The sequence below is a fragment of the Diadema setosum genome, chromosome 2 (assembly GCF_964275005.1).
Source record: "Diadema setosum chromosome 2, eeDiaSeto1, whole genome shotgun sequence".
Taxonomy (NCBI): domain Eukaryota; kingdom Metazoa; phylum Echinodermata; class Echinoidea; order Diadematoida; family Diadematidae; genus Diadema; species Diadema setosum.
The window spans coordinates 501,687-627,500 of NC_092686.1; the positions used below are offsets into that span (position 1 = coordinate 501,687).

General features: G+C 37.9%; 2 protein-coding genes across 2 annotated transcripts; one reads left to right on the plus strand and one right to left on the minus strand.

The window, feature by feature from the left end:
* Nucleotides 1–2,247: 2,247 nt before the first annotated feature.
* LOC140238589 (sodium- and chloride-dependent GABA transporter 1-like) lies at nt 2,248–94,485 on the plus strand. Its single transcript, XM_072318490.1, has 13 exons — nt 2,248–2,715; nt 48,957–49,088; nt 60,268–60,475; nt 60,986–61,118; nt 67,374–67,508; nt 68,179–68,282; nt 71,152–71,276; nt 72,082–72,194; nt 73,118–73,249; nt 74,845–74,947; nt 76,567–76,667; nt 78,390–78,557; nt 94,216–94,485. The coding sequence occupies exons 1-13, from the start codon at nt 2,403–2,405 to the stop codon at nt 94,363–94,365; spliced, it is 1,917 nt and encodes a 638-aa protein (XP_072174591.1). The 5' UTR covers nt 2,248–2,402; the 3' UTR covers nt 94,366–94,485.
* Nucleotides 94,486–113,947: 19,462 nt separating this feature from the next.
* On the minus strand, nt 113,948–115,279 carry LOC140246342 (probable G-protein coupled receptor). The gene has a single exon (XM_072325814.1). The coding sequence runs from the start codon at nt 115,277–115,279 to the stop codon at nt 113,948–113,950; it is 1,332 nt and encodes a 443-aa protein (XP_072181915.1).
* Nucleotides 115,280–125,814: the final 10,535 nt, after the last annotated feature.

A 125,814-nucleotide genomic window follows, 5' to 3' on the forward strand; every position in this document is an offset into this window, starting at 1 on the left:
TATGTCTTCGGTGCGTTTCGAGGTAATTATTGTCGTAATATTCTCGTCGAAGCATGCTTGAAACATGATGAGGGTATCGATGATTTTATCTGATAACTGATCTCAAGTCACATAGAGAAGGATGTCAAATGACCATTCAAGTGACACCTGTCACCATGGTAACGCGCGATTAGGCCACCGAGTCGAGATGAGAAAATAATGATAGCATCTTTTCCACTTCTCTTCTTACACAGGTTGGATCGAAACTGTTCCAAAGCGCCTGTTCGTATTTCGTCTGATGTATCTGCATTTTCTGTACAAAATTTGGTTGACTGTATGAGGTAGATATAATGTGCACATTTTTTGTAACATGAACATGGGCAAAAAAAAAAATAAATAAATATTATTAGATCCCTTCTCCTACCAGAAATAAAGTTATTGTGCATGTGCAAGGTCATTTTGTGATTTCCTGATACTTCAAGGTACACAGTGAGGAATATCTTTTGAATCTCATCATGTTTTCAATTTGGTTACATAAGATGCATCAGTATTATCACATTCTGTATGATTTTCTCCAGGGAATTCACTGATTGAAATTAGTGTTGAGAACATGCCAAGAGTTTTCGCTTTAAGAGCAAACGAGCTAGCCGGCATGTATGTACGTACATGTTACCATAAACGACGAGGTACTTGTGTACAGTTTGAGCATTATTGAGCCCAATAATTTCTCGCTGAACACGCACTCGAGTCCAGCAAACAATGTGCTCTGTTGACTGTAATGTTGTCAGAACTCGCTGGTTTACACACATCCCGCGAGATGTGTAAACAGCTCCTAGTCGGGAGACTTATTTCATTTTATATTGCGTACACAATGTTGTGTAAATCGTAAGGGGGTCGACCTTTGCTCACTGTGGAAATAGTGTATCTGCAAAACGAATTGTACGTAACATGCAGTTTCCCTGGACGAAGAAATTTGTGATCAAAATAATAATTTATTTTGTCGAAATATTGCTCTCCAAATGAAATGGTCACTTGTCATGACACCAAACCTACGCCCTCTCAGAGTGGAGCACGTCATCAAGAAGAGATTGCAGATAACTCCAACAGAGGGAATCCTGAATCTAGTTTCGCAGTTTCCTTGTGGTGAGTGATTATTTGGACAATATTCCCGCCACGCACTTTCAACGCTATGCTGTCTGTTGGGACCGAATGTCTGCCGATTGCTGATGCCTACCAAGAAAATAAATTTGACCAATGAGCGTCAAGTTAGGTTAAGTTGTTCCCTAGCGAGCGAGCAAAAGATCGAACGGACCTGGGCGAGAGACAGGGAAGGTAATATGAGTCAATCTCGATACAGGACGCGATGTATACATGAATTAGCGCCCAAGTAGAACACTCGCGGAAAACTTCCGAGGGAAGTGGGCACACTGTTGGTGAATGTGTGTGCGTTCCGTATACGCGCAAATAGTCAATATACCATCGTTTGTTCTCACTCTTCTTGGCTAGTGGGCACGGGATCGCTTAGTGCAGCCTAGCGGGAGGGTTCCTGGAGTGGACTTGAACTTGACAAGTTGACAATTCGACGGTCTGCTTTGTTTGTTATCTTGCACTCTTCTCTTTCTCTCTCTCTCTTTCCCTCCTTAGGAAATTGTAAACTCCGCTCGCAGTCGGCAAGCTTTGAAGTTCTTTGACCGCGTTCTCTCAATCATTTGTATTGAGCGATGAACTTACGTTGAACGCCAACTTGAAAATAAAAGAAAAAGAATGTGCATACTTCCACTGTGACTAGTCGTGTGAATTGTCCTCGTTGAGAGCATTTTCTCTGTTGGTTGCGCAGACGTCAAATTTACAGATCAAATTTATGCAAAGCTGGCAATTGCATAAATAGTTACCCAGGGCGGATTCTAGCATCGGTTCCAGCTCGAATATCTTTGAAAATTTCACTTGCCAAGTTTAGACGTCTGGAGAAAAGGCTGCTTACAGCCAGCGGCAGAGTTGAGGATTATCTCAATTCCGCTCTCAAGCGTCACTTGTCAGTACCAGGACCATTACACCTGTCTCCATCTCCCTTCCTCTTTCACTTCACCATACACCGGTGACAGCAAGCTTCACACTTCTACAGGTGATGTATGCCACCCTTTTAGTCTCTTAGGAGTTCACAACATTTTTACGTGATCACCTTGGTACTATATTCTGTCCTTCTCCCTCTACCCAGCTCCCAGCTTTATTCTACAAGAGCCGGACTTCGGTATTCTATTATATACTTCTTGTTGAATCGTCTTAAAAGCGTCAAACGGAACTTTGACTGACTATCTTAACACAACCATCGCACGCCTTGACTCGATATCTTCAAACACAGACATCACGAACTCACGTTGGGACTTCCTTGACTCCACCAGGCTTTGTTGACAGAAAAAGAAATCATGACTTCGGAGAACAACGGAGTGCCTCCCATCGCTAATCCGGACGAAAAAATCCCCCTGAACGACCTGAAGGGGACCGAGTCCAAGGACCAAGGTGATGGTAGCACCGACATCGACGGCAGTGTGGTGGTCGCCGACGGGAAGGTAGCCGAGCACCATCCAGAGCCAGACGAGGAGGAGGAGGTTGAGGATGCTGGTGGGAAACGCGGCAAATGGACGGGGAAATTAGACTTTCTGTTGGCTTGCATCGGTTACGCCATCGGCCTCGGCAATGTTTGGCGATTCCCATACCTGTGCTACAGAAATGGTGGAGGTAAGGATAGAAATGACCCAACTCCGTTATGGACTAGTCGCTTGTCAATATCAAGATTTATTCCCTCGGTTACTTCAACAACAGACACCCTTTATAACAGGGCTATGGTTCATAGTGATTGCCTGAAACTGAATTTCTTTTGATACTCCTGCCTGACATAATTCATGCATGTTTTCGTGTGTCATGCAAACAAATAATCATAATTTCGATATTGCATATGATTACCGGTTTCTACGATATAACTTGTTTTCACCAATGAAGCATACGTGACAATTTAACTCTTTTTGCTTCAAGCTATTCTCTGTAAATTGAACAGTTCTGTAATGTATTCAAATTTTATGTATGCTTTGTTAACAAAAGTTGCCCTAAACAACCACAAAACCTGCCGGAGGCTTGCCCGTCCGAGCAACAACTAGGCGAATTCCTGCCTATGGAACTTTAATGGCAGGGAGCAGGTGAATGAAATGCTGCGGCTGTTGGAAAAGAAACATCCATAAATATTTGTAATATATTGCACAAACGGTCTATTGTCATACGCTGGAATTAAGTGAAAGGTACGTATATTATGATCAATGCTTTATGCCCTATATATAAAGCACATATTTTGCTTAGATTAAACTGAAGCGTAAACCGTTTCCATCATCGTTCAGTCATCTATGCATGCGGTTGTAGCCTTGTCCGCACGCACCGGGAAATGTATCCCGGATAAAGGTTCAGACTTGAGGTAAGTCTAATGTACGCCCTATACTTTTATAAATCAATTAGATTGTAACAAAGGACTATCTGTGGTAGTAAATTTCATTGTACTTTAAACAAGAAACAGGTGCGACCTTGTGAAAATTAGGCCATGGATTGCATTATGGAGCACAGAAAATGTCCAATGTACGACCTCGTTTAGAACTTCGTCCAACTGAATAATTAACATTATTGTTTTTATTGTTTGCTCATGAAATTTTTTTAACGATCCTTCAAACCCAATCCTAGCTCAGCTGACCAATCAAGATCCAACACCTCGCTACAATGATCAAAGCTAGTCGCTGTTATTGAAGCCAGGAAATCTGTGAAATAAAGTGATTTGGCTGAAAAGAAGCTTTACAAATCATTTACAACAGCAACAGTTTAATACATGAACTACCACTTGCCTTAGTTTTAAAATCGAAGAATGGTTTCACGTTTGAAACTTTTTGTGTTTTATGAAACACGTTGGGGATCTGTATACAATGACTTAGCGGTTAAAGGCCACGCGGATATTTTCTATGTTCGAGTCTCAGCTCTGGAGAAGTGCTGTTTGGCAAAGCACTTTTTCTTCATCATCATTTAGGGAATCAAAATTTGTACAGAAGTCATTGTATCTGTTTAGACAGATGCTAAGCAAATACGAACAGCTACATCTACTGATGATGCGTTCTTTGATCTCAATACCAAACGTATTACTGGATTCATACTGTGTGTCGAAAGTATTTTCACCTAGGGGGTGAGAGACACACCTCTACGTTCCATTTACTTCTACACCTTCACACAAGCGCTTACTGACCTTCGCGCGCTCTGAACGAAAGCTCTATTGTCACGTGACTTGTTAATGTTTATTGATTTGATTTTGCCCGTGCCACATGCGGTAACCACCTCACCCTCCAATCTCTCTCTCTAATTTTTTTTTCCTGTCTTTCAATTTTCTCTCAAGATAAAATATGAGTAAAGTGTGTGTGGATTTATGCAATGTCTATCACTTATACGTCACTTCACTGAAACGGACAGCGACACAGTGGTATTTTATTGGTCCCTTTTGCCAGTAATGGTCTCTAATTCTTAGCTCTCATCTCCCTGATGACCTTATGGGTACCTCAGGATTTTCAGATACCCGATTCATTCATTTAGGTTAAAAGGACACTGGTGTATGAAACACCCTGCTTGTATGGTGTTAGTGTAATGAATCGCCTTGATTGTAGTGTTAGGGTAGTGAAAGCTGTACTCACCTAAGACTGAGAGACGTCTCATCATAAACACAAGCCGAAATGTTTATAGCGCCTTTTCTACTGTATACAAAGCTCTAATCAGATTAAAATTATACTGCGTGTTGACTGCTATGGACGTGTTTTCGAAAAAAAAAAAAGACCTCTCCTCCGCTGAATCCGGAATTAAAAGTAATTTATGCCTAGAAAAGGTCAAATCTGACTTCCCAGATATTTGTTGCCGGAAACAACTTTATTTGTGTTGCCTTTGCGTAGGTAAAACAATAAATCACTCCCACATGATAGAGTTGTGAAATCGGCAAGACTGTCGCTAAGATAAATGATTAGACAACATATGAGACAAAATATGCATTGAATAAATAAGTAGAGACGCATTTTGCTACAAACGTCATGGTCACATATCATTTTGAGTTTTTGACCACGTGACCACAACACCTATTTCGAAGTAGCTGAGTGACTTTGCGATATTCTATTATGAAAATAATAATATGCATATTACCACGTCCTTGTCGCTGGAATATTCACGACTGCTTTGCTTTACTTACAGCCCTCAGGGAATGTGATTTCTCTATTTTTTGTTTTTGTTTTTTGTTGTTGTTGGTTTTTGTTTTTGTTTTTGTTTTGTTTTTGGTCTACTGAGCATTCTCTATAGAAGACAGCCTGCCGATGTGAAGGCATGTCTGTCCTACCTTTGTTTCATGATGAGATTGTTGTCAATAACTAAAAAGCCACTTCTAATGCATTAAAAAAAAAGTTACTGGCGTCATTCCAACGATCCTGTCAGATTAGACATTAGGAGATGAGTGGTCCAGCCCGCATTAGGCAGCTGTTTTTTGCATCTTTCTTCCCCTTGCATCCTCCTCCGTTAAATCATGAGGCTACTATTTAGTAGCTCCATGGTAAAATACAGCACATCCTACTTTGGAAAGAGCAGGGAGGTGTTCTCTCTCTCACGCCTCCCGGGAAAGAGTGATTCTTTTGTGACGAGACGTTGCGGGTTCCTCAGCACGTCGACCGAGGAGTCTTAAAGCAACAACGATTTACAACTAAAATGTTTGGAGCAGTTAATTTTCTCGGAGTTGTTGCATTCGTTATGAAGGCGATACTGCTTGCATGCTGCCAAACATATGGATATGGCTGCGTGCAAAATACAACAACAAACAAACAAACAAACAAACAAACAGGAAAACAAACAAACAAACAACAGAACATAATCTATGTATCACGCACACAGATAGATTGCCATGATTTATGTGAAGTGCGTGTGCTCAATTACCACTTGAGATGTACGAATGTGATGATTTGGATGTAAAGTTGTTTTTAGCGTTTTAACAAAAAAAAAAAAAAAGCTTGAGGTCCAAGGACTAAAAATAGTGGTTGGATTCGCAATTGTGCCCTTCGATGACGTATCACGTTCAGACAAGGTTAGTCTGAACTTTACGTCTTGAATTACAGAGATGAAATGATAAATTTCGTTTCTCCTTGATCACGTCTCATTGACGGTTGTCCCCAGGAGAATATGTCTGCAACTCTTCGAACATCATAAAGTGAAAGAATGTCAAATACCGTATAACTTGGCACATCGATGGCAAGAAAGTTCTCATATGGGCGCGTCGTAGTTTTCGAAAATATTTTTTTTTTGTCCTTCATGGTTTGAAATGGAAATCACATGCTTAAGAAGTCTTTTGCTCGTGGTCCTGGGGAAAACTTTCCCTCATGTTCTCAAGCCTTCATCACATGAACAGACATACAAACCGATGCAGAATAAACAAACGGGAGGATGATAGTCGCGTTGTGGCGTGAAACAAGCCCTGTCGCTGGCGGGATTTGGCAAGCTTTCATGTCTTTCATGGCAAAGCGGTCTACATTTTCGATCGGTGGAGTGTCTGTGGCGAGGTGAAGGGAACAATGGGCAAGCTATAGCCGACGGGGGAGGCAAGGAAACCAGCTACGGGGGGAATTCTATCACTGCGCGACCTACTAAGTATTGACACTAAGGGCTCTAGTTAAACACAGGTGAACAAAGGCGCAGCAACATAAGGCAAACGGGGTTACTGAATGTTGTAATTTGGGCCAGGCACTCCCCTGGGCACCAGCGGCCGAATGTTGACCTTCCTCTGTACATCATTAGACGTTCGGATACAGCTGGCAAAAAGACCACCAATTATGTGCCAGATATGAAATGTTCTCACACGTGATATTATTTTGTTTCCTCCAATGTCGCATATGCTTCTCCCTTCCAGGAGTGATTCTTTTTTCTCGCACGGTAACGGTGGCTTGAAAAGAGTCAATCGCCTTAGAGCCAGTAAAATGTGTACGCGAGTTCTTCCTTTGGGAAACTCGTCAGGAACTTCGAGTTGCCAAGAATATTTCGGACATTGCGAGTCCATGGCATACTGGCTTACACAGGTTCCCCCAGTTCTCATACTTTCAAGATTCATGAAACATTCCCCGTTGTGCTCTCTTTGTAACCAACTAACAATCAACCCCGTTTCATTCCAGATGAACGCCCGTCCTTCAACTTGCATTTCCTTTTACTCTGGTCTCAGCTAGCGTATGAAGCATTATACATAAAGTAGATTTGAGGGCAGGTGGTTCGCAGAGAAAACATGGAGCTGGAGCTTCCCAAATGTCAAAGGTCACACTCGCTTATTTAACACAGGTGAAAAATGAGAACGACTGAAAGTAAGGCTAGTTGAAAAGAAGCTTTTACTTGGGCTGTGACGAATGCAATGGATTATGCTGACGTCACTCATCAATGGAGCAAGTCAAAACTGACATGTACGTACAAGTATGATTTGTTCATGTTGCCGAAGGTTGTTCGACATATGGTCAAATTTTATCATCCCTACAGGGTGGTAGGATCTAAATTTGCAGCCACACTCCCTTTTTTCATCTGTTCAAATCAAGTTGAACGTGGAGTTTAAAATACTCTGATAAGAGAGAGAAAAAAAACATTTTTAAACTCATCGCGACTCGGCAAAAAATGAATAAAAGAAACCAAAATGATCCTCTCCACGAAGTGTCTAGAAAACATTTCATCAAGGAGGTAGATCTCCTTGATCTTATAGTGGTACTGTATGTCCCATTGATAGTGTTGATGGCTTCCTTCGTTGTGCACCGTGACCAAATTATTGCTCGTGTTCCATGAAATGCCTGCAGGCCTACAAACGGGGAAAACTGGGTTTGTCCCTCTTCTTAACTTGTTTGAATTCGCATTTCGACTAGCGAAACTGTGCTAGGTGTTCAAGGCGGAGGCATTCCAGCACTGAAACCAGAAACTAATCCATCTCTAAATGAGTCCTGCAATGTTTTTCTTGAAAGGCGACGAACTTTTCTCTTTCTCCATTCTAGCGAATAAAGGGAGGTGCACCAAGACCCTTTCAAACCATCGCCATTTCCTTCTGGGCTTACCAACCGAAATGTGAAACTTTCTTTGACAAAAGCATTGTCACGTGATCATTTCTAGGCCTGCGATAATTTACAGTGGAGGAAACAGAAAAAAAAATCTAAACATAGGAGAAAAACACCACTGCAGCAGTGGCGAAAAGCTCGTTCCCACATTCGACCTCATGTGATGATGCCTTTCATTTGTGTTGATGGTCACTGATGTTGAGAAGAATGCAGAAAACGCTTGTTTAAAGGGAAATGAAACCCAAATGTGCATGTGGCTTGAGTGAATGCAGCAATATCTACAGAACGCACCGTTAAGGAGAGACCCACTCTCGAAGGCGGGTCTGTATAGCAGACGACCCCAAAAGAAGAGTCTAGAGTTAAACAATAATCATCTCGACGCTCTTGGGAAAAAATAATTGATGTGATTTAGTTCATTGACTTTTACTTGAAAACCATTTATTAGCAGTCTTGGAGTTTGTGTAGCGTGAAATGTAGCATTTTTCGTGACAAGCTAATAGGAAACAAAAATAAATTGGTCATTGTGAAATAGTCCTTGGACGCTTTCTCACGCTTATTGGTTGTTGACAAGAATGTTTGTATTTTTGCTCTACTGATGAGCCTGTACTAGAAACTGACATAAGTTTCTCTGTACATTATGAGCTAGCCTATTTTCCAATGACTGCAATCTGTAATCAGGACTAGACTAATGCAACTGTGAGGGTGGAGCAATTTCTTTTCTAGTTTACAAGACTGTCCCCTCTGACTGGCATATACGGGTTAAATATCCGGAGGCAAAGCGTGGAGAGAATTACCACAATTATGTACCAGTTACTGAAAGTTCTTCTGATCATTTCCACGTCTCTGTAGTACACAGTCGTAGTGACACATACACTAATTCATGATCCCATCCAGTCTACTCCATTTCTCTTTCGTCCGATTTTTCGTAGGACTCTGTGCACCAACACACCCATATACAGTATGTCCCCCCAAAAAAAATACAACGGGGCCCTCTGCAATGATATCTTTAAAAATAGTGAATCAATCTAAATACAAATTCAGGGTATGAAACTATAACTCATTGCCCACATCTTACAAAAAAACCCACTCGATTTGTTTCAGTGGTCAAAGAGAAATACCAAATTTTGTAGAGGATGTCGGGAATCTCTTCTGTCCAAGTTCTGTCTATTATTCACACACAAGATCATCGAAATGCTAAACTCGGAAAAATCCGATTCATGACATGCTTTACAACAATCCACATTTCTCCGTGACCGCTTAACCAAATCGAATGGGGATTTCTGCAAAATAGAGCTAAAACATTATGTTTTAAGACCCTGAAGTAGCATTAAAAAAAAATCATATTGGGCATTATCAATGCGAAAATTTGATTGTAATTTTTTTTGGGACATACTGCAGTAAGTCGCCCCAAAAATTACAACCAGATTTTCGAATTGATAACACCTACTATGATCAACCTGTCTAAGTGCCGCCTTCAGGGTCTTAAAATATAACATCTTAGCTCTATTTTGCAGAAAACCTCATTCAATTTGGTTAAGCGGTCACAGAGAAATGTGGATTGTTGTAAAGCATGTCGAGTCTGCTCCTTCCAATTTTAGCAATTCAATGCTCTTGTGTGTGAATAATAGACAGAATTTGGACAGAAGAGATTCCTGACGTCCTCTACAAAATTCCATATTTCTCTTTGACCACTGAAGCAAATCGAATGGGGTTTTCTGTAAGATGTGGGCAATGAGTTATAGTTTCATACCCTGAATTTGTATGTAGATTTATTCACTATTTTTAAAGATATCATTGCGGAGGGTCCCGTTGTAATTTTTTTGGGGACATAATGTACATCTGGACTTTACTAGATCTATTGCACAGTAATCGATGGCGTGCTTTTTGCTGGCCTAAATCCGCCAGAGGCCTGATCATGCCCCCGGGCCATTGGCGGTGGCGGACCTTGAGACACACAACTCGTTGACAGCACAAATCTCTGACCGTTTATACCCAATTGTACATCAGAATGGGTTTTGTGTGTCAAACAGGACCCAAAGTAAGGCAGCCACTTAACACTGGAAAGTAGCACTAAACGAATAAATAAGGCCACATGTCAACAAGAACAAGAGGTAATTTGGAGGACTGGCAAATACTGGTGGGTCGCCGGGACTTTCAGTGTCATTGCAGATGCAATGTAGGCCCCTATTGTAAATCTGGATAGCAGTATCGCATGGACCAAGGAGCTTCAATTGTGTTTGAAGCTCCTTGCATGGACTCATCCATCATTGTAAGTTTTATAATGTAGGCCTATATATCTTTTTCTCTCTCTCCTCTATTGTATATATATATATATATATATATATATATATATATATATATATATTACTGTGTTGCTTTGTTGCATTTTCATAGTAGCCATGATAATAGTGAGAAGTAGGATGGAGCGGTAGGCGTAACTAGATTTCGGCAGGTATTTTACTTGCCTGCTGAAATCTGTAGCTACGCCTGTTGCTCCTTCCTATAGGCCAATGATCCGCGAAGAATCAGCAGACTATAAATTGCAAGAAGTTCTTATATCAAAGCTTATATCAAGTAATGATATTATATCGGTGCTAAGATGCCATGCTTAATATTACGAAGAGCAACATTAAGTGTATTATCAATCATTTTATCAGTCAATAAAACTGTTGATAACCGAAGGAAGATATTTGTGGTTAATAAAATCATCACAACAGGTCAAGGATTCAAACCTTCTCAAGGCCCGATCCATCCAGCAAACCCTCCTTCTCCTGACACTGTCATTCCCACCTGAAAAGAGGATCAGAGGAACTATTTGCTGATGATATTAACTTTGACCTGGACGAAATTGGGGTCTCATAGTGACGCCGAAGTCTGTTCTGGAAATTGGAACTGGAAATGGACTCCAAACTTGGAACATTTTTTCATCTTTTTTTTTTCCTGCGAGATGTTTAATATGGCAAAAGAATATACATCCTGACATTGCATTAGATTTTCCGAATTGAAGATACATCGTTCTTCTAAATTGAGACTATAAATTATTTTTTACAGTCTACTTATTAAGCTTGGGTAAAGAAATGCGTTACACACATCAATCAATAATATATCTTTTTGTTGACGTTTGATGTCAGGTCGCCATTGTGTTTTTATTTCATCAACTTGTTTCACAAGCTACATGAAACGTAAAACAGTCGAGAGGGAAATCGTATTTCATGGATCTCACTTTGGCTTGTGATGAAGTGGGTCCAAATAAAGAGTCATTTCCAGTGATGAGGTTCGTCTTCGACATAATAGCTTTTGAAATGTTCAGGACTATTAAGTTTGTTTGCTTCCGCGAAACGAGCTAGTTGACAGGTCCAAATTGTACGCGGTTCAGTCTCATTGTGTTCGTGTTTGAAAGACTCAGTGAGTACATTGTCATTTGGATCGCAATTTTTGAACCCCAATTGAGCGTGTTGTTGTATGCCTGCTTTAAAAGGGGTCACATAAGACTTACACGTTTGAAAAAAAAGGCACTTACTTTAGTAGATGTCCTGTAAAGTTCCTGGCGCACACTTTCAGTCCAGTCGAGCCTGGTAATTCTCTCGTTAAAGGCATGGCATTATCGATAGTTTTGGTCAAGATGGAATTCAGGTTTTAAATTTTTGCGAGATAACTAGAAACCACTCTTATGAGATATTATCAGTAGCTTCTAGCATTTTTTTTTTTTTTTGTGTTTCATCTGCAGCTAAATATATTGTATAGGCACTGCATAGAAAATTCTGAAATTTGTGAGATTTGTTCTGTCACATCCATGAAAACTTCGCCACCATCCTGATCAGTTAAATACGTGCACATGCGCACATTTAAGAAACTATATCTCGTAAGTTAAATGTATATTCATGACACTTTGATACTTATTAGCTGTATTCTCCAGGGTACAGTTTCACGAAAGTTGTCAGCGCTGACAAGTTGTCAGTCACTGACAATTACCACAGTAACAGTCAGTGACCAGAGCTTCTCAGCCAATCAAAAACAAAGATTTTACTGAAATTGTCAGCGCTGACAACTTGTCAGCGCTGACTAAATTGATGAAACACCCCCTGGGCCGCATTACATCACGGATTTTTTTTTTTCCAATCGTCAATATCAATGTGCTATCAAGACTTGATGTTTGTCTTTGATGCTTCATGTGTAGGACCTCTTCCCTTCATACTTCTGCATCTTATGTTTGCCTTGTCCTGACGTCACGTTATTAAACACACTCTACATGAGTTAATTTAATGCAAATGCGAATGTCTTATCGGGTTCACCATGAGCACTATCAAAATTACCATAGTCCTTCTGTATCCAACCTTCCCCCTACAAAAAAAATAAATAAATAAATAAATAAAAAAATCCCCAATTCATGTTTCATGATGTCACATACGTTAAAGTTAATTTATATTTCTCTCTCTCTCGCTCTTTAAATCTAAGAGCAATCAGTGTATGGCTACCACACCAGCAGTAAGCAGATAACGCTATGGTCCTGAGCCAAAATTTCAGCTACATGTATTGCTATATCGTTCTTTGTCTGATGTATGTATCATATACGTCATGCTTTGCGCTGTGACGTTGTGATTTTCCATCTTCATCTCCTTCTTGTACTCCACGAGGGCAGATTTTTACTTAACGTCATAAGATTCCTGTATTATAGGGAGCTGAGGACTAAGTCTTTCTTCTGGTATCTAAGAATTGTAACCTGTACAGCAATTATGGAATAGGATGTCATTTTCCCCCTAAAACATTATTTTTCCCCTGGTACCGAACTCGTACCAAAAAAGTTTGTGAAGTATAAAAGGAAAGACTGAAGTCATTCAAGTGTTTGAGTATCTTTTTAGCGCTGCTCCTGAAACGAATATAAGTTCGAATTTTACAGAAGTTGACTGTTTTTGTGTGAAATGCTTACTCGATGACAAGGATGACATGCGCATTATAGCAAAGGACAAAAAGAAGGAAACAGAAAAAGACAATCCTACATTAAATGAGATCTGATCAAAATGTTCATTAAAAGCCAACCTTTAAAATGCATTAAACGTCTTATTATTGCTTTCCACATTCCCAAAGTTAAAGATACGAATGCATAATTATGCATCTCTGTGTCCATGTGTGTGTGTTTGTGTGTATGTGTATGTGTATGTGTATGTGTGTATAATTGTATGTATGTGCGAAGGATTTCGTTGTTTGTATGATCGGATATCGTCCCGAGCTAGGGAAACGGTTGTAAGATATGAAAATAAATGATAGAAGTGATCTCTTGTTTTCAGACGTTGTTTCCTGTATTATCATTCCGCATTGCTGTCACCAAGTTGCTACACATTTTAGTCAAGAGGAATATTTCTTCTCTCGGTATTGAGCAGGAGGCATACTGAGCTCTGTTTTTCCGATGTCAATGTCTTTCACTTACAAAGCTGCACTGACATGGCATTCTTACCACAATGTGACATTGACATGAATATCTTACATCTTATCTGTAGATGTATTTTTATGTTTCATTCAAATAGTCGTATGCGAAAGTTATGTACAAAACAGAACGTATTTTTCTATGAAACTCATTAATTTGAATATCAAATTCTTATCCTAGAATAATACTCATATTTGTTTGTGTCCGTGTATATATACACAAGTTTCATGCGTCTCATGTGAAGCGCATCTGTAAGTGTGAGAACCATTGGGATGCTCTTAGTCTTGGTAACGGTTGTTTTGATGGTTACAATTCGTTATTCCAAATGTTCGTCTTCCGAAGGTTCGTTGATCCGGAAGTAAAATAAGATTCGTGATTTTGAAGGAATACGCACGGTCTATACTTTTTCGGATTAACAAACCTTATTTCATTTGCAGATGAACGAACCTTCGGAATAACGAACCTTCGCCACAAAATGTTCACATTAACAAACCCTTTTTTATTTTCGGATTAACGAACCGAATGAATGGAATTGTGTGTTTCGAAATAACAAACCTTATTTCATTTTCGGATTAACGAACCTTCGGAGTAACGACACAAAATGTTCGCATTAACAGACCCCTTTTCATGTTAGGATTAACGAAGCTTCGGAATAACAAACATCATCCGTTTAGATACACATCTGTCTTTGCTGGTGATGTTCGTTTTCTTGAATGTTTGTTAATCCGAAAATGAGAAAACAGTTGTTTTCCGAAGGTTCGTTATTCGGAAACACACAAATTCCGTATACTGATATATAGGTTCGTTTAAAACCGGGAACGGAAATGGGTTCATTAATCTTAACAGCTGTGGCATTATTCCGAACGATCGTTACTGTGAACGTTCGTTGATCCGAAATTGAAATGACATTCGTTATTCCGAAGGTTCATTATTCCGAAAAATGGATTGAGGTTCTTTATTCCGAATGTTTGTTATTTTGCAAATGTATGGACGGTGCGTACTGAAAAACCTTTGGAATTATGAACCTTACATCATTTTCGCATTAACGAACAGGCTTTGGAAAAATCGAGCCTCTGCATTTTCGGATTACCAAACCTTCGAAATAACGAACATGATTTCATTTTCTGATCAACTTCAAACCTGATTTCATTTTCGGGTAAACGAAACTTCGTAATAACGAACCTTAATCTTTGCTCACACGACACTCGTCTCATCTTGTGTAGAAACATTTTGCAAAATACGTCTAGGCTTTTTAACTGGTTTTAAAAGTGTTCCTGTATAATGCAACATGCACATGTCTTGGTATCAGAGTGTCTATGTACTGTGGATGTGTGTGTGTGGGGGGGGGGGGGAGGGGGTGCGCGGGGGAGGGGGGTGCGCGAGTGACTGCACATAGAGTGTTCATTAGAGCATACATTCAGTATGTAGTATGTGGGTGCGTGTGAGTTTGTGAGTGTCTTGTCGTCTCTTTGCATGCATAAATCAAACTTCTTTTATTTCTCTTGGTCTGTGATTAGAACATAAATGTCAATATGAGTTGAATTTTAAAGTTGATCATGGAACCATTCATCTACAGTGTTTCATTCTGATGTCTTTTGTTCTCTGGAAGCTGTACTCTAGAGAGGTGACTGAACTAAATAGACTGCGCAAGACGAGTTTGCATGACGAGCGATAAAATTCCTTTCAAGCTGTACCCACACTTTTCGTCTGCTCTTTTTCAGACATCTCAGCCCATCGGGAGGGATCGCACTTCAATTCCCAGATAGTCTTTATGACTAATTCTGGGTCGAGAGTGCATTTTCTACTTCAAAACGCACTCTTTTCGTCTTATTCTAGCCATTGTTCACAGTGGTCATACTTAACGTTTCCTCGCGCTCAGTGGAAGATGGTGGTTGCATTTAATGTCATTCTCTCAAACATAAAAGTGAGAATATGCAGTACCACGTCCATAACACTAAGAATTTAAAGTATTCTTCAGTTAGATATTGGGTCCTCCTAAAATGTACGATTTGTCCAATATATGCTGCTACAGTCATTTTGCCGCTACATCAGCAAAAGCGACAACAGAATAGCCGTACAAATGCCGTTGTAATTGGTAATTACGTTTATAAATCAGCGTCTCCAAGATGATGTCACAATTACATTTGCAATGTGCTGGTAACTCGTGGAAAGTTTGATGTGATTAAGAATATGGCACTTGGCGTAATTCAATAATTTATCTCCAGTTTTCTTATGCAGGTCAGAAACATGGGATCTGCGTCACAGCAGGAAGCACGCATCAGAAGAAGTGTGCATTCCATGCTTTCTGCCCATTTGAGCTGCTGTGGAATTTTGAAGTGAAACTGCACGCTATGTCCATAGTAGATTTCCTGTAATATAGGTGCACAGAAAGCGACTATTTCGTATGAGCACATGTGGTTCATTTAAAAAATATGGTTCAGCATAATATCATGCAGAAGATCTTTCCCCTTGCTGAATAAAGTCGGACAAAATGTAAAGAAAATCATAACATTTTCAAACATCTTGTTTCTATGAAACAGTGATAAGGGTTATAACATTTGCACATATCCTCACCAAATTTCTATTAGGTTTGAATGAAATGAAAAGACTAAATCATATCAATATCACAGTCATTTGGTATGAGTTGTGATAATGTAGCATGATGACTCTTACGGTGGAGCCGCCTGTATAGTTGCAGACTTTTACAATATGCCTTATGTACAAACTGATGAGAAAGACTTTTTGTCTCTGATTCGCACTGTTATGCAACATTCCGCCAACACTTGAACTTTGGAAACCTCACAACTGCTTAACGTTACACTCTAAAGAAAATAGGTTTAACTTTACACCTCTAAGTGTGACATATTTGTAGTACCTTTACGGGTGCAACTTTACACCTTTATGGTCGGAAAGGTGCAAAATAGCACCGGTAAAGATTCCACGATTGTGTCACATGTAATGGTGTAAAGTGGAACCTATTTTTCTCAGAGTGTCCAGGTGAAACCTTTATCTTTCTGTTCTTTTGATTCTACTCTGCAACATAAGGCATTTAAACATTAAGCGAAAGGTCATTTTAAAGAAGAAATTCACTCCAGAATTATTCAGTTTCATAATGAAGAGGAAAAAATCCCTGCAGAACAGTGCAAAAGTGATCAAAATCGGATGAGAAACAAGGATGGTATGACATTCTAAAATTTCAGAAGTTTTCTGAAAACACTTCTTGACCAGTCTTTATGAATATTAATATTAGCAATTTCATGATGTCGTGCTCTCACAATTTGTTATTCATTTCATTTACAGAAATGAGAAAAATCTCATATTTCAGCTGTATAAATCTACACCTTGCCTTAATACCACCCAAAATGAAAAGAACAAATGTTAACTCTGATATATAATTTGGTAAAGGAATATGTTTTTACCTGGATGAGCTAAAAATATATATTTTTTTAAATCCTAATTTCATATATAACACACATGGAAAATTATGAGGTCATGACATATTCTTATTCAGCTCGTTCATCTGAATTCTCATATGGACTGTTCAAGATTTTTTTTTAATGTGAAATTTGAAAATGTCATCTCTTCCTAATTCTTTATTCAAACATTTTCAATTTTTGTCATTTTTTTAGAACGTCCTGTTTAGTGATTTTGTTCTCTGTATGTTAGAGTTTATTTGAAGAGCTTGCTTCCAAAAGGCGCCATATCCATAATTTTTCAATGGATTTAGCACCTTTTGGAAACAAGCTCTTCATTTATTTTTTGGGTGGATTTCGTCTTTAAGAAGTTTTCATGTGGCACCATTCAGGAATGAGAGGACCTGAGCTGATAAAATGTTAGTGTTCCATGATGCCAGTATAGATGACGTCTGTCCTCAACGTAAGGGAATAGGGGGCATAATGCTAATGGGCATCTAATTCTCCTCTGGCTGAATCTTGTTCCAATATAATACTGTAGGCCTAGTATCCCTGTGCTGCTAAACAGTTTTATGCTTCAAAAGTCTTATGAATCTTCCACATTGAGCCCTTTAAAGCTGGGTCATATAACTCATGTTGATTTCGGCAGTCAACAGTAAGTAGTTCACAGAGAGAGAGAGAGAGAGAGCGAGAAAAAGAAAGCCTTTGTTGCTTCGAACAATCGATGCTCCGGTCTGTTTTTAAGAATTTCCCACAAGCATAAAAAATGCATTGCGTAAAATTTCGGGAGAAATGTTACAAATGGTTAAAGATATATACTTTACTTTGGGTTACTTCATCAGACTGGTATATGAACATCATGGGTATGCACGGTATAATACTTCTAGAAGCGCTATTTTGATCTGTTTCATGGAAATCCTCATCATGCTCATGGTGGGCCTTTGTGAGTATTCATTTAGCACCACTGCATTATGCCCTCTTCGCTCCTGGAGTTATTGCTTATCACACGTGAAGAGAATTCATGGTGATGTCAATTGAAAATCAGCTCAGATGTAGATTGAACAAAATATAGTTACAGCTAGTGTACCCGAAGCGTTTTCTTCAACTAGACCTGCATATAATGTAAGGGTTTTATATTCTCAGCAGAGCCTCGTCTCTAAGATGATATAAGGAACCTCGCCCGTGTTTTTGCGCCAATTACATGGTTGAAATAATCCCGAAGGCTATGTTTATTTAGATAAGAGAGCCTCGTCTACGATAATGCTGCTCAAATCAATCCACGGTAGCTTTCGTGTTTATGGAAGCAGAACTTTAATGAAATTAGAGGTTACTGTGCGAGAAATGTATCATTATTTCCTGGTATATTGAGTTTATACATGGCCCTCTTCCTAAACCAGTCTCTCTCCCTTTCTTCGCTTGAACTGCTATCTCGGTACACTTGTGTGTCGGTAAAGCATGCAAGTTTTCGGTACTGATGAAGATAGTGGGAACCTATGATTGGAACTATATATCAATTTAGACAGGAGCGAATCTCCAATCAATTTCTTACTTCAGCAGTCATAAGATTTTCGATCACTGTCCCATAGAGTTACGGACAATGTGGGTCGGGGAGTGGGGCCCTCCGTCCACACTCGTCGCTTGTCATCTCACCAAGTAACATGGAGGTCAAAGCTATTTTCGTTTACATGAAAAAAAAATCAAAACATGAAGTTAACAGCAGTATATCTACGGTAAACAGGGAGATGAGACGTACGTCTCACCTTCCTGTGTAAACCTATGGTCTGAGGTACGGATTCCAATTGACTTCCTAGACTGAACACCTGATCAGTTGTGGTTAGAGCACACCTGTACAATGGCGTGCCCCACAATCACGTCTTGAAGAGGATTTATTGTCTCATCTAGATGGAGGCTTGTTGCCTGCCGCTGGTATACACCTTTGACCTGACTAGAAAGAAGCGATATGGATAAATACCTCATTGTAATACTATAGCAATGGCAATTTATAGTTCGAGTCTTGAAAGCCTATTATTGTATGGTCAGTCTAGCAAAGCGCTATAGGACATGTAGGAAATAACGCCTGTTTGGTATGTTCTCATTGATTACACCTTAATTATTCGCTTTATGTGAATAAAGTATCGCTGAACGTGGCATGCTGGTGACAGAGATTTTCGTTGTTCAATATATTTGAAATGACAAACCTCCCTCTAGAATCAGCCGCGTCACAAGAATTGCAAGAATAATATCTCATTTCCCAGGCAAATATAAATAGCTTAGACGAACACGCCAAGATGTAGACCTATATCAATAACTAGAAGATGATGGAGACATTTCTAAAGTGTGTAAATAGTATTCATGAAATGGCTGCGCAATGATAAATGTTCATAGATACAGTATGCGGTTTGGTTTTAAACTCCAGATGCAAAATGAGGGTGCAGAACATGATACAAAACTCATCCCTTGAATATGGTGTGTGTGTGTGTGTGTGTGTGTGTGTGTGTGTGTGTGTGTGTGTGTGTGTGTGTGGGTGTGTTTGTGTGTGTGTGTGTGTACATGGGTATTTCCTCGGATTATTATCAGTATTGAGTTTCTAAATCTTGTTAATGACACGCTGTGACATAAGTTGACGTTATTTTCAAATTTCAGATTTAAAATGGAATGGCATTGATATCGTCATAGTGGAAGACTTTTTTTTTCTTACCGAGCGTTAAAGGCATAATTTACCATTTGCAGTCGAGACAAAAATCTAGCATGAGTGCTTCAAAATAGTTCTAAAATGTGAGTTAGGGATAGAAACAACCACTGTAAAAATTTGAATCCGTATAATCGATGTGAGTTTCGTTAAATACACAAGATGTGAACAATAGTTATAATAAAAATGTTTCAAGACTAAACCGTCATACAGTCAGACAGTTACGGTTTATTGAGAAAAACACTGATATCTCCTTATATTTTAGGCTTTATTGCGAAAATTTTATATGGTAGGATGTTTTGTGATACAACAGACCTACAATATGCATCAAATGTGATATCTTGAGCATTTTTGAAATCACAGCTCCCAAAGGTAAACTGGACCTTTAACATTGACAGGCTTGTAAAGTAACAATACAAGACAGGCTTGATACTTGCATGATGTAACAAATAACTCCTCTATACAACGTTCTTATTAAAGTATGTCATGCATATGGTTCTCATCACTTTGTATCTAATCGACAATATAAGACAATCGTCCACACTTGTTAACAGCAGAATCAATATCATCTTAATCAATTATATAAACATAATATTTATCATCATCTTCATAATCATAAGTACATCAGAACTACGTAGAAGAACATTACATCATGTACTGTATAGAGGCATGCATCGTGTAACAATTTGTGCAGCAATTATGTTTCCCGATTCCTCGAGATTTCAGTCCTATATGTGAATGACAGAAACCTAAGTCTTCCTAAAATCATGACAAGGTGCAATGCATACTGGACAGGTAGGAAGAAGGAACGATGGAACTAAGTGGTTATGCTGGAGGGGTGTGCATCGAAAAATCATTGAAGCATTTCATCCTCAAAAGAGTCAAAGACAAGGCTGAAAGTGAAACTACAACAGTGCGCATAAATCAAATCACATTAAATATTGATGCGAATCTATCTTAATGGAAGAAGAATGGGTAATCTATCAAATAGCGCAAATTTTTAGGTCGTTGTAATTTTACCATGGCATCCCTCACAGCACTCCACTATTTATCCATCTTTTTTTTTTCTTTCTTTCAGCAGACAAAATATTACTGAAGTCTGAATTCATGGAATCCATTGATCGACCTTTCATAGACACAGACGTCAGTCAAACATTGACTAAAGGATTTTGTTTGATTTATTTATTCTTTTCCTTCAGCTATGTAGGTTAATATGTGAAATGAAAGATATGATCCAAAACTAAAATAAGTTTGCCCCTCTTAGGAAAAATAAAAATAAAAATGAAAAAAGTGAATACTGAGAGATGCAAGGATGTTAATGAATGTCTTTATTTGTTATTCTAAAATCGTACCACTTTATCACAGATTAGCAAAATTATAAAATACAGCTAGGCCTTTATAATCCCAAACAAGTATTCGTGTTATCACAGAATTATTATGTGATGTAAAATATCCCAGTAATGTAATTTCCTCATTATCCGATAGTAAGCTGTATTTTTCTTCACGGTGTAGTGCATCTTAACTTGCACGAAATATTATGCTATTATCTAAATCAAATTTGTCAAATTGAGCTTCAGGAAATTTACTCCATTGATTCGTCAAAGGCGTATTCAAATGAGTTGATGTGCGCATTTAATGTACTGATGATATAAAGGGAGGCATTTTAATAATTTTAGATCTTCTGCAATGAAAACCCCAAATCCATGACTAGTTCATGGTACGGCTCGAAAGCAGATGCATCTTTATCTTTGCGAGATCTCTACCACCCCCGCTGGCATACTTGTCGATATTGATTACGGCTAGAGTCATGTGAAATTGGTTGGGAATTACGCCAGACGACTAGAGAGAAAGAGGGTAATTTTGGCGTCTTTGCCACGCCAATGAATGGTAGACCGCTGGACCAACAACGCAGATCGACCATTCAGGCGTAATATGAATGGAGTAAGGAAAAGATCACGGGAAGAAATCATTCGTCTAGAACGTTAGAAGTAAAAAGAAGAAGAAAAAATGCTTATCAAATTGAAAAGATATTTATAGTTCTCTGCCAGTATGCATTATGAACAAAAAAAAAGACACCCTGATAATCTTATTGGCACTGCTACTGCATCTTGTGTTACAGAGAATACAATTAAGATTGTTGGATCAGCAGTTATATTTCGCTTGTTACGGCGTATTTCCAGTTTCAATTTGATCCTCGCTTTGATAGTCTTTTTCATTTTCTTTTTCATGTAAATCTGTTGTAGTAAAGGAATTTTGCAGGAGTCTCAAACAGGAATTGATTTATTGAAGTCAGGACTAACTGACTAATGTTTGTTGTCTTAAACTTGCCATATATCTCAAGTCGATATTTTCGGATAGAATTTGCACCAAGTGATTAGTATACCTTCCAGTTTATTTTTTTAAACGATAATTTACAGTACTAAAAACTTGAAACCGTACAGACCACCCGTCATTCTATTGGAAATTGCTGCCTGAGATTTGAATTTGATAGAAATGAGGACTGCATGGAATAAAGATACTATTCTTAGTTTGGATCTCAATACATCGACTGTGTGAGGTTACACACTCTTGTTTCATACATGATACTGTCTATGCAATAAATGGATCGACACTCATAGTATCAGACACTTTCGGTGAACGTCACAGCCATAGTGAAGGCTATTGAGAGAAGCGGATGAAAATATAGATGCGATTATGTGTTTTTAATGTTTTGTCAGCGACCATGTGTTAATTAAGCTTCTTGGACTCCCAAATCTGACATTTGAAAACATATTCATTGACACTACATCACTCGAATTAATGATTTGACTATGACTAATCTCTTCAGATTATTTTTCTGGATTAGTTCTTAATAGTGGTATATAGATGGGATTTCAATACATTCACTTCTTTCAAACCTCTTAACTTCACAAATGCAATTTTCACTTCATTCATCAAAAATAATTTGACCTTGTTTTTGCAGCTGTTTAAAAACAAACAAGAAAGCTCAAGGAGTTTTAATCATGAAAAACTTAAGGACGTATTCGAGCAACAAAGGTAAGGAAACCACGTTTCACAGTGTGTAAATCTAGTCGACCACGCTATGTTCACATCGCCAGACGACGAGAGATTGCAATTTCCTTCCTTTGACACAACAGGAGGAGGGGAAAATGTCCTTTTCTTTGTGGTCAAACCGTTATACCGCAAAGTTTACTGTGGTTTGTGCACAATTTGCGCGCAGTGTTTTGATATCACACGGTAGTCACTCTGTCTTGTCCATAAGGAGGGGGGAGGGGGTTAAAATCCACTTCTTTTATACGTCTCTTATTTGATGCAATTTGAGTAGCAATATCTTTTAAATCACTTTATCCTCATAACTTAGTGATTTAGGTAATTCTATTCATTACTCAACGATTCCTTGTCGAGACAAAGAGCAATGAGCGGGAACAAAGAGGCCCTATTGTATCTTCACCTCCTCATATGCAATGGACCTATGGGAAATGATGCCAGCTACATGCGTTGCAATTTCGAAGAGGTCAGAGGTTACTTCGAAGTATCTCTTTGATCCTAGCTGAAGGTATTGCATCTAGTGGGTTATATTTTGTCACTACATCAGATATCGATAATTAGCATAATTTCCTTTCGACTTATAGAGGACATTTGCTGAACCACAGCGAACTGTACATGGATAATCGTTATACATTTTAATGAGTAGTTGTGACTCTTTACTACGTGACCCTCATGAGATTACCGGGTAGTAATTTTTAATGAAATGCTGCCAGAATATGAATTGCAATAACCTGAAGAACCCATAACGAATTATATTTTGAGAAACAGTATGAAGAAATTTGAATTGTGTAAGTAATTTGGAAAAAAGAACACTCTCTTTTAGAGGCGTCCAGAGTTGGAATCAGATAGCTCATGATTTCAAAAGTAAGCTTTCTTTGTCAGTTTCAAACGAGCTCTTGATATAGCTCTGCTAGTTTAAGAAACTGCCCGGGATTTTAATTTTCCTTCCTTCTATTTCTCTGTCTTTGATCTTGTTCAATGTTAGCTTAGATATTTGTTTCGTGTTTTTTTTTTCTTTTTTTGTTTGTACATTTGTTTGATTTGTTACTTGACTCTTGTCACTTAGTCTATTGTTGTGTGCAATCTGTATGTATTTCTGCTGTTTTTTATGTTGTTCACGGATTTGCAGAGGAACAGCTTTGCTGAAGCAGATTGTAGTGATTAAACAGAATGAGCTGAAACTGGAACTAGGTAAAATACCACGAATCTTTTGCACAACCTATCAATGTTTCCATATTAAATGTGATAATCTATATATTTGTAATACAATGGGCTAAAGAGCTAACGTTGATGGACATTTAACGATTTTTTTTTCTTGTGGAGACAGTGTAAAACTTGTCAGACAAAATTTTGATCAGAACAAGGACAAGATTGATCCACATGCTTTGTTTTTCCGCTAGAATCGATAAAAAAAAATGCTAGAATCGATAAAAATGGAAAGAAAACGAGAAGGAAAAATTTAAACAAAAAATTAAACTGGGACTGTTGCGTCTGTGTGCTAGACGTCATCGTTACATGTAAAAAAAAAAAAAATCTGAATCAGGAATATGATCTTTCATTTCTGTGACGACATCGTGAAACGTTTGCTGTAATTTCTGTCACATGTTCTCATGCCGATCGGTGCTCTGTTACACAGAAAAAAAAAAAGTTTACTTGTATACCTCCATCGGAATGGATTCCTCTTCCGCCCGACTTATTCTAAATAATGACAGTACAACTTGTACCTATGCAATCTGCAGTCTCAAGTGAGTTGTTAATGACTTTCCATTAAGAAAAGGGATTAGGATTACTGGACTTCAGCTACATGTAAGGGAAAAGAATAGCGAACGTTGCCTCTAAAGGCAGCTTCAGTTGAGATGTTTTGAACGGGTCCCTTGTGTTTGGAATTCCTGGGCTCGTATTGTTTGTTACCTTTGTCAAAGAGTGTAAAACGCACATGCAACCGAAACTGCTGATCGACAGAATGTGTGGGCGTTATGTAAAAACCTTTTTCCACGGATGCAACAACAAATAGTATTACATATTTTCAGTACAATGAATGGAGGGACTGTGCTTGAGTTACAGTACTACAAAGTTATAATTGCGCCATAATCAAAACGAAGTAATCCCTTAATTGACCAACAGAGCTTCATTGAAAAGGTTCACTCTTGTTCTGAGCGAAAGTGAGTTGATAAAGCACGTGGGTGTACACGTGAAAAAGATATGTGTACAAAGTTGAATTGGACAATTAGGGATTGTTATCATTTCGCAGGAAATCTTACTTGTTGAATTGAAAAACATGTATGAAATAAGAAAATCATTCACAAACTTCAAAGTGAAACAGGCAGTGTGTATACATGGAGGGAAATGCAGGTCCTTCACCAGATATGTACGCACGTCTGTGTACACAAAGCTTCCTTGTAGAATCACAACTTTGGTACGGACACTTCACCACCTGTAAGCTTGTTAATGCTTCACTCACGCCATCAGACATAGCAGGGGTCTGCTTTCAGCAGGCGACCTTCTCATTCAACGACCCAGCTCGTGTCGGAAACACAATTACGCCATTCTTCTGAAACGTCAAAATATTCGATGTGCAAACAAACGGAGACATAATTCAATAATTTGTTCCTGTAACACCTACTAGCGATATCCTCTGCACCCGTGTGCAATTTTTAGTGCTCTATTATTCTCAGGTTCAAATCGTATCACCCTGCTATGTAATACGACATGGTGTTGAATTGCTCACGCCTAATCAAAGAATGCCCTTGGAACGCTAGAAGGAGAGAGAGAGAGAAAGAAAGCAAATCCCTGGTGTATGTATTTTCGCACAAACTGAAAGCCTCTTTCATCGACTAGTAAGTAAGAGAATTTTGTTCTCTCTCCCTTCCACCCCCCCCCCCTTTAACAATGTGTTTCCACACAAAACTAAATCAATAGTTCAGATTCCTGGTGTGATTTATGTGCATCGCTTTTGTAATTTTAACGGAAATAATGTTTGAACGTTTCCTGTGTGAGAGAGTTCAGATAATACTAGTTACAGTAGATGAATAGTAGGGTGAAAACAAGCAAACATATTATTTCAGATAAAAAAAAAAACAATCATACATGAAAGTCAACAACTTCCTCCTGCTCTGTATATTCCTAATATACCCCATTCCCTCAAACATGCGCGAAATATATATATATATATTTAAGTCGTAAATATAACGCTGTGCTCTCTTGTCTCTCTATTGTGTGTGTGTATGGGGGGGGGGGGGGGGGTGTGCGTGTGTGTGCGTGTGTGTGTGCGTGCGTGTGCGTGTGTCTCGCTCATTCAAATGTGCGCGCACACACACACACATATAATAACATTCATCAAACCCGCATACATATGCACTCACACAAGCAAACACTCCTTATACCTCCCCATATTGATAGTGGCTGTCACAGTCTTATAAATCTATTCATGAAAAGTAATTAATGATCATAATATGACTGGTGTCATTCACAATGATAGGAATTAGGAATGATGCGAATAGATTCCCAAATACCAACACCCTTTTCCTCTTTTCACAGTGAACAGCTTACTAAAAAAAAAAATCACAGAAGTTGAAAATATGAATTTTTTAACGCTTTCCCGCAAGTAAAAGGGAAGGCAGTTTTTTTTCAGGGCTATCACACTTTATTACTACATTGCGATCTCAGTGCAAGCTCTTCAAGTTTTAAATGCTAAGATTCCGGAAATTTAAATCGACTGCTCGTTTTCTGTAATGCGTCTCTTGTTCATATTATTAGGACGTATAGGAAAATGTTCTGTATCTGTAGTATACTGCTAAATAGCTTTTGAATCTCCCTCGGAAACTAGTAGAGTTTCGTGGTTTTTCCTTTGTTTTTTGTGGGGTTTTTTTTTAGATGGAAAGATCCTAATATCACAAGGAAATATGACAAGGAAGGGCTGTACTGGTATTCTCAGAGAACAAGAATTGTTCTTCAAGTATTTAAGCATTGAATAAAATCTTTCATATTATGCTATTATATAGAGATATTTGAGGATATAGAATTTTTATCTCGTGGCTATATCAAAGATATGATAAATATAGAAAACATATAGGAAGATATTAAATATTTCCCTATCAATCTTTTACTTCACGATTGATAACATCTGCCGATCTACTGACTAACGCACAGGACAACAAGGGGGGGGGGGTGTCAAATGGTGTCTGATCCAAAACTCGGTCAGAGGGCAAACATCTAGAGGACCCCGGAGACTCTGTGTAGCGCTAGTTCTACATACTTCCCCCTCAATATGGCGTGGCTTTTCCTTTGATGTCTATGTACTCGTGTCAATGGCAGCCACGAACATGAGAGAGACCTGGCAAGGTTAGAGCAGGGAGGTTGGTTAGAGCCAGTGCAGATGCAGAAACGTCCTCACAGGGTCCTGGCGTGTGAAAACGTGGCTGCAGCTATAGTCTATACCACCTGCACAGATGGGGGACTCAATGTAAACTGCGACTGTTGATTCGTCATAGGGCAAATCGTTAAATGATCCCCGCTCATCTCAGACCCATACCCTGGATCAATGAGAGATGGAACATCAGATGAAGGGCATTCTGTAGAAGAGTTAGCTGGAGAGGAAAACGAGAAGGGAGGAGGAGGAGGAGGTGGAGGATGAGGGAAGGTCAGGTGCATCCCAATACCCCTATCGCTGCGATCCAGGCTGTTGAAGAGAAGTAGACGACGTTCAGTGGGATGGATAAAATGGTTGTCCTCCCATCAGATATGTCATCCTTCCCCTCGAATGCTCACACTCCTCCAAACTGTGACGTGATGTGTGGTTGTCTATAAGCCCAATGCCTCGCGCAGATTCCTGCTGCATCCTTGACCAGTCATCAGATTCATCATCACATGAATGCTGGGAAATTGTGATAATGATTAGGTTCATAATGACACTCCTTGATTAACGATGATGACATCAGAATTAATCATAGTAAAAGTTATAAAAGTACTCAACGGGCATATAAACTCATGAAGTTAACTTGAAGAATTGGGGCACTCTCCACCACGCCACGGCGTGCCGGCAACGTTTGGTAATACCTTATTTCCCTGTATGCCAGATCCCGTAGAGGAGATGTTCTCAAAATGAAACAGACAGAAAATAGAGAGATTAAACTAACATTACCATCGGGAATGTCAAGCTCGTTAAGCCCTCAGTGTAGTTCAGCTAGCTTTGATTTACTTATTCACCAGAGTATAGGTTTCGTCTTTAGTTTGTATTTGGTAAAATCAGCTGAAGATAGACGTCCAGACCGTCCATGGAAACTGTAGTTGTGTATTTGTTTTCTGAAATTAAGTTTGCATCTGGTCAGAGCCCAGGATGCAAAGTACATAACGTCCGTAATGTGAGGAAATGTGTGACAGACCAGGGAGGTGGCTCTTCCGCCTCCCTGGACAGGCCATGAATAAACTGTTACTTCACCCGTAGAACAATCAGACGAGGCTGTGTCAATATTCTGCAGTACCTCTGACCTACATCATGTCACGCTCTGCTCCTCATCGCCTCTGCACACTGGAGTGACATGGTCATCGAAGCATCTCTTATCCAGCCACCAACTCTTATTTCGAGAATTACGTTAATAAAATTCAACTTGAACTTGAGTCAAAATTCATGTACTACAACCAACCAAATCAGAAAATAAAAAGGAAAGGAAAGTCTTTACCAAACTTTGCTAGAGGGGATGCCGATATGCCAAGTTGGTTGTGGCTGATAATATAGCCCTCGTAGCCCTGGGGAGAAGAATTAAGATCCCTGGATCCACGGGGGTCTGTCCGGGGATTCACATGAATATGGCCCGAGTTCCTGATTATTCTTGACATTTAAGGCACAAACCGTGATACTCAGCAACGTCTGTAATAAGAGGTCATGGCAATACCAAATCAAGGCATACATTTGCCGATATCATGATTTTTTCCCCATTTTTTTCCTGAATCCTTTGTTCGCGTAACGTCTTTTTCAACGGAACATCCCCGCTGTGAAGGTTAACATCAGGCGAACTAAATAAAGGAGATGAAATGTAACCTATTATAGGAATAGAGCTTACGCAAATATGAATCATGTTTATGTGATATAGTTGATAGCCCCTTTCACAAAAATTTATAGTCATAGTAGCAGAATAGGGTGAATATCACGACAGTTAATAGATAATCTTGGTATGAAAGTTTTGACAGGGTTTTGATTATGTTGATTTGATTTGCAGGTGTTTTGACCCCGATGTTGGGAATGGAGACACCATCCGATATGTAGAATTTGTGAGATGAACTTTTAACTGAAATGCGAATATTTCCAAGGGCATCGCAGTCCCGATCTCTCCCATAGCACGTATATTCCGAAAGACGAATGGGCTTGAAATTCAATATCATGAGACCACCCTGGTCTTTTACAATGACCTATACTCCCGCAGAGAGTGCTTATGTGTAGTGAAATCGTATATGCTTGGGTTGAAGTGATACAAGCCAAGGACAAATTCACGACAATAATCATCAAGGTTGACGGGTCAAACTTTCCTTTTTTCCCTCCATCATGTCTGGTCGTCCAACCAGCAGCATTCATCCATTAATAAGCGGCTCCCATAGAACAATTCGGCTCAATACTGCACCTAACCTTTGCCCCTTCACTCAATTTCACCTATAATCCAGCGTCCTGATTCTTCGCTATTGGAATATCTTTCTTACAAACGTACGATATCTGGACAAACGAAAACTTTTTTTTTTATTTATATATTTTATTTCGAAATCACATAAAATCACAATATTTACAAATAATCATCAATCAGCAAAAACGAGAAAAAGAAAAAAAGAAGAAAAAAAGTGACAAGAGCAATTCAGAGATAATATAAAAAGAGAACCACCATGATTCATCAATAAGTAGTAAGGCAAAGCTTCCTCAAAGACCCCCGTCTCATGACAAACGAAAACTAACAAAGTCTGTCGAGTAAATACGACATCTAGAGCAAAATCTGAAATAAATGTGCGATTATGCTTAGAAAGGAAAAGAAGGCGTTATGTTACAAACACCGCGAGATATGTTTGCATATTGATTGTTAACTCGTAGCAGTTGTTAATGTAACAGTATAAATGTCTCAATGGTGATGTGCTATAGGAATGAGATTGTGCCGATCTCATCAGAGAGACGACAACAAACTACCAAGCTGTCGGTGCATATATGTACAGGGAAGATATTTTATTGTCCGTATATCTTGTATATAGATTCTTGGAATCTCGTCACAGCCATATATGGCATTCTATCAATGTGTTTGAAATGTAAATCGTTTTGTTGCCTGTAAAGGCAACATGAAATACGAGGATGAATTTCAAACAGAATACGTCTACCCCAAAGAAACTAACCTTTCAAATGACCGGGAAAGGGAGGGGTAAGGGGCAGGGGAGAGCTCTTAGCAGATCTTGACATAAACTACCTTTTTGAGTAATGCGTTTTCAGCTCTGAATAATGAAAAGCCCTAGGAGATACATGATTTGTTAAAGTCCTCTTCTGTACTGAACAAATTGTACTTAACGTAGCTTGGAACCTAGTTTGCCGCAGCAATGGGGATTCTTTCTACTCTTATCCTTCGTGATTGTGGAGAAACTCGAGGGCATTCAATGATCAGCAGCTGAATAGTTTTCAGCTCTCTCTCTCTCTTTTCTTGGCTATTGCTGAAGAATGTAAGATAGATTGCTGCTCATCTGAAGAGAAAGAAGCTTTACCAACCTCGAAATGACACGAGCCATGGAGTCAGAATGATGGTTTTTCCTTTCTTCATGAGCAGTGTTTTTTTTTTTAAGCATTCTTACAAATATCTGTTTTATTTCTTGTCTCTTTGTCCAACTTTGACAGCTTTATTTGAAAGATTTCCACTTAATCTTGCCCTTTCAAATAGTCTGTTTCCCACATGCACAAAGCTTTGACCTCGTCAGTTTTTTTTTTATTGTTGTACAAACATTGTAATAGGTATGTACTCTTTGAACGTGAAATCGCCATTTTCATTGCATTACAAAAGTGTAGGTGCATGCACTTTAACCGCTGTCTCAACAATTGTTTCCAAAAAGCTGTACGACATTTCCCTTATGCATTGAAAGTCATTCAAATCTTATGTCACTCATGAAATCAAAGGTTAACATCTACCATAAGCAGGAAAAAAAAAGTAAATTAGTTTCGTATGATTTCGGATGTTGAATTTTTGTTCGAAGCTTATAGCAAATGGACTCGGATCTGGTCGTTAAAGTCACAATGTAATACTCGAGGTGAGAGCATTGGGTACCCTCTCTATATGGCTGTCATTTGTCCGTGCGTTCCAGAATTCTCAAAGACATTGTCTATAAGGAACTCCGTTTTAAGAACTTTTAATGAAAAGCTCGTTGTTCTGGAAGTCAAAGTTTGTTGTGCCCATCCCTGATAGGCCCTGTCATTTGCCTTTAAGTATATTTCTTTCTAGTTATGGAAAGATGTTTTCCGTTATATCATTGGTAGACACTGCCATAGATAGTGGAAACTAAACAGTGTATGGCACTAACGATATGTACAGATGATGTATTCTTAGTATATATATTCTTTTTTTTTTGGAGGGGGTGCCTTATATAAGAGTACAAACGGACCGCTAAGAAACTCCATTGTGTTCGTATTCAAATGATGCATAATATCTTGCACAAAATTATAGCCATGCGTAATGCATTCGTTTTAACTGAATCCGAAACCAAAAACACGTGGCATGTAATGAGCGCTTGACTATATAATTAGTTATTTGGAATGCAAATGTAACTATTAAAGACATAATTTATCATTTGCAGATGAAACAAAAACTCAACATTAGTGCTTTGAAATAGTTCTAAAATGTGAGTTAGGGATAGAAACAACCACTGTAAAAATATGAATCCGTATAATTGATGTTAAGTATTGTTAAATACACAAAATGTGAACAATAGTTATAATAAAAATGTTTCCAGACTAAACCATATACAGTTACGGTTTATTGAGAAAAACACTGATATCTCCTTGTATTTTAGGCTTTATTGCGAAAATTTTATATGGTAGGATGTTTTGTGATACAACAGACCTACACACATACGTGATATCTTGAACATTTTTGAAATCACTTCTCCCAAAGGTAAACTGTACCTTTAATGTTGGGAGTAATGAATACTAAAGCAGACAATAGTTTTATTGCTGAGACAGGAGAATACGTACCTCACTAAAGGTCCAGTATTTTATCCGAATTGACCAAAGTGAGCACTGTGTCCATTATGGAGGTAAGCATAAAGCTTGAAGCAATAACGTTCACCTACAAACTATGTCATCGTCATACTAAGATATCTTTCAAAAGAGCGCAGTGATATAAATATAATATAAATAGATAGATTGAGGATAATGAAGTGGACTGCTAGGAAAATAATAACAGTAGTCCTGATTCTTTGCCATGTCGGTCTTATCCACAGAGCTATAATACACACAAGCTTTTTAATAGTTAAGCTTAACCATGTGCTTAGTCATATAAAGATCTGAAGTTGAAGGTCATTCCATATTGAGCTGTAGCTAAAATCAATCAAGCAGTATAGTAGATATGTGTTTCATTAAATCGGACATGCCCGATTTGAATAAAATGCATTTTGTTTAAATTTACTCCGGCTACCACAGTGCACTTGTACATACAATGGAGTTTCACTTAATCCACACGCAACATTTACCCTTGCTCACAGCTTTCTTTGTTGTGTGCATTTTTATTTGCTCTATCTAGTTGTTGCACCTGTTCTAACGAACCTGGGGATATTCGATTAGTGATCAGCGTGCGTTTAGGAACGAAATCCCCGTATGTACTCGAAAAGCGCAGGCAGTCACCAGGCACGCAGTATGAGTCGGTTTATCATGCAGATGTCAGTAGTTGGTACTCACAATGGTATAAAAATCGGAATCCCATAATGGACAAGCATTCACGACAGTAAGCACTCGCTTGTCACTTCTAACTTCTAATCTCCAGGAGTAAGATTAATCGCTTTCCTTAAGCCTCAAAAGTGAATCGCATAAATGTTGACCGTGGAGCGAGGAAACTTTTTTTGTTGTTAATCGTTCACGCAAATACCATTCCATTTCAATAAAATCTGAGTTTGTGTGTATGTATCATGTCGTATCTTTGACTCGAGTAGTGATGAGTTTTGAATGATTGGAGCGCTTTCATCTGTGAATGTCGTACAGAATGGAGAGTTAGTGAGATTGCTAGAATGAATAAAACGAAATCGTACTGCATCGCACATCCTAGTAATTTCACTTGGATTGAAGAATTAATTTCATTGTCGCAATCTATTTGTAAACCTTGCATATAAAGATAGATTTTATCAAAGAGATATTTCCGAGGGATGTATTATCATTAGCTGAGCACAAGGCAAAGGGAGGCAGGGCCCCAATCTACTTTCTACTCGAAGGTAAAATTCCCACTGCTGTGCGAAGGAAACAGTAGTGCCCATATTGGCCTAAATTCAGATCTCGTTCTTTGGGTCTATCATCCATTAACAGGAGGAAAAGAACCCCTAATTCTTTCTCCTGAGACTTTAACCTACATTTCCACACCCTCCTGATAATGTTGAAATTATCTACTCTTATATACAAGTTGTCCAGTATTGTTTTAACATTTACTTGTCACCCCCTTCACGCACCGTGATAGGTAACCAGTCACCCACACTACTGAGGTCTTGATACGCCACCACTTCCTCCGCCCACGTCCAAACCCCCTGCCATGTTTCTTCGATTTTCTCTGGCCATTAATTGGATAAACTGCTTCCGTTTGATGTCTCAGCCAGGCACTGTCAGTCGAATTCAATCGAGTGTCCCGCCGAGATGGAATACCTTAACTGTACCAAGAAACATCGAGGTTCCTCGAAGAGAACTCAACCGCTAGAGGCTGAGTGGAAGACTTCGTAAAAGAGGTCAACAAAAGGCCACACCTGCAATACGAAACGGTGCGAAAGAATATGCATTTAACTAAACAATGTAAGAGGATACGAATTCCACCCGCTGTATCCCCACCTCTCATCAAGAAAAACAAAAGAGTATTAAAAGAAACATAAACTTTTTTATGCCTCCTCCTGAAGGGTGCCGGAGGCATTATATTTCTTGAAAGATGTTAGCAAGTATTCAAACACTTATGTATGGCGAACTTGTTTTCTTTTTTTAACACAAACTGACTTTTTAAAAAGAAATAACAATCAAACATAAAACAAGAGATAAAAAGAAACCAGTTTTTGGAATTATTCTTCAAGGTATTCCAACTCTTGAATATGTTGAACTACAGAGAATTGCCACGTGGATATGACGTCAGGTTATCCTATGATGACAGCTAGACCACAATCGTGAAATTTCATCCTCTAGAACACACACACACACACACACACACACACACACACACACACACACACACACACACACAGGGAAACCATTGACATGTACGAAAAACATTTCTGGCACATTCGAACAGGTTTCCCACGTGTTTTTTCCACTTGCTGTCATTCTAATTCTCTTTTTTAACCGTCTTCATGGTCTTTCTCATGTTTTGACAAGATTCTTGTCATCCACTACATGTCTTCTTTCTTTACAAAGGAACACTCTATCTTAGCCGGAGGTAGCTTGTAGCAAAGTATTGAGATAGGTCACAGAGGGTAACGTAGAGAATGACACCAACTGTTCGGTGTAATCACAAAACGAGGCAACGTGATTTGAGCAAGCGTGCGATAGAGATTTATACATGATAAACAAGTCGCAAAGTTTCCGACGTATAGGATACACGACTGATACACAAATAGAGGTAACAGTTCTTCAAGCTTTCCCAAGATGTCTTGAAGTCAGGATATTAGTAGCCCGAACGAGATGAGAGTGACAGGTTTTAATGTTCAAACGTAGATAACACCCCAGCTAAGGGAGTAATATCTAAATGTTCATATTCCATGACTTTTATACCCTCCATCAAAAGTTACAGAAAAAAAAAGTTAGACCGCTTTGTTGTTTTTGTCTACTAGCCACGTTCACATTTATTCTGTAGTTCAGGTGAAAGTTCTTAACTCTTTCGGGTTCTAAAACTTTGGCAGCATACACGCTACTTGCTTGCTTAAACTTGTTCGGTACAGTTCAGTTGTTGAGTCCCCAGTGATATGCCTATGATCCGTGTGGGGAACCGTGGTAGCCCATGGAACAGTAAGTTATAGACAAGTTAATGGAGCATTTACTGCCCACCCCTGATGGAACCATGGAGTTCCATGACGAAACTAAAATCCTCTTTTGTTAGTGCATACGCTTAATCATATCGACGAAGGCAAATAGAAGCACGGCTCACTAGGGTAATTTGTCAATCAGTTGCAACGTTACCAGTGTTAACCCGTTGAGGACGAGTCCCGAGTATACTCGGGCAAGTGTCTGGGAAACGCGTGTTGTAGCAAAATCAACCCGTCTGCAATGGGATAAAGCTGGTCTCATATCCACTGGACTCTTTCATGGTCACATTCCAATTTTACCAGCTGACCAGTGTTGTATCAAATTCAAGAAGAACATTGTGGATCAGATATGAAGGTGTCCCAGTACGTTCATACAGTGCAGGATGAGGGAATCTAACCATTACTTGGCAAAGAATCGAGATTATTCTCCACACTACATTTCAAGATCCTCGAAACGTCTTCTTTTTTATTCCAAGGAGGGGGCCAAAGGTCAATGATATATCCCCTCCCCTCCCGATTCCTCGGGAGATATTTCCCAGTGATCGAAGTTACAGGGCGGCTCACAAGATGTTGTTTGTTTCTTTTTCCATTTAATTCTTTAACTAGAATAAACGTAATGTACCTGTACGGACAGTGGCGGCGCCATTATGCGTAAGCACATTCTCCGCAAACCAATCTGCAAGGAGGATCATCTAAAACGTACTCCCGTGAGGTACTCATAGAATATTTATTTCCTCATTTTTTATTGAACATATTTATTGATCACTGTTGTATGACAACAAAGGTATTGCTCAAACTGCATTTCAAGGAGGCAGGATCTTATGAAGATGTGGAGACACTTTTTTTTTTTTTACTCCGTCCATCGTAGAGAGAAATGCCGGGTTTTTTTTTTTTTTTTTTTTTTTTTATAGTAGAATACCTAACCACCTGAATGTCATAATTTATGAATGGTCGCATTGAGACAATGTATGAAATACAAATACACACGTTTATTTATTTATTTCTATATATATTTATTAGTGAATACATACCAAGGAAACAAATAGAAATATGAATCATACAGATTGTGCAGAACTATTTTGCACAAACTATGAGTAAACGTTTTACATTAGAATTTGGCACTGCACTTTATTTGATATCAGAGTTGCGCGATATTAATATCGTATTTACTACCCAGAAAACAGATACATTATAATAAGCCAAATCCTCCGAAATTCCGCATCCTACAGAAAAAAAAAAATCGATGTTCTCTTTTTCAAGAGATCGCAACAAAGTCACATCGTTCATGTCTATTGTTGGCTGATAAGATGGGAACGCAAAGCGAAATCTAGGTCTGGTTGAACTAAAAACCCCGACTCGTAATCTCTAACCTCCATCTACCAGTCTACGGTGGGGGATTTCGTGCTCGAAGAATGGCCGCTCCCTCGCTCGGAGACAATCCGTGTTTCGCTGCACAACATTCATGCACCTGTAACGACATTATGGATTTATCTTGCACTAATAATAATCTATGTCACTGATGGTAGAGTAACGTATTGGTCATTATTTTGATACGTCTGACGAATAAGGGGATTTTACAGAATTGGGAAAGCAGTCTTGTTTTGTATACACAGGATATTATATACGAAAAGAAAAAACAAGATGCCAAATATGCAAATTGGGCGTTTTCGTAAGTTTTTATCTTCAAACTGACAGCATAAAATAGGGTATATGTATCACGCTATTTGATTTGGACTGCCAAGGTTTGCTGTATGATGAGAATGCAGGTCTGGATTTAAGGAGAAGTTCCTAGCTCCAAAATTCCTGCTACGATCCCATTCCCAATTAAGGAGGTCAAAACTGCAACCACGTCAAACTCTCAACAAAGATGGAAATCAATGTTTCTTACTTAGAAATAGACAAACATTACTCATCGATTTCAATAATGGGTTTGGGCTCCTAAAGCAGAAGAATCAATCTTGATTATTTTTCTCTTTGATTATATCTTCATATCTGAGAAAATTTAAAGAACAAAGATGAAAACCTACTGTAACAAAGGTGACGCGATCATTAATAGGTGCAAACTATTAACCGGCAGAAAACATGTGAAAATGATATATACAGTGATAAAGAGCAGAAGTTTAAAGAAAAAAGTCTGCTGACAGCAAACGGAATGAGGAAAAATGATACCTCAACAAAAGAAGATTTTCATAAGAGATTTAAGAAAAAGAGAGTAAGAATCAAAAGATGAATACGGCAAAGAGAGAGGAAGAACGAAGGGCAATATTAGAGCAAGGAAGAGGACTAGAGGAGAGGGTGGTGGAAAGGGGACCTCTACCTCCGTCTTGCCTGGATGCTCCATGGGAGAAGAAAATGTCGCTAATCGCTCAGAACAAACCGATTTGCGGCGCATCGAACGAAGCCTGATTAAACTTGCAGCGATCGAAATCGAGTTTAGCCAGCACAAGCTGATTAAACAACGAGAGAAACCATTTCTCCATCTCTAGCAATTCAATCACTTTGCCCTCTCATCTTCATCATCCTCTGCCTCTATCTCTTTTTCCCCCCTCTTTCTCTCCCCTCATGATTTCAGATTGTCTCTCTTCCATTCTCTATGCTTTGCAATGCGTTCGTAGCTGTCACTTTGTGGTACTGCCCTCGACGTACTTCTTCCTTCCTCACTCTCAGCTTGTGATGTTGTATGCTCTCAACATAACCACTCGACGAGACTTCAACTCTTTCGATCACACTGTTGATGTTAGTTTCTAGTAGTGTCACCCTGATCTTTGAATCTGCCCCCCCCCCACTTTCAAGAGAACCAGTTCTGATAAAACCTTTGGTCACCGTGTCACTGCCTGTCTTGTACATTTTTCTCTGTGCTCAATTCTTCCTTTTTCTCTGTTACGTAGGTTGTTATTTTGTACTGCATGCTCTCCTCCATAAGACCAGGTGTGTCTTTCTGCTCGTTTGATCTTTCCTACTGTTCTTTTTCCATGAGGCAGGAACTTTCCCCCTTTTTTCTTCCTTGTTTTATTGGAAACCATCGGCGCAAATCGACGGGAGGCAGTGAAAGAATGTGGCACTGATCGATGGAGCCGCAGTCTCCGAATCATCACCTTGTTTGCAGAAGTCATCCTTGCCAAACGTAGAGCTCCACACCAATCTCTCCAGAGTTTGAGGAGCTTGAATCCCAGCGTTCGATTGTCGAAGACCGTACGGCTAAATTTAGCCCGTTTAAAGCTGGGAACCGCATGATCCCGCCATGACGAGTAATACGGGTACCAAGTTTGGTATACCATTTGAATGAAATGCGCCCATGAGTTCGTTAAACATTAGAGATTGGGTCGACGCCAGATTTCTGAAGTTTCATGGTATGAAATTGGAACAGTTTTTTTTTTTCACATTGAATAAGGTACATCGTACAGCAAAAGTTCGGTCGCTCATCCCCCCCCCCCCTCTCTCTCCCTCTCTCTTGACAATGCTTGATGCAACGTACAGATTTTACTTGCCTGTTCAGTTTTCGTTGTGAAAAGCCTATCATTAAAGGTAATACTTTGATGACCAAAATAGAAAACATGACTAGATTAGAGAAAATGTAATATTTTCTCTGATCCATGATTGTTAATAAATGGTGTATTTCTGACATAGCGTAATATTCTTATTTCCCCCTGTGGGCTTTATGCAAAGCTTAGTAATGTCGTTGGTATTTGGAGAAAGAGAAATCATAGCTTACTAATCATAGCTTCCAATGACCAAGAACGTGGACGACATTACACATTTTGAAAGCGCAACTCTACACGTCATTCAGGTTGGCTAAAAAATGCAAACAAACAAAATTTTGAAAGGGTCACACGTTTTCACCAAACCATGACACAAATAGCGATCACATATATGCAATAGAAAATGGTGATGATTTCGTGGCATGCCAAGTTTCCAATATATTTACACACGTTTAAATCTTCACTATATGATATGTATTTGCATGGAATAAAAAGGAGGGACTTATTCTTTTTCTCTTTTTTTTTTTGGGACATTGGTGATGACTGTTGAAGGAAAGTGTTGAAGTGTGTTGTTGTTGTTTTTGTTTTTGTTGTCTAGAAACCAATGGAAGAATCTTAAGTTGATGACATCATCATATCAGTCAATTTGCTTAACTGTCCTTGTAACGAATATCACCGCTGAAAAAAAAATAAGAGTTGGATAAATTTCATATTTCGTGTCAGATAGTGGTAAACTATTAACCATTCTATACGGAAAGTTGTTACCACAAAATATACAAGCTGGTACCAAGTGAGAAGAGGAGACTGGTATGAACTCTTCGCGTTTTAGATTAAGAGGCATATAAATGTCATTGATGAGAAGTTTGTATTTGTATTGTTTGAATCATAAAAATAGATAATGTGTGAGAGTGTTTTTTTTTTCAGTGATTGGTATCTAGCAAGCCTGTTATTTCGTGCACTTCCTTTTAATTTCATCAGTAATATTTCAACGATAACTTAATCGTCGTTACAGAATTTTGTGAGCTCATAAGGCAAGCGATAAACGGGCAAAAACAAATAAACTTTGCACATAAAGTAAGAAAGTTATAACAATTGCAAACAAATTTTTACAGAATACAAACAAGTATTGAAAATGGCAGAAAGGGGTTACATTATATTACGAAGTAATCAGACCAGCTTTCACAGGATAAATTCACAGAGTCTTCGAGAAGGGTGTTTCTTCTTCTTTCTTTCATTTTTCAGCGTCTGAAAGAAGGCAACGAAGCAGGTGCCGAAACCCTGGGGATGACAATCTAAACACATTTAAGTTGAAAATTCAATTCCCTCCGATAATTTGGTTGAGGGTGACTGGTCTCGTTTATTGGTTCAAACTAAGAGGTGTTAGGTTTCGAAGAGACGAGATTTAGATCTCCTCACTACAAAATGAAGACAGTGTTACAGCGTTATTGGTGAAAACTCGTGCTTTTTTTTTAAGGCATATCAAATATGTAGAAAGAAATTTCATTATGCACATAATGGCGATTTGTATATTGAGTCATGAATTTCCTCCTTGTGTGTATGTTTCTGGATGATTATGGTCCTCTAACTGGCTTTCAGCTTCTCATCCTTCTTTCATCATTTTGATGTTCGGTCGTGGTGTCCACCTGATATTCATGTTGTCCGCATTTGTATTAATGTAATAGTGGTCAAGACGGATTCTCATGTGTGACTTATATTTGCAGCATTGTAAACAGACAAATACGTATGTCATTCGCTATACTGATACAAATATTTCATCTCGCACAGACACAGACACACAGACACACACACAAACAAACACCACACAAACACAAACACACAGACATACACTCATACACACACACACACACACACACACACACACACATTTTGTTGCGTCTCTAATCCGAGAACGCTGCCTTCCCTTTTTCTTTTCCGCTAATGGCTTTGAGAAACATGACTAATGAAAAGTTGAACGTATTTCTATGTAGGACCTACTCATTGTTCGTGGTGTTTGTTTTTGTATGGTGGGCCGCGAGTTACATAAAAATACACTGGCAAATCTGGATCATACTTATCATGAAAAGTATTTGCTGACTGTAGACAAACTCGTGTCCTCAGTTATTCTAGGGACATGATTAACCACCAACCATGTGATGAATCATGCATTGAATACACAATTTGTTTGTGTTATTACGATTTGGGGTATTATCTACTGCCGATGCAAAAGTGTGAACAAGTTTTTGCATTCATTCGTGTGTGCGGTGTGCATGGTGCTACATCTCTATTGTATATTGGATCATTATTACGTGTTGGATGTAGCTTTACATTGTTTTAATGAATGGATCGTTTCGACTTTTCAACCCAAACAGATCGGATTGAATATGATTATGATCATACTGAATAAATATGATCATAATCATTATTATCGGTCAGGCAAATATTCAACCGGTGCACAATGCTACTCAATAAAAGAAACACACTGTAACACATTATAATAACTCGTCGGTGTTCTGTTGATTTCACAATACTAAGAAGTGTTTGAGGCTTAATTTCGGTAAATGTGAACATGCACGCTACATTCACAAGATTGAACACTTTCTAGCAGCATGAATCATGTCATCGCAACACACATCTGTTTTGAAGGGCGCGAACAGGAAGGTGCCTCCTGGTCGCCATGTTTTTAATTTGTCTGGTCACATTTACACATATGACTTTTTTCTCACCTTCTCATTTTACGCTTAAAGGTCAAGACAGCTTTTGGGGCTTACTATGGAAATTCCACACATCCAGATTTGCGGAGCTTTAAAGAGCAAATAAAACATGAATGCATTGGTACCATGTCCACAACGAAAAAAATGAAAAGAAGGAAAACTGGACCTTCATGACACATGCAGACTTACAGCTGAACCTTTTACAGATTTCTTTCCCAGGATACCATCCTGCTTTGGTTCTGTAACACCAAACAGAACGATTCACTCAAAACACCTGTATTTACCTAACGACTCATTCTATCAAGAAGGAGCATGGTACAAATGACTTAGATATTTCATTGAAATATTCATGTCTAGCAGTCACAAGAATGAATTGCCAAGAAAATGCACTGTATATATATTTTTTTAAAGAAAATTTGATAGGATGGTTACAAAAAAGTGTTGATATCGAAGGAAAAATGATATACATACACTCATGAGATCCTGTCACAGATGATATAATCGGGGTAATGTTCTCTCACAATACATAGCACCAGCCTGTGCCTATATTTCGCCTCAGTCTCTTGTTTGTTATTCTTGTTATCCAACCAAGTAATGCTCTTCCCTACCATTACCTACTAGGCCGATATACTATCTTAAACTGTGTGTGTTTCTTTAGTTACTGTTTCTTTTAAGTTCAATGTAGATAACCTTTACTTGACAATAGCTACACTATTATTATGTCTAGCTGTACATGAATACATCATTGCAGTGGCGGATGGGGGGCATACCAGCCCCCCCCCCCCTTGAAAATAAAAGAAATAAAAAGAAAAATGAAAGGGGGCATTTGCGGGGGTTTTTGTTTTGTTTTGCTTTGTTATTTTTGCTTGTCAGATGACTAAATCCGGAAGTGGCACCCATTTCTTCGCCCCCCCCCCCCCCACCCACCTTTACGGATTTCCTGGATCCGCCACTGCTCTGTAATGTATTGCGAGTTGATCTGGCAGTGACTATCGGGATGTTTCTATCACCTCCCTGTCTTTCTTTCTCTCACGCTCTCTGTTCTTTTCCTTCTCTTCCACGTGCATCATGTCGGACCTCCTTCTTATATCATCAAAGCTATGTATCATTGGTTACCACATATCCAAGCTTTTTGCTTTATGTTGACAACCGTTATGTAATGACATCTGTAACGCATATGTCACAGATGTAATATATTGTAATGAAAATAGTTGAAATTGCAGGAAATAAACTTGGTGTGAAGCACCATATAGGCAACATTATGTTCGATGAAACTGCTGAAAATAACGAATTGTAAAGTGATGGTCATACAGATAATATATCAATCAAATCAAATCAAATCAAATCAAATCAAATCAAATCAAATCAAATCAAAATGAATCAAATCAAATCAAATACACATGTGATAAAGGTTCGATATTCACTCTCCCCCTCCCACCACCTCTCACACGCACCCTTTTGCTCATTGTCACTTTCACTGACTCTTTCGTACAGACTCAATGCATACACACCACCACCACGCACACACTATATGGATACAGAAAGTCCTGCTGATTACACACACACACACACACACACACACTCTACATTATTGATCACAAACGTATGCATTAACCTGTACCAAACGCGTCCGACCGAATTAGGCAACTACATTTCCTATTCTTAGACTTGAAAATGAAAGTCAAAGGAATTGAGTCTGCGTCACGAAATGCACACAAGCCGAGGTCAATAAAGAAATCAAAGTTTGCGAAAATGCAATCGAAACCATTAGGCCAATGTTCGTTACCAAATCCTGAATTCCTCTTTTTTATGTAATTATACTCAAAGTTTGGGACATGGACTTTGAACGACAATGTTATTCATTTAGGAAATTTTGGGCAGTTCTGATGTAAAGCTACGGGTAATGGGTGTATGTCAAATTTAGAAGTATACCCTTTAATGCAAAACATAAAGAACGTTATAGGTGTCATCAAAACGTGTTATGACGTGACGATTTGATCAAATTTTCATTTCAGGCGAAGTCAGAATTAAATGTCAGTTTATTCCAAGCAATCCCTGCTCATGGAATTACCCAAGAAGTATTCGACCTAAAGTCTCTGCTAAAATTTGGCACACGTGTAAACATGACAGCATACATAATGACATTTTACTGGTCAAAGGTTATAGTAAATTCATGTTATTTCAACATTTATTGTTTATTTAGATACCTATATGTTTATAGACATAATATGTCACATTGTCACCTTACAGCGTGCATGCATCTCTTATTACATTGCAAATGGTTGACTGCAAGACAGGCTGGTATATACCTGAAATAGGTCAGGCAAAGGTATTTGAAATTATATAAGAATAGAAAATTTCAAAAACGATTATTTTCCGAAATACCGGGGGAGGAGAAGAATGCACACATTGTGAGGTGCAGTCAACGCGACGTGACGCCATTTCGGTACAAGCCGGTGTACGGAGGTGTACAATCAGCGGCAACATGAATGTATGGGAAATTCTGTTGACATTTCGTATGCATTCATGAGGCAGTTCTGTTACACTGCCTTTATGGGAAGATTTTTTTTTAAACACCACTCACTTGCAGCGTAATAAATCACTGATTTTATTCATGTCGGCATAAGCAGATCTTTTCAAACGTCATGTTTATATCATGTAATTTTCAAAAATTGCATTTAGAATAATAGTCAGACAGTCCTCGAGTGTGCACATGCTGAAATCTGACATGGTGCAGTGAATTTCATTCGTTTCGTGGAAGACTGACGATCAATCAAAACCAATAACAACTCGACAGTTTGAAAATCGTCTAATGTCGTTACTTCAGTTATACAATAATGTGGCCTCAACCGCAGCATTGTGCGTTACGGTTTTATAATTGAACCAATGTCTTTTTCCTCAGCCCCTGATCGAGTGTTCTTGATCGGTTTACTGAGCCCAAGTGATATATCAGTGACGTTTTTGAATGGCCAACCGGAGAGGGGATTGCAGTCTTCTATTCCCTCGTGCTCTCCCGCGCTTTTCGACAATAGTTCGATATCAATTTCGATGGATTAGATGGCTATTTGCGATAATCGGGGCAAAGCGCGCAGAGTTGAATTCGTTAAAAAGAGTGATGGAAGACATCGGTCGGTTATATCGACGTGCTGTGCAATCAGTTTGTAAAGTGATACTTAATGGGATCTATTGTAAAATGGCGCCTTCTCAACAATAGGGCCTCTTTCTGGTTATGCTGTTATCTGATGTTTTCTTCGTATACGAAAGCTTTCATATCTATAAATATTTTGCTATTGAAGAATTGAATAATGAATATGAAAGGATTGGTTATAACGAATATAAAAATAGCAAAAGAGAAAGGGCGCAATAAAAGCATATAATATACTTACAGCTGTTGTGCATATGTTTCCTATCATGAAACTTGAAATGCCTTTTCAAACTTTCCGCAGTCTGTGGAAGATTTAGAGATTTAGATCACAACCTCTTTTCCACTAAGATTTGACCTATTTTGTTCGATTCAAACAACTCTCTTGAAGCTGTGTATCTTATCGCAGTTCACCTAATCAGTTAAATATTCTGCATAAAATAGTTTCGTAAAGATTTTAGCAATGGTGATATTCAATCAGTCAATGGTAACAGAAAAATAACAAAATTCAGCAAATTTATCGTTGTGCAGTTGTCATCGCAACCACTTAAACTACAAGAATAGCGTATTGCATCAACAACTTAACGTCCTTGGGCCGATCGTTCCTCTTTTCAATAGCAAGTCAGTCAGTAGATCAATGGAAATAGAAATCAGAAACCCGTTGGAATAGGATATCGGTTTGTAGAAACATTTTGGAAGTCAGGTAAGAGGTCTTTCTCGCTAGGACATCTTGCTTTTGTCATGACATGTGTTGTTTGGGGTTTTTTTTGCCCAACTGCTCGATGTATGACAACTCTTGGATAATATCTCATGATTTCTCAGATCTTTTTAACAACATTACCGTAATCATTAGATCTTAATGGCGTTAGAGTTGAGTTAATCTTAATATTGGAAGATGGAGAGGGTGAATTTCATCTGTGAGATATCGAGCTGAAGTAAATGTGTCTCTTGATAGATCTGGTTTATATGACGTATAGTATCGTAGACTTACCTTTCATAATCGTAAGTATGATTCATTTATTTTCACATCAGCGATACACATTTCCAGTATGCATTATGTGTACTAACCGGAGAATATGATTGACAATGGCCTATCACGATTGTGCTCTGTATTGTATTGATTCTGCCATGCAGAGAATTTGCCTCGTTTTATCTACCGACCCCATCACTATGATTTTCATCATAGATCATAGATCGCAACGATTGTTGTTAGAAAGAAAATATCATCAGAACTTGTTGGATTTGATGATTGCGCGTGAAATTGAGATGATTATACTACATAGCTTCTTATAACGATGTCAATGCAATCACTGCATGCTGTGATCTCATTCTGCCGCATGATGGATATTGGTGATTAATCTGGTTCAGAAGAGCAAAATCGAAATTGCAACCAACCGAACGAAAATTGTTGGAGATGACTGATACCACTTATAAACACTCAAAACGGATATCATACCCATAGACACAAGATTGTAGCATGATATGCTTTTCCATGTCACAGTAGCCATGTTAATCATGTACAAAGTCTTAGTCTCTTTATCATTCTTACGTTTTTCTATAATTTCTCTACATCATCCCGACACACGTAGTGTTCTCTACAAGATTAGCGAACCAGACAAAGTTACGAATTAACACTCATCAGCATTAAACAACGCGAGGATCCGACAGAAATCATCAAATTCATTACGGATTACTGCATAGCGTCTCTTCCACCAGATTTAGTTTAATGTAAGCCCTAATATTTGGCTATGCTCACAATTCATAGTGTATACCCTATTATTAAAGTGTAATGACAAACTCTATACGATGATCATGACAGATGAATAAGAGAAGAAATTGAAACCTGCCAACCGATCACAGGATAAAATTTGTAAATTTTTGGGATGATTTTATACGTTCATGTTACCACCTGTATGAATGTGTACAACAAATCGAGCGTTTGCAAATGTAAATAGGTAATTGCCCCAACTAATTGGTATGAATACCCTCGTCCACAACACAACTGCACGGGATTTTAGAACATCGGAGGATCAGTATAGTCTTGAAACCAAATGCTGACCAACATCATTCTCACCGCATCAAACTAAACGCTGAATTCAGCATTTTCTTTTTAACTGATCTTTCTCCATTCATAAACAAACATCATGTATCTCAATTCATTTTTTTTCTTCCCTGGAGTAACCAGAGTGAAAGGTAAAAGAAAAGACCTGCACAGTAATGGTATTTTATTCTTTCTGAACATTGCCTGTTCTCCAGAGACTCGCTTCTCTGCATTCATGATTGACTCCATATTATGACCTTGACTCTTCGAGGGTAGCGCAAATAAAGATGACAATTCAGTGCAGTTTCTCATATGCCATAAATCGTTTCTCCAAAGTATTACTGTCACGATTCCACATGTGAGTGAGAAAGGGGGAAAAAGGGGTGGGGGGCAGATGTAGGAAGGGGAAGTCCGACCCATAGAACTGGTATTATATGGGTTGTCACCAGCAAACTTCTAAGCATAGTTTAACGATTTCATGATATAAACCGTGCTGGGGTGTGTATGAATTTGAGATCTCGCGGTATGACCTCGATAACACATTTTCCCAACTTTTTTCACTCATCAAGGTTTTTCCTCACTTCTTGTCAACAGTAGTAAACCTCTGCATAGATTTAATATCAACACATCTCATACATCGGTAGCTTGAAAGCGATGCAATCAAATTTGAAAGTACTTTCGTATTTAGACCCTAACCATTTTGTTTCATGCGAAAGGCGGCTTTTGTTAATTCAGAGCGGAATGTCTCAAAAGGCTTTCCACGATGCTCTTAGATGGAAGAAATATTTTCCAGAACCAACACAAAGATGATTTTAATACTTTAAAATCACACCAAGTTTTTCCCATCAACATTCAACGCAAAGAGAACGTAGCACCGATATGCTGAAGTTAGCTACACTATTCACAGTTACTTGGACAATAATCCAAACAGATCACAGTCATTAGATACTAGCTTGTTGACTCACCTGGTGCTATCATGTACACTAACTTCAGACGTCAGAGTGACTCTCTCTCTCCCTTACCCCTCCACCCCTCTCTCCCTTTCTCGTCCTTTAGCCCCCCCCCCCCCCCTCTCTCTCTTTCTCTAGATTGTCAAACCTTTTCAGTTTGTGTGGGTGTTTTTTTTTTTCAGAGAAGCGATGCAGGCGAGACCAATTTTGTCTCAAATTTTTCGTGAGAACAAATTGTGAAGCACTCGCGTCTAGATGAATTATTCTATTTGTTTACCTCGAGGTGCAAATATTGTCCAAATGCCTTCCGATTCTTTACCTTTCTCAAACGATCCGGGGATGAAAGCAGAGTCCATCATCTGTCAACTCCCCGTTTGAAGACATCCCGTTAGAATGGGTGATTCGATAAATTGGATTATAGATATCATTGATTTACCAATGCCGCACGGACGGGGAGTGCCGGGGTCGGCAGGAGTCGCCCCGTGGTGAGCTGGGGAGCAGCCGGTTGACATTGCAAATGTTTATCTTTTGCCACAATTCTGCCCACCAGGAGACCTGAACTTTGACAGAAATCCAGTGATATGAAATTTGTAAATATCATATGCAGTGACCATGTGTGTGTGTGCATGTCTATAACGATGTAGGTGTGCGCGATAAGCTGATGGGAATAAGTTGGGGAATGTAGGAGGGGCTATGGAAAGGAAGGATTCTTTTCATTCTAGGGTGGACCACGTGTATCGAAACTCAGGATTGAAACATTTATTTGTCGAGACCGTTCTCACGATCATTACCGAAGGCCATCTGTACAATCCCTTGAAGTAGAATCAGCTTGCTGGTAGAAAGAATAACTCAAATAATCCGACCTACGATTTGCGTGTGGCTTTTCCATATAAAACATTCATGTGTAGAGGAATACAAAGTGATAAAATATGTCTATGCTCAGCTTCTTCCTCAATATCTCATCTATCATTCTGTTATCATTCTGTGAGAAAAGAAAAAAAAATGCTGTTGTTTTGTTAAGAATTGAGATGCGTAACAGACTTGTTAATTGTTTGTTTGTTTCATTTCCATCTGAGAAGATGCCTGGGTAGTCAAAGTCAAATTCAAAATGATTTTATTTCCATGTAAAGTAATACAAAGTAATATACATAACGCTTACATGAGTACATACTAGTAATATTTTACGGAACTTTGAATCACATAAGTTTCAATAAAACATGAATTTAGTCCGTATCTCAGCTGCAATAGCTGGTCTCCCATGGGGTCCAGTTAGATGTAAGGCAGGACCACTTCACCTGGTTGAACACCCTGCTCTTTGCGATGAATAAATGAAGCGGGATCTTATTCGTGCATAAGTTGTGACCCTCTCACACACGGGACCTCCATTTTATGTCCTATCCGAGGGACAGAGTGTTTTGCCTCTTACTATACCTAGAGGGGACGGTATGATTACACACAACATTGCTCAGTGGGATTCGGGAATCGAACCGGGGTCCTTATGATCGTGAAGCAGACGCGCTACCGACTGAGCTAACTCACTGTACTATTTTATAATTCTAATAGCACAATAGTAGAAATCGGACGGAAAACGATGATTTAGAAATACTATTGTAAATTTGTATAGGTCTGCGAAGAAAGATAAACAAATAAGTGATATATGTGCATCCATATGATTATATGCGGATCTAAAGCGTTTTCTGCTATAAAGTGATATCATTATGTAGCAATGATCCTGATGTCTCTTTATCATTACAGGTGCTTTCCTGGTGCCGTACCTCCTGACCCTGATCTTTGCTGGAATCCCGGTGTTCCTCTTCGAGACGTCACTGGGTCAGCTCCTCAGCCTCGGTGGTCTCGGAGTCTGGAAGATTTGCCCACTCTTCAAAGGTAAAGTTTCTCCATCCCCGACTTTAAAGGGAGGCTATAGTTTTGGTTGAGTTGGGGCTCCATCCTCCGACTTTGAAAGGTTTCCAACTTTAAAGGGATGATGTAGTTGCTGAGATGGGGCTTCAGGTTTCCAACTTTCTTGTGAGATAATGAGAAACCTCATATGAAATATGAAAACGCATTCAATTCGAAGAGGAGGTATAAAAAAAGGTCCTTATAAAAGCCTAACTTTTTATAAGGACCACTTTGCTTTTATTTTGCTTTTTTAAATCTCAGCCATTTCAAAACCAATTTTTATCAAATAAACTTTGAATTCCTCTAGAATTGTATGCGCTTTGATATTTCAGTAGAGGTTTATAATTACCTCGCAAAAAGTTAAAATCTGAATCCCCCATCTCACACCCAAATTATACCTCTTCTTAAAAGCAAACATAACCAAAAAAGAAAACGAAATATCATTTGCTCGTAGAGATTTCATTTTCATTTTTTTTTTTACTTTTCTGCTTTCGCGCTGAAATAAGAGAGTAATGTGATAATACACATACTGGTTTCACATTCACTGCTTCACTGGTTTTATAGTCACATTAATTGTTACTAAAAGGTTTTCTGTTATGAAGATGTGTAACAAGTACTGTGTACTGTATATATATAGATTATATTATATATAAAATATGCAGACATCTTAACTACAAATCATGTAACCCTGAAACGTATTATAATACGCCTTGTATAACTATATATATGTGTATATATATATATATATATATATATATATATATATATATATAATATAAAATATTGGGCCGTGACGCGAGAAAAGGGCCCTTAGGGTATTAAATACGGAAAATGATTTTTCACCTCCAAATTGTAGAAGGAACTCTGAGGAATTTAGATATGCAGACCTTTTTCTAAAATTCCACTCCTAAATGCTCCAATTATGACATTCCAATCAGCATGTTTTGTCCAAAATCCTGTCACTTTTTGATGCGTCTATGCATTTCCGCGTAGTTAGCTAGTTGATCTTTTTTTTTGCGCGTATTGCTTTGTTAAACTTCCGCGCCGTTTTCTGGCGTATGCGCGCAGCGGCTTTAAGGGCCCTTTTCTCGCGTCACGGCCCATATTATTATGTATATATGTGTGTATATATATATATATATATATATATATATATATATATACACCAGACCCGTAAAACAGTTGAATAATATAATGATAATATGATAATATAAATAAATGATAAAATGAAAAGATAATACAATATTTAACGTAATGAGAGAGAAATAGGAAGAAAGTAGTACTGTGTAACAAGACTTTTTATATGAGTATCAGGTTTCGGATGGAGTAAAATAAAATCACATGGCAACAAAATTGATGATAGTAGCAATGATGATAGAATGGTTATGAGATAAGCTAAAGAAGAGATCGTCTTTATCCTCCCCATAGATGTGAAGTAAACAGAAAATATTTCACCTTAAAGGCATTATATACCATTATTTTGTAGATGAAACAAAAACCCACCTTTAATGCTTCAAAATAGTTCTAAAATGTGAGTTAGGGATAGAAACAACCAATGTAAAAATTTAAATCAGTGTAATCAATGTTAAGTATTGTTGAATATACAAAATGTGAACAACATTTATAATAAAGATTTATCTAGACTAAACCGTCTATATACAGTTGTGGTTTAGTGGGAAAAAAAGCGATATCTTCTTATATTTTAGGCTTTATCACGAAATTTTTATATGGTAGAATATTTTGTGATACAACTCACCTACATATAATATGCATCAAATGTGATATCTCGGAACATTTTCCAATCACTATTCCCAATGGTAAACAGTACCTTTAAACTTTGCGCTCTTTGTCAACTGGTTGAATGACATGAACCATAGAAATCATGATTCGTCGGATCCATCAGATTTGAACACCAAACGCCATTAACTCCTCCTGATGGAACCTTTCCCTAAATTGATTTTGCATCGCATTACCGGTGCTTGTATGGGAAACACCATGGAATATGATCGTGTACAGGTGGTTTTGTTATGACGAGAGACCTGGCACTCGTGCGAGCTGGATTCAGTCTGTCACGGTTTGCATGTGCGTGTGTGGTTCCATCGTGTTTACAATATTGTCTTTTTTTCTTCATAATATTTCCCTTTGAGACTCCCGTTTCCTTGTCTCGCATGTCATCTGTCCCCCCCCCCCCCCCCCCAGTCTGCCACTATAAACCCCGGGGATGGGGAATGTTAAAAGAAGCAACTAAGAACATAATTTTAGAAAGACCAACGTCAAAACTTGAAGGCACTTTTAATTCAATGAAACACGTGATCTGAAGAAAGTGTTTTCTTGTTTGTCATCTTAAACTTGTGAAAACTGTGGAAAATTTGCGAGAATTTGAGAGTATTCATAAAAACTGTTACTCGTAGGAGGTCTTTGTGTCCATTTCATAATTAGACTGTTCTGTTAGATAAAAACCTCATTTTTCCCTATTATAGATGTACAAAGTCTACAAAGCTACTAATAATGTATAAACCTCATCCAGTAAGGATCTTTTCCATCTCCACCACGGCACTTTGAATAGGCTCCGATCATGGGTTTTGGCCCTGTCTTTAGTCGTATTTTCTGTTGTCGAACAAGAGAAGATGTTCACTTTATGAGACGTGTGTCACGCAACCTATATGCGAAGGCCAAAAGATCACGCATACAAAAATATGTTAATGGTAAATCTCATGAACACTGAGTAGTTAGCTCATTTTACCTACAGCCAGGAAAAAAAAAAAAGATATCTATGTTATCTGCAAATCACATGGAATCTTGTAAACACTTCCCTCGAAATTTATGACCGCAACATTCTATTTGAAGCATCTGGCCTTCGAAAGCTTTTAGATGACAAAGTAATTCAAAGTGTTCATTGCGCGTTCGGGCCTCTGTCATGTATCAGGAATTCATTGTGGACGCTGTTCTACCGATGAAATAAATATGATGAAATTTTGAAAATAAATAGTCAAGTAACAGACGGTGAACATGAAGGACAGTTGAAAGGTTTAGAATCTTAACCCATTCTCTACAAAATTATCAAATCCTTGTACACTTTACACAGGAACCACAGGCAATCAGTTAAACACCATAGGTGGTGTACAAAATAAAATCTATGCATGTAATGTACCTCCATTTTACATCGAACGATAGAAATGGAGGGAGAGAGGGAGATAGAGATTTGATAATACATTTAATATTGGACAGATGCAGTAACTCTTACTTTTTTTTGTTACAAAACAAGATGCAATCTTTTGTGACTGTGATGACATCTGCTTTGCTTCACCTGTTCCCATATATTGTCAAGTTGAATAAGGCTAAATTTTGGTTCCTTTATTTCATTTACTGGTAATTTCATTTATTGTGTTTCTACACAATTTTGTAACATATATCTAAAAGATCAGTGAAAAGTAACAAATATTTGAAAATTCAATCCGCACAGGCTTTAGTCCGTTTAGACACAAGGAAAAGAGGTAGCTGGAGGCATGGCATGTGGAGCTCCACACAAAGCTTGATTCTGTAACTAAGATCTTGAATTATAAGGATGTTTTATGGTGCTTTGAATTGACCTCTGAACTTAATGTTAAACGCTTGACTTCATTTGAACTCCAAAGCCAATTTTCTCAAGATCTGATGGCCTGTATTTTGACCGGTACTGTGTTATAGATGTTTCTATAGGCATTTGCCTAGGAACGCATACTTTTCTTTGTTTCTTTCAGCCCTCTTTCTTTCTGTCTATCTTTCTATCCTCCTCCTAATTCATCAATCTATCACTCTCTTCTTTCTGTTTACACTTCTTGTCTATTTTACTCTGTCTCAATCTTCTTCCATCTGCAGAGAGCACAACCTTTGCTAGAACACAAGAAGATGTGTGTTAACGAATGGGGCTAGCTCGTGGAGTATTTCATACCGTTTGTGATCCATCATTTGGATGTTTCCCACAGTTTGACTGATGCAGCGTGACCCATTCATCTTTGTACTTTTCTTCTCATGCAACGAGAATTGTTAGCTCCTCCACATGTTGTTTCACCCATTCGTATACAGCTATACACAGAAGCAGATGGAAATTCCAATTTACAAAAATAAGCAAACAAACTAACAAACAACAGAACGGCCAGTATAGCACAAATATTCGTCTATCTGAAATGTAGTTTTCCCTCAACCTAGAGATGAAAAGAATGGAAGACAAACTCGAGAGATATATCTGTATTTTGTACCCTTTCAGACCTTGATAATAAAAAAAGTTGCCCTTGCATTTCGCTAATGTTGCATGCAGTTATGTAGATCGGAGTGACATCTGCCTGAGTAACAATTTCATGCATGGAAATAACAAACAGCAGGGGAAAAAGCGAGAGAGAGAGAAAAAAAAAAAGAAGCAGAAAATTCATTTTCTGCTTAAAAGTTTCATAATCTCCTTCAAGCAGGAGATTTCCAATTACTTAAGCAGCGCGGATAAAAGCAGGGTGAAGGAGGTAGGTGTAAATGAAGACGACGTAATGGATATGGCCTACGGTCGGCCGCCAATAACCCAAATGGATCATCTTAGTCTCAAGTTTAAAGCATCTCACATCATGCTTTTTTACAACAAATACTCCTCCCTCTCGTATTCCATTACTCAGGTGGGCGATGTTCGTTTTGTAACGTCACATATTTAACAAAGCAACTAATCATAAGGAAAGATGAACGTGTTTCTCACTTAGGTGTCATGACTACTCCACTGCCTCGATAATCAGCACAAGAAAGCTAAACATCACGTGAAGCCCTATGCAATGCCTGAAGAAGACACAGAAATTGTTGAAACAAGTATTAGATAACGTAGGACCTGAAGAAGACACAGAAATTGTTGAAACAAGTATTAGATAACGTAGGACCAGCGATGTGTTAGACAAGGAGAAGAAACCAAAATCTCTCCCATGTTCCCAAGCGTCGTGCTGCGTAGAACTTATGTGATATCTATCGTAAGTATGAATAAATTGCTTTGACAAAAGAGAGCACTTTTGTATTTAAGGCATGCATTATTCCTCAATCACAACCTTAGAGTATACGATCACAACAAACCTAGCAAGCAGTAGTCTGCTGTCCCTTTCAGTATTTTCAGCAGAAATCACTTCCATCGGTTATGATTGCGAAATAATCAAATTGCGAAATAATCATGGAAGCAAAATAATGTAAAATACTGAATTTTGTTTTGTACAATCGTTGTGTCATCGATGAAGAATAAAATATCTTAAGGCAAAACAAGCAAAAATGGCCCGATTTGTCGATTACTGATAAACCATTGCGTAGCAACCACGATCGGATATGTTCTTTGATGACGATACTGTTGGGGTACCTTTTTATTTTAATATTTCGAATATTCGTCGTTATCCAACTAAATCGTGTTGTGTTGGTAAATAATTTAGCAGCTACAATCCCTATACCCCCTTGAAATTAAATGTCGTTGCAAAGTTGTCGCACGACTACACACTATAACAAACGAATATTTTTTTTTCTGATGATGCAACTTGTTCTCACAGGGTTCATGTCAAAAAGGAAAGTTAATAAAGATTAATGCACAGGTTACTAAGAGACGTGTGAAATGATGACGTCATCACCTCTTCAAATATATACGTACTACGGTGTATGGGGTTGTTCCTGATAATATCTCTGCTTCGTGGAAAACACGAAAGACCATAAAGATATGATTTCGTTCACATTTTCTCATTTTATGTCTGATTTTGATGAAACCGATTGCACTTTTTTAATCAAAGACATTTTGTCCTTGATGTAACAGTGTCTTTAAATATCCAGGTGTCATATATTAATTGCATTGATAGAAAAAAAGTAACAACAGTAACCAAGAATGAAGTAGCTGTTTATAGACTTAACAGAGAGTTAAAGGCACCTGTCTAGGAGAGTTACAACATCTAACTGGTGATGTTTTGTTCTTGCTGCTGATTTCTTGTCAAATCTAATTGGGTGTACGTCCTCATTCACGACGATGACTAAAATTCTGAATTCTACAGTAATATAATGCCGACTCTTCCGTGATAGCAATAGTAGATGTATGCACTCACGTTTTTGCTATTGATACCGTGGTTAACTGGAAACGTAAATTGACTTTAGTAACAATTCAAAAGCGAGAATCGAGACAGGTGAAGAAGAGATAGGGGCGCTTTGATTGATCCTTGCAGCACCGTTCACCCTTGAGGGATTCTAGAAAATTCAGGTCAGAATTTTGAGCGTAAATATGCACGATTTGAATTCGACTCCCCGATTCATTTTATTCACGGGCTGGCAAAGAATGAAGGCGTAGAACTCGATCGCGATGGATCGCCTGTTTCAACATTTATCATTAGACGAGAAATACACGAGGGCGAAAGAAATTTCGACAATGATTAATATCCGAAGAAGAAGACGGCTTGGAAAGAGGCCGGTTTTAGACAGAGCGTTTCATGGACGTGCTGCCTTCCCAGTGTTAAAAAAAAAAAAATCTTCACTTTCGCCTTGAAGATGTATTTCCTGGTATATTTATCCTCCTAATTGGATGCAATAATTTGAAGAAAACTTGCACGCTTCTGGAAATATACATCTGTTTATTTGTTTGTGTGTTTGTTTGTTTTTAAGATGACATTGCTGATTTAAGTTGACTGAAGGAGAGCTGTTCTTGTCAGCTATATATTTTGAAATCATCTTTACCACTGTTGACTGAGAGTTGTTGTGCGTGTCAAAGAAGCATGCTTTGCTTTTCCTGAAAATAGATGAATTAATGAAAACATAAAACACAAGCGAATAAACAGCTAGAAAACAAACAAATTTATTGAAAATAAATTCCAAACGAGTATATTATAGATAAGAAAAATTGCACCTTCTCGCAGCCAAAAGAAAGACATTTCGTCAAAGAATTATAACGATAATAATGTCTAAAATTTGGTCGCCTTCGAGGAAAACATATTGTGAGGTTTAGTTTAGCCGTGATATGCCATCGTATTGCGGACAGGTAAGATGGGAAAGTGATGGGGTCGCTGAAAGCCAAACTCATTTCTGTTGTTGTGGAGAGACGCAAACACAAGTTTAGCGCAAGCAGACTTATCTTTCAACAAAAGAGAGAGAGAGAGAGAGAGAGAGCCCTGTTGGAAAGAACACAGTGTGAGAAACACAGTGTGAATACAATGTGAACACATTGTGAACACATTGTGAACACAGTGTGAATTCTCTTCGCACTGTTAAATTCGAGCGTTTTAACAATGTGAACACATTGTGAATCATCAATTCACAGTGTGACACAGAACATTACCATGTGAACACTCTGTGAAAACCAAACCACAGTGTGAAATCATCTCCACGCTGTTAAACTCGAGCGTTTTCACATAGTCGACTATGTGACCACACTGTGGGACACTGTGGGACACTGTGTTCTTTCCAGTAGGGAGAGAAAAGGTAGTGTGTATGTGTGTGTGTACGTGTGTGTGTATGTATGTATGCAGGCGATAGAGAGAGAGAGAGAGAGAGAGAGAGAGAGAGTAGAAAGGTGTTTTCAAACTCTATAGTTTATTGCACTGCTAATGAATGGTGTATAAGAATCAGACAAGTACGAAATTGATTTAAAAATTATGTCCTTTGCTAGTCAAACGTTTGAAGTCAGACGCGACTCTAGACCAACATGGGAGAAAGATGTTAGATTATACGCAGACTTATTTCTAACGCGATTTCTTGTTTTTACTGCTTTATTTCTTGCTATAAAAATGGACAGTTCAAAATCAACAGCAACAGCTAGTTTTGTCATCAAGGCGGAGCACAGTTGAAAGGAGAATTCACTTTTGAGCACTCACTTTTAAGTGACATTCCAAGATAAGTGTCTGTTGTACATACGAGTCTCTAGCACTGAATTGAAAAAAAAAAAGGGGGGGGGGGGACAGAACAACGAAAAGAGAAGACGCTATCCCACAACCCAGCATCATGGCAGGTAACTTCAGGTATTGCGTCAAATTGAATCACTGTCAGCCAACCATTTGGACAACGTGTCGTGCAAAGAGGCTGCTCGCTTCGAGGTAGAGAAAGGCAACCTACACAGCTCAGTAAATTAGATAAGCACGCTAACACTTTCTCCTGCCTTACCTGGGTGTGACCCTGATCACCCCATGGCCACTGGTGTCTCTGTAGCACCGTCTGTGGGTTGATTCCCAACTACTCAAGTGTCACCCCAGATCATTAGCACAAACATTTCTCAAGGAAGCATCTCACAAAGAAACCCTTTACAAACCTAGACACACACGATGACAAAACTAACAGTTGACAAATATTCTTTCTTTCCTGCTCAATTACTTGACAATAGGATGAACCATTGGATTTTACTTCAAGACGCAGGGGTGGTCAGTCTAAAGTGATCGACAGCTTTCCAATGGATACCTGCCGCGATGGCTTGACACAATAAACGCACAAAATGTAAATCAATAGATAAAATGTTACCTCCCATTTGCTGTAGGGAAGCACTCGGTAAGACATCTAGAATCTATGATGATAGGTAGACCGTAGAGAGAAAGCACTTGATAATTTCAATTCTCCTGGAACATGTTTCATGTATAAAGATACATTGCTTGTATGTACAGAGGATGACGTGGGCAGCCGAGTACAATAAACTGAAGTTAGAGAATGTAATGATTTTTGTTGTTTTTATATTTTCTTTTTCTTACCATTCAGTGTACCTCTATTGTCATTTTAACATAAATCAAGCTAAAGCATTAATTTTCGCTCTTAGGGGAAATGTAAAGTGATTGCGGAGAGGGACACCTTATTGTTACGAACCTGATAATTGGAGATGTAGTCCACATAAATTGGTGACGAAAGTTTACTCATGTAATGTGTGCGTATAATAACCCAAGTGGTGACGTAGGAATATTAGTCCATCTCAGTTCATTGTGTATGCAGTGTGAGATTTCATATGCCTGAATTCCCTTCTGTATTGTATTAATGCATTGGATATTTTCTTCGAACGGGCTTTCCTCACTTCCCGCCGGCACGTGATGAGGACATAGAAGTATCCCCCTCCCCTCCCCTTCCCTCCCCTCCCCTTCATTGAAAGACGACCAGTTGTAATGGATCATCACATAAATGTTCTTATTGGTGTTTCACTCATCTCACGACTGCAGAAAGAAAGAACTCGGATGTTAATAGACATAATCTTTAACTATTTCTTGGTTTTTGTTTTGTTTCGGTTTTTTTTTTTTTTCGGAGAAAGACAGAATCCTTGCAGGGACCTGAACTAATATGTTGAATATTTTACCCATTTTTTTACGATTTTTTTTTTTGTCCTTCGTTGCTGATCGCAGACATATTGTGAGCACCTGCAACCAACTTACCCCACCCCCATTACCATCTGTTACCAGTTTAACCATTATTTCTGGTATGTTTCCCGTAACAAGCACGTAACGAGCAGAAATACAATTTTATCGCAAATTGGTTGTCATAGCAATCACGTCCCCAATGACCTTCGAGGGGCAGATCTCGGTTTCAACTGAGAAGAATCAATTATAGTCCCACTCTTTCTGCATAAAACTTTGATGTAATGTTTGACTGGCGTGTGGTAGATCGACATTCTGAATCCGTGTGGTATGAAACGGGACCATAGCTACATCATAATGCTTGTTTCATTGTTGATTATTGCTTGACTGTTTATTTGGCTGTCAAGTTTTAATGTGGCAACTGAAGAGAATCATGACAGCCTTTAACAAACGTCTTGGTGGAATCGAATGCAAAGACCCACAAATGGGCATCAACGCACAAAGGAACAACCCTACACAATCTAGCCACCAAAACATGACGCTACGTGTGACAAAATTAGCAGGCCATTTCGTACCCCCTTCCCTATTCGATTCATATCAGTGAAATATAGAAAGCCGATTTCTTCGCCTTCAAGTGATAATACTTTCTGTCACGGCTCGGTACGTACGCGATTTGTCATCCCATTCTTCTGAGATCTTCTATGCTAACGACAATCGACACTGGAAAGAACTCAGTGTCTCACAGTGTGTTCACAGTGTGGTCACATATAATCAACTATGTGAAAATGTGGAGCACTGATAACATTCCACAGTGGTTTGGTTTTCACAGAGTGTTCACAAGGTAAAGATATGTGTCACACTATGAATTGATGATTCACAATGTGTTCACAATGTCAAAACGCTCGAATTTAACAGTGTGAAAAGATTTCACACTGTGTTCACACTGTGTTTCTCACACTTTGGGACACTGTGTTCTTTCCAGCAGGGATGTATACGTGCTGAAATGATACTCAATCGGTTGGTGTTGTTAAAAGCAAGAAAACAGAATGTCTTCGATGAAGATGATTCTTGTAAAGACATCACATGGCCCTTAGAGGCTCGACGAGCCTTTCATGTACAATCAACACTTACGATAATACTTCATATGAATTTCAGATGCGCATAGAACACCATGTTATTACTAAGTTTGTTAGTTTCCTAACAATTGCAAATGTCATGATAGGGTATGTAGTTGTTTGCTGAGTTGCACAATGTCACGTGGAAAAGTTGCTAAGATTCTATTCCATGGCTTAAAAAATAAAAAAAATAAAAAACTTTCTCAGTATGCTGCAGTAATGAGCTGTCGGTGCGTTGTCTCCTGTATTCTGCGATTTTGCGAAGCGAAATGTACATCGTATCCCAAACGCCAAAAAATCATATAGCTAACATCTTCCCACTTAAATACAAGAGAATATTAAGTAGAGAGGTGAAGGTTGAGGTTTAAATTTTCGAAGTTCATCTTGTCACTGCCGGCAACCAAGGATAGCCTGGTGGTAGTGTCGCTGCCCGGAAAGCAGTAGATGACAGGTTCGAGTCCCGTGGCTCCTATATACTTTCCGACATGTTTGTTAGATTACAGATCAGCAGCTGCGATCTTACAAATTTCATTTGTTAGAGGGAGACAAACTGAAGAAAATTTAAACCTCAACTTCCAACTTGTTAATTCTTTTTTCTTTCTTTCTTTTTTTGGTCTCATTCTCAACACAGAATCATTCTAGTAGAAACTTTGTTACGGAATATTAATTCGGATGTTTTCTTATAACCTTTCCTTATTAAATTTCCTTCAGGGTCAATATAACAGTTTATTACTTCCAATTCCTTCATCCATTTTCTTTTTCTACCAGGTGTTGGGTATGCCGCGGTGGTGATGTCGTTTTGGCTCAACGTGTGGTACATCGTTGTCATTGCCTGGGCCCTTCTCTATCTCTTCAATTCGTTCACCCCCACGCTTCCCTGGTCGCACTGTGATAACAGCTGGAACACACTCAACTGCACCACCAACCAGACCCTGGCCGATAATTACACCACCGACCCAACCACAGAGTTCTGGAAGTAAGGATATGGGTTTCTTTTGCTATCTGCCGGAGTAGACACCGAAAATCACTACTTCTGAATAAAACTAATTGGCCTAGTGGCATACAAAGTAAAAGAAAAACCCAAAATAACGATTGATTAAAATCAGTGAAATAATCAGGGAAAATGTTTAATCAGTTGATCCTTTACGAACTTCCACTGAGTGTTTGTCCTGAACTGTCATGTCAGAACGTATCAACATTGTTATATTATCCAAAATATATGTAGCCATATGAGCCATGTCCCTTTAGACGAACATTTCCTCTAAAACCTGCGAGGTTATTTTAAAGTGCTAAGCAACATTATCAATTCTAAGCACTTCCCAAAACAGGTTTCGTTCGTTAATCTGGAAGAACAGAATGAAAAAAAAAAGCTATCAGCATTGGTAAAGACATTCTGCACTAGATGTCATAATGATGAACTGAAATATGTTAGAGATTGTGAACAGCCTGCAATGGATCATTCCCTTGTGATCTCTTTTCCTTGAAGGTATTACGTGCTGGAAGAGACAGACGGATTGCATAACCCTGGAAGAGTTCGCTGGCAGCTGGCCCTCACTCTCCTAGCAGCCTGGATCATCTGCTACTTCTGCATCTGGAAGGGAGTCAAATGGACCGGCAAGGTGAGGTATTGCTACTTCAGAAGCTTACAACTTACGCATGGCTGCTTCTTATTATCACATGAATAAACAAACAAGAGGGTAGACATTATAGAGAACTTGATTGGTTCATGCTATGACAGGTCAGAGTGAAAGAAACAATTGAAATCTCGAATGAGCAAAGGATGCGAATGATTTGATGATTTGCTTGAACGTCTAGAGATTTAAAGCTCTGGTTGAGTATTGATTACCGTTTCGTAGCATGATAATCTTGAGTGTACAGTGCTTTTGATAATTTCACAAGAACTTCCCCAAACTGTATCCTGTTTAATAGAGGAAGCCGAATAACATGGTTAAGTGTGAACTTGAAAGAACGTCTTGTTTTTACAAGTTTTACGTAACGTAGGCGGTCGGGCATTGTCGTTTTTCATTCTATGCTAGGCATAATGACTGAAATCAATTTAAAAGATTATAAAAAGACTAACTTAGACACGTTTGAATAAGAAAAGAAAAGCAGCACAACGCAACGTTATGATGGTCTGAGGGTGTGTTATCACACGTATACGTTGTATGGCCAGCTGGTACTTCAATCCCTGTATGCTGGTTGAGTGGCCCGGTTCTCCTTCCTTTTTTTTTTTTTTTTTCCTTTTCATTCTGGATAATAACATTACCATTGTCATAACATTTGCAATGTAGATAGTAGTTGTAAGTGGGCTAATAATGTTCAAATACAGCATTTTCGGTGTGAAAAATGTTCATGGGTACCCATGCACAACAAAAGGGCAGTATTACCGGGAAAGAAAACTCAGTTGTAAACGTGAAAGAAAAGTGTACGGACTCCTGGAAGAAGAAAGGGGCAAATTTTATGATAAAACGCGTGAAGGGCAAACATTAGAGTCGTTCGTGCTGCAAAGCCCTACATCCCGTATACAAACGAGCTGCAAACGTGTGCAAGTGCGAATATCCAGCGATAATTGATATGGGACGGAAGGAACACGTAAACAAACTTTCGCCCAATCGCAGCGGCCACTCACCAGCAGGTTAACCTGTCGTCATGTGATATTCCTCGCACCTGTCGCGAACGGCATCCTGACATTCTCAGACCACGTGATCCTATGTGATAAATGCAGACCCCCTTCTCTTCCTGTTATTCTACGCAGAGTCAACACTCCGTGAGACAATATGAAAAATGGCTTGTCATATTTTTTCAGGGCACCCAAAATCTTCCGAACAGATCGTGCGGTGAGTCCAGCGTTTGTCCAAACAGGAGGAAATTCTCTATTACACATGCAAGGCAAATAAACGAGACGTCAAGCTAAGAGCTCAATTGCGTGACTTTTGATTCCATATCTTGCAGGAGCTACGTGTGAGAAGATGTGAATTACTCAATACCACCGGAAGAGTTTCTTTTATTCAAATCAGCGGTATCTTCTTCAACAGTCACATGATATCCTTCCCCTTGTTTATTTTTTTTTTCAGAATCATTTAAAATGTAATCAATTCATAGCAAACAAAAATTGTATCCCAAGGGTGAAGGTCTTGTTATTCATAATTTTAATATGTACCGTCAAAACCTTACATTTCATGCATTAACTATACATGACATGCTTTAACCTAATCCGAGCGCCTGTTATTCCGTTTCTCCGGCACGTATGCACTGTTCTGGGAGACGCGGAGATTCATCGGTAACAAGCCTAAATAAACGTCAACATGAGAAATTGGGCTAATACAACAAAGTGGGTCGAGTCTGACTTGACGAATGTTACCGAATCCACGACTCGGTCATTCAATGACACTTTTCGTCTCTAATCTGCGACATCTGACTCCAGCTCACACCGTGTGACAGGGACGTCATGCTAGCGCGCCTTGCTGGAGGATAGTTCTGCAGACCCGACCCGGAGCAGCCGGATGCCACTAAACATCTTCGTTGTCATGGACCCTCCATGTGATATGATCATGTGCCATCATGGTGTAGGATTTTTTTTCTATAACATTTCTTCCGTTTTTCGGTTTCAGGTAGCCAAACGTTATGTGAACCATTCATCTGAAATGTGTTCCGCGAGGCAGGCCGTGTCTGTAGACTTTAGTCATCCCCGTGAGAAATGATACCATGTCATCTGTCTTCCTCTAGAGGAATATGACAAAACTATCGAAACAATTTGATTCGAGACGATTGCTTTGTTTATTTCAAATAATGTTAGACAAATTTGACTTATGGAAAAAGAATCAAGCTACGGTACTAAGGTACTAAAATGTTATCATTAAACCCTTTAAGTTTCCCAGTTATAGGCATCGTCTTATAATTTGTACGTTAACTGCAACATGATCTAGACACAAAGCTATCTCCATGATTTTTTTTTTTCTTAGTCATCGATCTTAAGATTATGGGTGAAATGAGGGCAAATGCCCGTAAGGACGAAAAATGATACTTACCTATATAACGTTATTGGTTGGATACATTTCACAATGATGAAATTACGACTAATACTACTGTCGAGTTGACATTAAAATCATATTAGCAAAGACAACAACATGTTTGGAAGGAGACAAAGTAGGAGGTATAGACCTAGGCTATCTTTTACTATTCATTACCATTTATTCATTTTCATTTTTTTTTTAAAAAGATAAATAAAAAAATATATATATATATATGTACAAAACCTTTCATGCCAAAAAATTACCAATATACACATTCTTTACATATCGAAATATAATATAATCACACAATAAACTGTGAAGCCAAGATGCATGATATTTACTGGATAATGCTGAAAATTGAGGGGACACTAAAAAGCAGAGCTTGTCATGTTTAATGCATTCCCCATTGTTAATAAGGTACAGAAAAAAAATGCTACTATATGCGGGCAGAGAAACATATATAAAGTAACTAGATTGCACAATGCGTATTCATTAAGTGACAATATTGCAGTATTGCACCAGGGATGTGTTTTTTTTTTTTTTGTTCGTGTTTTACCTTGGTAAGCCATATGAACCACTACACGCAACACCTTCCGAAAATATCTATCAAAACGAGAGACTGAATTCAGACAATTTTAATTTTGATCGTTTTGAATCTAAGCGACCCAAAAGAACTGCACAAACATGTTGTCTTCCTAGATTGATGATAGTCAACACAATATGCTGCTTATTTATTTCTTAGTCGAATTTCTGGGCAGAATTCAGGTAAGACAAAACAAACTACAAAATTAACCAGAACAGAAGAAACTGGCAATTACATTACACTGACGTTTTGAGTGTCAATATAACAACAACGGATATTGACCTTTTTTTATAGTTCAAGGAAAGGATTTATGTATGGGGAAACATAATTACTATTTTCGTATGTGGGGCATGTTTTCAACGACTGACAGGTCTTCAGATCTGGAAGAGTCATTTCTAATTATATTAGCTCAGTATGACTGGGAGGCATTAGGATTGACATCAGATGAAATCAAAGAGCATACGAGTTGGTTGGCTCGGAAAAAGTACATGTGTAGGGTAAATGTTGTCGACTGGTAAGAAGTTTGCAACGTTGACAGTGAAATATGATCATAACAGTAGTTTGACCTTGAGGAGAAAAGTCATGTAATCTACACCACAGTTAAAGTATCATGGAGGAAACATAAAACTATAGCACAATGTCCACACGCACACGCACACATACACACACGCACCATCTTATGAAATTCATATCTGATTGAAAGGTATTTGGTCTCAATTTTGTCACACTTACTGGATATTTGTTCCCTTAATTCACAGCCCCCTGTAAGTTGATATTTTGTGATGTGGATGGGGTGGGAGGAGGTTAAACTAAGCTACAAATATACAAGACAGCATTGTTGTGATCATAATTGAAAAATATGTCTATATGATTGACAGACAACCAAAGCACAGAGGACGATTGCAGAGGGAGAAAAAACAGGGAAAGAAACAGGAAAACGGGTAGCGAAACTGGCCAAGAAGACGTCAACATTTAATTAGCACAGACCGGTTAACCATGACCCTCTAAGATCACCAGAAAAACAGCGTGTAGGCCCGCTGATCGATCCTTGCCATAATATTTGTCCGTCTGAGTTGCCGAATGCCCCCAAACGAGGATCACTGCCGTTTAATCTCTGGAGCTGGCGATGACGGAGGTGCACCATTTTCGGCAGCCAGATGTCGTAACCTCGCCCCTACCTTCGGGTCACTACCAATGACAAACAGGGTCGCTGGGCGGAACCCTCTGCTACGTCAATCGGCATCCCAGGCACGGAAACCCTCCCTTGCTATTCTGACACAAACTACATTTCTTATCCACTATGTGGATACGAGAGAAACACAGTGTGCACGCGCGAGACAGAGAAGTGCGTACAAATGTTCTTATCTGTTGTGATACGGTCAACAGGAAATAAACATAGCAATTCCTTATGGTATGCATCTTGCCTTGACAAAAGTACAAACTCACAATAGCGCGACAGGTCTCATATCCTTTCAGTTATGATAGTCATTGCTATGTCCAAAATGTGATCGGGGTGAAATCTATGACAAGGCATGTAAGATGTGGATTTGTAGTGAACTAAACCTTTTGAACTGTTGAGAGCTGGTACATCTGGTTATGGCAACGTGCGTTCCCGTAGATATTGTTTTGCTTATTTCAGGCGACTTCAGTGTTGATGACATAACGAAAGGCCAATATAAAAGGGAAAAGGATTATGCTTGTTTGTTGTTTTTTTGCGGGGCCAAAAAAGAAAGGCCAAAAAAGGAAAAAGGATTATTATTTTTTTTTATGGCGGGGTGGAGCTCTATTGGTCCATATAAAGGAAACCATAACGAATAAAACATTTAATAGATATTTTGATGAAGTAATTATAGAAGAATTATTCACATCTGTAGAAATCATTATGTAATGAGATCATCTTGCATGGAAGTGGATGTTAGAGGACCTGTAAAGAACGTGCCCATTCGAGTCCGTAATGACCATGATACGCTTTTCCCAAGAAATAGACCTTCAATGTATCTTGTGTGGCGCACTACAAAACGGGGATAGCCACAAACAAACAAAAGGACTCTCCAGGAAGATATACTGGCAAGTCGTGATATCATGTCTTACATACTAACTAAAAACCAGTGGTATCGATGAAATGGGAATCGGTTGGAATCCAGATTGTGCCCTGGCCTTCTCACTCACCCAAGACATTCACAAATACTTACTGTCTGAACAGAACGGAGCCCGGGCTGACGTAACTTTCATCTTCAAGAATCGTCGTCTGTACCCTCTACCTGACAAACTATTTCAATGTGGAAACGGTTCGTCCTTCCCCTACCTACCACAAATTGTCTACATGAGTATATGAATACGACAGGGAGGATAACGCCAGTGAAAAGCATCGTGAAAGCTGATGTGATGAATTTCAGATGATTCGTTCTCTTAAAACATGTAATAAATTGCAACTGACACAAAGGCACCCATTCCTTCATGGAGGAATCCACACTGATATCATTTATTGAATGTAATGAAATTTTGAGAGTCAGTTACACGTACACTACTTATGTCCACTTTGCAATTGTTATTTCATCGGACTCAGTCACATGGTTAATACCCATGCCTTCCAACAAGAATCCACAACTGTGTTGCGTGCAATGAACCTTCTTCCACGTCTCTGAATTGACCTGTGTAATGAATGCATTTAATGAAACTGAAATGACTATGAAAAGGGGATTAAACCTGATGGAATGACAATCAGAGCGGATCAGTGCGTATCCCTGTCCTTAAATCTTCTACCAATCAACCCAATTGTGGCCTAAATCAGTTATTAAAATGATAATGTAACGTTAAATGCATACGCTGCCAGTGGAATCACTGACTATTATTATTAACGTAACGCCCCAAGCGGTTTTTAATCATTTTTGTCAGACGTATGAAAATGAAAAGAAAACAAGAACCGCTTGTGTTTTTTGTTTTTTTTTTTTTTTTTTTTTTTTATCAGGGGATGTCATGATGAAGTGTTTTCCCCCGCTGTTTTCACAATGGTACTATCGATTTTGTTGGAGGACAAAAGGTAGTTATCTCATGCACAAATAACTACGTTTTCACTGCCAAACTATGAGTCAATAATATTGTGGAAGGCACGTTCCATTCAACGTAAGTGACTCCACGATTTGTCATTCTGCGTTGGCAGCAGATTGACGTATCTCTTTCATAGCAATATTTATTAGACAACTACGATGTATAATTATATTACTTCTCTTTCTTTTTTTCCCCATTTTTATACTTCTGTTTTCTACCGCTTCAAACAGGTGGTATATTTCACAGCCCTCTATCCCTACGCAATGCTGATCGTGCTGTTCTTCCGTGGAGTAACGCTAGAGGGCGCTAGAGAAGGAATCGTCTATTACATCAAGCCTGACTTCAGCAAACTGGCGGAATCGGGGGTGAGCTCAAGTAGCAAGTCAAGGCACTGATCTTATTATCTCTGTATCAAAAGATTTTATATCAATGAAACGAGACATCACCTTAAAAGCTTGAAATCAAAACGAGCAAACAATTAGTGTCCATACCTCGTGAAAAAATCCCACTAAAGATTAAAATAACAGAAATATTGGTGACTTGCCATGTAATCTTTTGTCTAATTCGCCAGTGTGGGTGTGCAATAATTATTCTTGAAAATAGACTGTGAAATGTAAGACTTTGTGCTTTAACAGATAAAGAAAAAGTGAAATACACACGTTAGGTACTTAGTTAGGACGAATATAGCAGAAAGTGTGAACATTAGTTAAAAAGTGGATTATCTACTACCACTGGATTGTCGCATGTTCTAATGATTGCCTAACATGGTTGCAGGATTCTGTCATTTGAATGTGATTGTTCATTGACATCTCGGGTTAGATTGTAATCGATTGTGTAATTGTAACTGTGTAAAATAAATTTGTGAACAAAATGTTTTATGTTGTTTACCAGTCAAAGAATTAAAAGGGATGAAATAAATTCGATGAATGAGAACCACAAACTCAACGAGATATTGTTCTAGACAAATTATGTTAATCAAACACCCTTTGGAATGACGCTCTACAAATATCATGTCCCCCCCCCCCCCCTTTCTAGGTGTGGGTTGATGCTGCCACTCAGATTTTCTTCTCCTACGGTACCAGCATTGGTAGTCTTATCGCCCTCGGTAGCTACAACAAATTCAGCAATAACGTCTACAGGTAGGTAAAGCCAACTGACTAGGGACCCACACTTTTCAGCGGAAGAACAGGACTGAGCTTCTATAGGGCAATAATGACATGTTTGAAAATCCTTCCGTTGAATGCAGTGTTCATATACCCAGATATATCATGTCTCTGAGTGAAATGGGACGGGGGATTGGATGGGAGAAGTATTAGAGGAACAAAATGGAAATCAGCAAGTGGAATGAAAATCAATCTGACCCCGTCATGACATCACAAAGATTGAGTCGCAGATATGAACGTTGCAAATTAAGATTATTTGGCCGGAAATGTGAAATTTGATATTAATCGAAAATCGAAAGTTTAATAGTTTCGAAGTCTGTGAATGTTCTGAAAATGTACTCTTTTCGGCTCCCATGAAAATACTTTCGTGTTTTCTTAGACCTATATGAACTGTACGTATTACTGTTTTTACATCAAAGTTAAATCTTTCGAAACTGCGTTGCTTCTTTTTTTCTCTCATTGTTGGCTTTACTTATAGTTTGTGTGTGTTTTGGGGATAATAAATTATTATATGGGATTACATACTGTATTATCAGATGACGCCTTGGAGTCTTGAAATACAAACTAAAGACTGTTGGTGGTAGTTATATCCAGAATTTCGTGGATAAACGGATATGACCATAAAACTGGAAGGAGAGAGGGGTAAATACATGAGCCTGAGATCAGAGAGGACCGATTGGATGTTAGAGAAGGTGTGATAAAGAAATGTCATCCAGTGAGCATAAAGTAGAGCAAGGGGCAGTGGAAAAGTTTCAGAATGAAGGGCGGGTTGAATCAAACTATAATCGCCACACATGGACATCGGAGAGGTTATCATCCTTGCAAATATCTTAATTTCCAAGTAGAAGGTAATATAGCATCTATCTATAGGAACGTGAGTGCTCACTTGTATAGAACATCAGCGCTGACTTGGCTAGCTTATTATCCCTGATTCTGTAACGTGCGGCGCGTTTTCGTCTCTCCGAATACAGCGTATCAATTTTATCATAATTGAAGGAAAAAGAAACTTCAAGAATGTACCTAGGTTTCATGTATTAATTTCCTTGAAATACCCAAGACGTCGATATACAATGAAAATATAATTCCTGATTTTTCTATCATTTGCGATGACTGTATCCCCTGATAATCAAATCTCGTTCAGGAATTCCCGATGGAAGTCCGATCGAAAGATATCAAAACCTAATGTAATATCAATTTTCAATCTAGTTGGCGAATATTCTCAAGAGATTTTTACTTTTTCTCAGTTAGATTGGCTGCCACCTATACATTCATGCCCGAAGTCAAGTTTGAGTGTCAATGATGTTTAGAGGTAGATTATTTCAGACATCTACGAGACTGCTCCTGAAGCATGGTCTCGGATTAGATCACTAAAGTATCTGATATCTTGGCAAATCGTATTTCATGGATGGGATATCGCTCGTCAAAATCATTCGAGATCTTGCAGTTAACCTGCTTTCTTCTGAATTTCTAATCAATTCTGTGAAACCTGATATTAGCCACGTATCAAGAACATTCTCTGATTTTAAGATTGTCTTCCTCTGATTATGCGTGATCATCATCATTGTGCTCTTATGACAATTTTGTTTCGAAAGTCATTAGTTTAAGAAATATGAAACTGAATCAACTCTTTGAAAGACATACCCTGTATTCTACAGGACAACAAAGCTATATGCTTCATATATTAATGGAAGTGTGCGCAGTACATGATTACTTCTACATGCAACCTGGGGTTTGTCCTACATTAAGACCATTCTCCATTTTGTAATACTAGTGGCATTTTTTTTTTGGTGGTCAATCTATACTATAGTATCTATCCGATGTCCACATTCTTACACCTCGAATGTTTCCATGCGATGTGTTCAGTCTGTTTCCCCCTACCTGATACCACCACCCTCCATCATGCTGTACAAACAAGATGCTGATACTAACGAGATCAGCAAGACTGTTTCTGATTATGCCCATAGTATTTTTATGTTTCTTATGTTACATGAACAATACCTTGAATTGGCCAGTATTTTGTTGTACTAATGTATGTCTATTCCAAGGCATTGTAATTGTAATATCGATGGAGCCTCATTAGGGAAATACAAATAGTAACCTATCAAGCACATGAGACAGGACTCTGGTATGTCCTTACCAAAACTAACATCAAATTGTAAGAGGTGTAGAAGGAGAACATAAGGTCACTCTCGGAGTGTGTACTGACTTGTGTGTATGTTGTCAGTGGGGAAACTCTATGTGCAGAGCTTGACTTTATAAAACGCATCGTAAAGTTGCACACATTGAAGTCACCAGCGCCTACACTGAGCGTACTCCAGAGTAAAGCAATCCACAAGAATTTATTCAACAGCGCCATCTATGTTTGACAACTTCACTACTAACCAAGAGCAATGAAAAGTATGGATGCTAATGTGATATTTTCTTTTGCTTCTTTTTTTTTTTTCGTTTTTTTTTTTATGCTCCTATAACTCCAATGTCAACATCTTCCCAATCAATCCGAACGTATGGTAATAGTCTTAGCCGAGAGTCGACGCCAACAGACTAATTCACTCATTGTCGATGTTTCGTGTTATTTTTCCCCTTGGCATCTAAAGTCTTTCATCATGAATAGTGAAAGCACCCACCCAACATGAACTTCTCTGCAGATATAAAGCTCTTTGATTTTGAATGATGTGTGGGAATATATATATATATATATATATATATATATATATATATATATATATATATATATATATATATATATATATATATATATATATCAAGAAAGATAAAACAGGTGGTCATGAATTATGGCTCAGTTTTGTAATCCCCCCCCCCCCCCCTCTTATTCACTGCTATACAGAGATTCGATGATCGTGGCTAGTATCAACAGTGGGACGAGTTTCTTCGCAGGCTTTGTCGTATTCTCCACCCTTGGCCATCTTGCGCACGTACAGAACAAGAACGTAGCGGATGTCGCAGCGAGCGGTACGTACCACTGTTCGATACAGAGTCTCGACAAGTTTCTTTTGTCGAGATGAAAATGGTAACCTACCCAGAATATAATTCACTCTTTGAGCCTTAAGAGGTCCATAAACAAAGGAGAGCAGCGAAATACATTCGTAGAAACTGGTGTGCATTGTGACCAAAGATTCGACACATTGCCATATTTGGTTTATGTTCTGCAAGTATGTGTGGAAATCACCCTAACATTACACCCCCCCCCCCCTTTCTAGCCATCAAACATAAATGAATTCATTACCAAATGACAGTGTGTCTGAAATTTGACTTTGATAGCATATGACGTAATTTATATACTATTGCAGTAGGCCTATATCACAAAATAAAAGGAACAGAAATCGAAAACAGTATTATTATAATATCAATATTTGCAAAATCGATTAAAAATGAGAATAGTAGCCGAATTTGGTACCACAACCTGCGAGCCACCTAGGGCACCTTGCGTTGACGGCACAACAAATCAATCCTAGTACCATATAGATTGCCAACCATTGTATCTCTACTCCAAGGGGGACATCAGTTCAACACATTTCAAATCAAAGTACACTCGCTCTGCTTAGTTGTTAGACAGCGATGACGATTATATATATTTAAATGGTCTCGAGGAAGACATCAAGTATACGGATACAAAGTGGATTCTTGGTATTTTCTGTTGTATTCACATAACGGCTCTGGAAATATCCATGAAAGTGCGAAACGAGAGTTTTGCGCGATGCTATGTATGTGACACAATCTAATTGAGTTCCATTCCTGGTCTTTAATCCATACACAGGTCCTGGTCTAACGTTCCTGGCCTATCCAGCAGCCATTGCACAGCTCCCGTTCCCTTCTATCTGGGCTGTCATGTTCTTCTCTATGATCTTCATGGTTGGACTCGACAGTCAGGTAAGGACTGCGTCATGCAATGGAAGCATAGATTAGTGACAGTATCAAATAACATGCTTATAGAAAGAAGTTAAGAAAGAACTTGAAGAAATTGAAGGACACGCCTGAATTAGTTGGTTCCGTTATTCTTTGTCTTCTTTGTGAGTGTTCTTTTTTTTTAATAGTTGTTTCTCCTGGTGACAGGACCAATAAAGTCAATTTCTACGTCAGTATGCACTTGATGATAAGGCAGAATGATGAGTGTCAATTGCTTTATAAATTGGCTTCATGTTTATAAATTAACGGGATGATCTAAAATCTCTTTGATTTCAAAAGAAATATTGATATTTATTATTTTTTGTTTGAGTTTACAAAGTGTTGTCCTCATCTCTGTGAAGTCATTATTTTATCCAATAAGGTAATGTTGTAAATCATCCAGTTTCCAGGTCTATGCAATCAAAAGAAGTGGAGGAATTTACTTTTCGTGTTCCGTGATATAAAGCCAATTCTCTCAAAACATCTGTACGTAACCAAAACCACATTTGGCTCCGTTATTCAGAGAACCTTATGAGCTGACGTGAGAGTTATAACGTCAGCTGACACGTGCATGCATAAAATTGAATTTTGGAGAAATGGAGTGTCAACCATCTTTTTATTCGAAATCTTATACTTTATAATCCTTAGCTCTATGGTTTTTGTGATAAAACGGCCAAATAAGAACGAAACGTGGTGTTTGATGCTGTACAGAGTGCCAATAATGGAAGAAAAACCGGAATCTGGCGACCCAAAATCCGTCAAGACACACTATAATGACACTTAATGTACTATAATAAAGTAACTGTGATTCTAAATCTAGAATTTAGGTGCAGAATTTATCATAAAGCACTGGAAAATCTTGTTAATCTGATCATTTTTCTTCACATCATGATTGTTTTGCTTTGTAGTTCTGCACCATGGAAGGGTTCTTCACAGCCTGTATTGACGAGTGGCCACGGTATCTCCGTAAATACAAGGAAGTCTTTATTGCTGTGGTCTGCTTCCTTTCCTATCTCATAGGCTTGAGTACCATTACCCAGGTGAGTTAGTGCCCTTTTAGTCCTCACAGATGGGAGCTAGTCAGCATCCATTTCTATTGCACTGTCTCGTATTCAGAGATAACAAAGCAGTAAATTACTCTCTGTTATATCAGCCTATATAGCTGTCATTCCATACTTTCGTAATCGGCGCCAAAATTATTGTAAATGTTACATTCTGAGAAAATTTAATGATCTGAACGTGATGATCCTCATGAATTAGTAGAATACATGAATGCAATTACTATACTTCAAGTATCATCGTGTAGAGATTAGTGCTTACAGGAGGAAGTATAGAATCGCTCTATTCTGAACGTGCTAAAAGAGTTCTCCACTTTAGTAAGAGCAACATAAAGTAGGTAGACTGGCCGCATGTAGAGTTTTTAGTAAGTCAATATTCTGTATGTCCTCTACAGTCTCAGAAAAGTATAACTGAATGACCTACTCAACGGTCTGATTGATTTGACTGTATTTATCAAAGTCAGCGTGAATCTTGAATGATATAACAGTTGGTGTTCGTTGTGTAAGCGTGAATTCCTGACGGAAAGATTCATAACTGTTCATGGTGACGTCAATAGTCTTAAACGTCTCGAAAACGAAACATAACTTTCAATCAACAACAACTATACCTTCCTTCTGGCAGTGATATTATAAGATATGTTGAGCAGATACCCGCGGGAGCAGACATAAAAGCAAATTGTCTTTTTTGTGTGTGTGTGTTAAACGGAAGGCTTTCTACAAATAACAGTAAGTGAAAGTTTCTGAAATTAAATTTGATTATGATTGCAAAACATCTCTGGGATATTAGAGAGAAGAGAGGGAGAGAGGGGTGAAGAAAGCGACTCGGCTTTTTTTTTCTGAGTATGGTTGATACTTCCATCTTGAAGAATAATAATCACAATAGGCCTACAAAGAATATTAATCTATTCCCACTCACAGTTCTAGTACCATGTTTTGAGCCTGAAGATGAATTTACGTAGAAAGGAAAATAGAACACATTATTATACACAAAATTATGAAGATTTCGCGTTTCCATTTTGATGAGCACATCACGCTCATATGTATCTAATCAGTCACTCAAAGAAACAAACTTGCTCTTTGCCGAGCCAAAAAAATATAAGATATTGTAGACTTCCAGGTTTTTGAAGGTTTTTGGCGACAGTCTGACAGTGATATCATCTTAAGGTACATGTTTAACCACATACTTTACATGCCTGCATAGCTAAGTTTTATTTTGGTTTCTGCAATAGAGCGATTTATCTGATTTGCAGATTTTTTAATTTCAGTTCGGGTAATTTGATGCAGGTAAATTAAATGAGATTTCTTCTGCATTGACAAACCTTATAATATAAGATGTGTTTGTATTGCAATGATTATTATACAATTGTAATGTCAATGTAAACAAAATTTCTATGTCCCATCATAGACCAATAAAAGATAAATCTGATGAATGAATGAATGAATGAATGAATGAATGAATGAATGAGTGAATGAATGAATGAATGAATAAATGAATGAATGAATGAATGAATGAATGAATGAATAATCATGTAAGACAAGATGTCTTAAATAATGTTATTTGAACCCAAACTCCCCAGGGTGGAATCTACGTGTTTGAGCTGCTCAACACCTACTCATCGAGTGGAATCAGTCTGCTCTTCTTGACGTTTTTCCAGACCATAGGTGTCAGCTGGTTTTACGGTGAGTTCTCTCCTAGAAAGGATTCTCTCCTGGTATAGTACGCGTTATCTCTTACTTTCAGCCATGGTGTTAAAATTCGGTGAATCTTTAAAGGGGAATTCAAGAATTCAGTCTGAAAAAAAAAGTAAAATTTTCCTTGCACAACAATTGAAATAATAATGATCAAAATCAGATGAAAATAGGGAAGTTATGATATTTTATAGTTTTTCAGGAAACAGTCCTTGAACAGTCGATATGAATATGCATGTATGTAACGGGATGATGTCATCCTCCTACATCTTGCCATATAGCTTGTACATAAAAATATGAAATTTCCAGGTTTCATTCAAGCACAATTACGCACCAATCTTCAATCCTGATATATATATATATATATATATATATATATATATGAGTGATTCTGGAGTTATTCAATCAGGTATTACACCATGTTGTACACTTCAACAACACAAACAATTATTTTTTTGTCTTTTTACGCTGCATCTGCATATTTATATCAACTATACGAGAACAGCATTTTCTGCAGAAATTAGCGAAAATTCACACTGTTGTTACTCGTAAGATTTTACTCTTTCTTATCAATCAGACGTACTTATAACTGGACTGGAATTCCTCTTTAAGAGATGTATACTACACGAAATAGTTATACAAGGATAGACGCACATCAGTGATAACAGTTTGTTTTATAACACTCGTCGTGATGTCATGGTAATATCAGAGCATTACTAACATGGTCAACCTTGGTGCTTTCGTAAACCAGTCTTGCCATATCATTTTCACACAGGTTGTTTATATTGTGCGTTGTTCTCAGATGCCCTCTTGCCGACTTGATGGTTCTTGAATATTTGAAACCTTAAAATATCACATACTCTAGACTGATTCAAGTGTTCAGATATGATGTTTGAATTTGATAGAATGCCTAGAGACAGATAAACTATGAGATACGGTGGTAGTTAGTTTCAATACACTGATACTCGGTGACCTTACCGTGTTTTGCAATGACCGCTTCTTTGTAACTACAGGCCATGATTAGTATCACTATTAGTTCAAGAGTCGAGTCATTCCATCAGCAAATCATCGAAATTAGATTAATAAATCACCCAAAAAAAGGTCACATCGAAATGTCTTCTCAGCAAATACGACCCAAGGAAAGCTCATGAAAAATACAGAGTCAAATTAAGCTTTGGGAGGATTTAACGACAGAAAGAAGTCGGTGCCATATTGCTGGTGCGTCCCTTTCATGGGTGAAAAATCGCCGGGAGCAATGCCATGCAGCACATGAAATATTCACAAAACTGTTGAACCACGGGAAATGAGTTTCTGACACCCACTCTTATAGGCATGCTAAGACTGTGTATTTTGGGGTTGTCTGACATATTCATGCATTTCAGTTCAAGTGATTACATTTCTATTCTAGGATCTTTCAAACGGGCAGCTCAAAAGGGGCGGTTGATCCTTGTTCTCAATGTTATGCTAGCTGTAGTTACATACTGTGGTCATGGTGACCATTCAAGTTTTACAATGGATCTCCTTTTTTCACATAATGATGTGCATGTATGAATTCCTTTGTACTGTCGAAAGTTCGTTAAGAAATGGCTTTCGTTTTACTTTCCATGTAGGAGTGAATCGCTTCTACAAGAATATAGAACAGATGCTGGGATATCGACCGGTCATCTGGTGGAAACTGTGCTGGGCAATCTTCATTCCTCTCATCTGTTTGGTATGTCCGTGGTTCAAACCATTTAACAGAGGGGTAGATCCATAACGAGTGTCCTAACAGCATATGTAATAAGGCTCTGTCACAGAGTCGACTAGCCAAGCCAATAATCCCTATAAAATGTATGGGTCAGTCCAAAACAGAAGCGAAGGAATCTGACTCATTCATTTTTACAAATTGGTGAAGCGGATTGGTAAAATCAACCGTAACGCAGGTCATGTGTAGACATCCTTCGAGTGATGGAGAGCTCTGTGGTTAATGATAATAGATTTAGACCCCTTACGTCTCTAGCAGTGGAATATACATGATAAATGAGTATTTCATTCATTGACCTCCAGATAAATATAAACTGATACTGCAGAACAGTACAAAGATTGGCTAAAAGCAATTTTTGTGGGCAATTTGCAACGAACAAAAATGAAGTGTACTGAAAGACTCGGTCATTTGTTAAATGGAAAACGATGACTTTGAGGAGGTACGAGCAGTTTAATCTTTCAGTGAAAGTAATGCTCACTTGGGCGAAATATCCTGCATGAATCTATTTATCGTCGCGGTGAAGACGCCTTGTAACATATCCGTTAGATGAGTAAGATTTACGTTCCCTTGTTTATTGTAAGGCAATGTGAATCAAATGAGATTAGGTTGTATATATGATGCATAAGGCAACGGGCATTTACATAATATTCACTTCAAGGTGCTGGAGAATGAATGATTGAATAAGATTTGCAGCATCTCATATTCACTCAGTTCTCTTGTTGTGAAAACCTTTTCCAGTTGCTGGATTTTCTGTTATCTATCTGAGATGTCACATTGATGGTATTGGTATCTAACATGTCTCATATATAAATCAACTCTATTTCCTTGTTTCTTCTCTCTGAAACGATTTGTCACGAATCGTCATGGAGACATAATTATGGCAAATCACCTTTTGACAATCTACTGCTTAATATGCTAACGAGAGGATGACTGAACACTTTGTAAGAACAATGGATTTTGAATTAATTGAATTTCTAATTCCTAACATTATAGTAGGACGATTAGCAAACCCAATTTTACTTTCCTTTAAAGATAACTTGGCGAGTTGCTTGAAAAGTTTTTGCATTTTCATTTTTTGAGTTGTTATTGTTCTTCTGCAAGGTCTTAAACAGACTTCTTCCACTTTATTATCTTTTGTATCCAGGCTTCTCCCACTTTGTTATCTTTTGTATCTACGATGATTCGATTCCATCAATGTTCTTTTCCAGAGGGGCCCACACACTACAAGCTCTGTCTTTTTAGTGGGTCCCTCCATTTTCGCACGGTATACATGTACTTCACTTCGATCACTTCTGTTGCTTTTTTACTATACAATGTATGATTACTATAGGTCCTCAATTATTGTACAGTCTATTCATTTCACTATGTTCTATTTACCTTGTTCTCTGTTATCAAAAGAAGTGAAACATATGTTATGTCGAAAAATGAAATAAACTTTGAATTGAATTGAATTAAAGTGTTTTGAAAAATAAACGTCGGTATCCGAACTTCAGATTCCACTAACATGGAGACGTCACCATAAGACAAAGATATGCATATGTACGCGAGTATAGTGAATCCCATTGACCCTCAGGTTTTACTGTATGTAGTCACATGATTAGTAGGTGTGCGAGGCTTAGTGTAATGAAGGCCACCTGTATCACATTATCTAATTTCGTATCTCCGTGTATTTCACCTTCTACTGTACAGGGTGTGTTTGTATTCAGCATGGCCAAGTACCAGCGGGTGAAGTACGAGAACTACGAGTACCCCGTGTGGGGTGAGATCATTGGTTGGATCATAGCACTCAGTTCTATGCTCTGCATTCCTGGTTACATGCTGTACCTCTTCGCGGTCACTGAGGGCTCCCTTAGAGAAGTACGTTACCTAATATCACCTAAACAAATCTCAGCTTATACTCCTACAACATTACAATCTTACACAGTGCTAAACTGTCAAACCCCCACTGCCGGGTTGCCTCCTCACTATCAATATCATCCATGTTGAGATTAACATTGCTGAAGCTTGTTACTCTGTGAAATGATTACCTTAATGCAGAATGAAACCCAAATATATGTCCTTTATATCAGTTGAGTGAATGCAGCAATATTAGTAAAGCACGAACAATGATGTTTGAGGAAAATAGGACAATGCGTTCAAAAGTTATGCAGGCGTCAGTACCGCCATCACTAGATATGAAGAATGTAACAATTTGTGATGTCACAGTATGACAACAATATAAACAAAATATATCTAGAATTCATCGTATTTTAACATAAGCAGTAACTAGTGGGAGGAATGTGTACCTTCATTAAAAAAATGTTGTTATTTTATTATTTCTGTGACATCACGAATAGTAGCTTTTTCATCCAACAATGGCGTTATTGGATTTAAAAATTCATAGCTTTCAGACGCATTGTCCTATTTTCCTATAAACTTCACTTATTTGTTCTCCTTTAATATTTCTGCATTCAATGAATCCACATACATGTTTGGGTTCCCTTTGATATCTCTGTCATACTTTGGGTAACTTACTTGCGTAAGATGGCAATAGAGTTTTGAAGTAATTGCCGTGAAGAGGTTAATCTGTTGATCTTTTACAGCGATATAGTATCTATTCGTTTATGTTATAATTCTGCCTCGCCATGCGGGCTTTCTGTGTTTTGTATGTTGGTGTGTGCGTGTATATTCTGCCATTCCACCATCAATGCTTATCCTTTCACTGTCGGACTTATAATATCATCATATTTCACAGTGTTACTGGATGGCCTAGCAGAAACATTGTCTTTCTTGTTACTTGTATCATTTGCCGTTTAAGAAAGAAAGTGAGAGAGAGACAGAGAGAGAGAGGGAGAGAGATACCGAATATCTATTACGTACGTCTGTGTGTGCTTGTGCACGTGTGCCTATAACACTGACCAAGAATTACGTGTAGACTTCTTGTCTGTCGTTTTCTCACCTTTCTTTTCATTAACGCTTATTCGAGTATACACCATACACCGTCGTACACAAGGCTGACCAACGACACAAAAATGAAAACGGGTAATAGTAATCATTGCTGCAAATAAAAACTGATAATGAAAACAAAAAGTACGCTAATATGATTAAACCTGACACTGGCTGAGGAGAGAAGATATAATAAGATCTGGGGTGAAAATGAGTTTCCACTCTCTAAGGGGCCAGGATTAATGTCTAGTGTCTAAGGTCATCTCTGGCCGTGCATCTAAACTTATCCGCAGCCATTAGGCTGTCCCCTACGGTGCACCGCGGTGTGTTAACCTCTCTTTTGATGTTTTATTCAGTGGCGCCTCGCTGATAGCAAAGCCCAGGTGTAGAGGTTTACCGTGTGCGCTGCCACCGCAGGCAACGTATGACGTATAGCTTCAGTTTCGGTAAACCAAGTGCGAAAAGCAGCCGTAACTTTACCGAGCTAATTGTCATGTGTTATGAGGAAAGAGTGAGATTTGAATTTGCCAAAGTTCAGCTTTGCTACGTCATCACTTCTGGCATGAAAGGATTGTTTGACGATAAATCATCTTTTTTTCATGCATTTTGATGAGAAGTGTGTTAAACCGAGAACTTTCCCGTGAACAATACCAAATGTTACCATTGACATCTATTTTAAAAAAGGAGAGACAAAATCAGAAGAGTGGTAGAAAAATAAAACTGTTCTTTTGTGAGGACATCATTCAGTCTGACATATTTTGAACACATGTAATAATATTTAAGACCACACTTTCACACCTATCTGCCTATTCTGTGGCATTTTCTATGATACCTGTGTTGATAGCGCGGAATGCCATATTGACTGATATCTTTGAAGCGTTTTAAGCCCCATGAAATTAATATCATTAAGACTCCGATGTCGAAGTTTCAAGTTTCGGTAATTTCCACAAATACAGTTAAAAACATACAGAAAGACAATCAATTAAAATATACAAACCAAATATATCAGATAAGTACATATATGGGTGTGATGAAGATTGACATAAAAGTTCGAGTAACAGTCGTGGAAATCGGCAGTAGGCCATTGGTCTTTCGACGCTGATCTCATTGATAAGTTTACAATGTTTGAAGCTATACGTCATTACATTATAGGTCGCGAATCACATTGAAAATCAGATTTGCAATGAATAAGGGCAAGGAAAAAAAACATCCGAAAGAGAGGAATCCAAACATTCCAAAAACAACTATAGGGGAGTGGGACAGGCAGGTGGGCAAAATTATGATTAATTGTAATTAAACATCAATTTGTGCATACAATGTACTGTAAGGGTATGCTTAAAGGTAAACAAATTTGTACATATCATAAAGATACTGAATACCAGTGAAAATGCGATCGCGGATCTTAACCTGAATCTGTGCCGAGCAATGCAAAGTGCAAAACCATAAAAACAATTCTCCCATTCATGTAAAGGAAAATAAAATGCAATTGCGTATAGGTACAATGAGGGAGTACGACAACAGCGCTATGACAGATTATATCGTAATGGATTACAGATAATTCTCTAGTTGTATCAAACCTTTCATGGTATGTCGCTTTAACGTTGTATATGTTTGTTTGTTTGTTTTTTTCTCTCAGGACTAATTTGTTGGTTTTTTTTTTAAGCAGTACATAATAGATATAAAGAATTTGATATAATGGTACACTATCAGTGAACATTAATCATTGAACATTCAGTGCAGATATTACATGGAATTACCTCAGTAAACGTTTAAAGTTACCAGGTAAAATAATGATAGTGCCGAGACTATTTTAATATTGATAGTGCGCTAATACTCCGCATGACATCTTAATAGTTAATGAAATTGTAAATGATTATGACGTATAATGAAGCTACCTAACCCGAAACCACTAAATTAAACAACTTGACTAAAATCAGTAAACTAACAGTGATCCTGCGTGCGCTAAAAATGCAATAATGATGAGTTGATTTTACTTCCTGTTTGTCTTAATCATGTAAGCACTAAAGATCTTACTTGGTGAGTTTCGACAAAAGTGACAAAAGGAATGTTATTTTACAAATTTGCAGGAAAATGCGGATTTCAAAGTCTTAGAAATTCACCTGATCTTAAGGGCTGTTATGAATCTGACAGGGTCTGTGATTCCTCAACCATGAAGTATTCATGAAATCCCCCCGCAAAAAAAAAAAATAAATAAATAAATAAAAAATAAAAAAATCGAACAAAATAATAATAATAAAAAAACACAAAACATATCAAAGGAAATGTCACTTCTTAATTACACGTTTTCCTTCCTTCAGAACGGGACTCTTTATGTAAGGTAATGTCGTATCATGATCTTATCCGAACTGCACGTCGCAAATACCAGACATGTTGCGAATTTTTTGCCGTATCTTTTGACATGATCACGAGTTGGATAAGACTCCTGTGAACCAGCCCTCCCTCCCTCTCTCCCTCTTTCTCTCCCTCTCTCACCCTCTATCCATTTTTATCTCTTTCTCAGAGTAAGTTCTTACATCGATATCAGTCAGATAGGATGGCACTAAACACCTATATCCCCATCGCGAATGCAAACTGGTATCTCCATTTCCGGCATGCCATTGTATCACGTATGAGATGAATTAAAGATGGGGAGAGGTTAAGAAGGAGGTGATAGGAGATCACCGTCGTCAAGGTAGAAAACGTTGATCTCTAAGAGATAGAAAACAGATCTTACCTTGAATAATTCACACGGAGGTAGCGTCATCATGACATCAGAATGCACAATTCAGTAGGCCCTTCATATTCATTGAATCCTCTACTTCCAGGGATTTGCAGTTTTCTCCATTCTGAATAACGTCTGTCCGTTCGTCAGTCTTTCTTCCCCTGACACTTAGTATTATCATCTCGTGTTCTCCTTGTCATGCCTTTCTTTGATTCTGATCAAAGTTTGTGAAGATAATCGCATTCATCAGTTTCATTATACATAGATTTGACGTCTCACATGATGAGTCTTTTGTTACTAGTCAGATTTTCTGTGTTTTCTGTACACTTTACCAGTAACTAGTCCACCCATGCTACATTTGTGGATATTTGTTAAGCGGGTGTGCCCTACAAAGATTTTTTCCTTTGCTTACGTACATTTTTGGGCTTGCATCACTTTTGTATTTGCAATAAGAAAGGAAAAAAAAGTGTGTAAGGGAAAGAGCGTGGACTTGCAAGTGACAGAAAAATACCAACAGGGGATACAAAACACAATGAGAATATGCTTGGTGTGGACCTTGCAAAGAGAAATGCACATTATTAATAGTATAAGAAAAACAGCGCCATTATCTGCGAGGAGAAGGCATTATCTCTGCGAGAAAGGCATTATCTCTGAAATGATTTCGTCTGGAATGGTCAGAACAGTTTTTGATTCCTGGACCCTCCGCATTGAAGAGAGAGAGAGAGAAAAAAAATAGTTAATTTCCCCCTACCAACTACGGAGATAATGATGACAGCAGGCGCAGAATGAGAATTCTGGGAATTGGCACATATCAAAGGGTGAAGGGATGAAGGTCTTTTTCACTCCTGCCATATACAGCGTCTGAGACTTCGATCACCGGAGTATATCGTATGTTTTACCAATCTATCTACCATGTGATGCGCACTTTTGTCTTTCCCTGTCACGGGTAGCTAGGAAGGTTGTCCTCAATCCTTAGCAAGCTCCTGTTCGCGATGTAGGCCTACACCGGAAGCCCCTAACAACTCAATCGCCTCTAGTACTACAACCCGACCACTTGATGATTATAATCTTCAGATGAAGTCGTGCTTATAGACATTGAACCACGGCTCTAACTTGTCTAACTAGTCATTGGACCTGTCCAAGGCTTTCTCCCTGATACCATAATGAGGTTGTTTTGGGTTTTTGTATGTTTTTAAGAGATTGTAATGATCAATGGTGTTGAGGGTCTTGAAGAAGTCAAGATATGGTGTGAATGTGATTATCCATTGCTGAAGCATTCTTATGAACAAATTGTAAAATATCAGGGAAATTATCATGTTAAAAAAGAAAATCCTGAATCCAGTCGAGAAAATATTGCAATGCATCAAAAGGGAAATACGTACATGTAATTCATGTAGGAACGATTTTCAAGAATATTAAAAACAGAAGGGAGTAACATTATAGTGGGATAATCACCCATATCCAAAGGGTCACCTTTTGTAAACATGGTAATAATCTTTATTATTTTCATATTTAGGTATTTATATTGACAGTAACCTTTCATGGAAGATACATGTTGATTATTTATGTTAATTGTTGTGTAAGAATGTTGGAGTTATTCACAAACTGAAATATCTCTTCCCAAAGCCAATATTGCATTTTCTTTATACAACTCTATTATTCCTCACTTGCATTACGGAATATTAGCCTGGGGGAATTGCTCTAAGACTAAAATCGATTCGTTATTTTTGATTCAGAAAAAGGCCTTGCGGATTATCAATCGTGCACATTTTTTTGATCACACTAATGAATTGTTTGTTTCAAGTAAATTGTTGAAAATTTCTGATTTGTATTTGCATCATGTTGGAATTTTTATGTATATGTTGAATACTGGTGATCTTCCTAGTATATTTTCCTCAATGTTTGTTAAAAACAGTGATATCCATACTTACCCTACAAGGCACAGTGAATCCTATCATTTTTCCCCTGTTCGTACAGTTTTAGCCCTTAAGACAATTACATCGACCGGCCCTTCTTTCTTGAATGAGTTAGATTCGGTTCGAATGCAATCAAGTTCTTTAAGTTCCTTTAAACAAAATCTTAAAGCCAGTTTTCTAAAATCCTACGTTTAATTATTTTGCCGTGATCACTTGAAAAATTTCTGCATGCTCAAATGATGCCTCGCTCGGATGACTTCATTAGTTTGACCAACTTGCTACTTTTCTTAGCATTTATACCATAAGTTTAATCATAAACATCATACAATACTTTGTACATTCCGTAAACTTTATAATATTCTCGACATCTTGTATATTTGCATGTTACGTCACTTTTGTCATTGATATACTGTACTAAAGGCCTATGTTATATTTTTGGAACCCACATCCTACAAGCTTTGCTTTTTAGTGGGTTCCTCATATTACATGTCAATATTTCATCTACGGCAGTGCCTTTTCTTCCATTTTTCATATGATTTTACATTTTATTTTGTTTCTGTAGGAATAAATTCATTTAAAGCCTTCATAAACTGATACATCAACCCTTCATATCATATGCGGCATATACACCATCAGCAATAAAAACCTCTGACCAATCCGTATAGAAATGTATCCCTCAACCGTACAAATTTATCCATTGTATACTTACGAGCTTTTTAGTGCCACTTTTAATTTAGTGATTCATCTAATAAATGAAACAAAGAAAACGGAGAAATTATCATAATACCGCTGTGAGTGTGATTCCTGAGTGTAGTACAAAAGAAAATTATAATCAATACAGCTAGAAGATCCGGCCAATAATCGTCTTGGTTTCATTCTAATATTGTGATTTTTAGTGCCAACTCTATAGTTCCAATGAAAGAGTGAGTCCTGGTAATCTTGTGTCATCAATAGATATTGCGTGTGCGTTATCTCTGCTTGTTTTGTTATTCGTTAGTCATCTATCTCTCTTATTAATTGCACTTGTTTTGAACCTCACCAAATGACGATCAAGCAACAAATAGAAAAAAGACAAAACAACAACAACCATACAGCCTTGTAGTAGTTGACCCTGTAAAGAATTTCAAGATGGCTTTTTATGCCTTCATCTGATATGCTCATGGTGCACATTATACAAATATTTGTAGTACTCGAAAGTCTGTTTGCCAACCTTTTATTACTATTAGATCCATCTCCTAAAATGCCTTTGCGGCGATAACAATAACGAGAACTGTGTTGACATCCTCTTTAGATTTCAGCCACTTTTCCTTCAGAGGATTTCACCTCGAAATATTTGTTTAGAGGGGCACGCTCACATGATAAATACGACATATCCCTTGGGTTAATTAATTAGCAGACACTCGCCCTCGTAACAACACCAGGCGACGAAAGAATAAACATAGAGGAGAAATATGGGTCACAGCGTACTATTGGGACTCTCTGAGCTTCGTGTGTATGCCATGCGTATGTCCCATGATGAAATGCTTTTGGTAGCAGTGCCGGCGAAGCGAGCACGTCATTAGCACACTCTCGTATTGTCCATTGGGATCCTAATCTCTCATCTCAAAACTGTTTTTATTTTCATCAGAATCACAGCAGTAGACGGGACAACGCATGAATCAAAGTCGGTCAGGATATTGACAAAATTGTTTTGAATTTCCATACTTTAAATGCCGTTACAATTGTCTTAATGTAAAATTGAAGGCATCGTAAGCACAGCATTTGTATTGGTACTCAAGTCTGCTTCTCAGGCGTATTGTTTACTTTGCATTTCATTGCATCGTCTGCTTTTTATCGTCTGCTAGTTTGCTCTGTTGCAACGTCCTAGATAATACTAGTAAGTGAATTATTGCGTTCGAACTCAGCATTATAAAAGAAATGTCTAATTTGGTGTTCTTTACAAGGCCATGAATTTCTACAATGAAACTAATGATATGAGCTGCGATGTTAATCATTTATTTATCTTTTCTTTCATTATGTCATCATCTATAATCCTAAACGATTGCTCAGTTAACAACCAAGGACGTGCATAGAGCGGATATTACCTTAACGCAGGAAATCTGCATGTAAGTAATATCACACTGAAAAAGACTGCTAGCAATTACAATACGAATAAAACTGGCACTTTATTTCTCATGATAGCGATCGTCAGTTTTGTCTTTTATTTGTTTGTTGTTTCACGAGTCACAATGAAAGCACGTAATAATCTACGCTCTGTCAGATCAAATTGTTTTATTCGCAAGAGGCAACACAAATCGAGTAACGATTTCTAAATGTTAATAGATGACTCCCCTGAAAGTAATGATGTAATCGTGAAAAGAAACTAGCTGAGTGGGGAAGATGATAGAGAATACAAGAAAAATGGAAAGAAAGTAAAATTCTTGACAGCCTGTTGTAAGATTCACATCTAAGACAATACTACTCGACTACATGTGACTGACACCCATCGCTCGTTGTCTAACACGCCGTGTCTTGTGTTCTGTCATATTATTATAAACGCGGAAATCAAAATTTATCAACTGTTTGACTTGTAGTAGTAGATACCGAGCTATCTAAATCTTCCTCACCCCCCCCCCCTTTCCTCACTTTGAAAGTAACTTCGTAGTAGTTCTAATGTTCTAACGTTGACAAAAATGCAAGTTGTGATTTCGTATGCAGTCACAAGGTGCACTTGCACGTGAAACTCAATCCAAAAAGATGAACGTAACCTGAGTAGAAAGTGGGTTTTAATAGAGGGGGAGGTTATCTGCTCGTGACGTCTGGGTTTTGTTTGTTTGTTTGTTATTGTTGTTGTTTGTTTGTTTTTTCTGTGTTTTTTTTAGGGACGTAAGAACTTGGCAAATGTTTGTTGGTTTGTGACGATTTTAGAGTGGTGGGTGTTTAGGGTTTTTTTAAAATGAAACAGACGCTATTTATACTGGGGTTTCATTTGTGTAACGTCTATCGCGGTTGAAGAAGTTGTGTCGATGGTGTTATTTCAGCCCCAACTTTTGTGGCCCTGTGGTGTCATGGCTTACCTGACACCACCTTATACGCGCCGCGCGGCTTGGATGCCGACCCCTATGCCTGTCCGCGCCTGGACTCAAGGCGATGCAATTATCACGTCCGCCACGACTCTACTCGGAGCGGGCGTTGTTTTATTCATCTCACCGCCATGCCTTGCTACCGACAGACCATGGATCGTTGTAAATAAGAGATTTTGAATAAATATTTTAGCACTGGCATTTGATAGATGACCACAGACAGCAACGTGTTTAGTCAACCCACATGCGGGCTTTCCATTGGTTGCATTCTGGCTCTGAAAGATGTTCTGCACACGCCTTGGGATTTAAGGGAAAAAGAGTCTACTCTGTGTCAAGTTTGTGAAGATAGGCTTAAAGAATATAGCGTTTATATAGATTTTAAATGCGCATGATAACCCATAGAAAAGAAGCCCTTGAGGCAAACCATCCTTGTGGACAAAAGTGAGTTTGCTGAATTAACAATATGTTTATAGTTAAATTCTTAAATTCAACTGGGCAGAAAGTAAACGTAACGTACAACTGTATACTTCGTTCTGAAAGCGTCAAAATCTTTTCATACAGTTTTTGTTTTAGTAGAGGCTTGTGTTTCTAGTGATTTGATTTTAGAGATATTTGCATTTAGTAGTCCCTAAACACGAAACGTGTCTGCATATGTCAGGAACGTTCATTCAACTTGTACAGCCAGCAATCAGGAGGAGATGGACGAACTATCAATCAACAAATAACAAACTTTAGTTGCCTTTTCTTTCATGTTCAAAGTAAAGTAGAATTCTCATGTAGTCTCTCAGATAAACTAGTCTGGTCTGGATGATTGTGTTTACGTGACTGATAATCAAATGAAAATGTAGGAATCGTATGTCAGTAGTATTCTCCACCATAAAGGCATAAATCAGAATGGGTGGCCTAATATTTAGGGGATACATACTACAGTGAAACATGCAGTAGCCGTCATATTGTATGCGACTTAAAGAAACGTCATTAACCTTTTGTCATTTGAGGGAGTTACGTGAAGTTAGTTGACACAAGTCATTCTTTCCTGATTCATGTGAGTCTCTCGCATCTGGTATGATATTTTCACACCATTCTGGAGCATGTTAAGCAAAAAGGGATCCACATGGCTGCCAGCGACGCTGAGATTTTCACCGAGTCATCCAGAGTTCGAACCTATAACCTTATAATGATGATAATGATAATACGTGTAATATTGAGAACTGTAAATTTATGTTAAAGCGAGTTTCTGTAGGAATATACGTGACTGCGCATAATGATATGATCAAAATGTAAGATAGACAGACAGATTAGTAAACAAATAACATGAATTAAATCTTACCTGAAAATCTTACAATATCACATAAATCAAATCATAACTAATTGTCGATAAAGGTATCTGGGAAGCTAGCTACAGAAATGTGTTGCAACAAATGGCTATAGAAAACTTTCCTGGAACAGGTGAGATTTTAGAAGATTTTCGAAGCTGTTGATTAATGATGTATGTCTGATTGAGAGAGGGAGACTTGCCTCATGATTGTAAGTGAAAACTGGCGCGTTATTATATACATATATATACATATATATATATATATATATATATATATATATATATATATATATATATATATGTATATATATATATAGCAGTTTTTATTCTAAGCTTCTTTGGAAGATACCCCACCCCTTTGTTGTGATTAATAAGTGAAATAGATAGGGCGATATTGCGAGTTATTATTTTGTAGGGCTCATAGGCTAGCAACCGTTCAGATTAACGTTAGGGAGGAAGCATATCTAAAGAGGTAGGGAAACACAGAGAAAATAACAGAAACAAAAAGGCAGAGAAGCTCTTATCTTATTAGGAATTGAGGATACTTGTGAAAGGATACAATCATTTTTGGAAGAGTAAATAAAGGTTTCTACGGGTAGATAGTTGGATATATTTGAACGCACAAAACGTTGAGATACGACAAACAGACTGTAAATGAGGGAAAAGTTGAGCTCGGACCGCTAATAAGATAGCATGCATCCACTTCTCAATGTTAAGGAAATATGAGTTCAAAGACGTCAATCTGAGTGATGACGCACATGACAAACTGCGCATGCTTCAAAAGAAGTCGACAATGCTGTTTTGGCATCTCCCCATCCCATGCAGGGCTGTGACAATCAGGGAGAGAATTAGAAATGACCTCTGAGAAGACATGCCTAGTGATGGTGACACATTCATGACATACGAAGCTGACGTGAGGGTACATGACAAACTGCCTACATTAATAATGTAGGCACGAAACGATCGAAACAAGGCCCATGCCTGTCTGAATGATAACATTTTATTCGCACCTGGATAATTGTCATCTCGAGAAGCAAGAAAGATAAAGTGGTCGGAAGTTCAGCAGATATCAGTTCATCACGTCAATAGAATCATAAGTAAGAAAAGCATGAATGCTCCTCATAATGAAGGGATTAAAACTGTCTCGTGAAATATTTGTGTGTGTGTGTTTGTGTGTGTGTGTGTGTACTCATAGTTGTGTGTCGATCAGTTTTTTCCTTTAAATTCACATCATCAAAGGTGCTACTTCACTAAGAAAAAGTCATCAAGGCACACAATTCAAGAGAAGTAAACTTCAGTCAACTATTACTAAAACATTTATGATAAGGCCCCTGTCCGCAGACCGATGTGACGAGATTTCAAATGCAATTGAGAGGGCATCATTATTATAACATAAGCATGATGCATGACGCACATACATGTTAACCACTAACAGTAACTGACATGTGAATATATTATCCTTAACTGCTATTCTTTTTGTTGGAAAAAGTGTATACATTAGCGCAGCGTATGCAGTAACTATACGTATAACAACGAATGTCTGCAGTTTATATCTGCAGTGTTGAATTTGAGGTTCATGGAAATAAAATGTATTGAAATCAAATGTTTCATTTGAAATGGACTAAGTTGAAGATAAGAAATTAAAGTTCGGAGAAAGCTTTTACCCAGAAAATAAGTCATTGTTGCTAGAATTGATCAATAGATGTTTTGACTGCATGTTCTATTTTACATCATTAGCAACAATTTGTATTAATATTATTGGAAGACTTGCTATCATCACCTCATTTTAATTGTGATTGCGACTAATATCAGTCTTTAGTGAAACTTTGAAATCACAAACTATACCAAGTTATGTCTTTATTTGGATGAAACTTCTGCCTGTCTGTCTTTGTGTGCTTTTACTCTCTTTATTGAAATCAACTTGAACATGGGGTGAAATTTCCCTTCAGTCAGCCTAAGAGATGTAGTTTTGTTGAACGTTTTCTTTTGTTTTACACAACAATGTGCGTTACTGACTTGTCAGAACAAATATCCCTCGAAGTGCACCTGCCCTTACGAAACCATCACAAGAGTTATAAATTGCACCCTTACTTTCGAGTGGAGGACTACAATAATCCTATAACTCTAAATTTAGAATTGTATTCGCATGCCTGATGTCCAATTTAACATCGCTCTGAATTACGGAGATGAAAATAGGAAATTGCTGGAGAATTCGGTAGGCCCTATCTTTTTCCTGACCGCAGCCATATGGGGTGAATAAATGTTGGGACAGTCAAGGTACCTGATAAAGCATCAGTCCAATACTTTTCATCCTGCAGGTAACATAAGCAAGATTTCATTAGAGCGCCCATTGGAACGTCCTGGTGTCGAAACGAAACTATCAATTTTCATGTGTTCAATAAGAGAGAAATATTGGAATCTAATGAACTCATCGTACATGGTTGATGCTCGCATATATTCTCACCTAGGGCGGGCGCTGGTATTTTTAAAGTAATAGTCTCTGAAATAAATACTGATATCGATTAACTATATATAGCACACGTGTTTTTCTTTTACAACAGCATAAGCAATTGATGAGAGAAATAATGTTACTTTATTGCAAACACAGAGGGAATTATCTATTTATGATTATGTTTTATACTCTTCTCACGTATATACTCTTGTAGAATTTCACTTTCAAACGTGTATAAATATTTCCATAACGATATCATTGCTAGATGACATATATAAATGTAATCCGCCCCTAAGTACTCACAACTGGATCCCATGCATGGAAGACCAACTGGTGCACCTTAATACGCTACGGGCTATCCACCCATCTTATCAGATGGAAAATCAAAACAAACTAAAAAAGACAAACAAACAATCATGATGGTATTTATAACAACAACAATAACCAATTCTTTTAGTGCATATAACCATTTGTTATATCAGAGCACTATACAAATAGAACACTTTACGCGATGTGCGGTAAGATTCACCTGATATTAACTTTGAGCAATTGAAAATTCACCTCTTGTGTTTCTGACTGTTCAAAAGTTACGGAGGATGGACTAGCACCCGACAGGTAGTGTGCATTATTTGTTTTATGAAACAATGAATTCTCCAAGCTATTGAACCGCGCACACAATCAACACATCATGTACATAATGGCAATGGAGCTCCGCGCAGATGAGCGGTCGTTAGTTCCGTCACCAGCGTAATAATGCAAGGTGAAAAGTAAAGTTGGGCCTTCGAGAGAAATACAGGATTGGTCACATTCAGTTGATTAGGTTAAACATCACCATTTTTTAATCGAGCATATCATAATAATTCGTTACTAACGTCACTGAGATACAAAATCTGTATCGCAAAATAACTTTATTCAAAGTGTGTACATTTACACCATATTATTACGTACATACTAATTTTTTCAACAAAGCATCCTCACTGTTAGGCAGTATTATGTTGGGCAACGATCCTTACGCTTATGTTTGTGTGTATGTGTGTGTGTGTGTGTGTTTCTGTTTGTCTTTCTGTCTTAGAGAGTATGTGCATGTGTACATACAGTGAACAGACGTTAAACCTGAAAAAATAATATCCATTTTTTTTTTTTTTTGTTCTATTTCCCCCACTAATCAAAATCAACTGGAACAATTTCAGGAATTTCAATTTTGGAACTTATCTTTAAAGGGATGGTATAGTATTGGTTGAGGTGAGGATTCAGCTTTAAACTTTTGGGGAGATACTTAGAAACCACTGGACGAAATGATGAAAATCAGTTTTTACTTAATGGCTGATATATCCAAAACAAAGTAAAACAAAGTGATATCTTCAGAGGTGGGTCCCAACTTTTATTGGGATCGCTATTTTTAACAATATCTCAGTCATTTCAAAACCAATTTTCATTAAAATTAACTTTGAATTCCTCGTAGAATTATATGCTTTTTCATATTTCATAGGAGGTTTCTCATTATCTCAAAAACTCATCATCAGAAAACGTTAATATATGTTGTAGTTTATCCGGAGTATACTGGTATGGAGACAGCATCTTGAAGGTATGTATAAGTATAGCTGTCATAGAAAATACCTGAGCACAAGTAACTTGTTGCCAACTCAGTGTGTGGGCGTTATGGTTAAAAGCAAACCTAAAAAATAACCTTTTATAGGGTACTGTGTGGGAGAGAAAGTGTCACGAACAGAGTTCTTCTTTTAGAGGAGATAACATAAAACTTTCCAAGGATGCAAAAAAGAAAGAAAACAAATACCTGCTTAATTGAGATGAGCAACCACGGCCGGGAAATGTATTCTTGGATCGCTTTTGATGGAGAAACCATGACATGGAGACCCATTATCCATAATGCCTCCTTAGAAGATTCCCTCTCGCCATTGGGAGGGATCAATGCTGACCGTAAACTGATAGTTTGCTCTCTCTAAACACCATAGTGCATCATCAATAAACAGCTGTTACAGTAACCCCGTCTCTTTTGTTTACCTGCTGCGCGAAATATGACACGTCGAGGATTTTCCATTCCAATTTGTAAGAAGTGCTTAGAAGAATACCTAAAGACGGCACTAAAACTTTGTCGTAACATCTTACACGTTACTCATCGAAAAGTTACTTATTTCCATTTAATGATCAAACATTTCAGTGAGCACGCTGGGCGAATCATAGAATTGCGAAGTGTGTAAGGACATCAGCAGTAGGAAATCGAACATACTTTACATGAAATGGTATATGTTGTCTGTTTGATAGCACCGAAGAAAAAATGAGGCCCTAACGAAGATAATTTGCCTTAGTCAATACCGATATCAATTCAAACAATAGTATAGACATCAAACAGCATTATCAGCTATACCTATGATGCTAATAAAAATATCTCCACCTAGGAGTACACGCTTACATTTGTCTTCATAGGGAAGCTCATGAGAGCAGAAAAAGAAGAAGAATTAAGAAGAAAAGTCTTCACATTGGAGCTCATATAACAGAACAAATACAATTATGAAATAGAAAACGTGATAACACGCGATGGAGTTGTCCAGCATTGTTGTTTCTTTTCTCATGACCTGTTATGTATGATCGTAAAGGTAAGGACGACCATCAAGGGGTGATCATTTTGAAGATCGTTGAAAATAATCAACGGTTGTTATTACGTATTCAAAAGGGCCCAAACGATATCCTCAACTTTGAAATGATTATTGGTCTGTAAGTTCATGTTAATACATGTGTAGACATACATACACTTTGCTACGTGCAAGGATAAAGAGAGAAGGTGTGAGTGTTTAGAGAGATATAATATTATAAATGTTGATTCATTATGCAGTCTTCTTTAAAAGCAGGGTATTACCATTCGGAGGCACAAAACTCATCGTGACAAGGGAGTCCTGTGTCAAACATAATTATATTACATTAAAAAGTGTGCACAATCAGAAACAAACCTAACATGATTATAGTACATGCAATATATATGTGCAAATATGCTTTACTGCTGATCTCATTGTATCATTATGTTTGTTCATATGATGTATTTCTCGTAATTAATTTTTCCACGTGTTTTTCTTTTTCATTATGTTTCTTGTTGTTTTATCAAAGCGTTTCCATCGTTGCATCGCTCCTCGTTGGACGGAACGGGATTACGAGCGTGGTATCGCGACTCCACAGCACCAATACCCCTACCAGTCCTACCCGCCACCATCCTACGCCAATGCCATAGCCGGAGAAGGCAGGCCTACGGCAGTGTGAGCACTCTGGGACATGGCTTAACGCTTTGCTAACGTGTAACGTGAAGGAAGGGTGATTAATTTCCCGGTTTATCAATTTTCTCCAGCCCAAGTAATACTTTAGTTACATCAACACTTTATAGGGAACAAAATCCGTGTAAAGTTGCGGTAAGTTTTGTTAAAGATAACAGATTGAGAAACAAACAAACCAACAAGAATAATATGTTTAGACATTTTTTTAAATATTTCATTCTGAATTTTGCTGTCAAAAAAAAAAGAGAATAGGATTGGGCACTTCCTGATCAGTATTCCAACATTTCGAAGAATTCCACACCGACATGAGGAATCTTTCGACGCTAAATGTTTGCACCTACATTTCAAAAGCAAAAGATATCATTAGTCCGTTCTAATTGTTGTCAAAAGTTATTCACGTTATTTGGTACTCTTACAGAAACACACTGATATCTATACCGTTAGAAACAAGTACATGTTGCAAGTTGAGTACGTTTTTAAATGAGTTGATGTGTCGACAAGTCGAATGTAGGGTGAAGTTTTAGAAATCACGAGTCTGTAGTTTCGTTCCCTTTATTTTTTTCAGAAGTCGTAGAATCACAAAATCGGTGAGGCAATCATACCGGCGACAAATGAAAAACGAGTACTTGGAACTATGCAAGATTTAAAGACTTGGTACAGTCTTGAGAAGCAAAACTGTAGGAGAGACGAGTGGTAAAAAAAAAAAAAAACTGGCGATAGAATGACATTGAATGGAAGAGAGAAGGAAAAAGGATGAGAAAGGAGAGACATTAAACAGAATGACGTCACGAGATGAAGACATTAAACTATTTCTCCGTGTCGCTACCTAAATGTATCCGCAAGGAGATTTTTTTTTCTCCCTCTCCCTTAGGTCATCCAAGCATCATTTTAAATCGAAAAGAACCTGAGATGTTCCAAAACGTATTGAAATCCTTGCGGGTCGTTTGATTCCTCCATCTTATTTAGAAGACTGGATGTGATCTATTTTTTAAAATGGTTACTTCATCTCAGTCAATGCGAGTGTGAATCGGAAAACAATTTGAGCACTGTCTTGAAGCTATCCTATTTGCGACTGTGCCGATTCACATGAAGCGATACAATTTTCCTCTAGAAATATTATCTCTATAAAACATGGCTCGATCCGGAATCATTTCTTTGCAGTCTGGAAGGTTCATAGAATTTGAGATAGGAATCTGTTGCAATCATCTGTTCTCCAACCAAGTAAACACACTCCAATAAAACAATAAGAAATCTCTCCAAGGCTGCCTACTTGGCTCTAATGCATCAAAATGTCACACCGGCTTTGAAACACTTGCCATGGCTGGTTTTTTTTTCCTGTTTCTTTTTTGCTTTCTTACCCACTTTCACAGCTCTCGTCTTTCTTTTTGAAAGGTACTGCTAAGAGTTTACATGCAGGTAATTCAAGGGAGAATGAACCAAAAACAAAACATTATAAAGTCAACTAGAAATCAATGTAAGACGAAATAGAAAATTGATAGGTACATTATAGTAGGAAAGCGTCTCAAATTTAGTAAGACAAGCGTCACTGGTATTCTCTAACAGAGCGTGTACATGGTGTGTTTGTGTGTTGGGGTGTTATTACTTGTCATCAGGGAGGTGGCTCTCACCTCCCTGTTGTCATCAACATCAGACATCCTTTGGTACGTTATCAAACACTTTGAGAAGAGAATAGCGCAAACCGCCATGATGTAGGGTTAAATCAAACGTGAAAGCTGTCAACGATGCAACGACACAGACGATGATTTCGACATTCGTGGAAGTGCATTTAAAATTCAAATTGAGCGAGAAGTCACTTTCATTCTTCTCTCTGTATATCTCATGTCACTTACACCATTTTGTCGGCTTTACAGCATACTGTTTTATTCAGACAGCTCTAAAATTGCCTCTGGTTCACTTACGGACAAGCCTGAAGCAGTAGAGAGTGCGCGCGTTATAATATTCGAGAAGGCAGAATTGACTATTCTTCCCTGCGTACTCTGTCTGCATGTTCATGCACCTGTGCACAAATGCGCGCGCACTGGATGCACACATGCTCTTGCATGTGCTATTCAGAATAGATTATCACGTACACCGAAATGATCTAACGGAATCGAAGTTCTTGAAATTGGCGATTTCGTCCCTTCACGAAATTGTCAGATGTAAACCACAATAAGCCGTTGTTTCATCAAACACTGACAAAAAAAAAAAGGCTTGCCTTACTCACGACAACCATGAAAACAACGTGGCATTGAGCAATCAGCGTTATTTGTTGGTACGATATTGAAGCACAATAAGAAACGGAACCAAGGATATTGTTTTATAAAGGGCATGCGGAAATTGCAGAGTACATTGATTATATTCAACATGGCATATAAAAAACAAAACAAAATGGATTTGACCATGCAACACTTGCCAACTTGCTATCTCAGCTTTCAAAGTCCAAATTAAATTTCCCTTTATTCTCTTCTAAAACATATTTTAGATACTGAATCAGCGTAAGGTGTTCATTGGTGTTTAATGGACACCTTCATAGCCTTTGATGAAGTATTGATTTGAAAATTTCAAACAAAACGCCATGTCATCTGACGCACACACAGCAGTACATATAGAGATTTGTGACTAATATAGTGTGCTCACGATACTGCCAGTATGGTTGTATTTGAATTTCAATGCTTATTTGCCGAAAACAACGTGATGAACAGCGGGGGGAGCGATTGTCATTCCAATGCTCACGCGCTTCAACTGGCTAACACATCTCCCATTCCTTGACTTGTATTTTTCGGTCCAGTAAATACAACCCAGCTTCAGCGTTCCGATTACATTTCCGTCTTACTTCATAGACCACACCTCTCCTTCAGGGCAATTGTGAAAGAATATAACTTGTCTAACTGATCTCATCGCCTGTGCTTTTATTTAGATTTTATTTGTATTTTTTCATACCTTATGATACCTTAAATGGATCGTACAGTTTTGGTTGAGACCTAATTTCAGGTTTCTAACATTTATGGGTGAAATAATGAAAAACCTCTTATAAAATATGAAAGAGCATGTAATTCCATGAGCAGAAGCGGATCTAGAGGGGGGGGGGGAGGGTTGGGGGTTTGCAACCCCCCCAAAAAAAATAAAATAAAATAAAATAAAAAAATAAAAAAAAAATCCGGGGACCATTTTTTTTTATCTTATCTTTTTTTTTAAACTTGTAATTTTATTTTGTTCTATTCATGGCAATGACCTCTATGCCAAAAATAGTGGTGTTTTAGATGCAAGAAAACGCCATTTTCACACACAAATTTTCAAAAATTCTCCCTACTGTGCGAGGCGGGACACCCCCCTCCCACACCCTCCCCCCCCCCTCGCTCGCTCCGCTCGCATACCACCCCAACCCCCCCTCAATTGTTTTATGATTCACCGCTCATAATTAGATTACAAGGAATACAATGTTTTTCCTTTGCATCAGTTAGTGCTGCAAGCTCTTTATTTAGGACTAAAATCATTCGGATTTCTCGTGGTAGTCTATTGATAATACAGCAGCAGAGCACAGAAAAGATTATCCAACGTTGTTGTTATCATACATAATGTACAAATAACAATGATAATAATATTGGTAATCATAATCATTGTCATTATCATCAACGTAATAATAATGATGATAATAATAATAATGATGATAATGATAATAATAATAAGAATAATAATAAGAAGAAGAATAAAAATGATTAGTAATGTTTTTATATGCTATTGTAGATATCCCCTTAAAGGTCTGAATTAAAAAACAAATCGAATTGATATGTCGTCGTTCAAAAACTCAGAAAACAAATATGCCCTTCGTATAGAAAAAAAAAAACAACCTTTCACTGAACAAACGGAAACGCATGCATCTCACGAAAAGTCATGTTCTCCTGTCGTGTATGCTACTCGGCAAAGTTTTAAATGAGCACACTAACGAAGCCAATGGTCTGAAAGCGGGGAACCACCGGTCGATCTCGATCGGCTGGCTTTGCTATAAAGCCTCCAGCTTTTGGACGCAAATGCTGCGTGTGCTTTCATGTCATGGCGACAGCAGCTGCCCTGCCCGCGGCAGGAAATGTATTTTTCATACACAAAATATGCCAACTTGTCAAGTGGTATATCGCTTACCCGCGCTGTAAGCAAAATTGGCGCACATCTGGGTTACGCATGCAACTCACGCCAAACGTCTGTAATGCAGCACTCTCCCAGAAGACTGTCCTTGTAGGCCAGGAATGTTTTGGAGAGTGTGTGTTCTCTTGTGAAAGATACTATGTCAGCATTCGTGTCTTTTTGTCTGTGTGTCTGTGTGTGAAAGAGAGAAGAGAGAGAGAGAAAATGAAATAGAGGAAGAAAGAAGTGGGAAAGTAATATTCATTGTAATTAAAGAGTACAAGCATAATTATTGCTCGTATATTAGAAGCATGTTAATCAGTGGCGTAACTACGGGGGGGCATGGGGGGGCACGTGCCCCCCCAATCCGCTGGTTAAAAAAAAAGAAAAAAAAAGAAGAAAAAAAGAAAAAAATCCTACCAAAATGGTAATTCAAGGGTTAGTAAACTGCTTTTGAAATCGACATGAAATGATGATCAAGAAAAAAGATATTTTTCTAAGATTTCTTTTAACCATATAATTAAAGAGGTATTATAGTGAAACATTGTTCAAAAAGCCCGGAGACGACAAAAGATTGTGATTCAGTGTGATTCCTGGTTGGTATTTTAAATACAAGCAGGATGTGCGCAGTGTACTCGGAACATCGGAATGGCAAAAAGAGTCGCTGCAATGTTGCGCAATGTGATGTTTGATAGGTTGTACACATTTGCTATCAAAGCTTGATCATTGATTTTGCAGTGTTGCTTTACATATACTAGTCTACATTGAAATGCCTTGCATTGCCAATAATAAGACTTGACCTTGGCTATTTCCTAACTTTTCCATCTATATGAAACACACACACTCACAAACACAAATATAATAGGGGATGCTCTATATAAAGTGCAGATTTTGGACATCCTTCTCCCGCTTGGTCACTTATTATTTTGTTTGTTGGAAATGAAATAAATCAACTTGAACTTGAACTTGAACTTCGACGCCCCGTCGCTGGTCATACCTCCCCCAATCATGAACAAAAACCGACACCCTTGACTACCAGTGGCGGATCCAGGGGGCGCACCGGGCGCCCCCTCCCTCCAAAGCGAAAAATATATGTAGCTACAAACGACAGTTTTTGGACTGTATTTTTAATGTCAAAATTTTCAAGCTCGCTCGCTTCGCTCGCTCGCATTTAATCGTTATGCAATTCTCCTGATGCTGCTGTCAGTAATTGCCAGCAGTTGCACCCGGTGTGTCCCCTCCCCTTAATTTCCAAAGCGAAAAATATACATGTAGCTACAAACGGCAGTTTGGGGACTGTAAAATGTCAAAATTTTCAAGCTCGCTCGCTCGCATTTAATCGTTAATTCTCCTGATGTTGCTGTAAGTAATTGCCAGCAGTTGCGCCCGGTGCGCCCCCTCCCCTTAATTTCCAAAGCGAAAAAAATATAGCTACAAACGGCAGTTTTGCGGAACTGTAAAATGTCAAAATTTTCAAGCTCGCTCGCTTCGCTCGCTCGCATTTAATCGTTATGCAATTCTCCTGATGTTGCTGTCAGTAATTGCCAGTAGTTGTGCCCGGTGCGCCCAGGCCCTCTCCTTATATCCAAAGCGAAAAAATATAGCTAAAAACGGCAGTTTTGGGACTGTAAAATGTCAAAATTTTCAAGCTCGCTCGCATTTAATCGCATGCAATTCTCCTGATGTTGCTGTCAGTAATTGCCAGCAGTTGCGCCCGGTGCGCCCCCTCTCCTTAATTTCCAAAGCGAAAAAATATAGCTAAAAACGGCAGTTTTGAGACTATAAAATGTCAAAATTTTAAAGCTCGGTCGCTTCGCTCGCTCGCATTTAATCGTTATGCAATTCTCCTGATGTTGCTGTCAGTAATTGCCAACAGTTGCGCCCGGTGCGCCCCCTCTCCTTAATTTCCAAAGCGAAAAAATATAGCTACAAACGGCAGTTTGGGAGTGTAAAATGTCAAAATTTTCAAGCTCGCTCGCTTCGCTCGTTCGCATTTAATCGCTATGCAATTCTCCTGATGTTGCTGTCAGTAATTGCCAGCAGTTGCGCCCGATGCGCCCCTCCCCTTAATTTCCAAAGCGAAAAAAATAGACCTAAAAACGGCAGTTTTGGGAAAATGTCAAAATTTTCAAGCTCGCTCGCTTCGCTCGCTCGCATTTAACCGTTATATGCCATTCTCCTGATATTACTGCCAGTAATTGCCAGCAGTTGCACCCGGTGCGCCCCCCCCCCCTGAATTTCCAAAGCGAAAAAATGTAGTTTGGGAGTGTAAAATGTCAAAATTTTCAAGCTCGCTCGCTTCGCTCGCTCGCATTTAATCGCTATGCCATTCTCGTGATGTTACTGCCAGCAACTGCAAGCAGTTGCGCCCGGTGCAACCCCCTTAACTTCCAAAGCATATATATATATATATATGTATATTATATATATATATATATATATATATATATATATATATATGTCTATATATACATACATATATATTATTATATATAGCTACAAACGGCAGTTTGGGGACTGTAAAAATATAATGTCAAAATTTTCAAGCTCACTCACTCCGCTCGCTCGCATTCAATTGTTACGTTATGCAATTCTGATGTTGCTGCCATGAGGTGCCCCCCCAATGTCTTGACCCACGGTACGCCACTGATGTTAATTTGTTAAACCTGCAACATGTACCATTAACACTTAAAAAATGCTATTTGAGTTTGGGGAAAAGCACAAGGGAAATTGTAAAATGGTTTTCGTACCATGCCCCTGTCAGTGTAAAAAACATAATCGTATCTTTTCAATGTTTATTATGTACCTAAAATGATGTGTAAGCTACATACTCCTGTTTGAAGATTAACAAGTGATATGATAAATATATCTGGAATTATTGACCCCGTGCAAGTAAATAAAGAAAGGTAAAGAAATTAAAGCGAACAGTCGCATGACATGCAAACCTGATAAGAAGATAACAACGGCAACAACGGCAACAACAAAAAACATGCAAAAGAGTACGAGTGCGTGTAATAGTGTCAAGGCGATAAAGACAAAGTCGTTTTGTTTATATCACTTCAGCATGACGTCATCTTGTATCATTCTAAATTGGAGAGGACATCAGTCTATGTAGGCCAATCCCATTCAGTGCGCCAATTCAGGCCCACTTAATTATGTGTCTTCACCGTGCCAGCTATGGTTGTCTACATTCTCTCTCTCTCTCTCTCTCTCTCGGCAAAATGAAAGGACAGTTATTTTGGCTGCTATTTTCTTCTGTGATAACGATCGGTTGTCACTGTGTTGGGGCTAGAAAGCAAGCTGTGGATGTGTCATTCTTCTTCTAAAATGCCGAACGAGAAAAATCATTGGATTTTCAAATATCAAATATAATAAATATTTCATCTTTTATCTTGATAATGTAACATCCCCAGCAACATTTTTCACATGGCATGGCAGAGAAATAAAAAGAAACATTTCACTCCACTCTGTAGCTTTGAAATATATGTGTTTTATATATATATATATATATATATATATATATATATATATATATATATATATATATATTGCAACAAACACCATTCCAGTAATAGGGTTCAGCATGTGCGTTCCTCAGAAGGTATGATATGCTTCATGGCGGTTGATGTATCCAAAAGTTTGTGGGGTTTTTTTTAATCATATTGGCGCACGGCCGTCTTTTTATAATAAACGTGAAGGAAACTACTACCAGCGAACGGACGTAAACTAGTAAATGGAAAGCAGACAAGATCTTTCGTTCCATGTAAATATTCCCTTGATGTTTCTTCTCAGAATCTGATCCGTTATCTCTTCTCAAATGTCTTCAATGTACATGGCGCCTTGCAACGATTGGCATTCGCATCAATACCCAGAATTTTCGTCACCATAACGTGACTCTTCTTTGACCATAGATTTCATCTAAAAAGGAGGAAATCCTTTGAATCCGACTCTATCGCATTTTCAGTAAGCTGTCTGCTGTAGAGAATATTGTGTTTTTATGCAGGTAAAGCGTTGACACCCAGGTATGTCATTGCGCTAAACGAAGTCTTTGCACTTTATATGCCACGCAAGTGGCTTCTCCGCAAGATTTGTATGGCGATATCGATTCAACCATCAGTCAAATAAAGAGAAACTGCGTTAAATTGTGAAACGTTCCAGGAATTGAAATAGTCGTTGAGATGTTAGACATCTACAGTGTCGTTAAAAAAAAAAAAAAAAAAAAAGATAATGGGGTTTTCAGCGGAATAGACACAAGATACAAAACCATCCTGAGGTTCACAAGGTGAACATTTAAATCGATTTGAAATATAACTTTATTATGATTTCTTATTTGTTCATTCTTAACCATAATTTGGCAATTAGTTTTGGTAGTACGTCCAAAAACAAATAGTGTACCAACCAAATATGTACATATTGGGGGAGATCAGTGCAGTAGATTATGCTTTTCAAACCTTCTTTGCAGGTAATAATGAAAAAAAAAAAAGACTAAGGCTCGAATGAACAGAATGGAATGAAATCAATACGGTAGCATGCAGTATCATGAGTGCAGACTTTGGTTTACTGTGCTATTTTTTGCTCTGCTCGTTGTTCACGTTTCGGCTGTTTTATCTTGATTCTTATTCAGATTCTTTCCCTTTCACTCTCCTGCAAATCAACGAATTAGATATATGAACGCTTATTGCTCAGTCTAGCGTCACTAATGCACACTAATGTCGACGGCGAGAATGCTTCGCTATTAATAGCATAACACGTTCTTGTACAGTACTGTGTTGCAGCGGAAAGGAGTGTCTGTAGTACAAAGGGAATGCGTCCGCTCGATTGGACTCAGAACACATTGTGGTTTGGCGTAAAGCTGTGACGACTTGATTGTAATCGTCATGTTTGCAGCACTAAATGGTGTGGAACAAGCATAATGTCAGGAAACTTACTCTGCTCAGATTTAATATGTAAATGAGCGTCAACACAATTTAGCAATTGTTTTGTGCTATTGGTGCTTTTTTGAATCAACATCAAGAGAATAATAAGCAAAATTTATTACTTATTTACAGTGCTTACAATGTTTATCTAACCTGCTTTGCAGCTAGACTTTCGTACTGCTTGCGTTAAAATATGTGGTACCTCAGAGGGATCTATTTTAGATTCGTTGCTGCGCTCTTACACAAAACGGTTATCACCATCACATCTCGTCTAATAGATGAGCAATTCAGATCAACCTCATGCTACACTCCTAGCGTTCCCCTTTAAGTGTGCTATTATTCTAGGCACTGGTTTCAGTGAGTGATGTATATGCTCTTTCTCTTTCTAATTTGATATCTTAAACGTGATTACATCGTCTGATTCATACAATGCCTTGGGTTCCACCACAGAAGACAGTCGTGGATTTTAATCAGTTAGTACTAGCAAAATTAGACATGCTAGCGTACTTTTGTGAAAAATATTGCCAACGGAAACAGCAAATATGTAGACATTTGTTTAGAATCCGAAAGAGAGAAAACAGACAATGACTTTAAATTTGCACTTAGTAAGAAGTCGAAGAACATTGGATAGAGACATACTTGTATTTCATGAAATATTATATACAGCGATTATAGCTTGAGCAATGTCAAAACCAGGTATTGTATAGTATATCACGATAGCAAATCTATCCCCGTAGCAATCAACTATAATCTTTGGAAGAATACCTACATTCTCGTTGTGATATTAAGACAATAATACAAAGAAAAGCAAAATCCTCACTTGCCTTCTCTCTTATAAGATAGATATGTTTTGGCTGCCTTACGGTTTGCTGCTATTTCCACGGAAACTCACAAGAAAGGTAATCAATTTGGTCATAACTATTGATCAACGAAAGAAGAAGATGAATAAACTTAAGACAAAATCTAAAAAAAAAAAATGTGCATCGGGCTTTGTGGATGCATGACACTCTTTGTCAGTCGTTTTAGATTGACGAATAAAAAAAAACACGTACAATTTCCGCTGGTAAAAAAAAAACAATACTTAATTATTTGATTCAATGTAATGTTAAGTTTAGCAGATACTCTGATATTATGATTTCGCCATTAGTGTTGATGCTATATTTGGCTTGCTGTTAATAGGTACATTGATTTTGAATAACTCGTTTGAATCAAACTTTTTAGAGCCTGTTCAATTTTGCAGAAAAAAGAAAGAAAGAAGAAGATGAAATTGCTCGTATAGAATGAGATGTACCCCTGGTCGGCTCTTACCATTGAACAAGTTGTATGTTTTCTCAAACAAAGTTAATCATCCTAAGGTTTAAAAGGTTTATATACACTCGAGATGATGGACCTTAGACTGACTCCAAACGACCTTTTTTTTTTCAATATACGCAGTATATATTCCTTGCTTTTCGTGACATGTGCTTGAATTTGGACTTCGTTTCGTATACAGAATATGTACGCACTAACTTAGGTCGAGATGTTACCAGCGGATCAGTTGGAAGCACACGAATGCAATAAGACATAATACAAATACTCGTGTTAAACTTAATGCATATAGTGAGGGATGTATGTACATGTATTTTGTATTGAAAATGGATATATATATATTATGATAGTATACTCCATGTATTACACGATGTTGTGACTGAGTATAAACCCGTCCGTTTTTCCTACTTTTGTATATCACTTAGAGATGAAAAGATCAAACCTCACATTAAAATGTTTATATACGATTTGTGACTATTTTATTGGACCGTATACGATCTTGTCGCTGAAGTGTTAAAACTGTTCTAGTGATTATCATATTCAACTTGTATACACAATATCGTTGATAAATAGTTCATAATTGTCTTTAAAAAAAATGGCTTCAAATATATCAATATGTTCGTGGTGACACATTTGGCCATACAGTCGAAATGTATCTAGAAAATATTTGATGTGCTTTTCTTTGTGCCATTTCCTTTTTCCAATGTAAATATTGTTTGATAGCAGGTGGCATGATAAAACTTTTAGCAGAGATATTAAAAGAAATGTGTTTTTTATCCCTTTGTTTGCATATTTTAACGTATTGGCTGAAACAGTTGTGTATATTGGAACAAAGTTAAATTCTAACTTACCTGTAGTGATCATTTAATCAAAGGCATACGGCCTGGACTTTTGGATATTTCTCTCAACCATGCAGCGTTAATTGTCCACGCCAAAGCCAGCAAGTAGCAGCGTGAGATGAATCAGCTCCATCATTGATATTGTCTTTTACGTGTAGGATATCGACATGAAGTAGTTACTCATAATGTATAGTACATGCTTATGTCAACGCCATCACTACAGTGCTGATGATTGAGATTACCATCGCACCAGTCATGGTTGAAAGAAAAATCACGGTATCGACAGAAATTATAGATATAGATTGAAAGCCATGACTGTAAGATTTAAGACTGCTGGCGACAGTTACAAAAAAGAATGCTGTCATGACTGTTTGACTGTTAAGAAGTAAAATGATGGTGAATGATCGTGATTATCCTGGTAAAAGATGATAAAAAAGAAAGAAAAAAAATCTAGATTTTATGACTCTGCGTATGCTTTCATTGAGAATTCGATGATTGTAAGAATTTTTTTCATCCAGAGTGTTTCGAATAATAAAGTTGTCCCGTTTTGTATACACCGAAAAAGTTACACATTCATTGAATGAGTGTATATATACATAGTGTAAATAATGTACCCATATCGTCTGAATTTGATATCATGTTAAACAGTTATATCTTGTACATGCCAATACATTTTGATTATGTTGTTTTTCCTGAGATGTCTACTTTGTGTAACGTGAATAAATATGATACATGTCAAAAACGACTCCTCAGGAGGTGCGCCTAATAAAGCACACCTGATTGTAGAATGCGTGTACGAGACACGGGGCCATCGTACCCTTAGCAACCAAAGGTGCATGTGGGCGGATTGGAAAAGAAAGAAGGAGGTTAACGTGGGTGGGTACTCGTAGCTGCAGTGCTCCTGATATTATGGATAGATGCACGGGTGTTGAAGCCATCGATCAAGAAGAAGAAGAGGTGGTTGTTAAGTAGGAAGAAGAAGAGCGACTCCTTGAGGCCGGATTCTCCTCCCCCTTCTCCCCGTCCTGTCCCATCAATTTTGCCGCCCTTGGATGCCCCGTGCGTTGGCTGTACATCAGTAACCATAGTTACACGTTTTGTAGCTAATTGTCCATTTGTAGACGTTGTGGGAAGATACTGCACTGAATAGGAGCTGAGCAATCACCATGCAATCTTGGTCATCTCGATCGGGCGTAAGGCCAGATCACAATAATAAAGGCTGGATTCTAACCACAACAAACACTTAAAGTTTCGTCATCTCTTGCCTGTGTCTCTTTTCGTGTCTCATGCCTACGAAGTTATTAAATTAATTTTCTGTTGTCACGTTAACCATACTTTGATAGTACAAAATGCAATCTGGAAATGAATTAGATAAACCTTCAAATTTTCACTTATAATCTTTAATAATTATATTCATAAAGTGGAATGTAAGAAACTGTCTACTATATAGCATGCTAGTGTCCCTTCTTTTTTTGTCCAGTTTCTCTTTCATACAGCAATTATTGTATTGGGGTTGTAGAAAATTTGCAGTTTCGCAGGTATTCTTGCAGCAATAAGGATCCGCGACGCTTCTGTATACGACGCGCCTCCTCCCGGGATAGACAATGGCGACTGACGTTCGCGCATGGGCACATCATCATTCTTTGCCTTTTAAAGTGCCGCATCGTAAACATTAGCGGCGCAGATCTAAAGCTTGCTATTAATATTGATCGCACATATTGAGGTTCTTAACTTATGCCCAATTTTGACGAAACCTTTACCATTAAGTTGCCTTTTTATCCCGAATTTTACGTAAATCTCTTAAACAGTGAAACAGAAGTGACTGCGCCCCCACATGAGAAAGATTGGATACGGGTTTTTGAACACAATTACTAATTTGATTTCAATTCAGTTTATATTTATGTTATCTCTATCTCTACTATAATCACTAGCATATACATACAATGTGAATAAAACAAAAATACGTCAATATTAGTAATGTAAAAAAGCAGAGCACATATTACTTTTGGTGAGAATTAAAAAAGTGAAACATAATTTAATGTTGAATAATTTGGGGGTGGAGATTGGGGATCCAGATTTGTGCGTCCCATTATTACCGTATACGTACAAAAAAAGAAAGAAAGAAAGAAAGAAAGGGTGAATGGAATGCATTGTCTCCATGAATGCAGTACACACTATTTAATCATTTGACCAAGTTAAACATAATTTACAAATAACATCATAACAATTAGGGATGTTAAAACCAGATCAAGTGTGTAAATCTAACAGAGATGAGACCTGAAGATTCATAGCGTTGCTTTAGATTCCTAGTATAGTGTTGAAATAAGAATGCTGCTATTTTGAGCTTTTTTTTTTTTTACTCACATTGATATATTGTCGTTTGTGTATGTTTGTCTGTGTGTTTGTGTGTGTGTTTTCGCTCATGTGGAGGCGATGTGCGTGTGCAAATGTATGAGTGTTCGTGTTTTCTTCGTGAGCGTGGAATGTTTGTATCCATGTACATTATGCGGTGGATCAGTTTGTGCGTGTTTGTGGGTGTGTATGCGTGTATATGTAAGAATATATATAAATATATACATATAGAATATATATATATATACATATATATATATATATATATATACACACACACATATATATATATATATATATATATATATATATATATATATATATATATATATATACATATATATATATATATATATATATATATATATATATATATATACACATATACAGTACATACATAGTCATAAATATGTAATTTTGGCTTCTCTTCCTATCCACTCTACACTGTCTTTATGCATTAACTAAAATATCTGCCCCTCTTCAAAAGAAAGATGTGTTCAATTATTAGATTCAACGTATGAAAAAAAAAACACGAACGTGTAATAATTATGTTTGGGAATACTTCGAGGAGTCAATGTATACTCTATACGTCTAGGCATCGGAAGGGAGAGTCGTGAATATCGCGGAAGACATAGTAGTATACTGTATGAAATGTTGTGTAAAAGGACGTTGTGGTTTATTTGTGTGTGTGTGTGTGTGTGTGTTTGGGTCGTAATGTGTAATATGTATATGTATGCGCTAAATCCATCATTTTCAATGGATTTAGCGTTTTTTTAAGTAAGCTCTTCATATATATAATAAAAATATTGTGCAAAAGGACGTTGTGGTTAGTTTTGTGTGTGTGTGTGTGTGTGTGTGGGTGTGTGTGTGTGTGTGTGTGTGTGTGTTTGGGTCATAACGCGTAATATGTAGGAGGACCTTAACCTTTACGGAAAAGAAGAGACAAAAAAAATGTATGTTGGAGTACCAAAGTAATGTCTGTATATGCAATGTCGTCGTGGTTTGGCTGTTGGTGCAATCATAGTGCACCAAAGTGATGGCGCCGCGTAATACATGGCGCCTGTCCCGGAATGCACGTCTGCGAATCTATCATGAGGTGGTTTAGGAGGCTGTGCTAAGTGTAAATGCCAGACATTTTGTTTATGTGTAGCAGAGTGAGAAGGCAAAGCATCCATCTAGGAAGATTTTGTTTTTCTTTCCTTTCATCGGAAGTTGATTTCGTTTATGCAAATTTCCGATCGATATGCAAAAGATATTTAGAAAAGTGCGGATTGTCAAACCAATAAAATCAAAAGACGTTATGTAGGATTATGGATGGCTAAATTTGTGAAGCGTAAGTACTATGCATTCTTGCACTATAAAGCAAGGGATAAAACAAACAATTATATACGGCTTTAACTTTTTCTGTGCCATGGAGTAAAATGTGCACATATTTCACACACAAGCCTATGGGCAGGTAATTAATGCGGCACGTATAAACAGGGTTAATTCAGACATATTATGGTATGCATAAGAACGTTATAAATTTCTACCGCGACTCCTGAGGAACCACAGTAAAGAAGTACACCTGTAATCATGATGCCTCTTGAGCATAAAGGAGAGGCAGAGATGTCCGCACTAGTCCAAGAAAGTTGAGTTGTCGATGTGTATTAATCATTAGAATATTTAACCTTCAAGGATTTGTGCGAGTGCGTGTGTTCGTGTTTGCTGCTGTGTATGCATGAGTGTTTGGGTTCTTTACATGTTCCATGTTTAGCAACAAGGCAGATCCAACAATGTCCAAGACCCAGAACGACGTGGTACAACCGGTACATCGTCGCTGAGGCCAAAAATCTCAACATCAGTTGGTAACTGGTTCATTTAAAAAGAAATGTCACTAAAAAGAGTTGAAATGTAAGAGTTTTCTTCTGATGACATCAAACGTCGATGAAACGTGACGACAATTACAGGCAACTTCTTACGATTTGTTGGTGATTTTCATTTTCATTTTGCTGCCTTTTGTGTATATGACAAAATTCTGCTAGAAATAAATCAAAGACATTCATAATTAAATAAAAGAAAAACCTCAAAACAATGAAAATCTATTCCTAAAATTATATGCAAGAGGTAACAATAATCAATGTTAGATGACAAAAAAATTGTAAAGAAATCTTAATACATGTACGTACAGACGTAAAACAAAAAGGTGTCTTAAGTATACAAAAAAAAAATGATGAAAGGATAGAATCAGGAAAATTATGAAGGTTATGTGCACTAAGGCCATATCCGGCACATCTTATAGACTAGTATCAGACATGGATATGTTAAGATGCGTTTCACTTCGGCTTTAATCAGAATAAACCTCATTCGTTTGCAGTATATACAATTTACACAATACTGAATACACAGCTTGCCATGGCAACTACACTTCGTGTTCTGCAGCACATTTCCATTTTGCTGAGTTTTAATTTTGTCCCTTTATGTCTCTACATATCAAGCATGTATTCTGCGTTTTATCTTGGGAAGTTCCCATGCACTTATCACCGCTTATCTTTATCTAAAATAGACACAGGAAAAAAAATTGCGATAGAAAAACGATATCTTTCAAGTGAAGTTTGATATCTATGGTGACAATGAAAAATAATGAATTGAACCAAATCATTTGTGTAGGCAAGAATATTGTTTCAAAAGAATTTTAAGCAACACTCTCCTATACTTATAATGCATTCATCAAAAGTATAACTTGGCACTAGCATTAGGACCTTTGTATGATATACGAGTAAACTCAGTATAAAATAATCGTTACAATGAGCACTGTTCAATTCTTTAGTCTAAGGTGTACTACTTTTCTCATTATTGACTTTCCTACGAACATTTCAGAAACAGACGTGCAAAATAATGACCCGTTTGCTGTTTGAAGGGGTTGTATATTTTTGGTTGAGAAATAACTTCAGGTTTCTTACCTTTTTTGGCAGAGATAATGAAAAATCACTTATGAAATATGAAAGAGCATGTAACCCCAAGAGGAATTCAACATTTATTTGATGAAGACTAGCTATGAAATGGCTGAAATATCCAAAACAAAGCGATTCTATTAGTAGAATCGTTTTCTTTTACTCTATTTTTAGATGTCTAAGCCATTCCAAAATCAATTTTCATCTAATAAACTTTGAACTCCTCTTAGAACACCTTTTAGAATGGTATGCTCTGTATTATTTCGTAAGTTGTTTCTTGATATCTCGCAAAAAGTTAAAAGCTCAATCCTTATCTCCACCAATACTATACCATCCCTTTAAGATATCGTAATGGTGATTCTTAAATCAATTAGCATGACCAACATTGTCACTATGCTAACAGCTCACATTTGACAAATGATAATACAGAATGACTTGCCATACATGTTTTGAATGTTCATTAAGTTTGTGCATTATATATTGCCAAGCTTAAGGATTGAACGGATTTTTCTCTTTCTCTTTATTTTTCGATCAACCAAACAGTCATTACAACCGCGCTCAAAAGCAATTTCCAATAGCGATTTATAGTTTTTCTCTCTGCATAAACTTGCTTTTCGGAATGTCTTTTAGAATGTTAAGTTATTAATTTCTCATCGTTTTATTGTTAGAACATTGATAACTCGCTTGAACTACTTCATTTGACTGAATGTGTTTGCATACATGTACTTTAATTTCTCGGCTTCGTATAGAGAGATAAAAATTTAGCAAAAAGAGGCCATGTCTCAACATGCAATATTATTGATAACATCGTTATTCTTCCAACATCCTTTCAGGTAATATTTACGTCTTCAGAAAAGCAAAAGGGTTTCCAGAGACAGGAATGCAAAAGTAGAGGTTTAGGAGAAATGTTATTTTCATTGCTATGTTATGAGAAAATGCAACATTCGTAGGAAGCTAGGAAAATCAGAGTCGTGTGGATTTTTTTTTTCAGCATGAATGGTGTTGGATTATTCCTTTCACGTCTACACAGTGCTACAAATACACGCATACACCATAGCACGTATTATACACACTCACTGCCGCACACAATATCACACTTTACGTGTGGCTGGATCTGAGAATGCAATTCGCACTACAGCGGTATAAAGCTCAGACACTCGATAAATTTCTATAAGGGGTATATTTGAACGCTTTGTCAATTGGATTTGCCAGCTGGATACAGACTGCGATGGTTATTGAGAAGGGAGAGAGGGGAAAAGTATCGACCACGAGCTATATTGGATCCTCAGGCACGACGCGTGATGAGAATAGGAGAACGAAACACACTCATCAATAACAGAATACATGAATAAAGAAAAGATAAAAAAAAAAATACCGTCACAATGAAAATGCAATAAAAATATCGCGCATTCTTCAGCCAGCTTTTGGAGTGTAACCACAGAATGACGTAAGTGCTGCTCCGTTATTTGAAGACATGTCACGTAGCTGACCATATATATCACTGGAACTGAATCAAAATTATATAGATTTATGCCCCTCTGCATTATTTAGTTGGTGTAGATCACTTTTCAAATTTGGAAAATCCCCTTTATTAGTTACCCATTGCTATTTCTTTTTTGACGCAAGAGGGCTATTTCGTCAAAATGTATGTGGAAATCAGGCCAAGTACCAAAGTGACAAAAGCGTGCTTAAGAAGAGACAGCCTGAATTTCCACAGTCCTCTAGTACAGACGGCATGTGATTGCTGTTTTATAGCATTTTTTTTTTAATCTAACAACCTTCATTATGAAGTCAGTCAAATGTTACTACTCCGCCATGCTAGATGAAACACATATCACTCAAGATTTAAATCATCCTAAATTTGACTCTAACCCTCCTTCTTTGATGGTTGATGGTTAGATATCGCAATCGTTATCGTGACATTTTAGTTATAAGATAATTTCACGGTGTCATCACCTTTCGATAGTATATCATAACTTAAAAGCTATCACAGTCCAAACCATTCTCAGAGTGGTAAATCATGAAACTCTGCAACATATTTTTTTACTTTTTTTTTACACCACACAGACTTCAATTTGCCAGCTGTTTGACGATTGTTAGCCTTACAGAATAATATGTCGGCTTAAAGATCTTAAATATGGATGGAAATCTACACCTGAGAGGGAGATCAGTGCGGCAAACAAATAATGATAAAAATCGCTTTCCCCGCAAAGGTCTAACGGGCTAGTGTTAACAACCCACATTCAAGTTCCCTATAGCTCCGTATCGCAAACTACAACATAGAATGGTCACCCCGCTCATCTAATTTTATCAAATTGTTTAAAACAATTGTCTCATTTTTGCATTTGTCGTGACACTTACATCACATCGCATGGAAACACTGATTCGAGCGAGATGGCAAATGATGACATCACGATTAATGCCGAGACTAATTTCGTTCTTATTAATGCTTCTCAGAATACACATATAGTTGCTTTTGGTATTGTCAATTAAACACACAGTAAATTTGAACAATCTGGTGGTGTTTTGTGGTGCGCACGTGTTACTGCCTACGAAAGCTTAGTTACTCAGAAAGTAACGGAATGACCACACAATTCATTTCAAATGGACATGATTCCTATTTCAAAATGCAGGATCATGTGTTTTCACATGGTGTTTAACGATCACCACAATTACTGACAGATAGTTAGATCTTCTGTTGAACTACGAAATAAACAGCAACTGATTCAGTTGCATCGACTTACCGTGATATTTAGGAAACAAAGAGGTAATCATAAAAACTAAAAAGGACACCTTAAATTATGCTAAAATACAATTAAGACCTAAGTCTACTCTTTGGACAATATTTTGTTGAACGTCTACAAGTGTCATGAGATATCCAGTAAGCAAACTAAACATTATCCTAAGACTCCTCAGACATACTGAGAATTCTCAGAACTTCACAAATTAAGACCTTTCTACAAAAACAAAGTGATTTCTGGCCTCTGTGGTAACAATTATGTCACTGTGTGTGTCCCGATTCTGTAGTCCATGATATACAGCGATTGACTTGAATTAAAAAAAAAAAAACACGACACAAATTTGTCCTAATCCAGGTATCATTACTAGTTGCCTTCGGAGATCTCGTCAATTTGTCCCGGTATGCGGTTAGCTTCTAACTCTGCAATCTTTGCTCCAGTCGTCCTCGAACTCCCTGTCGTCGTCGTGGTCGTCGTCGTTCTCTCCAAAAATTGGAAGAAATCCTCGGCACCGCCAGGGAAATCGTCCTCATCCTGAGAGCCGCGCCGAAGGATGCAGTTCTTGCAGACATCGGCCATGTGAGTAAGCTCCTGACGAATGTGTCGGTTTAGCATGCCGTAGAGAATCGGGTTAATGACACATGAGGTGTAGGCAAGCCATGTGGTGAGGCGTTCCCAGAGCTCTTGGCGGCGAAAGGCTCCATGAATGACGCCAAATACGTGAAGTATGAAGTACGGTGTCCAGAGGAGAAAAAATGCCCCTACAATCAAGAGAATGGTTTTTGCAGCCTTAAGGTCGCCGCTTTGGGAGGACTCTGAGTGTTTGGATTTGGTTCGTGAGAATCGTTTAATCGAAAAACAGTTATGAGAAGTGGGAGAGGGGACATCTGTTTGCTTTGAGTCTGGCTTAGATCCCTCTCCTCTAGCAGGTCCTCCTGCTGTTCCGGTTTCTCCATGTCTCGATTGACTCACTGTCGGCACATCTCGGCGCGTCGTTGAACCGTAGTTTTCTACGGAAGGCAGAGGACACACCTGACGCGCAGCCTCTCGCGCAATGTGAAATACTTTGAAATATGTCACTATGACAACCCCTCCTGGTATCACAAAACACAATAAGGCTAATGCAACCACGTAGACAATATGACGAACTGTCCGCTCCCAAACAAACGTGCAGTGTCCACGGTTTGCGTTAAAGGAATACGAATTTAGACCGAGCAAGGGCGGCACCGATAAGATGGCAGACTGGGCCCAGATGTAGACTAAAAGAAGGACCGTCCTTTTGATAGTCATCTTTGCCGCGTAAACCATAGGATGAGCGATGGAGTAATATCGCTCAACGCTAATAACGCTGAGAGTGAGGATGGAGGCTGTGGCAAAGAAAGTATTGCTAAATCCATTGACTTCGCAGTAGGTTTGTCCTAGTCTCCACTCGCCCATACCATACGCTACGATCGAGAACGGAATGACTGTTACCGAGCATAGGAGATCTAGAGTACAGAGGTTGGCAACAAAGAAGTGTGTGAGAGTATGAAGAGCCGGTGTCTTTGCGAGAATGACGAGTACCAGCGTGTTGGCGACGATGGCGGATAGATTGATAGCAACCATGAGCACCATTTCAAAAATTATGGCTATAGCTGGTGTTGAATCGTGTGCTAGGTCTGTCCTGTTCCAAGACATATTCAAAGAGGCTGCATCCATTCTCATGTTGTTGTTTTTTCGGTCTCCCGCTTGCAGCTCGTCTCCTGCGAGAGAGATAACTATGTTAAGAAAAGGAGACACGCAGATTTACGTTTCGAGCATCCATGCACACACCTAATCCTATATTTCGTCTTAAAACGCTGTGAAATGTCTTCTCACTGCGATTTGTACATCCGCAGGGAATTCCTCGTCGAAGTTGAGATTTATGTACTAACGGTGCAGTATTCGGTCTTTCTGTTCTGGTTTATGTCACTAGCAAGCATAAAATGTGAACACACACTTAACTATCACGTGCATGCTCAGATGAGATGTGAGTCCGTTATGCAAGCATCCAAAAAGAACTTTATTTCCATTGAAAGTCAAGTAGAATGTTATTTAAAAAGTCATTGCGGTCGATGTTCCTGAGGTGCGGTATTGGTTTCCACAGATGCCCTGTTGCCTGGGGATAAGTTAGAGACGTAGATACAGGGGACTTTATGTGGGATCACCTCGATCTTAATGAGTACACTCCATTAGGTTATTTTACAGTGCTGTACTTCCGGATTAATACATGTTTTCGTCATCAGCATCGTGTTTCCGACAGCAATGTATTTACACTATGGTGATTGTAACATGCGCTCCAACTTTTTGATATAAATTCAAATCATGATAGCAACGTGGGCAGAAGAGAGAGAAAAAAAATGATCACTCCATAGATCGTCATCAAGATTTTTCGAATAAAGAAAAAGTCAGGTCGTGATTATAAATCGTACTGAAACAGAAAGGCGCGTCATTCAGGAACCAGCTCCTTAGCAGATGCTTTGATTTCTAGATGTTGGAGTTTGTTGACGAGAGATGCAAGCACTTTCAGGAACGCTTCGATCAATGCTTGGAGGAAGCCGAAAATGAAACAAAAATCGAAGCACCAGCGGGTCTTGCCGTTCACAGTTCCTGCATGCAGTTCGAGTTAATTAAACAAGGTAGGAGAGAAGGCACCTCGACAAAATAACAAGAACCTCCGAAAAATCTTCACTTGGCGACACTTCTCTCGTAGCCATTAAATAATCGATGGTAGCGCGACGTTCACCACGCAAAATACTTTACATGTCAGCATGAGCCGTCTCCAATTTGATCATCTTTAACTACTTTATATTTTTCATTCTCCTCCTTTGAAAACTGAAAATCCTAAAGCTGTAAAGATTCGAGGCACTCGATGCATATTTTTTCCAAACAGGAATTCGGCACAATAGACAAGTTCCACATCATGTTTACTTACGCTCATGTGACAATGTAGTTATGCGAGGCCACATAAGGGATGTGAAGTACAAGATTTCATTTCCAGTCGGTAACACGGCTGTGGTATAAATAATGTTTATGAAAGATTCTTGCGGACGTAAGATACTCAAGACTCGCCGTCGTTTCTGTTCTCCTTCATCGTGGCTTACCACTCAGCCTCGCAGCCATCCAATTGAGCAGACGACACAAATCCTTTGCTCTTATGTTTGTTCCCTTCCATCGCCCAGTGACGTCAGAACCAGATCACGTGATGTCAACACCGCGTAATGCTATCTACTTATACATATTCACGAGTGTCTATATACAAAGTGGAACCAAATCAACTGTTTCACTTATTAATCGGGCTTCTCACTAACTTGGTGCATCGAAAAACGTATAACGCGTTGGTACGATTTTAAACAGGGCTTAGACACCGACGCAATCAGTGTAATGTAGCCAAGACACATGGCTGCCATTATATCTCCATATTCTCAGTAGTCGAATGCAATGTGACTGAAGTTTATGCTATTCTTCATATTACTTAGCATACGTCCTAACTATGCTTTTAACATTATATCACCGCTAGTTTCACTCGGTTTAGATAAGGTAAGACAACTGAAAGATATTTGTTATTACGTTACAACGAGGATGATAAAACGTTCTGACTTAGCTGGTTTGTTACATAAGCAAAACGAAAGGAAATATTTGAAGACGTGTACAACTGATATATTCTTCACGCTCACGCTCCAACCCATATCTGACTCTGTCTCTGATTTTAACACATCCGACTGTTCAAGTTTGGTAGACATCGATGATCGCCTGCAAATGCAGTCTGAAGGAATTAATGACTGGATGATTAAATCACAGCATGTACAAACATAAAACTTGTTCGATCGACAAAGATTTTTCGTAAATGTAGTTTGTTTCTGCATTCAGCGGTGATGTCATACAAAGACCTTTGGAACGTGATGTAGATACCTGTATCACACTGAAAGTCACATGGAGAGAAAGGGAGACTCCCATTGAACACTTGTCGTGTTATAATGTTTGTGAGGCTTGTTTTCGACATACTGGCGAGGGAGAGAATGAAAAACAACAACAAGAAGATATTCACTACAAGCCAGCCGAATCTCATTAAGATAGAAGGGTTTTGATGTCGAGAGTGATATAGCGTCTAAATTCGTCCGCAGGTCGAGGACAAAGGTACTTCATTCATGCGGCAGGCGATACACTACACCGTTTCAGCGTTAGTGGATCCAACCTGAATTGAGGGTTTGTAGAGTGTCTTAAAAACCGTCATCATTTTGCTTGCGCCATTAGACGAAAGTCCCTTCCGATAGAATCGAATAACAAATCGGGGGGGGGGGGGGGGGAGAGAGATCGGTGCAGAAGAAGACTTGAGTAAACACGCATACTATAGTCTAGCAGCCAGAAAGGGTCCCCGTGCACCCACCCTAAAACAAAATTCTACGATATGTTCGAAGATCGTCAGAACCTGTATTTTCCGAATCCGGTTGTCGCCAGTGGAAAAAAAGGTTGCGCGCGCGTCTAATTTGCATATTTCTAAGATGGGCGCCGCCCGTTGCTAGGAGACGGATTATTTTTGAATAACTTTAGTTAGGAATAACAAATTACCATAAAAATGGTATCATTTTGAAGAGAATTAAATTTCCTACAAGCTGATACCCCATTTGATGGGATAAATAGATGTTGTCATGAAATATTAAGGAAGGAATTATGTTTTTTAGCATTTTTCTAAAAAGATCAGGAATTTGGTTATAATGTTCTTTTCCATACATTTAATATGCATTTACAAATAACATTTGAATTTTCCCATAATTATCCCCCAAACATAGCTATTATCATGTGAAAACGGCTTTCCAATACATCAATTCCTTTAAAAGTTACACGACATTAAAGGGGATATGGTTCAATAGGTTTTACAGCAATATCTAAGGGTTATAATGTCTCCGCGCGCAATTGCGTAGGTTCTGTATGTGGGGTTTGTTGTAGATCACTGCTATCTATTGATCAAATCTCATCGAAATCGGCGAAGAAAGAAAGAAAAATTACACTTTCTATTCCTTATATGAAATAAAAATGTTTTTTTCTATTCTGTGTTACCAAACTCAATCCATTCAGCTTCCCATATGAACAGTTTCTTGTCTTTTTGGATTCCCTCCAAGAACGTGAAATTAATCACAACTTATCTGATATTAAAAAGTTAAAGAAAAAAAACATTTACGTGACAGTTTCCTCTTATTGGAAGATTAAAGTGAAAAAAAAAGAAGAATCTTATGCTAAAAGCCCTAAGAAATAAAAAAAACTTGTTAAATGGCCTTTCAGAGTTTAAAATGAAACATGGCTATCTTATTTTTTCATAACAAAATGAAGGGAAGTATCTGTGTAGTTCATGTCGGCCCATACTGGGTTACATCATAAATTCTTCAGAAATGGTCCCCCGTGCACCCTCCCCCCCCCCCCCAAAAAAAAAAATCTACGATAGGTCAAAGGTCAAAGATCGAGTGAAATACATGCTCTCCTATTCATCCAATTAAACCTAGGTCAAGGAAGGTGACCATTCAACACATTTGTGACAAACATGCCATTATAATATTTTGCCAATTTTGTGAAAATGTAATCACACATTGTCCACATGTACTATAGACCATTTAGGAGAATCATGCATTATGGCGGAGGCATACCAGTCGTCATAGCGACATTTCTAGTTTAATATTACAACGAAGATTACGACTATTATTAGCAGTTGGTAATTAAGTGGTGTACGAAGACTAACTCAAACAATACATCATTATATGAGTGGCTATAATGTACAATTGATAAAAACCCAATAAATCTGTTTTTTTTTTCCAGGTTATACAGTGCGTATCAAAAAAAGGTAATCCAACTTTGGCGGGCTACTACTTTACAATTGTCAGCTATGGAGAGCTCAATGTTTTAATTCTAATGATATCACAAACCATCAAAAGCTATGCTGCCGGCTGAAAGCAATAACAAATTTACTTCTTGTATATTATAGAAAGAATGGCCACGCGAAAGTAACAAGATTAATGCTCTGTTACTGGGAATTTGAAAACAATAATGACATTGTTTCCATTCCTGTTGTGTCGTTGGTTGTTGGCGTGTTTCCTTTCAAAGAGTGAAAGTAGTAGTAGGTTAATAGATGTCGGCGTTAAAGCTTGTACAATATAACAATATTGGTCAAAGTTTATTATTCCGAAGGTTCATTTTTTTTCCCCAAAGGTTCGTTATTCCGGAGGTTCGTCATGATATAGATAAACGGGCCCAAATTAGTTATTGCTGAAAGCAATAACAAATTTACTTCTTGTATATTATAGAAAGAAAGGCCACGCGAAAGTAACAAGATTAAATGCCCTGTTACTGGGAATTTGAAAACAATAATGACATTGTTTCCATTCCTGTTGTGTCGTTGGTTGTTGGCGTGTTTCCTTTCAAAGAGTGAAAGTAGTAGTAGGTTAATAGATGTCGGCGTTAAAGCTTGTACAATATAACAATATTGGTCAAAGTTTATTATTCCGAAGGTTCATTTTTTTCCCCCAAAGGTTCGTTATTCCGGAGGTTCGTCATGATATAGATAAACGGGCCCAAATTTGTTATTGCTGAAAGCAATAACAAATTTACTTCTTGTATATTATAGAAAGAAAGGCCACGCGAAAGCAACAAGATTAAATGCCCTGTTACTGGGAATTTGAAAACGACAATGACATTGTTTCCATTCAAAATTCAAATGGTCACCTTCCTTGACCTAGGTCTAATTGGATGAATAGGAGAGCATGTATTTGGGAATTTTAGGACTTTAACTTGACTTTGGCCCTTTCATAAGTTTATGCATTAAGTAATTTTCAAGGTATGGAGAAAAAGTGCAATTTTTGTATTGTGTAGAAAATTGTTACCATTTTCATCTGGCCTTTGACCCTAAAATTCATAAGAGAATCACTGTCAGGTAGAACATGCATAAAAATGTACTAAGTTTCAAGATGCCATGAGCCACTTCCGAGACATGGAGGAAGAAGCAAGTTCAGCACTTTCTCTTGATCTTTGATCTTTGACCTTTTTGGCAAAAAAAAAAAGAAATTGCCAGAGAATCTCTATTTTGGGTTATACATGCATACACCAAGTTTTAAAAAAAGTCCTGCTGGCATTGCATAAATATGAGGGAAATAGTAAAATTTTGAAGTGTTGCCCTTGACCTTTGACCCCATGAACCCCAAATTCCCTAGATAATCACTTCCAGTCAGTACATGCATAATATATACTATGTTCCATGAAGATACCTTGAACAATATCCAAGATACAGAGAAAAAAAGTAAAATTTTAACATTTTCACTTGACCTTTTCACATTTGACCTTAACCTTATCACCCCAAACTTTTACCAGTGAATTTTAATTAGATAATACCTGTATACACTAAGTTTCAAGAAAATATCTTTAGGCATTGCAGAGATATGAGGGAAATAGTGAAATTTTAAGCATTTGACCTCGACCTTTTGACTTTTGACCTTGAGCATGTGCACCCAAAAGTTGATAGGCAGAATTTCACCCCCAATACACATACATGCCAAATGTCAGTTTGTTTGTTTTTTTGTTTTTTTTTTTTTTTTTGTTACGCTGTCCGCAAAATTCATTACGGACGGAGAGAAGGACGGACGGAAGGACGGACAACCCGAAAACATAATGCCTCCGGCACCACTTCTTGGCGGAGGCATACAAAAGAATCTAGATTACATAGGTGAAGTAATCTTTGAAGATATGTAAATATTGATATGTACGGTATTGAAACTGTCGTGTTGATTATCCTTATGGTAAGTTACCACTCTCGTGGAATTCACTAAGCTGGGTCCACTTTCTCGATTCGCCCGAAATCGTGGTCTTACTCGGGGACTAATCGTGCTGATCATCAGATAATCAAATCTTGATGTCAGTCAAAGACATTGTGTTGATCGTAGTAATTTTTCGAACAGTCCAATAATTCTTCTACGATCAACACGATTACCACCATAGACCTCAAGATGTGATAAGCCATGATAAGATCACCACGGTCACTCGTAGACTAAGAATCGATTTGTGATAGATAGTATACATGTATTAGCATATCGAGACTCGCGACAATGGCAACCTAGTGAAAGTGTTTAACTGCCATGTCAATAATCTTTTGGGTATCGATAATGCACATTTATAGTTACTCTATCTAAAAAGGACCGGCGGACGAGTAGGGCATGGATATCTGAAAACATTGGATGGTGTATTTAATTCATGCATGAGTTAAAATGTTATTCCAGCGGAACTTACATGCGCTCTAAAAGTGGATTGCACGTCAGATGCGCCTATAGCAGATACACTTCAAATCATTTTAGCAACTAATTTCTGTGGAAAACATGAAAATATTGTATTCGTTGTGGTTAAACATTTACACTCTGAATATGTCTAATGTTTAACACATTAGTCATACACATACATCCTTGAACACAAACACACACAACACAAAAGTATACAAACCTGCATAAATATAAACGTGATATATATATATATATATATATATATTTATAGATATAGATATATTATATATACATAGTTATAGTATATACATGCACACATACATACATACACGCATGCATAGTTAATGTTCCCTCAGACATTTCCCTCATGTTTTATAGATCCATGCATTAAGGTCTACTTAACCATAACATTTTTTTTTCTCTCTCTCTCTCATTTTTGTATAATATTGATTATTAGTCACTCCTAACGGATTTAACAACCAAGTTTACGTTGTATTGCATTTAAATCAACCCATGAAATCATTTTCTATAAAAAAAACCCCACAGAATTTGAAAGCGACTGGATTTGACTTGCAACTATTCGTTTTTATCAATGCCATTCCTTGGTATTTGTAATCTATCTATTAGTTTCTTGGCAATAATACACGTATGAGCAATATGTTTAAAAACCATCAGGCGAACCACCAAAGAATGAGAACACGTATGTGCGATCTTATCTTAAAACGATAAATTGATTTCATGCTAGAGCATGGTGAGAAATATTTCGCTTGTGCGGTATACATGTAACTCTTATTTCGACATCTAAATAAAGCATTCGAGTTTGATGTTCCATGAATGCATTAATGGCGTATTGAATAAATTCACGAAATTCATGACTGAGCTCATTTCCCCTGCATGAATGCCTGTGTGCGATACTGGAGGTGTGAGTATGTGTGTGAAGATGATCAGAAGAATGAGAGTTGATGAAGAGAAGTTTGATTAATATCGATATGTTGGAAACCCCTATCCAGGTAAGCCCGTTTCGGCCGTCATGAAATTACACCTCTCGTAATGCCTTCATTCTATTTGATGAAAAAAGACGTAAACTAAAAGTGAAGCTGAGTAGATCAAAGGTGATAGCGAATAAAAAATTTAATTTGTTTTCATATTCTACAAGATTTAATGATATTTAATCAATAATTTGGATGTAAGAAGTGATAGGGTCTCATACTTGCAATGATTATTATAGTATTACACGCGTTAGCAAGTGCGGAAGTCGACATTACCCTTAAATTTCTGTATAACCGTATTGAACCTTTTCCCTTTAATGTCGTGTAACTTTTTAAGAAATTGGTGTATTTAATAGCCGCTTTCACAGAATAGTACTTATTTATGGGGTTTAACTTAAGGAAAATTCCGATGTTATTTGTAAACAGAAATTAAATGTATGGAAAAAACATTACTGAAATCTGTATTTCTTGGGAAAAATGTATTAAAAAAAACAACTATTTATTACATAAAACGGGGTATTAACTTGTAGGAAATCTAATTCTCTTTAATATGATACAATTTTTATGGTAATTTGATATTCTTAACTAAAATTATTCAAAAATAATCCGTATCCTAGCAACGGGCGGCGGCCATCTTAGAAGTATGCAAATTAGACGCACGCGCAACCCTTTTTTTCCGCTGGCGACAAGCAGATTCGCAAAATACAGGTTCTGACGATCTTCGAACACATCGTAGATTTTTCTTTTTTTGGGGGGGGGGTGCACGGGGACCATTTCTGAAGAATAGTAACCCAGTATGGGCCGACATGAACTACACAGATACTTCCCTTCATTTTGTTATGAAAAAATAAGATAGCCATGTTTCATTTTAAGCTCTGAAATGCCATTTAACAAGTTCTTTATTTCTTAGGGCTTTTAGCATAAGATTCTTCTTTTTTTTTTCACTTTAATCTTCCAATAAGAGGAAACTGTCACGTCAAATTTTTTTCTTTAACTTTTTAATATCAGATAAGTTGTGATTTTGGAGGGAATCCAAAAAGACAAGAAACTGTTCATATGGAAGCTGAATGGATTGAGTTTGGTAACACAGAATAGAAAAAAAAAACATTTTTATTTCATATAAGGAATAGAAAGTGTAATTTTTCTTTCTTTCTTCGCCGATTTCGATGAGATTTGATCAATAGATAGCAGTGATCTACAACAAACCCCACATACAGAACCTACGCAATTGCGCGCGGAGACATTATAACCCTTAAATATTGCTGTAAAACCTATTGAACCTTATCCCCTTTAATGTCGTGTAACTTTTAAAGGAACTGGTGTATTGGAAAGCCGTTTTCACATGATAATAGCTATGTTTGGGGGATAATTTTAGGAAATTTCAAATGTTATTTGTAAATGCATATTAGATGTATGGAAAAGAACATTATAACCAAATTCCGTATCTTTTTAGAAAAATGCTAAAAAAAATAATTCCTTCCTTAATATTTCATGACAACAACTATTTATCCCATCAAATGGGGTATCAGCTTGTAAGAAATTTAATTCTCTTCAAAATGATACCATTTTTATGGTAATTTGTTATTCCTAACTAAAGTTATTCAAAAATAATCCGTCTCCTAGCAACGGGCGGCGGCCATCTTAGAAATATGCAAATAAGACGCGCGCGCAACCTTTTTTTCCGCTGGCGACAACCGGATTCGGAAAATACAGGTTCTGACGATCTTCGAACATATCGTAGAATTTTGTTTTAGGGGGGGGGGGGGTGCACGGGGACCCTTTCTGGCTGCTAGACTACTACCCTGACGCACGCCTGCACATATCACACACTCACACGTCCACGCCAAAATGCGCTTTTGCATATTTCTGTCTATACCGTGTATGAAGTGTAAAAGAAAGTAACTACAAAAGCCACACTAAATCAGTTGATGACAGAAACGACCAATGATACTACGTATTGGTGTACAATGTGACTGCCATCTTTATGACCACACATCATATTTTGGTTGCAAGTTTGATAATACATGTTAAAACTGAGAAAGATTTTCCACTGTACTACTTAGATGTGACAAACAAAAAAAGACAGAACGCATGAGAATCACAGAAAGCAGTGAACCTAGTGAATACTTTACGAACCCCTTTGAATAAGACCTCAGGATGATTTTCAGACTTTTGCTCTTTTTTGACATCACGGAAGGGTGTTTTATAAGGTGATGTGCTGACATGGTTGCAGAGGAAATAAAGATAGAATTATTAAGAATCAGAAATAAGCTATATATTCTGATCATACAGTTGCATGCAGAGTGTGTAGAATCATTCACATCAGCCGAAGTCAACATGGAATTGAATATCAAGGGATATTTATTACGTATTGAAAACATTTTGGAGGCAACATGTGAGGGCTCACATGCCTACGGGCAATAAAATGTCTTTACTTTTGTGTGACGTGACTCACATGTTGTCACCATCTTTACCTCTATCATTCGTATTGCATGTAGGGTACAGTACATCTTTTCGTAATGTTCACTCTAGTTTTTGTTTTATGTTTGTATATTGTTTATGATATATATATATATATATATATATATATATATATATATACATATATATATATATATATATATACATAAATATATATATATGCTATATATATATATATTGTATATGCTCTTTATAAGTTCAAATAAATAGTGACGACGACGACGACGACGATGATGATGATGATGATGATAATCATAATAATAATCATAACATTAGTTATATAGAAATCAATTCTAGTTGGATTATTCTATGTGCCTTCTCTCATCACTAGTTACTTTTCTCTCTCGTTCTTCTCTCCACTATCATCCTCATCAGTCAATCTGTTTTCCCCTTCTGTGATGTGAATGAAAGAGAAATTTGATTCATTCAACACAATTGATATACGAATGTTGTAAGCTCGTTGCTTGACAAGATATCAACTCACATAGAGTCC

What these genes read in the sequence shown, in the direction of transcription:
- LOC140238589 (XM_072318490.1), top strand. Translation starts at nt 2,403, where the DNA reads ATGACTTCGGAGAACAACGGAGTGCCTCCCATCGCTAATCCGGACGAA. An exon ending in GTGCTACAGAAATGGTGGAG is followed by an intron (nt 2,716 to 48,956) that starts GTAAGGATAGAA and finishes TTATCATTACAG; the next exon opens with GTGCTTTCCTGGTGCCGTAC. An exon ending in GCAAACTGGCGGAATCGGGG is followed by an intron (nt 67,509 to 68,178) that starts GTGAGCTCAAGT and finishes CCCCCTTTCTAG; the next exon opens with GTGTGGGTTGATGCTGCCAC.
- LOC140246342 (XM_072325814.1), bottom strand. Translation starts at nt 115,279, where the DNA reads ATGGATGCAGCCTCTTTGAATATGTCTTGGAACAGGACAGACCTAGCA.